The sequence below is a fragment of the Camelina sativa genome, chromosome 2 (genome assembly GCF_030686135.1).
Source record: "Camelina sativa cultivar CO46 ecotype springtype chromosome 2, ASM3068613v1".
Taxonomy (NCBI): domain Eukaryota; kingdom Viridiplantae; phylum Streptophyta; class Magnoliopsida; order Brassicales; family Brassicaceae; genus Camelina; species Camelina sativa.
Window position 1 is genome coordinate 17,567,570 of NC_141881.1, and position 128,144 is coordinate 17,695,713.

Here is a 128,144-nt window from a genome sequence, read left to right on the forward strand (position 1 = left end):
ATCTGCCTAATTAGTAGTGTGAGTGGAAACTAAGCCAAATCAACCAAATATTCTAAAACATATTAAACCTGCCAAATCAACCAAATATGCCTTAGACCATATGCATTGGTGGTATATAGATAATTTTACAAAAGTTGCATCATAATAAAAGAGATTAAAAATAAGTGAAACAGCTCAAATTAGTTTACAATTGATTTTAACGTGGTCACGTTTCTTTAATAAAAAGAAAAAATATTATTTTAATTATTTATATAAATTTATTACCTTTTATTAATACTAGCCATTTAAAAGCTGACACATGTCTATTTGAAAAGAGTAACGTTGCTTCCCTTGGTAACTTCAGTACCGTTTCTCTCTCTTGTTTCTTTTTTTTCATTATTATATATATATTTTTAAAGAATCCTTTGAATTAGTACCCCTCAGTAAAAATGACCTAATATGTTTTCGAACAAGCAAGGATGGTGTGCGTGTCAGCTCCTGATTGGCTGACGGATTTTTCTTTTTTTTGTTTTGTTTTTTTTTTCTGCTAGTATCTTTTTCTTTGCGTCTTTCTATATTCGTCTCTAACTCTCTTTTTGGCGAGTGATGAGGGAAAAAATCGATATCAGTGATTGATCAAATCAGAATAATTACGTTCTTTGCCAAATTTTGTGATTTTTTACATGTTTGGAGACTTAACTCTGTTGGTGTGTTTGCGTGGATGTGGATTAATTTGTGTTGTTTCAAATGTTTCTTTTGATATAGGTTTTATATTTGGTATTTTATTATGTATATATGTATATACATACGTTTCCAAAATGATTATATTTCTTAATTTTAGAAAAAATCGTTTTTGTTTCTGAAACGTTTCGTCGCGTATCTGTTTTCATTTCTATGCAACCTAGATATTATGTATAATTTGACATGTGTTTGACCAAAACATATCATATCTCCATTCTATAAAAGCAGTTCCACAATAGCGCAAACAGCCTTAGATACTAACCATATCCTTAACAACTTTTGTAATAGTTAATTACATGGAGAAAAAAAACAATGAAGTTTGCTTTTGTTAGTTTCTTGATTGTTACATCCGGTTAGTTTCATATTTCTTATATGTATGAAAAGTACATGTTTATGTTTATAATTCATAAGATAAAATATGGTTTGATTTGTAGTGATGACTATCGTAACATTTCGGGGTGTTGAAACAATACGAAGTTTAATACCTGAAAAAACTCCTCAGCTTGTTTTGCATCATGAAGCTTCGCCGCCTATGGTAGATCTACAAAGTACGACCTGTAAATTATAAAGTATCGTTTAACTTGTATTCCTCGTCAATATATTTTTATATGTTTCTGCAAATGCTAATTTTATATTATATTTTATCAAATAAATAAATTGTGTTAACTAATTATAAAATTGTTTGATATATTTTGTTACGTTTGTATGGTGAAAACTAAAACAAACAAGATGAGATTGATAAGAGCTCTACTGCAATTCTATTCTTTTTTTTTTATGATATATTGGTTTGTTGCAATAATTTTAAGAGAATTTGTTAAAAATAACTCTTTTGATATACCTCTTTTCAAAAATACCCTCTTTTGGCCATTTTTATTTTTGCCCTCTTTTAATTTTTAATGACCATTTTACCATTAGATGAAAAATATTTTATTCAATAAAAAGAAAAACAAAATTTTCCCGCCAAAAAAATTTCCGACATATATTTCCGCAAAAAAAATTTCAAAAAACACTACAAAAAAATAATTGTATTAAGACGAAATATTTAGTCACAATACAAAGTATTTAGTCACGATATAAACATTGTTACGAATTTGTGACGATTTTTGAATGGTTGCAATACAATGGTCACAAATTTTTATTTGTAACAAAAACGTCACAAGAGTTGCAACGAATATATTAGTAACCATTTTGTCATCAATAATACGACACCAAAAAGTAACAAAACTGTCTTAATTACAGACTAACAAAAGGTCTTTAAATCGTCACAATTCGTGTTTAAAATAACGTTTTAATTATGTATCTTATTGTTACGAAACTATAGTCTCAAATGGTCACAAATGATAATTAGAAATTTGTCGCAAAATTTTAACAAATACTCAAAAATCATGATATTTTGTGACTATCATAATGTACAATTTTATCATTAGAAGTTATTTTCAAATGGTGTTAATAATAAAAATTCATTGCATATGATAAAAATTATAACAAAAAAATCAAGCTCAAAACAATATTATTTTTTAAATTTATTATCATACAAATTTTTTATAATCATAAACATTAGATATACATTATAAACTATCTTTTATTCTTAAAAAAAAAAAAATCACAAATTCGTCCAGATGAACATATTCGATGATAACTTCCATGTTATAACTCCTATGGAAACGATTTCAGGCTTTCTGGAAAGGTAAGACTCAGATCTTTCCAACGGTTGGTAGATCAGCTTCTGGTTCAATTTGTAGCAGTGGGAAACGATTTCACAAGATGACTGATGTTAATTCGCGAATCTGCGCAGAATAGGTTTGAGAAAACATGTATAACTTTTAATTTACAAAAGGGGTTACAAAATCCTTTGGGGAAAACTTACATCTATGGGTTGGAAAATTGCTCACCAAAATTCGTCCATAAAAGAGTCCGTTTACCCCTTATTTTCCACCATCTCCTAGAGCATGTAAGATCTGTCCTTAATCTCAATTGTGGCTCCTTGTTCTCTTTCTCTCAAATGGTTCATTCTCTCTCTCTAGGTTATGGAGGCACGAAATTATAAAGAATAAAACCCTAATCATCTCTTAAATAAGTCTTGTTAAATTAGGGTTAGAGACTTGGCTTAATGGGCTTTGTATAAATGACATAACAATTTATACTATTTTATGACTAAAGTTTACTCATTTTTATGTCACAAACTGTGACTTGCATATCTTTTATAAGTTCATAACTAATTTACAACAACATATTGGTCACAATGTAGTCATAAGAGTGACGATTAATATTATCGTAGCATATTCGTCACTAATTGTGACAAACTTTTGTTACTGAGTTTTTTCCGTCATAATATAGTGACGAAAATACTATGAATTTGTTACAAATAAACTTAGTCATAATATCGTATTTAAAGTGTCACAAATTTGTGACGGAATTTTTTTGTCTCAAAAATACGTCTCAATAAACTTATTTTCTTGTAGTGAAAAGTTTCAAATTTTGATAAAAAATTTTGACAAAAAAAGTTCCCGCCAAAAATAATTTACAAGGTTTTTAAAAGGTTTTATAAGGTAGAAACCTTATAAATACCTTGTAAACGCTTTTATAAGATTTTTAAAAGAGTTTAAAGAGCTTTTTAAAAAGGTTTTTAAACACCTTGTAAACGTTGTTACAAGATTTTGAAACATTTTGTAAACGCTTTTACAAGGTTTTTAAACACCTTGTAAACGTTTTTATAAGGTTTTTAAAAGGTTTTTAAACACCTTGTAAACGCTTTTACAAGGTTTTTAAAAGGGTTTACAATGTTTTTATAAGGTATAAAATTCAATTTTTTGGCGGGAAAATTTTTCGATTTTGGCGGGAAAACAAAATTTTTAGATTTTGGCGGGAAATTTTTTTATTTTTGGCGAGAATTTTTTTTGATTTCGGTGACTATACATTCTTGTTGTCATTTAAAAAAAATGGTAATTTAGTCATTTTTTCATAAAGATGAATAGTTTTAAAAATAGTCAACATGGAGGGGTATTTTAAAAAAGGATATGAAAAATGGGATATTTTTGAGAGTGTCCCTAATTTTAATTTCTATTTTGCTATATCACTATTTTTTTGTCAATCTAATTCTCAACATAATAGGAATTTCTCGTAAATCTAAATTCTGTCCACGTAATCGGAATGTTCCATGTATTGTTTGGTTTGAACGACATTTCATTATTTCTGCTCATTTAGTTTCACACAATAATATATGATAAATGTATATATGAAAATTGGTTTTTAAATGTTCTATATGTAAGATTTGTATTTTACATGACTTTGTCCTATATAGAGAATATGGTTACAAACATCTCGATATATATATATATATATATATATATATATGAAACAATACATAGTAAGGGAGATCAGTGAAGAACTTAGATAGCTCATGAGTATACAACAAAATCTTGATCTATTTAGTAAAACTATACAACTCGTCTATAAACTCGATAGAAATCGAGAAATCTAGAAGATGGAAATAGTAAGAAGGCAGAAAAGAATAGAGAAAAGATTTTAGAGCATCTCCAATGATTCTCTATTTTTATCTGTAAACTCTATTATAGAATAATTTTTGTTCCAATGGATCTCTATTTTCATCTATATAATAGAGATAACTATTTTTTTTCTCTATATATAGAGGAACTCTATTTTTTCCTTAATAAATAGAGGTGAACTATTTTATTTACAAAGTAGTCCTCTCAATCTTTAACTTTTTTTATTATGACCAAAATAAATATTTTAAGAACTAATAATATAAATTTAATAAAATATGTATTTTTAAGAACTAATAATATAAATTTAAGTATAAATATTTATTCTAGAATATTGAGACTACCATTTGGAAAAGATAATTTATATAAATAATAAAATTTATTTTTCATTCATTCCATAATAATTATTTTAATACAACAAAAACTAGTAACTAATTAATAATCTGGTAAAATACTTTGGGATCCACCAATATCTCTAAAATATTGTCCAAACTAACCAAATGAAGTAGATGGAGGAGGAGCTTGTTGGTTTTGTTGTTGATTATTCCGCTTTTATATAATCCGTGCTTGTTTAGCCTCAAAATATCCAGAACATTTGGATGTAGAGTATCCAAATTACAAAATAAAATAATAGTTGATCATTTGTGGGAAAGATACAGTAATGCAGATGGTTAAAAATCTAGTATATTTTATAATTTTTGTATGATGTGATAATTTTTATAATAATAAATATTTAATTTAAATAAAAATAATAATTTTATGAAAATGTTACAAAATTTAAAGTAAAATGGGTTAGTTTACAATTTTATAAATAAAAGGTGTTAAAATAAAAAATTATTTATTTAGAATATTCTTTTTTAGAAAAAAAAATAGGAAAAACCATTGGAGCAAAACTCATCTCTATTATAAAGAAAAAAATTAAAAAAAACTATTAGAGATTGTTTTAAGGTGAAGAAAAAAAAAAGGAATTTCCCTTAATACTATGATACCAATTATTAAAGCTCAGGTTAAGATAGCGTCATTGTTTTGATCACGAAGGAGAACAAGTCAATATCACTCCAAAAAAAAAAAAAAAAAAAAACAAGTCAATATCACCTTCTTCCTCGTCTTGGAACAATGATAGAGAGAAACGGATATGATTTATGATAAAAAAACAAATGAACAACATAATTATTTGTGTGGTCTGCGTGTATACCTTGATTATGGCACTCTGGTGGTTCTTCAATGCATGAAACGCTTTCCCATTTATCCATAGCTTGAGACAATGATAGAGAGAAACGGATACGTACTTGAAATGAGTGTAACGTAGTTTTTCAACTACTGGACTCAAACCAAATACGCTTTAATCTATTAAATTTCAGTGACATATTTAGTTGATAATCATATATATAAAAGTAGAGTTTCAGTCCCTCTTTATTGGTTCACTTGGCAATGCAATTTTAACAAAAAAAGTTATACTCCCTCTGTTTCATAAAAAGTGTCATTTTGACACTTTTTGTTTGTTACAGAAAGAGTGTCATTCCAGAATCCCAAGACAACTTTTACCAGTTTATTCCAATTTTAACCTCAAAACAAATTAATCAAATACTAGTAATATTAGTAATACGTATAAAATTCTAAAAGTCACTTTCTACACAATATTAATGCCTTGCTTTGTAGTCTCCACCACGTTGAACGTCATTGTTCTTCAAAGTTTGTTTCATTTTTTTTTTTATAAATGGAATCAGATCTTAAAATATTCCAAAAGTCACTTTTGGTTGTTAGGAATAAAATATGGCTAAAAACTCTATTCAACATTTGCATGTTTCAGAAGAAAACACGTTGAAGCATGATGTCAAAGCTAAAGTAAGTCATTCGTTTGATCTAAACAAATTTCCTGATGAAGAAAAAGTGGCTGCTAAAGTGGTGCATGCTTTCGATCTAAACATACCGTTGAACGAAGAAGAAGAAGAACTTAAACTTAAGAAGGAGAGGCGAAGTATGGTAGTGGAGATGCTGAAAATTTATATTCCAATGTATTTTGAATGATAACTTCAACGATAAAGGTACCAGCCATGGTATTGGTTTGATTAGTACGATCGTTGTTGGATTTTTAAGGACTTTTGTTTTTGTTATTTTATGACTATGAATAAATTATCAATAAAATCATTGTTTGCTTTAGTATCTAATCATACAGTATTACTTGAGTTTGTTGTTGTTTTTTCACTTTCGTTATAGGCAATGCTTTTTTGGTTTTTTTAGAGTGTGTCGTGTTTTGCACCGAGAAAAAGAACAAAGAAAAAAAAGAGTGTATCGTGTTTTGATTTAATTAATCAGAAGTCTGCACTTTTCTCGTGTGTATGATTTTAACCTCCTTTGCATGAGCTAAACAACATTTGTATAGCAATATTCATCATAAAATAAAATTTAATTTTATTAGAATAAATACTTAAATTCATAACAAAACCAAACAAATTAAGAACTTAAGAAGCAGAAAAGAACGAACCAAACTTAAGTTTGTAGTTGGTTTCTCACACTCTCTACAATACTTGGGTCACACGTTATTTGTTTAGGAAGAAGACCTGCTCTTTCCAATGCTTGTTTCTTCATGTGTGGAATTTTGTAGTTATTAGATCCTCCAACTCTCATAGTTTCTTGCATACAAAGTTGCAAACTCAGGAAAATGTGATTGATCTTCGTCGTTGAATATTCTTCAAAAGCTTTTCTAACGGCAGCAATAAGTTCTTCAACGGTTTTAGGACATACCTTATGTTGTAGGGCTTGGATAGCACTAAAAAATCCAAGGTCAAGAACATTCAAATCTGGAGAACTCGGCGGTTGACATATCAATCGAATGTCAAACCCATTTTTTGAAGCAGCTTCTTGAAATTCTTTATCGCTTGGATTCACATGTGTCCTTGCATTATCTTGTTGAATGAATATAGGTTTCCCCAAATCTTCAGCTGGCCACTTTCCGTGAATGCTCGGAATAACTTCTTCAATTAAGCACATTTTTATGTGTTCCCTTTTGACGGAAGTAATCGGTTTTATTTCCATGACCCCTGCTTCTCTGTTTCTACTTCGTCTTTTTGTAGGTTGCATCGTGACAAAGGGAAATACACCGATCTTTCCCGAAAATACTTCAATACCAGCAACATCAAATCTTGGACGAGCCATAGCAACTAAAAACATAACTTTCCCAATAAAATTCTTACTTTGACATGTCCGCAATGGTTCATCTTCAGCCGGAAGTAGATAATAATTCTCTGACTTCTTAGTCATATAGAACCATTTCTCGTCAATATGTACAATATTGTACATATTGACAAATTTTGGCTCGTGAATCAAACTGTGTGGATCGATCATAGATAAGCAGAACTGGAGTCGTGCTCTCTTAGTCTCCTCTTTAAGATATGGTTTCAGTGCATTACTGTGACGTCGTAGAAGACCTTCTTTTAGTCGTCTATATAGCGTTACATAACTAACTCCAAGTGCTTCTACCAATGACCTCAAAGTTGTTCGCCGGTGAAGAGGAATGTCAGCAATCCGTTGTAAATCAATTTCAACTCTCTTACGACCACAGTTTTTTGTCTTTCGCTCAGATACATCAACTGATGCACCAAGGGGAGTCTTTTTAGCTCGTTCCCATATTCGTTGCACCGTACGACGATGAATCGAGAACAACTCTGAGACTTCTTTTGTTGTTGTTCCATCAATCTTTCCTTTGACACTCCTTTCCAACAAAGCATAATAAATTGCCCATCTTTGAGCATTAGTAACATTCTTTTTCTTTCCATTTGTTGACTGATGATGGTTTTGTTCTGTTCAAAAATATTTAGAAGGAGTAAGTGACACATTTGTATGAACTAAATATGAAAAGTCAAACACACGTTCTTTACGAAACATATTGATATTCCATTTATAACACACCAGTTCTATATGAATATTAGAAAATGATTTAATATATACCTGGGTTTCCAGCAGAGTGATCTTCATCTTCCTCATACAGTTGATTAAGATCTATCTCTACATGTTGTGCATCTGATCCCGCCGTTAGATTTGGATTCAAATCGATTAAAAGAGTACCTTGCGAAGACGAGATGACCGTTATCGGTGTTTCTTCATTTGGATGAACTGATTCAGTATCATCCCTAACGTCTTCAATTTGGAAAACATAATCATCACTACTAACAGGTGGAATATTCAAATCAAATGGATAATTTTCTTTATCTGTTGAAGGTGAACAGTTTAAATCAAAAGCCATAGATAGATGAAGTCTGTAAATAGTGACATGGATCTAATATATTCACGTCCAATATTTTTAAATTTTGTTCGATTGCCTCCACTCAAAATTTTGGCTCCAATTTTTTACTGTAATAAACACGTTGAAATAGATTTAGTTCAAAAATAAGTGTCGATAGTTCTCTTAATTTTAGAACTGCATTAAAGTATCACAATGACTATTGACTAAATTAAGAAGAAGTCTAAGAGATACACGTTTACAAAACTAATTATTTATAATTACATAAAATTAAATTAAAACAGATAATTGTAATTATAAAAACAGTTTAGCGGTATAAAGGAGTTTTAATCTATTTTCTTAATCTGTGTGAAGAGTATCAGAATGACACTCTTTGTGAAACAGAGGGAGTATTAAAATACAAATTTAAAAACAATTAATTTTCACATTTAACTCACATAATATAAAACTGAAATTTTTATAGCTTCTCCCTATAAATTATGCATTAACTTTATTTCTCCACTAAGTTGTATTAATTAATTGTATTAAAACAAAACAATAAATTAGAATTGTAACTCTCATTTTTCTAAATGCAATTTTTCATCATTTCTCTTCCTATAAATACTCATTATCTTATTATCTTAGTCTATCACTCTTTCATTCTCTCATCTTCTTCCACTACTCTCAAATCTCTTTTTTTGTTTTGTTTTGTTTTGTTTTGTATTTTTTTTGTTATTGTTGTTGTATGGGTTATAAAAAATCAAATCAAATATCATTGTAAAAGCTTAGTTTTAGAGTTTGTATGATATGTATATCTTATATATTTATTTTAATCTTTTAAAATGTTTATCTCCATTTTCTATTTTATATTGACATCTTATAAGTAATTTTCATACTTCCTTACAATATTCACCACATAATAAGATCATAAAGTTGAAATGATCCATATGTAATTATCTATTATGTCTCTGGTTATCTCACATATTCATGTATCATTTTTTATAAAGATCAATATAATTATCCATTTATCCATTTATAAAGACTATTTTGTTTTGTGATCCAATTGATAAATCTGCAGAGATCAATATAATATATATTTTTTTTTTATGATTTGAGGTTTTTGAAAACAAAAAGAACATAATTAAACAATTGGTTTTTTGTGTCTTTTAATCAAGATAAAAAATGATCCAAAAAACAAAACATATTCAACTGGAACTTAAATATAAAAATAAAATATCATTTTAAAAATATCATTTCACTAAATTCTCTAAAGATGAAACCATTAGTATGAAATCTAGCACTATAAGATAAATTGATGAGTGAAAACCAAAAAAATATAACTTATCCTTGGGATTTTAAAAATTATTGAGATTGAAGAATTCATATAATTTTATAAGAAAACTAATTTAGTGTGTCACTTAAAAAGTAATATTTTTTTATATTGAAGTATTATGTGTAAGTGTTGAGTTTATATCAACAAACAACCAAATCATGTGAATTTTGATTCAGCCACTTGATATTCCTTTTATTTTAGGTTATAAAAAATTAAAATATTTATTTATAATTAAAGACATGTAACTCCATTTAACTCAAATGTAACTCCTATCCAATAATTGTACATTAATTCATTCCTCCTAACTTATTTATCTTTCAAGAGAAAATATTTTTCGTTAAATTTTAACATTTTTTATTTGTTTTGGTTGGGTAAACTTATATTCATATTTTGGTTGGCGAAATTAATATATTTCTCATGCAAAATTATTGTTTATAATATATTTCTCATTTCAAAGTTTAAAGCAATATATCATGTATATAAAAGTAAGCTTTTTGTCTCTCCTTATTGGTTGATTTTCATTTAATGTTCTAATTTTTATTTATTTTTTATTTGCTTTCTAATTGCTTTAAACAATATTTAAGACCCAATAAACACAATACATTTAACTCACACATTAAAATAAAATTATAACTAAAAATAAAATAAATTATGCATTAATCATATTCTACCACTCAATTTTATTCAAACACAATAAATTATTATTGTAACTCCATAGTTCTAAATGTAACTTTCATAATTTCTTATCATATAAATAAGCATTCTCTCAATCTATCATTCTCTCATATTGACATTCTTTTACTATGAAACAACCCGACCCTTCTTTTTTTTTTAAATTAAAAACAATATATATAATTAAGCATCCCATACTACTTAATTGACCAATCCAAACCACAACTCAACATTAAACCAGCAATAACATTAAGCACAGCGGAAACATACCAATAATACAAAACCAACAACATCATCAATACAATAACATTCCTAACCTTTCTATCCGGCAACCTAACATAACACTAACCAAGGTTCCAACAACATAACCAACAAATCCAATAACACACAAACGGGACCCTAGATCATCCTCCTCCTCATTGCCATGATTCCACGTCACAAACCTGCACACCACAAACAACAATTGAGATGCGTAAGTATTATCACAAATACTTAGTGAGGCAATCCTCCCATCTACTGGGCTATACACACAAGCAACTGAGAAACCAATGCTTAACAAATAACAACCAAACACAAACAAACCAGGAAAATCACGAAACAAGCAACTTGGTGTCGACCGACACCTAACTGGTGTCGATCGACACTCCCTTCGCAGACGCGAACTGCACGAATCCGAACGACGAACCTCCGTTTCCAATCATCTCCAATCCGTTCCAACCTCACCCAAAACCTTCAGGAACCTATAAGAACCATAACACAACCACCACAAGCAAGAACAACACCACTAACACCACCAATCGAGCAAGAACAACACCACAAAGCACCACCAATCAAGCAAGAACAACAAAGGATTCTCAGGCTTAGATAAGCCATGGTCATGCACTCACCTTATCAACTGATTATAACAACGAATACAACCAGTTGAGACTCTCCTAACGTCTGAAACAGCCCAGCAACGCCCTACAACAAGCCACACAACCAAAAACGACTTATAGCAAAACTGGACAGAAACATCAGAAAAGAACAGTCTCAAAGACGAATCCCTAAAATAAAAACCAACCGTTAACTATCAAATCGCTCCGGTGCAAAGCTACCCCTAGACGTCACGAAGCTTCCCACAAATTTTTAGCACGATCAGGCACCACACGAGACCACGATCTCAGTTACAATCTCCGATAGTCCCAACTCGCGTCTGAGAAAACGTGTCTCACGAAACTGTCAATAACTCATCGAGTTTAAATCCAAATCTACTTCTGTAAAAAGGCGAATGACGATGAAAGACTTGGGAATAAAGCTACCAAATTTCATTACCTTTGAGAACGATTTGATATGCCGAAATTGTTTCCTTCCAGACCCTAACGATTCTGATCTTTCTTCTTTAATCTCCTTCACACCACAATAGGCTCTCTCCTCTCTCTCTCTATCTCTGCAAACGGCGACCAGACACCCTAAAACCCTTAATTTGTCGCTTCTCCACTTATATACTCGGTTTAGATAACTAAACCAAACCAACCAAACCAAAATCGCGAATTAAAACAAACCCGACGAACCCAGAAATAGTGGTGTCGATCGATGCCACAAGGGTATCGATCGATACTCACACCAAAACAACAAAAATTGGTTCGCGGATGTTACAATTCTCCCCCACCAATAAGGATTCGTCCTTGAATCCTGTAACACCGTCCATCCGTCAAGGACCTCCATGCCACCGTCAACACGGCCCGCACGTCCTCCGACCAGACTGAACACCGTCAGCCAAGGTTTCCCGTGCAACTGTCGCAACAGCCCGCACACCTCCGACTGAACCACGAGGTCTCCCTCTAGTCAATATACTCACATCAAAGACACTATTTGCTCACAACTCAGTGCTTCCCCCGTCCGTGGTCGCAACCAACGAATCATGCCGGCTCGCTATCAGGCCAACCGCCTTAAGCTACGGCATCCAGGAAGTCACTCACACACACACTCCCCCCGCTCTCAGGTCGCAACCTTCGAGTCATACCGGCTCACTGCCAGGCCACAGCCTACAGCTACGGTATCCAGGGAGTCTCACACGCCCACTCCCCCCGCTCTCGGATCGCAACCCTCGAGACATACCGGCTCACTGCCGAGCCACGGCTCACAGCTACGGTATCCAGGGAGTCTCAAATATCCCGCTCTTGGGTCGTCACCCTAAAGCGCGCTCTCGGATCGTCATCCGAAGCAGACATACCACTCCCACTCTCTGGCCACAAAGTCCATCGAGCTATCGGTATCACATGAGTTGGGCCCACACAATCTTGAGCAAACAAGTCTGATGTCAACGAGTATCTCCCGACTAGATCTACCTCAACACTTTCCATTTCTAGAAACTTCTACTTTTAGAAACTTTCCTCTTTTAGCATTGCGCCTTCACGAAAACTCATAACCCGAACACCACCATGACCACCACCCGGTCACCCTGGAACACCCTACCCTCAAGGTATTTCCATACAGTTTTCAAAAATAGAAAAGCTCTGACTCCTATAACACTTTCCATTTATAATGACATTCTATTTATGGAAACTTTCCATTTGTAGCAACCTTCTATTTATGGAAACTTTCCATTTATAGAATTCCCGAGCTATTTCCTTTCCACTGGTTTCACAATCCCAAAACCAAAGAACTCCAACTTTTATTAGAACCTCAAATGCAATAATCGTTTACAACTCCAAATGAAAATACATCATGAACGAAAGAAAACAAAAGCTAAAACTAAGCGCCGGAATGGACACCCAGTCCTCCCTTCGGCTGCGCCGCAACCTCCATCATCTGCCTCCTGATATGCCCTTCCTCCCCGCAATGATAACACACTCGACGGTACTCCTGCGAATCACCTCCCCTGGGCCCGCTTGCCGACACGTGATCCATGCTCCCGCGCCCAAAACCTCCCTGGCCACCTTGGTTTGCCACTGTCGTCTCTTCCCGCCTCCTCTTACGCCTTTGCTCCGACTGCCTATCCTTGCGTGGAATGCCCTGCTCCAATGTCTTCTCTGTCTGAGCCGCTGAACTGACCACCACCAACTGTGACCTCAAGTCATCCTCTATCCCAGCTGCAACCTCAACCAGCTCCGCTCTCGTAGCATAGCTCCTCACTCTGCACCGAGTCCTCAAATCATCCCGCAGAGCCAACAAAAACCTCCGCACCTGAACCGACTCTGGCTCCCATGCCCGACCTGCATACCCCACAAGCCGACTGAACTCTGCATCCAGCTCCCGCACTGTACGGTCCCCCTGAGTCAACCCCAAGAATCGTGCCTCCATACGATCAAGAGCCTCCTGAGGAAAATACTTGGAGTTAAACTCCCTCACAAAATCCCCCCAAGACATACCCCGCTGCACCCTCCGTGCTGTCACCGACCTCCACCACACACGTGCATCTCCTGACAAGTAAAACACTGCCAGATCCACCCTGTAATGGTCGGGACACCTAAGCGAAAGGAAAATATCCTCCATCCGCTCCCTCCACTCATCCGCTACACTCGGATCGGTACTTCCTGAGAAATACCCTGCTCCCACATGCCGCAGCTGCTCCATCATCCGCACATACTGAGCATCCACTACCTCGGCCCCCAGCTGCACACCTACCTGCAAACCCGCCACAGGTTGCACCGCTGGAACCTGCCCACCACCCACTGGCGGCACTACTGGATCCTGCCCACCAACCACTGGCGGCACTACTGGATCCTGCCCACCAACCACTAGCGGCACAACTGCTGGAAGTCGCTGCAAAACCTGAGCTAGCAAGTCCATCAAGACATCCTCCCTGCCTGGAGCACCTCCTGCTGCAACCCCCACACCCGGGGCAACACCGTGACCAACACCGTCACCCAAACCAGCCTGGTCTCCAGACACTCTAGGATGAACCTGTGACTCCGCCACCTCCTCACTGGCCATGCTCTGGGCTACACTCACACTGGCCTCAGGAATCTGACCTCGTTCCCGACCACGACCACGACCACGCCCACGACCATGACCACGACCGCGACCAACAGCACCCTCTCTAGCCATCTGCACTACCCAGAACAGAAGGCTAAGCACACAATTCAAAAACCGCACATAGAGTACACATCTTACCGTGGAATCTCATTGAAGGCTCAAAGAGGATGATACTAGGACTCAATACCGCAAACAAATTTACTAACTACTCATAATCAATCACACAACATCATGCATCAAGCAAAAGGAAAATAATTCACCCAATTAAATTCCTAACCGCTCTAACCATCCATTTAACCATCCTAGAACCGTAAAGGCTCTGATACCAAAATGAAACAACCCGACCCTTCTTTTTTTTTTAATTAAAAACAATATATATAATTAAGCATCCCATACTACTTAATTGACCAATCCAAACCACAACTCAACATTAAACCAGCAATAACATTAAGCACAGCGGAAACATACCAATAATACAAAACCAACAACATCATCAATACAATAACATTCCTAACCTTTCTATCCGGCAACCTAACATAACACTAACCAAGGTTCCAACAACATAACCAACAAATCCAATAACACACAAACGGGACCCTAGATCATCCTCGTTCTCATTGCCATGATTCCACGTCACAAACCTGCACACCACAAACAACAAAAATTGGTTCGCGGATGTTACATACTATCTCATTTTCACATTCTCTCATTCTCTTCTACAATACCTCAAATCATTTTTCGTTTTTTTTGTTATTTTTGATTTCTTATTTTTGTTGTATTGGTTGTAAAAGACAAATGAAATATCATTGTAAATTGTTAATGCTAAATTTTAATTTTAGAGACTACATGATATATATTTTACATTGTTCTTACTTTAAAAGATTTATCTCTTTTATCTAATTTGGATTATTATCTTATAAGTAATAATTCTCTCCTCCTCTCCCACCAATATCAAATGTTGTTATATCTCATATGTGTTGTAAGAGTTTGATTCTATATTTTAATTTAGAAAGTATTATATATATATATATATATATATATATATATATATATTACATTGTTCTATTTTTTAAAGATTCATCTCCATTATCTAATTTGGATTACCATCTTATAGTAAACATTCTCTCCTTCTCTCCTACCAATATCAAATGTTGTTATATCTCATATATATTGTAACTTGTAAGACTTTGATTCTATATTTTAATATAGAAAGTATTATATATATTTAACATTGTTTTCAATTTTTATTTTATTTATATAAAAAAAATATTTCTTTTATATTTCTTGCCTTTCTAATCTATTCATATTTATTTTTTAAATTTGCATATGTTGGTTTTAACAAAACAATCAACTTTATTTGAGAATTAGATGTTCCTATTAATTTTTGAATGATCAATGTGTAACATATAAGCATTTTGTCTTGCAATCACAAGTTCCATTTCCATTGCTTAACTCCATGGTTAAACTATAATATATGTTGTCCTATTTGTAGGAATAACAACATACTTATTTAATTTATTTAAAAGAGCAGATGATTAATCGAAATAAACATTTATCCAAATTTTATAATTCAATCAGTGAGTGTACTTATTACTTTGAAAAACTTTTACATTGAAGTTCATCAAATCATATAAGAAAACTAAAATACTATGTCACTTCAAATTTGGAAGGAAACACTTGGTATTCCTTTTAAAAAAATTCAAAACACATATAAAAATTTATTAATATTTAACTCACTTTAAAGACATTAAAGGTTATTTAACTCAAAAATAACTTCTATCCAATAATTTCATACATTCCTCCCACAAATAAAATATATATATATATATATATATGTTCAAGATTGTATTTAAATATTACATAATTTTTTAGTTAGCTAAATTTATAGTCACATATATACAATATATATACATAAGAATTTATATTACTTATTAACACCATAATTCGATCCATTATTTGCTTAACTCAAAATTGGTTTCAAAGCCAACTAATGAAAAACAAAAACGATCTTATTGATATTAGACCAAAACATGGGCATACAAACATAATCACTTACACGGAAGATATTTTTAAAAAATAACTTATTATTGTAACATCAAAGTATGAAGGGTTTACATAAGCAGTTAATTAGAAAATCTATAATACAATAAATGTATTGGAAACAATATCAGTCAATGATAAGATTGGATCCTCAAAAGCAAGAAACAACATCTTCATAATTCATAAAAACTAAACGCCATAATTATACATATCTAAACGAAATGGTATAAACATATAGTGTATAAATAAAAGTGACGGCAAAGCCCGTATATGCCTAACTAAAACGAAATAATACAAAAGAGAAAACGAAAAAACCAAAAAGAAAAACAAGAAAGTGCCAACTACACCACAACCCACGTGTTGCGTGGGGAAGCACCTAGTTGACTTTAAATTTAGGCTTTTATAGTAGACTTGGTTTTTACTGGAGTTTAGTATATGAAAATAACAAACTCATAGATTCTAAATTTTTCTATATTTTAATACTAGTTTATTAACAAAAAAACACTGTAATGGATTAAACCACTTTTTATTTACCATTAATCAAATATAATACATAATAGTGTGGTTAGAAAAAATTAAAGACAAAACTACAGCGGATTAACTGCAACCGTTTTTACATATAAATAAAATTAGTCTACAATAATTTGTTGTCCATACTAAAAATAATGGTATAATCTGTAGATAAATTTGTCCATTCCGACTGCAGTAATTATTTAGATCCTTAATATTCTTAGATTATCTCCAACGGCAACAACCCATTATAGTCTATAAAACAAAAAAGATATATTATTTTAATTACAAATTTTCTTTTTGATTTTCTTTTACTGGCTGAATTATTTGTGAGATGACATGTGTCCATAATTTTGGTAGAGTCGTTTCTAAAATCTCCTAATCTAGAGACTGATTTTATTTCTCTCTTCAGCTTTTAATTTTTTATTAATTTTCTTTTTTTGTAGAGACTCCCTAAATCTCTGCGTTGAAGATGCCCTTAAAAAAAATGATGGTTTTCGAGTGGCATAATATGTTAATTAGGTAGTAACCCGTGCTATAGCACGGGACAAAATATTTTCATATAAATTTTAAATTCGTAAATTGACTAATCAAGAATTATATTAATCTAGGTATTGTAGCAAATATGAGTTACTTTGTAACAGGTAACACGTATCTTCCCGTCTCATCCCCTCACATCTTAACTCATCCCGTCTCGTCTCGTCTCGTTTAGTCCAGTCTCGTTCCATCTCAATCATAATTTTTTGTCTTATGTTCGTTCTTTTTAAAATTATTACTCGTTACACAATGTTTACTAAAAGAGATTGGGTAAAAAAATAAAAATGGGATACCAGAGTTTTTCGCTGAATATTTTTTATTTAGTTAGTTGAAATTTTCAAAAATAAATTAATTTTCAAAAACTATATAAATATTTTCAAAAATACCAAAATTTTAAAATTGTCTGTTCCAAAATGGTTAGTTACATGTGGCATAGTCAATCTGTATCAAAATTAGTGAAAACTTGACATTTGAATTTATCTACTTATATTTTTTAAATTCCTACTTTTATCTAAAATTTATGACCCTTTTAAAAAAAAAAATATTCAATATATTGGTTCTCATTATGAGAATTACCCATTTCAGTTTACATACTATTTCTCGTCTTAATACCATAAATAGAATGGATATTTTCTCAAAATTTAGTTATTGTTTTTTAAAGTATATGTATTTAATTAGTAAATTAAATTACTTCAAAATACACTGGTAAAACATATATTCAGTCAAATAATAATCCCTTTTAGGTTGTAAAAAATAATTGTATAATATTAGAATTTTCCATAAAAATTACTTGGCCACTCTTTTACAGTGTTTGTCAATATTTTGGTGTATATGTAGAATACCGAAACTCATACCGAAAATAAACATATCATCATCTTCATCACCTGGAAAATATAAATTTTTTTGCAATCCATCCATTATAATCAAGCAAAGCCCATGTTTGTTGAAAATGTTAAAGTAATTTTTAATGGGGTGTTAAATCTCGTCCAGTCTAGTCCTATCACATCCCGTCTCGATCCATCCCGTTAGAAATTTTATGTCCATAAATGTTTTCTTTTAAATAGTTATATAGTAGACAACATAAATTGTAAAGTTTAATGTTTTTTTTAAATGGTTGAAGAGTATAATTTTATTCTTAATAAAAATTATTTAATAAATTTGTTTTTATACTTTAATTGACATATCTTATTAACATTTTTATCATTGATATATTTAAATCAAAGATTTATATAGTTATTTGTTTAAATAATTGTAAGTTCAAATTTAACGTTCTACAACATTTGTAGATTAATTTTTAAAAAATTATACGGTAGTAGTATACGCAAAATTAGCCCAAATACCTTCAGTTTTTTACGGAAAACAATCAATTAATAGCATATTCGATTATTTCACGGTGAGGATGAAAGCATAAAATCTTAAAAAGATTTTCCTTGTCCTCATCGACGATAACAATATTCAATTACCATAATTTGGGGTAAATTTTAATGACGATGAAAAATCTTGACTCTTGTATAATCTATTTGATCATATATTTACTTTGTTTCGTTTTTGTTTTTGGAAAAATTTATGGAATGACAAAAATAATTTTGGTCATATATTGATTTAGAGACATAACAAATATGGTTTTATTTTTATCAAACTAACATATATTTACAGCTTATTAGAAACGACCAGTAGACACATATTAGATACGTAAATTAAACTTTTATAAGATGGGCTGCATGATCCTTTTGTTGGCATTTTACGTTTAAAAATAAATAGACGTTTAGGTTAAAATTGTAGTTCAGGTTTAATATTCTTAATTTTCCTACTATTAACAATCATTTCATTGTTTGATAAAAAAAGACTAAAATGCTCAGTGACGTTTAGATAAATATAATTAAATCTTATTATAACTTGAACATGATAACGAAACAGAGGAAATAGAAAATAAATTGAAACGATACGAAAATTTTAAAAAACAATGACAGAAATAGTTCAATCTTGTATTAATCCTCTTGCCAAACATGCTTCCTTGTATGATGGATATACAACTCCACCATAAGTCCTCAAATCTTCGTCACTTGTTGGTCCTTTAAGAAAACGGAAAAGAAGTTTAATGGATAAATTTCCATTAAACTTACTTGAAATAGAAGTAGTTCTTCGACTGTTGACTCTTCTCTTCCTCCTTTGAAAGCATTTTCCTGTAGGATCCCAAATGTAAAACGCAGGTAGCTCCTCGAAAGTGAGTTGTCTTGCAACTTCACAATTAAGGTTTAAATCGAACCAAGCCGTTAGCATAAGATCTTCCATATTTTTTTCCGTTTCCGGCGTACTCATTTTTATTTTGATATTTTGTTTTGTGTATAGGATGTTTGGGCTGAATGTGATAAGGATGAAGTAAGCTAATTATATAGGTGGTGAAAATTAGGGTTTTTAAAATTGTAATGTAAGTTGGGCCAATTGATCCATTAGGTGTGGTTTATAAGTTGGGCCAATTGATCCATTAGATGCCTTCGTACAAAAAGGAAAAACATAAACGGTTCGGATGTATCATTGAACGGTCATGATTAAATGAAAGGATCCGGAATAATGTAACCGGGTTAAAAGGATCTGCGTCTTTATCTGTTTCCATGGGGTTGGAAATTTCCTTTGTACCCTTTTAAAAAATCGAAAATTTGGTCATAATTGCAATGGCATTGTATTGTAAATTCTTACAAAACTAAGGTTTTTTCAGGCAATGTTTTACAATTATGACAATGGCATTATATTGTCAGCTTTTAATTTTTTATTAATTTTCTTTTTTTGTAGAGACTCCCTAAGACCATCATTAGTGGTGAATACTCTTAGAAGTACTCTCTTGTTGGGCCCCAAAAACAGAATATTAAACCCATTTTTGAGTCCATTTTAGTGAGTATCGCTGCTTCTGATAGTAACTGAAGCAACACCCTGAGAAACCCGACGTGGCGTTTTGCCATTGGTTCCAGAAGAAATATAAACCGCAATTTTTTTTTTATCTCCAATTTTTTTTCTTTCCGAGTCTCTCTCTCTTATCTGTCGGGTGAAAGACGATTTGGGTGGCGATTCTTGCGAATACCGGGAAATTCCATCGATTCAGACCGAATCTGATGAACTTTCCGGCTAAATATGGAGGATGATGATGGCAAGCAGAGGCGATGGCGAAGAACAACGGTGTAACCCTAAGATGATGACGCTTCGGTTCTGAAGACAAAATGACGGCGGAGGAAAGTTTTCTGTCGATTTAACTTATTAGGCGTTGATTCATTGCTTTTGAGATTAAATTGATATTCACTTGCTTTTGAAATTTTGTTTTGGAGGATTGAGGGTTACGGTTAAATTACTCTGATTGTATGATATCGTTTTTATGAATGAGTATCTTTTATGTTCTTGTTATCTTATGTTTGTGTTTGTGTAAGATTAGTAGAGTGTTTAGTGTTTATGTATGTTGTTCTGATCAGAACCGATCCCAACTGTTTAGTGTTTGTTTATGTTGTTCTGTTTGTGTTTGTTGAGAAGGAAAGAAGGAAAGATTAGCACAAATGGTTTTTCTTCCTATATTGTTCTGCCTCGAAACCATGATAAGAAATCTTATATGGTTCTGCGTTTTCGTTATCAAAAGTAGTGAAACAAACTAAGTGAGTTTAGTCTGACTGTTATCTATAAACTTAGTATGATATAACTTGTGCTCCTGAGAGAAGATTTGTCACCTCTTTCTCTTCATTTTCTTGGTAGAACATTCAGATGCTGAGACTTTCATTGTAGATTGGATTACTGTCTAGTTTATATTGTAGAACGGTTCTGGTTGGATCATCGTTACTTGAATGATGTTAATAACTGGCCAATAAAGTATTTAGGATTAACGAGTCTGATCTACACATCAAGTTTCAAACATATTGGATTTAGATTTATCAGCCCAATGTTTGAAAGTCAAGACTTGATTCAATCCTAAGCTAATTATCCAAAGTATGATGTTTTGTCTTTTATGGTGTTGTATAGAACCTGGCGAACCCGACAGCTTTACTTAGTGGATTGATGATGCTGCGGCATCTGAAACTCAACAAACAAGCAGAGCAGATCCACAGCGCCATCATCAACACAATAGCCGAGGGAAAGTATAGAACAGTTGATCTAGGAGGCTCCTCAACCACAACAGATTTCACAAAAGCAATCTGTGATCATCTCTAAACACCCGTAAAAGCATGATTCTTTCTCTACCATTTACCAATCTGATTTTCATTTACCTGTCTAATTGTTGTTTCGTTTGTTGTTTACTTTAATGTAGGATGTGAAGTGCCAAGGCTGCTACAACATGTAAACTTGGGAAACAGTTTTTTTTTTCATTCTTTTCCTTTGACATTACATAGTTTAAAGAACATACAAAACTTGTAAAATATGTTTAAGAATGAGCAACCCTTTTTTGGTAAGAATGATTTTGCAAAAATACTCTTAGGGTTGCTTTACTTAAATTAATATTAATTATATGTTTAAATAATTTGAGAGTAACTTAGAGAGTACCCTTTACTAATGATGCTCTAAATCTCTGCGTTGAAGATGCCCTTAAAAAAAATAATGGTTTTAAATCGAGTGGCATAATATGGTAATGTAGATTACTTATTTTTGAGACAACTTCAAAAGTTCAAAGACACGATTTATTGGATTATACGAATATTTTAAGTTTATCTTTGTGTCTTTTTATTTTTCTTCCAAATTAAATATATATCTTGATTGGATGCTCCCACGGCAGCCGTAATGGACAAAAGCCTAAATCATATCAACAACTAGATGATGACGATGATGATGATCCTTTACTTGTCATAAAACTGACAATTTCGTCAACGTGGCGAATATTCTCATCCATGTTCCCAAACAAACCTTTCATCAGCTTAGCTTTATCCCTTATTGACTCACCTTCTTCATCCACCATCACCAATCTAACCGAGTCAGCCACCGAGCAAGAATCAAACGACCCATCTCTCTCATCTCTTAAAACCTCAACACCAATCCCCTTCCCATGCAACAGTCTCGTGTTAAGCCCTTGCTCATTCAGCACCGGCAAAAAGATCGGAGCTTTACCAAAACCTAACCCTTCGACCACTGAGTTCCAGCCACAGTGTGTCAAGAACCCTCCCACTGACTCGTGCCTCAGTATTTTCACTTGTGGAACCCATCCAACATGAACCATGCCACGTCCCTTGACTCTTTCCTCGAACCCGTCTGGAGTCAGTGGCTCGTTCCTTAGAACCCAAAAGAAAGGTGTCTCTGACTTCTCCAACCCAAGAGCTAGCTCGGTGACTTCCTCACGACAGAGACTCGCTTCCGTGCCGAGTGACACGTAAACCACTGAGTTAACTCGCTGCTTGTCGAGCCACTCTTTAATACGAACCCATGTTGTATCGTCGTCTTCAATAACCGGAGGAAGAAACCCGGTTGGAAAAACCGGTTTTTGGTACAGATCTTTTAGTAAACCAAACCATTCCGATTCAAATTCCGGACAGCTACGGACAAAAACCGCATCGCTCTCGCCGATAGAGTAACCGAACCGGACAGAATCAGAAACCCCGGTTACATCTTCATCCGTCTTCTCAACGTATCTTGTGACTTCATGATAACGAAACGCGACGTTTGACTTAAACGGAACCCACGGCGGCACCACCGTGAAATCTTCCGGGGTAGTTCTGAACTCATCAATCAACGACGAAGACGGTCCTAAGAAACAGAGAGTTGCAGCGTTAAAGAGACTAAAGAAGGCCTTGGAGATTCCAAGCTCAGCCGCAATAGAAGGGAGCCAGTGAGACGCGTAGTCGTATATGATCCAGTCCGGAGAAGACCGTAGGAGAAACTCTTTCAACGGTGCCTGGAGAAGGTCAAAGGCGGCTTTGAGAGACTGTTGCTTGTTGTAAGGTACGTCCATGGAAGATTCTGAGGTTGGAGACAAGCCGGAGATGAGAGGGAGAGGGAAAGAGACGAAGGTGATGGAGGAGGAGAGGTTTGATGGTAGTTTGGGAAGTCTTTCGAGGTTTCTTGGTGTTGATATGAAGGAGATCTTGTGACCCTTTTGAGCTAGCAACTTAGAGAGACTAAGAAAAGGAAGAAGATGACCCATAGCTAACCATGGAAACATGGCTATGTGCATAACTTCTTCTTCTCTCTTGTCCTCCATATTTGTTTTTCTTAATTTGCAAAATTTAATCAGCCATCCTATATGAATACATGAAAAAAAATAACAAGTAAGATTACACATTGATGATATGTATGTCATATACATATATATGAGTAGCCCTGGGCATTCGGGTTTCGGTTCGAGTTCGGGTTATCGGATGTAGGAGTTTAGTACCCGATAGGGTAAATCTTAAAAATCAGTTTTGGTTCGGGTCGGGTTTTTCGGATTCGGGTCGGTTCGGATTAGAATTCTGATACCCGGAAAAAACCCGGAAAAAATTGGTTCCATATCGGTTTGGTTTATGCCTACCCGAATACACTAATTTTCTACCCGATTCTACCCGAAAATCGGAAATTTGCCTTTATAAACCGAAAACCGGTTTATACCCGAGACTAAGTGACCTGCAAATTGATTCTACACAACACAAGTACAAGCACTTATTCCTGCAAATTTGACACCAATATTCAATAGATAATAGAATTCATCCATGAAAATCCAACATTCCAAGTCATACAAATGGGAGAAACAGTAGTACTAGATAGCAGAAACTAAAGAAAAGTTTTCAAATTCTTGCCAAAACAACAAATCCAAGTCTAGGACTATGGAAAACATCAAAACAAATAGTAGGAAACTGGAAAACAAAACACAATGATGACTTGATTTTGCTCTCCTTCTGGACCTAATACAATAAAAACCAAAGAACAATATTAATCCATTGGTAGACTGAGAGAACAATATCAATCCATTAGTCAAGACTCGAGTATATAATACCTCAGTAGCTCACTCCCTTGATCAGTTTTTCTACTGATCTTTCAGTCTTCGACAATGAAACCAGGTTCAAACTCTATCAAAGAACATAAACAAAACAAGGTTAGAAAATAGAAATCATAATTTGTGAAGTATAACTCAGAATCAGAACTATAAGAATCGATAATTACCTCTCATAAACTCATCTTGCAACTCTAATTCAGCAAGCATCTGTTGAATGGTTGAGACTCCTCTTTCACTGATATTAACTTCACATTTTAACCATTGCTCAGTACACATCAAGACTTCAATCGTGTAATCTGTCAAACAGCTTCTGCATGAATCTAAAACTCTTCCACTTGTGCTGAATGCAGATTCTGAAGCTACCGATGACACTTGCATAGCAAGTATATCCTTAGCTATTAGAGAGAACCGGAAACTTTCCACTATTGACTTTCCACCATGACAGCAAATCATACTCTACGCCACTTATAAGATTTGGCTTCTCCACATTTTCTTCCAAGTAAATCTCCAACTCATTAGCTGAATTGTGAATTCCTGTTTCCATAACAATCTCATTCCATACACTGTCCATTGGTTCATAGGCAACACGATTACCAAGAACTGTTCTCTCAGTGAATCCACTTCCAACTTGCTCTTGAGACTGATATCCTCCTAGTCCTTGTTGTGATTGAGACTGAGATTGAGAAGATGATCCACTAGTAGTTCTAATCACTGAACTGCTATACTCATCATAGAGATCCTTCAAGATCTTTTTGACTGAATCATAAAGATGAGTAGCCTCTGCAGTCTTTTCGTCGTAGAGTGTATCAAAACAGAGCTTCAAATAACTCATCTTCTTCCTAGGATCAAAAACAGTAGCCACTATCAACAGTTTGTTCATTTCCGTCTTATCCCCAAATGGATCCCAATACTTCCCCAACTTCTTTAACATACCTGAAGCTTTCGTCTGCAGTTTTTCCTCAACTCCAGGACTAAGACTTAACGCCGTAATGGTTTTAGTAATGGTGACTATCTCATTGTAGATTTTATGAGAGGCAACACTAGTTGAAGCTGAAAGAACCAATGTAGACTTGTAAAAAATGATAAGAGTCTGAACCAACCTCTCAACTTCATCCCAATGATCTCTAACTGGTGGTCCAATCCTTTTCTTTCCATCCACCTTTTCCTGAAAATAATCATTGTAGGGTTTATCTTCAGCCTCCATCTTCTCAAATGCCAGTCTGAACTTTAGAGCTTGTTCTAACATGAGGTAAGTTGAATTCCATCTTGTCTTCACATCTAAAGGGAGGCTTCCTCTTTTGATCTTTCCTGTGTCAACTCGGAAGTCAAACGACTTGAGTCTGTTTGTTGAAGACCTCACATATTGAATACCATTCCGAATTTCAGACACACTGCTATCTATCTCTTGCAGACCCTCCTTCACAATCAAATTCAGAATATGAGTAGCACATCTCAAATGTAAATAATCACCTTTCAAGACCATTGAATCATCTCCAATCTGCTCCATTGCTTCCTTGAATTTCTTCATCGCTGAACTATTAGCTTTAGCATTGTCCACAGTGATGCAAAAAACTCTCTTTATATCCCACTCAGCCAAACAGTCAAGCAGAACCTTAGCAATCGTTTTACCTTTATGATCATCAACATTCTTGAATCCTATGATCATCTTCTTTAACCTCCACATAACATCAACAAAATGGGCTGTTATTACCATGTAGCTTGATCTAGTAGTCGGAGCAACCCAAATATCTGTCATCAGTGACAATCTCTGCTTGTTCTGTCCTAAAATCTTCTTCATAGCTGCTTTCTTTGTGGCATACATCTCATATATGTCTCTTGTGGCTGTTCTCCGTGAATGAGGCTTATACAACTGAACCTTAGAGCAGAAATGTCGAAAAGCTAAACTCTCTACAAAAGACAATGGTAATTCCCCTATAACCAACATCTCATTAACAGCCTCTCTAAACATTGATTCAGAAACCTTACTAACAATTAAACTGCCACCAACACTATCAGGAGTAAACACAGTTTGAGTTTTGTCTTGATTAGCACTCGCCCATACCTTGTATGCTTTGCAGGTTTTTCTGATATGATTCTTCAGAGTGGAGGTTCCAGACTTGGTTGCACAAGCCATTTCTTTCTTACAGTAATTGCAGTTGCACTTGTCCGGATTTGCTGACTGTCTGGTGAAGTGTTCCCAAACCCAAGATATTGTCTTCTTTATCTTTCCCCTTTCTTTATCCTCATTTTCTTTATCTTTACCCTCACTTTCTTTATCTTTACCCTCACTTTCTTTATCTTTCCCCTTTCTTGTCTTTCCAGAGATAGGCGTTTGAACATCAGCATCATCATCTGTTGAAACATCTATCATCGGATCATCATTGTTTGCTGGATTATCACAAGAAGCCATCTGCATCAGCATGAAGTAGAAGTTTTAAATAAAACAGTCACAAGGCACAAAGTGTTAAGTTAGAACTAGAATAGTACAAGTTATAAGACAAAATGAGGAAAAATCGAGAATCAAACAAGTTAGACACTTAGACTACAACATCTAATTCTAATATGAGATGAGACCATACAGATTACAGAATCCAATACCCAAAAATCCAACATCTAATTCTAACATATACCCAGAAATCGATATATAAAACTCGATTAAGACTAAACTCATCAGTCATCAATGATTAAATTTGGTTTGAATCACAATTCACAAATAGAAAAATGAAAAACAGAAAAGTAGAAAACAATAAGAGACGGTGGTGGTGGAATTTACCTCCGATTGGTTTCTTGACAAGGCGGAAGGTGGAGAAGTGACCTCCAGAGATTGAATGGTTTGAGTTAGGGTTTCCAGGTTTGCGTTTGATAATATATTGACCATAGACATTAAGAAAGGCAACAAAAAATTCGATAATCGAGGCTAGAAGGAAACTCAATCGATAATCCTGCCTAACCCTAATTCCCCATGCTCTCATTCTCATAGGCTCATATACCGCGGTGCCGCCCAACATTTATGAAGGGTTATAGAAACCGAAGGCTATAGGATTAATGTTTTGGGTTTTCGGGTTACCCTTTCGGGTATAGGATAAAAACCGAAACCAAACTCGTAACCACGAGTACACATATATAGAAACTGATGGTGTAAAAAGTCTAGAACCAAACCTGCCCGAAACCGGGTTTTTCGGGCCGGTTTCGGTTTGAGTGCTCGGGTCCGATTTTTTTGCCCAAGACTATATATGAGTTTAGAAACATTAATCCTATAGAAACATTGAGTGCTCGGGTTCCAGACTTGGTTGCACAAGCCATTTCTTTCTTACAGTAATTGCAGTTGCACTTGTCCGGATTTGCTGACTGTCTGGTGAAGTGTTCCCAAACCCAAGATATTGTCTTCTTTATCTTTCCCCTTTCTTTATCCTCATTTTCTTTATCTTTACCCTCACTTTCTTTATCTTTACCCTCACTTTCTTTATCTTTCCCCTTTCTTGTCTTTCCAGAGATAGGCGTTTGAACATCAGCATCATCATCTGTTGAAACATCTATCATCGGATCATCATTGTTTGCTGGATTATCACAAGAAGCCATCTGCATCAGCATGAAGTAGAAGTTTTAAATAAAACAGTCACAAGGCACAAAGTGTTAAGTTAGAACTAGAATAGTACAAGTTATAAGACAAAATGAGGAAAAATCGAGAATCAAACAAGTTAGACACTTAGACTACAACATCTAATTCTAATATGAGATGAGACCATACAGATTACAGAATCCAATACCCAAAAATCCAACATCTAATTCTAACATATACCCAGAAATCGATATATAAAACTCGATTAAGACTAAACTCATCAGTCATCAATGATTAAATTTGGTTTGAATCACAATTCACAAATAGAAAAATGAAAAACAGAAAAGTAGAAAACAATAAGAGACGGTGGTGGTGGAATTTACCTCCGATTGGTTTCTTGACAAGGCGGAAGGTGGAGAAGTGACCTCCAGAGATTGAATGGTTTGAGTTAGGGTTTCCAGGTTTGCGTTTGATAATATATTGACCATAGACATTAAGAAAGGCAACAAAAAATTCGATAATCGAGGCTAGAAGGAAACTCAATCGACAATCCTGCCTAACCCTAATTCCCCATGCTCTCATTCTCATAGGCTCATATACCGCGGTGCCGCCCAACATTTATGAAGGGTTATAGAAACCGAAGGCTATAGGATTAATGTTTTGGGTTTTCGGGTTACCCTTTCGGGTATAGGATAAAAACCGAAACCAAACTCGTAACCACGAGTACACATATATAGAAACTGATGGTGTAAAAAGTCTAGAACCAAACCTGCCCGAAACCGGGTTTTTCGGGCCGGTTTCGGTTTGAGTGCTCGGGTCCGATTTTTTTGCCCAAGACTATATATGAGTTTAGAAAAAAGTATACATATAATATTTTTTTATCAGAGGATCGAGAAAAGTATACATAATATATAAATTTTATATTCAATACATGATTAACGTACTAACACGATAATTAATAACTGATGACACACCTTAATTTAGTTTGGAACGAATTTTTGAAGTTAGGTCATCATCGGACAGCTCACGTAGACGGTATTCATCATTAGGCTTGGTGAGATTAAATGAAAACTTTATAATTACTAGGTTTTGAACCCACGCTACGCATGGGTTTATTTGATTTATTTTGGTAAAAATTATATATGATTGATGACAGTTATAAATTTTTAGCTTATATAAAATTTTAAAATACAATTGATTGGTAAAAATTTTACTTTTTAAAAATATAAAAGTCACTTGTGTTTAAAATTTTACCTCACATATCCTAAACCGTTTCTTTGACTATCAGACAAACAAAACATTTTTATAATCATGAATTAATGTTTTCTCATATTTAATTGACCACCACCATCTATATCATTTTCATTGTCAAATTTTCATGATAAATGTCAATGTTACTTTTACCGTCCGATTCTTCATTATACTCTTCTTCTTCCTCTTCCTCATCAGCTTCCTCACATTCTTCCATTGAATAATCATTTAAAACCTTTTTTTTAGACTACCACACATGTTAACCCATCAAACTCTAATACCAAAATCATTGTCTCTTGTCTCATAAAATTTGTACAATTTTACGGACCAGCTTAGTCACTACATGCACCCAATTATTGATACTTTCACCTGTATATTTACTCGGTTTTAGATCCACATGTATTGAAACTTTTCAAACCAAAATCCTTAATACTACAAAATTGCAAATTACTTGTAGAGAAAGTAATATGAACACATGTATAGCTAATAAAACAAGTGTGCTTGTCATCGACCCTTCTTCTTTAAACTTCAAAAATTAACTCAAATAACATCAAATCAAGATCTTGTGATGTCAATCCTTCTTCCTTTGATCCAAAATTTAATTTTACAGAAAAATATTAAATCATTTATAAAGTCATACATAAAAACATGTTTTAAATTTTTGAAAGTTAAATATTAATAATACTTAAACTTCTTATAGAGTTTAAATATTTATAATATTTTAAATTTTCTACGAAGGTATTTATAATATTTTTAAACATCCTATAAAGTTTAAATATTTATAATATTTGAACTTTTTAAAAGTTTTAATAATTATAATATTTTAAACTTTTTAAATTTTTAAATTTGGATGCCTGATAAATCAAACTTCCTGCTCATTCATAGTTGGAAGCATATTAGTCTTATTTATAATGGTTCTCAGCCATTGTCTAAAATTTTCTAGCCGATTTGGGACGTTGTAAATACACTTATTTAGAAGTATTTTAATATAGAAATTTAACATAATTTCAAAAATGTTAAATATTGAGTTGTATGATCGCGATTTGTCGTTTAAAAAATATTTTAATATAGAAAATTCTAAATTTTTTTAAAAATGTTAATTAATGGCATGTCGAATTCCAATTGAATGTTTTAAATCCTAGGTGGACAGCCTTAGGAGCTTATAGCTTCTACTTTTATTTAGTATAGATTACCATTGTTATCATAAAATATATCAATCAACCCGAAAAACAATCGGAATCAACGATAAATGAATTTTCTTACGATAAATTCCCAAGCATAAAGACTATGAATAACTCGTGGCCATTGACAAGTAAATTGTCATGGGTAGAGCGGATCTAGTAATTATGGGGGTCAGCTGCCCCACTAAATTTTTTTTTAATGTATTTTTAGTTATAAATTGTAATATGACTTTTTTAAGTTTAGTAATTTGACCCTTACAAATTTTATATTTTGATTTCGATCCTTACAAATTTTATATTCACCACATTTTAGACTAAATTTCTATTTTGATTTTTCAAAAATTGCATTTTTACCCTATTTTTTAAAAGAGTTTTATTTTAACCTTCTAAATTTTACATTTTTATTCTTTCAAAAAATAAGTTTATTTGGACCCTTCTAACTTTTTTTTCTGCCTCCGCCAATGGGTAGAGATTTGTGACCAACTGTTGCCTTTGTGTCACTATTTTTATTAGTGGCGGTCTTGTTGTGAAATGTTATTCTTGGCATCAAAATATTGTTTCTACTTTTCTACCCTTGCACACAATGGTGATATGCCTAATTAAGTTCTTCTTTCTCTTAATTAGTAATGGTGAAAATGAGCATTGGTTTTGATTAGTTAATACCTAAGATACAAAGATTAATCCTCATTAATAATCATCACAAATTGGCTAAAGCTTCTAACACTTGAATAATCGAAATAATATTGTAAGACATTTGTAAAACATTTTTTCAAACTTTTGAAAATACATTTTAAAGCAACCATGAAATTGGAGTGGAGTAGAAGGAAAATTTTTATTAATTGTAAAACGCAAGAACGTGGCAAGGGCGAAAAAAGGTGATTAGGGTTTTTTTACTTTTTGGTCAGGCATGGTGTTGCCGGCGGCTTCTCCAAGCCGTTCTGCGATGGATTTGGGGCAGTCGGAGGCTCTAGTGGTGGATAAACAAACAGAGATGGTATCTGCGGGCTCCTTTGATGGCTCCATGGTAGCTTAGTCGGTTGATAAGGATTTGGGGGATGGTTCGAAAGAGGTGTCTTTGTCGCTTCAGCCTGCGGCGGTGACTCAACCGGGCAAACGTTCTTTTCTTCAAGTGGCTCAAAAGCGTGTTTTCTCTCAACAGAAGTTCGAAGTTTCAGAAGTGGATGGAAAGGAGGGAGTCGTTGTCCCTAGGGAGGTGTTTGTTGGAGCAAAGCCCCTTTAGGAGGATTCCGTGATTGGTAAGTTTCTCCATGTCAAAGCTCCTCATGTGGGGATAATCCATATGATCGTGAACAAGATCTGGAGGTTAGGGGATCAGACATCTTTGATTGATATTTTCGCAGTGAACGAGTCTACGGTTAAGTTCCACATAAGGAATGAGGCTGTGAGACAAAGAGTTCTAAATCGTGGCATGTGGAATATTACTGATCTTCCGATGATAGTCTCGAAATGGACACCGTTTGCTGAAGAAGCTCAACCTGCTATGAAATCTATACCCTTATCGGTTACGCTTAAAAATATCCCTCCCACTATGTTTACGGATAAGGATTTGGAGTACTTAGCAAGGGCGGTTGGAAAACCTCTACGGTTGCATCCTAAAACAGAGGCGTGTGTTAGTTTCACAGAAGCACAAGTTTTGGTGGAAGTTGACTTGACAAAGGAGCTTCCTGCAGAGTATGTGTTTATGGGAGAGGAGGAAGGTTAACTTGACACTATAATCTGTTAGTTACCCTTGGTTACCGCCGCGTTGTTCCCGTTGTAAGAAATGGGGTCATCTTTTGCCTACTTGTCTATCCCATGGGGAGCTTTTTGTCAGGGAGCAGCAGGTTCAGCAGTCCCCAGCTTTCGATGCAACTGTTTTTTTGACCCCATCATTAGCTCACCGTAACACCGTGGAGGAGGATCCGTCGATCTTGAGGAATGACAACCTTGAGAAAGATGTTAGTGATGATGTTGAGGAACAGGATGGTGAAGGTTGGCAAACCCCAAAAACGGGTCGTAGTCCAAGTAAGCGAGTTGACTCTTCGACGTCTGGTGTGGCTTCTCTGCTCTCAAATTTATACTCTGTTTTGGGAGATGATGAGGAGTCGCAAGCAGGGGAAGGCGATGATGCAGATCCCCCACTTGATCAGGTTGTACAAGTAGGATTGGCTAACCCAAATGTTACGGTTCGACACGCTGATGCTGGCACTCAGTCACGAGATTTGCAGGGTGAGGTCTCTTTACGGCCTTACTTACCACGTAACTCCAAAACTGCTCATAAGACAGTCTCGAATTTGCTTGCTCCTACTAAGAATAGGAAACCTACCTCGCACCATTAATGTCTGGGTTCTTTTGGAATGTTCGTGGTCTAAACAAATCTTCTAAGCATTCCATAATAAAATGGTGGGTGGAGAGTAATGATTTTCAGTTTGGGTGTCTACTTGAGACTCGTGTTAGGGAGAGGAAGGCTCAACGGTTGATGAGTGGTCTATTTCCTGCATGGTCTTTTCTAACTAATTATGAATATAATCGTCGGGGCGTATTTGGGTTATGTGGAAAAGAAATGTGAGGTTGGATCCTTTCTATAAAAGTGAGCAGATGATCACCTGTTTAGTGACTGTTGAGGGTCAGGAGACGTTTTTCTGTTCATTTGTATATGCTTTGAATACAGTGGAGGCTAGGAAGGAACTGTGGCAAGAGATCAAAGATCATTCAGACTCGCCTATTTTGCATAATAAACCTTGGATCCTGATGGGGGATTATAATGAAACGCTAGATATGGTCGAGCACTCCAGAGTGGATGATAGTCCGATGGTTACAGGGGGAATGCGTGATTTTCAAGCTGCTGTCAGTCACTGCTCTCTCTCGGATATGGCTTATCATGGTCCTCTTTATACATGGTGCAATAAGAGGGAGAATGAACTTACTCTTAAAAAGCCAGATCAAGTGTTGAAGAATGACGCCTGGGAGCGTTCTTACTCGCAGTCGTACAGTGTCTTTGCCACAGGTGGCTGCTCTGATCATTTGTGTTGCCGTATCGTGATTCAAGGAGAGGATGCTCCTAATACTGTACGTCGTCACCCTTTTAAGTTCGTTAATCTTTTAACTGACATGGAGGAATTTAGACCACTGGTGGGAGAGTATTGGCATGATACAGAACCTTTGTTCTTATCTACATCTTCTCTGTTTCGGTTCTCCAAAAAGCTTAAAGGTCTTAAACCTGCTCTGTGGTCGTTGGCGAAGAGACGGCTGGGGAATCTTGTTCGCAAGATGGCGGAGGCTTATCAGGTATTATGCCAAAAGCAACAGGCAAATTTGATTAATCCATCTACTCAGTTGATGGAGGAGGAGATCACTGCTTTTAAACGATGGGATTTTCTGGCTAATCTTGAGGAGAAGTATAGGAAACAGAAATCAAAGCTCCATTGGCTGCAGGTGGGGGATAGAAACAATAAAACGTTTCACCGTGCGGCAAAAGCTAGGGAAGCAGTGAATAGTATAAAGGAGGTTCAATGCTTGGATGGTAGTGTTGTTAGAGATAGCAATGATATCAGACAAGAGGCAGAGCGGCACTTCAGAGAATTCTTGCAGGCGGTTCCCGCGAGTTTTGAGGGAATCACGATGGAGATGCTTGAGCAGCTGTTACCATTCTGATGTAGTCTCGTTGATCAGCAACTCCTAACCCGTGTGGTTTCTGAGGATGAAATTAAGCATGCCCTTTTCTCCATGCCGAGTGACAAATCCCCGGGACCTGATGGTTTCACTTCAGAGTTCTTCAAAGCTACTTGGGAAATCTTGGGACAAGAGTTTGTGCTAGCTGTTCAATCTTTTTTTGCAAAAGGATTTTTACCTAAAGGTGTGAATACTACCATACTTGCACTTATTCCAAAGACGACTTCTGCAAAGGAGATGAAGGACTACCGTCCTATTTCTTGCTGTAATGTGCTCTATAAGGTGATTTCGAAAACTATTGCTAATCGCCTTAAGAGGTTACTACCAAAGTTCATCTCTAGTAACCAGTCTGCCTTTGTTCAAGATCGCTTTTTGATTGAGAATGTCCTACTTGCCACTGAATTGGTAAAAAATTATCATAAGTCGTCTCTCTCTGGCAGTTGTGCCATTAAGATAGACATCTCCAAGGCGTTCAATTCAGTTCAATGGTCCTTCTTGTCCAAGATTTTTACTGCTCTGTGCTTCCCGCCAATATTTATTCGTTGGCTCAGGTTGTGCGTGTCGACAGCTTCATTCTCGGTTCAGGTTAACGGTGAACTTGCAGGATATTTTCGCAGTTCGCGTGGTCTGCGTCAAGGGTGTGCCTTATCGCCATACTTATTCGTTATGTGTATGGATGTGCTCTCCAAGATGTTAGACAGGACAGCGGGGGAACGTTTTTGGTTACCACCCGCGGTGTCAGAATTTGGGCCTCACTCATTTAAGTTTCGCGGATGATCTCATGGTGCTGTATGATGGTAAGTTGCGGTCTATTGAGGGGATTTTAGCAGTGTTTGATCAGTTTGCCAAAATGTCTTGACTCACGATAAGTTTGGCGAAGTCAACCATCTACATGGCTGGCGATGTCTCTAATCCACCTTATATGCAACTTCCCTTCACGGTTGGTTGCTTACCGGTTCGTTACCTCGGTCTTCCTCTCGTCACCAAGAGGCTTACTGTAGCGGATTGCTCACCTCTTTTGGAGTATATTCGAAAATGTATTAGTTCCTGGACTGCTCGATACTTTTCTTACGATGGTCGATTCAATTTGATATCCTCTGTTTTGTGGAGTATTTGTAGTTTTTGGATGGGTGCTTATCATTTACCCTGTGCGTGCATTGCTGAGATCGAATCGTTATGTTCTGCTTTTCTTTGGTCTGGGACAGAGATGAGCACTAAAAAGGTTAAGGTATCCTGGGACGTTGTTTGTGAGCCTAAGGCAGAGGGGGGCCTCGGTTTACCATCTTTGAAAGAAGCAAATTTAGTGAGTTGTTTGCGGATCTGGCGGTTAGTGTCCCATGGTAACTCCTTGTGGGTGAAATGGTCTTCCATTAATCTCTTCAGGCAAACTTCATTCTGGTCAGTTAATGGTGCAATCAGCTTGGGCTCCTGGATATGGAAAAAACTTCTAAAATATCACGAATTGGCAAAAACGTTTTGTAAAGTGGAGGTTGGGAATGGCGAGCGTACTTCTTTTTGGTTTGATAACTGGTCCGACTTGGGTCCTTTCATTGATATTGTGGGTGGTAGAGGAGTTATAGATTGGGGATCAGGCGCTACAGTTCACTATCGGATGCTTGGACGAATAGAAGGCGACGAAGGCATCGCTCGGAACAGCTAACTGTGTTGGAGAATGCTCTGCATTCTCAATGGCAGCGAAGGCAGGAGAAACCATATCAACTATTGTGGCGTGGAAAGAATGATGTTTTCAAGCAGCGGTTCTCAACACGAGACACATGGAACCATATTCGAACAACATCGGCTACGGTCTCATGGTATCGTGGTGTTTGGTTTAGCCATGCTACACCAAAGTTTTCTTTCTATGCATGGTTGGCAGTTCTAGACCGTCTTTCAAAGGGGATGCGTATGGTGGCTTGGAACGGGTGGCTTGCGGGTACTTGTATTTTATGCCACTCTGCTATGAAATCGAGAGATAACCTATTTTTTAGCTGCTCTTTCGTCTCAGACGTGTGGTCGGCACTGTCAAAAGGTCCTCTGGGTGTGCGGTATACGACAGATTGGTCAGCACTACTAGAGTTCATTTCAGACTCCCAGCTCCACAGGGTTGATGGGTTCCTCATCAGGTATGTCTTCCAAGCAGTCATCTACATGATTTGGCGTGAGCGTAATGGGCGCCGTCATGGCGAAGTTTCACACAATGCAGCATGTATCATTGAATGGATAGAGAAACAAGTTCGTGATCAACTGCTCACTATTGGCCTCTTGGGTGACCGGCGGTATGATGAAGCTTTTCAAAAGTGGTTACACTCTCGGCAATTGTAATTCTAATACTTCTATTTTTGTTATGATTCTAAATTTTTATAACTTGCTGCACTAGTTGTAACAATGTTTATTTTTTCTTTAATATAATTTAACATTCTATTCAAAAAAAAAAAAAAAAATTGGAGTAGAGTGGGACGATCACACAATATTTCTTACTGGTGACTGGTGACCAATTTTATTTACTGCGATTGCACCATCCCTTCTTAACATTTACAATAAGCCATTGAAAATGGAAATTTCGCATTCAATTTAAATCTTAAAGGTGCAATGACAAACCTTAGCCACCAAACATGATTATGTTTCAAATTTAGAGATGGCTTTGAGAAAGGCTATTCGTATAATATTTTCAAAAGTTCAGAAACAAACAATAAATAAATAGCGTCAACGACAGTTGGTAGAAGAATTCTAAAGTTTTCTAGTGAAAAAAGAACAGTAACATGTAAAAAATTAATAATGAATCATGAAGGAGAAGAAGAGTAGAAATGAGGATATAGCAAGAGAGATGTGATGGAGACCCGAATTGGTTCTCAGCACACTCCAGATTTGGGATATAGGGGATGTTCCTCTCATCTCTCGTCCCCACTTGTCTCCCATCTTTTTCTATCCCCATTTATAAACCAAATCATTTTTCTTTAGAATATATAAAAACTACACATATATATCCAAATGACTATAGAGCAAAAGTCTTATTTTTTTGTTGACTTACAACCATTTTTTTTTCTTACTGTTGATACTAAAGTCTCGTAATTGTTTTATATATTATTTGTTATAGTAAAAATCTGATCATGGGCTGTTTTTTTTTTTTTAAATAAAACCTAAAAACTCTCTGTCTTCTCTCTAGCCAAAAAACCGCCGTCGCTTAGTTTTGACCGGCTCTGGTGGCTTCTTCAGCACTGGAATTGGGTTTTTCTGTTTAGTTTGTCTTTGTTTTCTTCTTTTATCAGCATATGCATGTCTTTTTCTTCCAACGGCATCAGATCTAGATTTTCAAATCTAGAATTTTTTAAGCTTAGATCTTCCTAACCTTAGATTTTAGCTTCTTGGCTTTTGGTTTCTCCGTCAAGTTTAGCTTCAGATCTGGCCATTTCTTGGCTGAGGCAGTTCCCAACCGCTCTTCACTGCCTCTGATGAAGATTCTTCACCAACGCAGATCGAGATCTCTTTCTTGTTTTTAAAGAGTCATTCTTCCTAAGTGGTCTCTAGGCTTTGGTATTGTCTCACCGCCCCCGGTAGCTCCTCCGTGAAGCAACATAAAGGGTCTCACGGCTTACTCATTCGGTTCTAACTAGTGGTAAAAGAGGTTCTTGCATGTTAACCTGTTGTGTGTTTTTTCTTATCTCAGATTTGTTTTTAATCATCATCATAAGTTTTAGGTTTTAAATCTCTTTTTTTGGATCTCTTGTTTCTGATCCGAGAAGTAGTGAATGAGTATTGTGTAATTTATCTGTTTGGGTTGTTTCTCCTTTAGCTTCCAGAAGTGTTTTTATAGTTTAAGTCTCCGAAAGAATTAAATTCCTTGTCGCCCTCTGTATTTCTTCTTGAAATTATTATCAATAAATCATTCAGACGAAAAAAAGAAAAGACTATCTATTTTTTGACGTATTCTTAAAATAATTTACATTTGGTTTAGTTTTGGTGTAAAAATAGTTGATTATATCAACCTCCAAAAACTTTATTTTTTTTTTATAAAGAAAAAGGTCAAATAAAAGAGAGAGGGGTGTGTGAACCCACAGCACAGCACACCACACCACACCAAAACACAAATTAGACAGAATCAGACATATAAATATTTATCTTTACTTGCAATTCCCAACTAGCGGCGCCGCTCTCTCTTCTTTCTCTTTTCTTGCTTTCAAAGCTCATCTTCCCCTTCTTCCCTATCCTCTCATTTCTCCTTTATTAATCATAATAAAAAAAGAAAAAAACAATACTTTTCCATTATTTTATAATCACACCCTACCATTTCCCAAAGGATCTCCATCTTCTTCTTTATACAAACCTCCTCATCTTCTTCTTCCTCTTTTTTTCTTTTAATATCATTTACACAAAAATCCAAAGCCAAATCTCTAATAAACAAATCCACCAAAAAAAAAAGAAAAAAAATGAAAGGTGAATACAGAGACCAAAAGAGTAACGAAATGTTCTCAAAGCTTCCTCAACATCAACAACAACAACAACACTCTCTGACCTCTCACTTCCACCTCTCCTCCACCGCCGCCACACCAACCGTCGATGACTCCTCCATCGAAGTCGTCCGACGTCCACGTGGAAGACCACCAGGTTCCAAAAACAAACCCAAACCACCCGTCTTCGTCACGCGTGACACCGACCCTCCCATGAGCCCTTACATCCTCGAAGTCCCTTCCGGAAATGACGTCGTCGAAGCCATCAACCGTTTCTGCCGGCGTAAATCCATAGGAGTCTGCGTTCTCAGCGGCTCTGGCTCCGTGGCTAACGTCACTTTACGTCAGCCTTCTCCCGCAGCTCCTGGCTCGACCATAACGTTCCACGGCAAGTTCGATCTCCTCTCCGTCTCCGCAACCTTCCTCCCTCCTCCGCCTCGTACTTCCTTGTCTCCACCGGTATCTAACTTCTTCACCGTCTCTCTCGCCGGACCTCAAGGACAGATCATAGGAGGGTTCGTCGCCGGTCCGCTTATTTCCGCGGGAACAGTCTACGTCATCGCTGCAAGCTTCAACAACCCTTCTTACCACCGTTTACCAGCGGATGAAGAGCAGAAACACTCTGCGGGGACAGGGGAAAGAGAGGGCCAATCTCCGGCGGTCTCTGGTGGCGGTGAAGAGTCAGGACAGATGGCGGGAAGTGGAGGAGAGTCGTGTGGGGTTTCAATGTACAGTTGCCACATGGGTGGCTCTGATGTTATTTGGGCCCCTACCGCCAGGGCTCCACCGCCCTTCTAAACCAATCCTTCTCTTACACAACTCGAACCTTCTTTTTTGGTATTAGGATGAATCAAGAAACTAGGGTTTTTTTCTTTCTTTTTTGGCTTTTGATCATGAAGTATCATCGTTTGCTTTTTTTGTTTGTATCATCAGAATTGACAACTCTCATGCTTAATCTTTTTTCCCACGGTGTAATCTTTGGTTTAGCTTTCTTCTATGCGGTTACAAGTTCAATATTAATTTGATTTGACTCGTATGACTCATATAGAATATGTGCTACCAAGTGTCTTCCATCGTATTCTAGAGATATTTAAGAATAGTTGTCTCTAATGATTGTGTTCCATTTTTTATACTCTTTGTTATTGGATTTGTTATGCTTTGTTTATTGTGGATCTTCAAAAGTGTGGCTGGTAGTGTATATTAATGGTTTTTATTAGGATTTTAGCTAATTTTGAGAGAACCTTACAATTTTGGATGCATTTCAAGGAAGCAGGCTTTTACTTTATCCTCCACACCATCGAGACCTTACAATTTTGGCGGCATTGTCCATTTACTTTTTAAGTTTCATAACAGTTAAATACAAACAAAAAAAAAGAGTAAAAAATGTACAAATGGTTTGTCATATACTAGTAGTCTACACTCTACAGGTTGGTTTCCATTATATAGATATTCATTAAAAAAAAATGTTATAGACTTAACCAAAAAGGATAATAATGTTAAATTAAGATATATGTATGAGAGAGCAAACTTGTTTGGTGTTTTTTGAGTAAAAAAAGTAAAGAAGCATTAACTATGCATATCTACGTAAGAAGCATTGATTGGACACAGTTTGGATTTGTCTCAAAGTGTCTTGATGGTTTGGACTCATGTCCCTGGTCACACTCATATATCCAGAAGTTTGAAGACTATACATCTGCAATGTCTGCAAAAACACACATATCTATATATAAACACATTCAATACCCACTTGTCTTTTCAGTGCCCTTTCTCTTTATATCTATTTTAGCTTTTTACATTGGGGTTTGGGACTGAAACTTGCAAGAAAGGGAGAAGAAGAAACGTGAACAAACAAAAAAATCGACAACGGCCTTTTCTTTTTGGGTCTTCTTTTTCTTTTTAAATTTGACTCTATCAACTAAATATAATTTAATTAGTTTTTGTTATTTTTGTTAACAATTTAATTATTTTTAGTTCGGATATCTCAACCAGTGGATGAACGGAACAGAGCTTACGAGAACAAGTGCAATGTAAAAAAGCGAGAAAAAGGAAAAACTATGTTTTTGACCCTCACTAACTCTAAATAAGTCAATAATGAAAGCTAATCTTCATCCTTACTAAACTTAAGGTACTTATTAGGTTGTGTTGGACCTTGCTATTTTCACGTTTTTGCTTTGGTATGAGGCCCAAGCTTCTTTTAATTTGCCTCTTGCGAATGGCTAAGTAAACACCTCGAGAAAAAATTAAAAAAGAAAGAAAGAGAAATGCTCTTGTTATCGAAACTTGGTAGATGAATACAAACAAGGATCCAACCCTCATTCATATCACAATGAACCCAAAACGGATGGTAAGAAAAATTCAAATAACAAAGCAAGTTAGATTTGAAAACCTATGATCATAATCATACGTATATATATATCCATAATGAGCAAATGGATTGGGTGACAGATTCTTAAGACTATCTCATAGAGTAGTCCTTGCAAATATCCTAAATATTACTATCTACAAACCTCTACTAAACCTTTTGTAGAGGTCTCTACAAACCAAACTTACAAAAAAGTAAGATCAAAGTTGAACGTTCTTCGGTATGTACAAGAAACGTAAGTGTTCTTTCTTAATTGGACTTCCTTATAACTTATAAGTTATAAGCTTCTTAATTATGGTCTATGGCTAAAATGATTTATACAATATACAGTCTTTAGGAGTTCAATACATGCTTCAAGGTAGTATAACTTTGTGAGTTTCTTTTTTTTTAATACTAGCATTTAGCAATTTCGTCGAAGAAACTAGTAGCAACTTGTTTAAACTCTAAGCAAAGTAGTTCACGCCACAGCTCACAACACATAAAAAAGTAGCCATGAAAATTACATTTTTAATTAATTTTTTTTTTTTTAATAAAACCAAAACCCAAAAACGAACAGTCGGGTCGGCATCTTTCTTTCTCATCTTCGATTGCGATTGCAGCAGATCGTTCGTTGATTTTGGCTGTTTCTATGCCGCAAGAGCTTCGATTGCAACCTCGCTGAAGAGGGTGGGGTGGAAGGGTGAGACAAACCCTAGTAGGAGGCAGCTATGGACATCGATTGCGAGAGCAAAGGCAAACGTATCGACAAGGATAATATTCGTGTCAAGCGGAAAACTTTGCAAGCTTTGCTCGATGATTGCCAGAGAGCCCTCGAGCTCTTAAACTTAGCCGAACTCAGTTCTGAAGACGACGACGACGAAGAAGATAAAATCACCGGCGAGAAGGAATCGAGCAGGGGAGAAGTTTCTTCTTCCGATCCTGAAGCTGATGAAGTATGTATCTCTAGATTTTAATAACGATTTGAAGTTGGTGATGCGCCATGAGTTTGTAATGACCTTCTTCTTCTTCTTCTTCCTTGTTTCAGTTGTATGATCTCATCAAATCCAGAGTTGAATGCCATGACTTCATTGACAAGATTGAGTCAGCTCAGGTTGAATGCCTTGCTGGTGAGTACTGGAATACTTCATCTTTGTTTATGCTTATGTATTTCAAAGTTTGTGATTTTGCTCATTGGTTGTATAGATAATTGTGATTTCTTGTGTTTTAGAAGATTGTAGTAGCTCATGGGATGTAGTTAGTGAAGATGATCTTTGGGATGACGAAAGCATGGCTCAAAGTGAAGAAGATTATGTTCTTGTTAGGGAAGAGGATATAGCAGAGGGAATTGCTTGTTTCATAGCTACTTATTTATCATCACTTAAGCAGAAAAAGGTACTCAGCTTGCATTTTATTTTACTTTCGTTTTATATAAGCCTTTCATGTGAGTTTATTCGAGTTGGCATCGTTATGCAGGATTTGACTCCTGAGCAGCTTCAGAAAGGTATCCTAGGCTTTTCTATTCGTAGTCAACCTTCATATGCTTTGTATTTCAATGATAAGTAGACATTACATAAAACCTATGTCAGTGTGGCAAACACTCAGATAGGAAGACAGTTAGATCTTTAGGGGAAAAGTATAAGTATATATACAGAATTGGACAGACCAGTAAAGGGCATTGATTGTTTTGGGGTCTTGAAAGGGCATATGAGAGGTAGGGGATGCATTAAAATTCATCCGTAGACTATTCTTTGGTTATGTATCTCAGTATCTGTTCTAAATTTCAGTAAGAAGTAGGCTTCACTGGTTCCATTCTTAACTCTCAACGTGGAAGCGTGTTACTTATTACGTTTACACAAACAAAGACCATTAAGTTGCCAAGTTCTTTTCTTTGAGGTTGATTACATGTGAAGTTGATCAATGGTGGCGTATTAGAGTATTAAAATCATAACATTATTGTTTGATTTGTAATGTAGCACTTAGCAGAATGTTCTCAGTGAAGAAGAGAAAGGGGAAGCTTCGGAAAGCCTGGGATGGAAGTAAGGTCGCTTACAATGTAGCATCGTGGAGCGCAACTGTTATAGGGTATAAACTCATGCTCTTTATCATTTCTTGCTTCTACATTGGAAAATAGATATTAAGCTTGCTTCTCCGAGTTCCATTGCTTATCGTTCTCACCAATCTATGCATTTGTTTTTGTTTTCACTTCACCGATAGGATCTATCAAAACCCGGTGATCCTAAGGGTTGCATCAAAGGCCTTCTGGGCGTCATGTCATGTAATATCAAAGCTTGTCTAATTGATGACAAAGCCTTTCAAACACATGTCGCCTGTGTGATGTGATAAGTTACAGTTTAATTTGGGTTCCTCCACGATTTCTGTACATAAAATTCCATCCTGTTCTTGTATATAGAATGCCAGTTGTATTTTCTTTTGTTATCAAGTGTACTATTCTCTGCGTCTCCTTTTCTATACATAACAAACGAATAATTTCATGCTAGAAGATCATGATAAAGCCTAAAGCCAACCATCGATATAGGTATCATAACACACCATTCGGAACCTAATTTTTCTGAACTGTTTAACGATTGAGAATCACAGGTCACTTGTCCTTTTTACTAGGCTGCATATGTTTTTGAGTTATATGATGATGGAACTTGGACCAACTTTCTTTTGTCTACAACCACAAGCACCGATATTAGATATCCAAGGATATGAACTTGTTGGTATTCCTCATAATAAGTTGATTTCACACCCGCACCAACATAGTTAAAAGTTTAAGACAGTTCATTCGATTGTTTTTCAAAGAATACAAGTTTGGTATCAAACATATACAGAGTAAAACGCATAGATATATATTATATCTCACAAGAACAAAAGAGCAACCCAAAAAAAAAGAAAAGAGAGACAATGCTCGTGGTAAGCTGACCCACCCAGGGTTTGTATCTAGTAAAGCCAAATGAAATCCTTAGTTGGTTATGGCTGACTTGTGTTTAGCTTCTAATCTTCTGGTCTCACACCCAAATCCTTACCTCATTCATTTGTTTTGGCAGCAGCGACAGATTCACACAAGTCTATCTTTCTCAAGGTTTCCATGGTGCTGGTGGAGGCGGTGGAGTAGGAAACAACGGAGGAACAGCTGAGAAAATAGTATTTTTGTCTATCTTACCAGTGGCTTCTTCTTCACCCGACAATGCCACGAGAGCTGCGACAAGACCAGCATTGCCTGCAAGAGTCGGTTCAGTGTAGTTGTAGTTCATACGGACATCACGGAACCCGTCGCGCTTGTCAGGACCAGCAACCATGGCTCCTTCAATCGTGTTTGGGTTTGGTTTCTTACTGTCTCTCCATTTCCATCCTCCTTTGCAATTATATTTGACTTTGTTCTTTGGAATCGATGCTCCTCTGTGATGCACATGTTTTGGGTATTTTGTGCCAAAACCAACCAGATAACTCATTTTCCGAGGATTTTTACCGAGTATGTAATCAATCTGCCAAAACACAGCGAAGCCGAGTTAAGTCCAATTCTTTAGGGGATAAAAACAAAAATGAAATTTAACAAGATTTTTGTATAATCTTGGAAAAAAGTGTCATTTTTGGAAACTATCCATTACTGTATCTGAGATTACCATTTGTGTAAAGATTAACATTTAAGGCAAAGATGCATTACCTGGGATCTCGCAAAGTCACGTAGCACATTAGTGGAATAGAAATTGGGTCCACAGTACCATCCAGGAGTATCAGCAGCATCAAGATAATCACTGTAAAGAGTCGCTAAGAAAGCTGCATTTGCAGAATACTGCAGCGGCTGTGGGTCTCCATGATTCAACTCTAGCAAACCTCCTGCACATACCAAAATTTACATGTTATATTTCCATAACAAGAGCAGGCCCAACGGTTGGAGTTTCTATTAGAGGCAAACATAAAGACTGGAAAGGTAACTTACCCTTGGTTCTGTTAAATTTGTTGAAATAAGGCAAGTATGAGCACATGACAATACTGGTCTGATTGTGGAAGGTCCTTAGAATTTCTTCATATGGATATCCAGGACTTAGAAACAACCTCAACCGGCTCAACAGTAACTACATAGCAAAAGAAATTCAAAAAGTTAGGAATAATATGGTTAAGGGGATCAGGAAGACATGAATATCTAAAAAACATAAAGAAATCAGGTTGTTCTGTGGACTGACCTGAGCACCAGCAAGCTTGTTGTCCCAGCTAAATACACCATAGTAAGGGCCACCCCAGAAGGCACCAGCATGCTTGGCCATAGTGGGTTGGGTGATTAGATTGAGATAGGTTACGTTTCCAGTAGCATAGTACAACCAAGCACCACCCCAAATGAACTCATCCCAATACATGCTTGAATTATAGAACTTGGCAGATTCCGCAGTGCCTGCACTATATCTTCCTCTCCGAGTCCTTCCAAACTGATACACCGTCTTAGCACCATGGACAAGCTTTTTAGAATACTCCTTGTTGTCCTTGAACACAATAGACGCTGAAGCCAGAGCAGCTGCCATCTCAGCAGCGAGATCCGAGCAGCCACCATTACACGTAGTCACAGGCCTTTTATAATCCATGTCCTCAGGACGCATCCAACAGTAATGATCATTAGGATCTGTATTCCCATCATCAGTATTCCCTGATCCGACCTGCCATAAACATGTAACGCATGAACAAACAACTCAAAACGAAAGAAAGCTACGAATCCTCCTACAAAAGGTCAGTAACTAACTAGTACCTGAGACACAAGATCATCAATGGAATCAGCAGTACTATTGAAAGTCTTGAGAAAGTAATCAGTTCCCCACTTGATAAGCTCCTTAACATGGGCGAGCTCTCCCGCGGCTTCGTATTTAGCACTATATTCAATAACACTCCAACTCAACATGGTCATAGCATACGCCATGGGAAAGTTGAACTTGATAGCATCACCAGCATCGTAATAACCTCCCACCAAATCTTTGTAGAAGCTTCCCGTCTCACCTTTCCCATCTTGAAGCCCAGAGTTACCCCTCCATGACACGTTGTTGTGCTTCGGCAATCTCCCAGCTACAGAATCAAAACCGTCAAAATCAGACTTAGATCTACAAATCTATCTCTATATGATCAGATCTTATGCTAAATTTTGCAAAATCAAAGTAAGAGAATCCAGACTTACATTTCTGAGCATTGAAGAACTTAAGAGCTTTGTGAAGAGCTAAGGTGTAATTATCCGGCGGAGGAGTCTTATGATGATGACGCGGCACAGTTTTAACGATCAAGGTGATGAATCCGGCGAGCAACGCGGCGGCAACGATAGTACCGACAGTCCAGACGAAGATCTTGCGGCTAACGATAATACAACCGAGATCGACGTACTTCTTCTTCTTCTGCTCCGTCGGACCAAGCAACCAGCTCTGCTGCGTCTCATCGAGTGGCCGAGAAAGAGCCGCGCGATCTAAATCGTTTAAATTCCGGCTACGATCATCGTCGGTGGCGGAATCTGCTGTGTTGATCTCCAATGGACCTCCCCATGGATCTCGTCCGTACATGATGATGCTTCAATCAGATGAAGCAATTCAGATCTGAGAATGAAAAAGGAAGAAGTGTGTGGAAGTGAAGAAATGTGAGCTAAGAGGTGCTAGTCAATAATAATGAACTGTGAGATCTAGTTTTGATAGTGGTGGCTCTCTCTTTTTTAGTTTCTCTTCTTAAGTCTCAACACTTCAATTATTTTTTGTTATTATCTTATTATATGTTTGTTGTTTGGTTAATTTGTGCATGTTACGTTACAGCTAACACTAATTTTGGAATTTTTTTTTTCTTTTCTGGCCAACTATGATTGAGCTTTCTGGCCAACTGGTAAAAAAAATCTTTATGTAAATTTTATTTTTCTACAAATAAAGAAAAATGTTTAGACGTTTACATATTACTTTATTTTGTCGGAAGACATTAAAATATTATTTAAAATCCACCGTTTCTCCAAAATAAACAATTTTTTAAGATAAATTTGTCCGTTATAAAAATGTGAGATGCTTTGTTTACTAGTAAAGCAAATGGGCTTAATGTCGGGTGGATGATAAAGACAAGTCTCCTAATACAAAGTGTCGGTGGTGGGATGCAAATTTTTTATTTTATTTTATGCTTATGATTATGGTGTCTTCCACGTCATCATTTTCGTGGGCTCTAGAGTCATTACATTTTATATTTAAAACATTTTCTTACCAGATAAGAATATTTTTGCGTAAAATTCACTTATACTGGAAAATGATAGTTCACCGTGATATTTAAATATTTCGATTATTATTTTTCTAAAGTTGTTTTGTTATAATCAACTTTTTTTTTCACGAGGAATTCATTCACATAGTCGTTTTTCTTAAATCTATGTTAGATCAATGACCCAAGAAAGAAAGAGTTACATCTCTTGAGTCAATTCATAGAACTCAAACTGATTTAATCTCACTTAGCTAAGGAGAATTATGGGAATTTAACTTTAAATTCGATAAAAGTTTACATTTCGTGTTCCTGGCGTCATCATCACATACTTCTTCGAAATCTCACCAAATATATAAAAATTAGCTTATAAAAAGATCATTTATTTGTGTAGAAACTGAGGTTTCTCACAATGAATTTGTTTAGAAGGGAAACAAATTCAATAACAATCTCTTGGAGGATTTAGATCAAAGTAAGCAAGAAAAGAAGAAATGAAATCTCTTGAGGAATAAGTTAGGTTTTGCTCAAGAACAAAGAAGAATTTAGGGTTTTGTATTAATGATTCGATGATCTTACAATGAGAGGATTGCCCTCTATTTATAGGTATTCAAAGATCTACTCAATATACTCAAATATATCGAATATATTGAATATATTGACTTTCCTAACTACAGGCAAATTAATAAGGAAAGTCTTTCCTTTCTCGCTAGGTCAGCCGCAGGGCGAGCTGAAGTGCCGATTTGTCACCTCGTCCATGGGCTTCTTAACGTTATTGGGCTTTCAGGGATGAAGTCCAATCCTAGGTCGAATTCCCGGTTTAGATAGCCGGTTCTTTAACGGGTCGTGATCGATATGTCGGGGGTGCTAATTCCCGTACCAACAATTTGTTACAAAAGTTACATGAAATAATAAGATAGAGCTCAAACGATACTAATACAATTCATTAGGAATTTAAGATACATCTGTCGGTTATCTTTGATTAATGATTTTTAAAAATATGAATATATCTCAATTTATAAAGAAAAATCAAAAAAATAAAAATAAATAATATGACCAGCTATGTAATTTTAGGCCTTATCAGCTTGCATTTAATTATATATTATATGTCCCCAATGTACAAACGAATACCAATAGAAGATGCATGCTCATACATTTTGATTACTTATTCTTATACATAAAAAACTGAGAATTTGTTATAAATACCTTTTTTCAGATGTCCCTTTTTTAAAATACCTCTTTTCTAAGTTATTTTTAATTTTACCCTCTTTTAATTTATAATGCCTATTCTACCCTTATGTCTATTTGGTGAATCCTTCATTTTCTCAGATCTCACTATCACCGATTTAATCTTATCCTCAGATGTTCCCGTCGTCAATCTCTCCATCATTAAAATCGGGAACTCGCCATCGCCATCGCCGTTTCTTTCTGTCTTTCTTTCTTATCTTCTTCTTCTTCTTCTTCTTCTTAGATCTAAACGTCGTTGTGATTTGTTGATCTCATCGTTATTAAAATTGGGCAACTCGTTACTTGTGGTTACTAGAATTGGGAAGCGATCATGTTTAGGTTCGTGTTTATCATATGATGGTTTGTATATATTGTCCTCCTCAGTCTTGTAGGTGATAGATCTTGCTGGAATTTGTTGAATTTTCTGGGAAATGAATTGGTTGTTGGGAGTTCTTTGATTGCTTAATTTTTTTAATTTGTTGATTATGATTCTAATATTACCAATCTTTCATGTTCACTGGAAACTGGAAAGTAGTTTTATTCATGTACTGTTAGTGTGTATATAGATTGAGAAGTCCATTGATAGTATTTGATCCTAAATTATTTATTCCTCTATTTCCTATAATAAACACAAAAGCCAGAATCCACATGCGTCTTTGTGTATTTGTGTTGAAAAACACACTTCTTCACCGTAAATATACGGTACGTTAAGGAAGCCTAAGTGAGGAATATGTTCAAGGTGAGTCATTGATGGGAATATCAACTTCACATTTGGCCATTACAAAGAAGCTATGAAACAGGTTTGGATATATAAGTAGTTTGGTATATTTATTTTTGAGATCCTTCTTTGAATCGATAAAGCTACAGTTTTGTGGATGGTGAAGGGATGAGTGAAGCCAGACTTGCGGTGGAGTTGACACGTGGAGGTGAAAAGAAAAAACAGAGCTAAGAAATGGAGGACAAGGAGAAGAGCATGTTTTGGATTGTGGTGTTGTTTTTAATATATAATCAAAACTAGATATCAGTTATTGATTTACGCAGTTTCTCTATAATCTGGTTTTGTTTCTTGTTTTGTCGAGCAGTTCTTAAGAGTTAATACTAATAAAAGTTATGTATTAACACAAGTTTTGTTGAGAGTAAGGCCTTGAAGTGTTCTGAATGGATGGTTAAGAAACCTTATTTATGATAATCACTTTGTGCAAAATTTGCTTTCTTTGCAAGCCCTCTTTTACTTTTGTGGCATCTCGACCTGCTTCCATTGTGTACTTAAAGATTTGCATTCCATATGATTATTGAAATGCCTCATATGATGGTCATGTTTGTATTCTTAAGGTTTCTACAAAGTTTCTATAAGGTTTTAAATTTTATAAATTTTAAAAGGATTTTACTATCTTTTGAAAACCTTTAAAAGATTTTTAAAAGATTTTTAAAGGTTTTTAAAAAGGTTTTAAAAAGGTTTTAAAAAGTTTTATATTGGTTTTTAAAAAGGTTTTTAAAAGTTTTTAAAAGGTTTTTTAAAAGGTTTTACAATCCTTATAAAAACCTTTTAAAAGATTTCACAAGGTTTTAAAAGGTTTCTAAAAAAAATTTAAAAGGTTTTACAATCTTTATTGAAAGATTTTAAAAGGTTTTTTTTTTTTAATTACAAGGTTTCTACAAAGTTTCTATAAGGTTTTAAATCCTTATAATTTTAAAAAGAATTTTACAATCTTTTGAAAACCTTTTAAAAGAGTTTACAAGGTTTTTAAAAGATTTTAAAACGTTTTTTAAAAGGTTTTTAAAAGGTTTTTAAAAGGTATTTAAAAAGGTTTTTAAAAGGTATTTTAAAAGTTTTTTAAAAGGTATTTAAAAAGGTTTAAAAAGATTTTATATTGGTTTTTAAAAAGGTTTTAAAAAGGTTTTTTTAAAAGGTTTTACAGTCCTTATAAAAATATTTTAAAAGATTTCACAAGGTTTCTAAAAATATTTAAAAGGTTTTACAATCTTTATTAAAAGATTTTAAAAGGTTTTTTTTTTGATTACAAGCTTTCTATAAGGTTTTAAATCTTTATAATTTTTAAAAGGATTTTACAATCTTTTGAAAACCTTTTACAATGTTTTTAAAAGATTTTAGAAGGTTTTTAAAAACAGTTACAAGGCTTTCTACAAAGTTTCTATAAGGTTTTAAATCTTTATAATTTTTAAAAGGATTTTACAATCTTTTGAAAACCTTTTAAAAGATTTTACAAGGTATTTAAAAAGGTTTTTAAAAAGGTTTTCAAAAGATTTTTAAAAAGGTTTTTAAAAGTTTTATACTGGTTTTTAAAATGTTTTTTAAAAGGTTTTACAATCCTTATAAAACCTTTTAAAAGATTTCACAAGGTTTTAAAAGGTTTCTAAAAATTTTTAAAAGGTTTTACAATCTTTATAAAAAACCTTCTAAAAACTTCATGGTTTTATTGTATATGACAATAGCTTCTTGCTTGAACCATGAACTCCAATTATTTTCCAACACAAGACATTAAAACAACCATAAATTTAGGGGCCCTAAATTATATCCAAAATTGTATTCACGATGGAGACGTAGACATGAATCCCAAAACTTAATTATTAAGACCAAAAGTATTAATTCAGAAGCTAGATGTGTAATTTACATATCAAAAATAGATGAGAAACAAAGCCAAGGTCAAACGTAGAAAAAGTTGTTGTGTGGGTGTACATGATATCCCTAATACTAATAGTGGTCAAAACTTTGTTCAAAATTGACAATTTGGTTATCTGCAAAATCACCCACAACAAGAAAAGTCACTCTTACATATCTTCTCTCTCACACGATGCACAAATCCGGCATGTGACGTCTACAGAGGAACTTTATTAGATCCAACCATTGCTCCTTGCTTCACCAGTCACCATAGTCCTCTTCAATCTATAACCTTGTAACTTCTTACTTTACAAGAATGAAGCACAACTGAAGTTTCAGTAATCTCATTATCACATGTCTTCACGGAGCTTTTAATGTGTGATGAACTTATCCTACAAAAGAATCATAATCTAGAATTCAGCACTATAAATTAAAAACATAATCTGCAAATGACGTAATGATCCCATGAGCAAGTCAAAAGCAGAGACATACCAATGAAGCAATAAATCATATTTTTAAGCACCAATCAATGGATCCCAAGCTTAATTACTCGAAGACAGAGACCGCATTGTATTATGGTGTTGGAATCGCAACTCAAGGAATAGAACGAGTCATGACTTGGATTTAGGGATTCGAGTTTTAAATTAGAATTTGTACCTTCATCTTCTTCGGAATATCAGTCGAATATAGGGAAAAAATCGGGATCTGAACTGGTAATGAAGTGACCTAATCGGATTCCAGCGAAGACAACGATTCATCGGCTTCTATGGACGATTCTGGGTGACATACAAAGAGGAGGATCAAAGAGAAGCAGAGATTGCGCAAAGAGGAGGAGAGATCGAAGAAGAAAGAGATTGAAGAAGAAGGAGTTTGAAGATTATGAAGACGCCGAATAGAAGGAGAGAGACGAAAAATTAGGTTTTGAATCATTAAGGATAAACTGGTCATTTTATATTAAAAAAGGGGTAGTTTTAAAAACGGTATCCTTAAGAGGGTAGTTTTAAAAAGAAGCTCACTAAAAGGGGCATTTTTAAGAAAGTCCCAATAATAACCCGCGCTGGTAGTGTGGAGAATTTTTTTTATTTTATTATTTGTTAATATTATGTTTATGTTGTATCATTCATTTACATGTTATATAATATAATACTATATGGTGAATTTTGATTCATATTAAACTACTAATAGGTAGGCCTGGAAACTACTACCGATACCCGTATTGGACCCGTTTTTTGGTTTGTATCTGTCCCGAAAAAAGTACCCGCAGCTTTAGGGTCGAGTGAAGGGTATAATAATTATATTATCCATGAATAATGATCGAGTATCGAATATTAATTCAATTTTTGAGCGTCTCGTTACCCGTCTCATTACCCGTTTTATTACCTGACTCATAAATACACGTTAATATTTTGTAGAATAATATTACCAGCGTGAGGAAATATTTATGTAAATTTGCATTTGTTTGTTACAAAATAATAGTAGAAAATTTATTAATTCTATACATTTTATAAAATCATATATTTAATTTACTTAAGGTCATACTCTGATTTCGACCCGTAGTTGGTATTACTATTTTGGTTTGGTGCAATATCAAATTTTGTTAATTATACATTCGGTAAAGCCAAAAAAATCCAACAAAACATGTATTGACCCGTGATTTGGTATTACAAATTGATGTGACCGTGTTTAGAGATCTTAGTATACCAAATTTACAAATTGAAGTTATTGGTATAACATGTTGTATATTAATTTTATAGGTGAAAATTACAATTAGGTTATGTATATTATCAATATTATACACTTAGTATTGTTTATATAGTGAATATTGTGTATAAACAATTAAGTTTTAGCCAATTAAATTGTTTGTTATTATTTCCTAAGATTTATGAAACAATAAATAGAGTTTTATTATTTTGTAAATAAATCTAAACTTTTCTTTTGTTAGTTATTAGAATAATTAAAATATAATAGCATTTTCGTAATATGTCACATCTAAACTGGTTAAATTTTTAACAACATAGCTTAAATAAGTATATAGATATATTTTAAAAATATAAACAATGTTGTATCCTAATTTTAATATATATTTTGTTATTATTAAATGATTTAGATATGTAAATATTTAATCTTAGTTTTATAAATAAATTTAAGTTTTATAATTTTCTAAATAGTTTGTTATTGTTTCCTAAGATTTCTGAAACATTAAATAGAATCTGTTTAATTATTTATTACATAATTTCGAAATAATTTTATTATTATTGTATTAAATAATTTCAAAATTATTTTATTAATGATTTCTTGTAATCTAATAAATTAATAATTACTATTTTTGTGCATAATCATTTTCAGGTTACAACAAATTAATATTAAGATTCTGTTATTATATTTTGTATTAAAATACGGTGGCATTTTATGTAATATTTTACATGGAGTAGGGTTATTTGTTTAAAGGGTTGCTTAAATAAATATATAGATTAAAAGATAAAAACATATACATATCAACCATAGCTGTTTCTTTAATACATACATTACCTAAACATATACTTTTCCTTCACATTACCATATAATGTTCTTGCCTCTTGAAAGCTTAACTAGCCTAGAGATCGAAACTGTGGCTGTTGAAGTGGAACAGAGGATGATTCGCCGATCGACAGATGCTATGTGACCGTATCTCTTTGGCTACGGTCGCCTGAAGAGCCGCTGGACCGCATACTATCACTCCAATGTCCACACTTCCCCATTTCCCATTCAACGACTCAAATATCTCTGCAAAATCACGAAACAATAATACAAATATTACATAAACCGTTAAATTTTTTTAACTAAACCTCAAAGTACCTATGTACCTCTAAAGTCAGGTCTGGTGCCATAACGCATAAGGGTGTAACTCTGGACATCTTCTTCTTCTATCTCCAAGCCTTTGAGCTCTGCTGTAGATGGATTATGGGGTTCTTCTACAATCAAAGCTACCTTGTTATTGCCATTTGCTTCCACTTTACCGGTTTTGTGACCCCAGCGATGCCAGAAAACAACCACAAGACCTCCAAAAATCAACACACTTGCAACCATACAAACAACAAACAAAAGTCCCTTGTACCACCATGTCGTTATGTTGTATTTGTTTATGTAAAAGATGTCCAACAACGTGATCATTGCAATAAACCCAATGGTGGAGACAACTAGGTAGAGTCCAGACCATATGTTATCCCCTGTACCAACTAGAACCGACATAGGACATCCGTTGGTTTGTTTTGGCTTGACAGAAGGATGCACCACCTTGTGCACCATCCCATCTTCCTGTTATAACCATGAAACACAGCAGAGTTCAATAAACTAGTTAAGGCCTATTGCAGATACCAAATGTCTAATATATGTAAGAGACTTACCAAGAGAGGCTCGGATTGTCGTGTGACATAGATGTGAATTTCAAGGTTTAGTTTCTTAGAGAAGGAAGGGCAAATGGACGGTATGTCAATAGCTGAGAGAAGAGAGAGCTCGTCTGAGTTTTTAATGGCCCAAACAACTAAAACCTTACTCGGTAAACAAGGTTTCCCATCTCTTTTACGGTGTAGGATATCACTTAAGATGGCGAAAAATGGCGTAATCCCGATTCCTCCTGCTACCAAGACCAGGTTCTCGTACCCTAAGTGGTATGGAGATTCATGGCCGTAAGGTCCCTCCACACAAGTTGTGATTTTGGGATATGACTGAGGAGAAATGAGCTGGTCTTGATTCTCTGCCTCATATAGATTTGACAACTGGTCTCTAAGCTTTGCAGTCCATCCACCAAGAACCTTTATGAGAACCGCAACATGATGGTTCCCATCTAAAGGACTTGATGAAACACTGAAAGGATGCCATTGTAGCCATGATAGTTCCCTCACTTGAAGAAAAACAAAACTAAGCGCATTGTATCGCATATCTGGTTACAACAATAATGGAGAGAAGCAAAGTCAGTAAAACGCTTTTAGATTACAGAGGTACAGGGAAGAGAGAGATTAAACAGAGTTGTTACTTGGTGGTTTGGAAAGGACTAGTTCGAGAGTTCCACAGGGTAGGCTCTTTGCAGAGATTACATCTACAGTCCTTCTGGATTGGCAGAACCTCAAGAAACGGTCAAGAATGAAAAGAAATATTCCTCCAGAAACAATACTGAACAAGTAGTCACCAACGTGAAGTGCCAAGAAGACAACAAAGACAATGTATAGTTGATGGGTGTAGAAGAAGAGCTCAAAGTAAAGCTTTCTCACGGTGTGAAGCGACGTGACCCACATCAGTAAACCAGCCACTAGACTGATAACTCCAGGTAAATTAGCAATTCCAGTAGCTTTCCATTCAAATAACTGTAAGGAGTAAGTAGTTGATGAAACTTTAATATATAAAACAGTAAGAAATAAAAATAAGTTTGTGTGTATTATTCATCTCATCAAAACCAATTAGTATTGTTAGATAAACTAGGCTTTACTATCATGTCAAGATTAAAATGATGTTGCAGGAATCTTACACTCTTTAAAAGTTGACCTTGAATGGCCCATCCAACAACATAACAGAGGCCATGTAAGGTGAAGAAAGCCATAGTGATATGACCAAGCCAAACATGATATCTTGTAGCATGCTCGAAAGGGATATCGATAAGACGGAGAAGAACGGAGCCTCTTGAGATTGGAAGAAACAAAAACACCATACACAACAATCCAATCATCCCAAAACGCAGACCCGTTACCTCCAGGAGAAGAACACTGAACACACACACACACAGCCACAAATAAATGATTGAAATGAGACAAAAAAATAAAAAATAAACAAAGCTGAAACAAAAAAGAAGGAAATGAGTTAAAAGAACCTTTTTTTGTCAGGAAGCACATGGAATAATTCAAGAAGGCTGAGGTTCCTCAAGGTATAAGCATATATAGCCCAGAGGAAAAAAACAGAGAAGACCAAAATCCCAAGAAACTCAGCTGCAGAAACAACTCCAAATGGTCCATCCACAAGAACAGGAAATGTCCATAGCCTAAACCTTGGGAATTTCGATATCTTCTTCCTTCACAATCACCACAACACACATTTATGTAAGAACAAAAACCAAAAGAATGCAATTTTATACAGTTACTTAAGGTTTATATTATAATATGCTTTGCCACTGTATGTGACAATCAGCTAAATAAAATAGTTTAAAGAATCTCTTTCCACCATACTTACTTAGTGAAGACCTTCTCTTCCCCAGAGATGATGAGATAGAGAGAAGCTAGGACGGAGATAACAAGAATCGGACCACTAAAAATTAGGAACATGCTTCCTGCAAGTTTTAGATAATTAGATGGTTAACAATTATTTGGACAATTATCGGAAAAAACAAAGCAAAAGTGATGGTACATAATGTAACCTGTGGTGCCATAGAGAGTTTTGGAGGAGACAGCCCTCCAGTTTGTGAGGAGTTGATCGCCGAGTGTTCCAGGGTACATCAAAAGGAAGACAACCCAAGTTACGAATATCACAGACATAACAACTTTCAATACCCATTTCAAAGATGAAGTCACCACAGAGGAGGATGATGATTGCTCTTTAGACAAGAGTGGGGTTGCATGTTCATCCATTTTTCTTTGAATATTCTATTTTCTCAATTTTGTGATGAGAGTTGGCTACAGAAGAAGCATCAGCTTTTAAGGAGAAGAAAATACAAATATATTGGGAATAAATTTAAAAAAATTCAAGAGGATATGATAAAGAGAGCCAAGGAAGAAAATTTCTGGACCAGTGAGGTTTACATCATTCTCATTTTCTGAAAGATTCCATCAGTTACATCAATCCTAGTACACAAAAAAAAAAAAAAAAAAAATGAATTTTAGGAAAAAAGTAAAAAAATAAAGTAAAAGAGAGGAGGGCATTAACACGTGAGAGTAACGTACTTGGGAGAGAGTCTCACCGTTTCATTTCAACCACAATTTAGGGGGATGGTTAACAAGTACTGATTTATACTAAAGATTTTTTTCTTTTTTTTTTGGACAAAGATTTATAGTATTGATAAGATGATTATTATGGCGATTGTTGTAGAAATATAAGAATGTCTAGAATATTCTAGAGTATATTTGTTAATAATTACTGTATCTTTATATATAGAAATTAGGTTAATTAGCTTCTTATTCTATTCTCTATATAAGCATATAAAATTCATTGTAATCACGATGAGAGTCAATATACAATTCTTTCATTTCTAAACTCTCATCAATCTCTAATAATTGTAATGGTTTGTCTGTTGGACCAGCTGCGTTACTAAAATTACAAGTTAAAAACAAATAAAGTAATCAATGCAGCACGAAAGGTACATAATATACTTTCCACATTTGAGAGATTCAAGTGAATTAAGTTTGCTACGTTTCACAATTGAATTGATTCTAGAGCTAGTAAAAGATTTTAAGGGATTAAGAAATTGCCAAGAAACATAACTATTAATGTGTTAAGTTTTTCCAACACTAATCAACTAGTTATAACCATTTAGAGGAAAAAAATGGAGATGCATTGGCTAAGGTTTCTTAGACTTTTCAGTAACTAAACAAAATCTCAAAATCAAGTAAGATAAACAGAACCACTTAGCTAAGTTTTTACATGTCAACAACTTTTGTGGTCTCTAAAAGGGATAATCATGACGAAACAACTCCCATGGCTGGCCTACAAGAAAACATAAGCTGATATAAGCCCTTAGGCTTGGCTCAACAACAAAATTAAGTGAGATCATAGTAGGACATCATAGTAGGCTCAACAACTAAGATTACCGAGCACTAGTAAAGAAAATGATGGAGACTCGTAAACATGTCATCAACAACATATAAAGTCTGATAGTAACGACCAAACGCTTATAAACTTTTTTATTGATTTCCATGAAATCAATAAAAAAGTTCCTCCTATATATAGGATAACCATCCTTCCCAACTCTAGCTAGTAATTTTTGCATGGGATTTCAGATACATCGTCTTAGAACAGTTGCCATGAACCATATATAGTGAGTTCTTATTAGCAGTTCCACAAGGTCCATAAATCATATAATCTTTAATGATTTCATATAGTTTCGGTTTTTTTTCTTTGTCTGCAGTGGCAGATATCTAGGGGAAGAAATTGTCTGGGCACTAATCATAGACCAAAGTGAAAAAATTGTCTAGGGCACAAATCTTCTTCGTTCACAAGCTCTTTTTATTCTTTCTCTCACTATCACTCATATGTACATACAAAAGATTATGATTGCTTTGCATTAGTTAGACTTGGTAATGCTCTTATCTTAACTTTTTAAAACATTAAACACCATATACAATTTTTTTTCTTTCAACTATTGGGTCACAACAGGCCCGTCCATCAACTTCTTCTTCTCATCTTCTTCCTCTGCCCGGACTTGAACTCATGAGGTGAAGAGCTATGCCCTCAAACCAAATGAGCTAACAAATCCAGGCTATAACATCAATTTTTTTTTTTCCGGTTTGGTTGTCATCGTAGCTAACGAGATTTAATTGAAATTGGTTATTCTAGCTTAATAAACGTAACGAGAAAAATTGCAGCTGGTTTGGTTAAAGTGTATTTTTGTTAGAAATTTGCATGATAGGTGTGTATTTGACTTTGACGAAAAGTGGTTAAATAATTCACTTTGGCTAATCTATGAAATTTACTCGAAAATATGTTATTTGCTTAGTATATATACTCTTTAATGTCGTTTTTTTGTTCAGCCTAAGACTCATCTTGACTGGACTGGACCATGAGTCTCGATCCATGACTTTATTAATGTTGAAGTAGTCTTCTTTCTTAAAGTCAATCTCGAAAAATCTATTCCATCAAGCATTGATGGATTTAAACGGTCGAACCAAAAAATTGTACATATTATGTTCAAGAGAAACCAGAAAGTAATGGTTTAGTTATGTTGGTACTCATGATTTTGGGAGCTACCAATATACAAATGGAGAAAGAAGTAGTTAAGTTTTTGCCAGATATAAAAGAGAAATGATTTATGAAGGTAGAATGTCTATTATTCTTCCATATTGGAGTTCTTTGGTGTCCTCGTACACCTTGTCTCGCTCTAAACCGAGAACCTTTATGAGGTCCTAAGTATTTTGTTGTTGAAGATTTGAATTGTACTGGAGTCTTATACATTAACTAGATTAGTATCCGCGGTACACCATAGGGCAAATTATTTATAACTAAAACATTTAAATTATAAGTTGTATTTATTGGTTAAATAATTATATAATAATTGTTAATTTTATAGTTTAAACTATATAATACCGTAATATAATTTATTTTTTACATAATATTTATTTAATTAATTTAATTTGATATATCTATTCTCTGATACCAATAGTGTTAACAACATAGTGAAATGATGTTTTACTCGTATAACACCGAATTAATGATATTTTCAGTTTATATAAATATCGACAAAACCCGTCCCGCGATATAACCCCGTCCCGAGATATTTTAACTCGCACTATATCATCTTAATTTTTAATATTTATTGTTTTGTATTATAAATATTAGATTGAGTTGATATGTTATTTATTAAGATTGTAACTATTTACATTTTATAAGATTGGCTCTTCTTATAAAGTTTAAATATTTATAATACTTAGAATTCTTAAAACGGTTGAGTATTTCTCATATTTAAAGTTTCGTAAAAGTTTAAATATATTATTAATATTTTAAAGGTCTTCTAACTTTTTTAAAAGTTGAAATATATAAGGAATCGTACACGGAATTTTAGGACTCCGGGTTTTGTTGATAAAATAAGGAACTGTAGGAATTCAATTTCCTGGTGGAGGAAAAATAATGTCAGGACTGGTCCATCGGTTATTTCTTCTTTGAAGACTGCTCTGCATGATGCGAAGATGGATGATTCGGTTTCACTGGAAGATATTCGGGGAATTGAGAGGAAATTGAAAGAGGCATACAGGGATGTGGAGATTTATTGGCAACAAAAGAGCAGAAAAATTTGGTTAAGAGTTGGGGATAAAAATACATCATATTTCCATGCATCCACTAAACAAAGGCGGGTTCGGAATAGGATAATTGGTTTATTTGGTGCAAATAATGTTTGGGATGAATCAGCGTCGGGTATGGAACATATAGCTACAACATATTTTGAGGATCTGTTCAAGAAATCCGACGGTGGAGGTATTTCTGAGATGCTCCAAGCAATTGATCCGATAGTTACGGTAGGTATGAACAGAGATCTTATCCAGGATATCTCGGAAAGGGAAATCAGACAAGCTTTGTTTGCTATGCATCCGGAGAAAACTCCAGGTCCTGATGGGATGACAGCTTTGTTCTTTCAAAGATTCTGGTCTTCTCTCAAAGGAGATTTAGTGGCTTAATTGCTGAGTTTTTTCGCACTGGCAGTTTTGATCCGCTTTTAAATGAGACTAATATCTGTCTTATTCCTAAAGTGGATCGGCCTCAGCGCATGACGGAGTTTAGGCCTATAAGCCTATGTAATGTAAGCTATAAGATTATTTCAAAAGTGTTGTGTTTCCATTTAAAACGCCTATTGCCTCGCTTGGTTTCAGAAACACAATCAGCTTTTGTTTCTGGACGGTTAATTACTGATAACATCCTGGTGGCTCAGGAGATGTTCCACGGATTAAATACTAATAGTCGGTGTAATTCGGAATTTTTGGCATTTAAAACGGATATGAGTAAGGCATATGATCAGGTAGAGTGGGATTTTCTAGAGGCGGTTCTGGTCAAGTTGGGATTTGATAGGAAATGGATTTCGTGAATTATGTGGTGTGTATCGTCGGTCTCGTACCAACTTCTTCTGAATGGTCAGCCCAGAGGTTTTATTAGACCTCAGAGGGGGTTACCACAAGGGGATCCACTATCACCATATTTATTTATCCTTTGCACAGAAGTCTTGATAGCTAATATTAAGAAGGCTGAAAGGGAGGAAAAATTGACGGGTATTACTATCGCCCGTGATAGTCCTACTGTTTCGCATTTGCTGTTTGCAGATGATAGTCTGTTTTTTTGTAAAGCAACTGTCCAGGAGTGTAGGACGGTTATGGATATAATCGGTTCCTATGGCAAAGCTTCAGGTCAAGAGGTTAATCTGACTAAATCATCTATTATGTTTGGGAAAAAGGTTACTACGGATATTCGATCCCAGTTAAAATCCGTTATTGGGATTGATAAGGAGGGAGGCATGGGTTCTTACTTGGGTATCCCTGAGAATCTTCAAGGTTCGAAAACTAAGGTTTTTAGCTACGTTAAGGATCGGCTTGATGATCGTGTAAATGGCTGGTCTGCAAAGTGTCTGTCGAAGGGCGGAAAGGAAATTATGATTAAATCAGTGGCTTTGGCATTACCGACCCATGTTATGTCGTGCTATAAACTACCTCAGGAATTGACTTCTAAGTTGACAAGTGCAATTTCCACCTTTTGGTGGAAATCCAATGATAAAGCTCGTGGTATGCATTGGGTTGCGTGGGACAAATTATGTAAAGATAAAGTTGAAGGGGGACTTGGCTTCCGAGCTCTGGAACAATTTAATGAGGCTATGTTGGCCAAACAGTTTTGGCGTCTAATCTACTATCCAACGTCTTTAATGGCTAAGGTGATGAAAAGTCGATATTTTAGGAACAAACATCCTCTTATGGCAAAAAACCATATAACCCGTCTTTTGCTTGGAGAAGTATTTATTCCACCAAGGGTTTGGTGGAGCAGGGGGCGCGATGGGCGGTAGGCACCGGTAAATCCATCTCGGTTTGGCGTGATCCATGGATTCCGGATACTTGTCCTAGACCAGCGAATGGTCAAGGGAGGATGTGGCTTCCGAGTTTAATGGTTAATCATTTAATTAATCCGGCGACTAAGGATTGGCATTTACCTACTTTGGAGGAGTTTTTTGATCCGGGGGATATACAACTAATTCGGAGTATGCCGGTTAGTAGAACACATCAACCGGATAGATTAATATGGCATTATACTAAATCTGGGAAATATTCCGTCAAATCAGGATACCGGATAGCTCGGGAATTGATTACGGATGTAGAGTATGGGCCGACGTGTACGGCTTTGCGGGCCCAATCGTGGAAACTTGATGTACCCTCCAAAATCCAACACTTTTTTTGGCAGATTGGTTCAGGTACTTTACCTGTGTTAGAGCGTCTTGCACATCGGGGGGTTCGGTGTGACACCGTGTGTAAGAGATGTGGGTCTGCAGTGGAAACTATAAATCACACGCTCTTTGAGTGCCCTAGGTCTCGATGTATTTGGGAGTTGTCCCCTATCCGGTTGGACCCGGGGGGTTTTCCATACACATCGATTTATGCAAATTTAGATTTTATTTTTTGGCGGGCGTCTTCGCATTCCGGGGTTTCGGATATAGGACTTCAACTACCTTGGATTATTTGGTCAATTTGGAAAGATAGGAATAAGAAAGTGTTCCAGGGAGTTGAGGTAGAACCTCTTGAGATCTTGAATCAAGCGGCTACGGATAAACTATTGTGGGAAGAGGCCAAGTCTTTCTCGGTGAATTTTCTGGATCCTCCGTCCTTTTCGGAGGACAGGGGTAACTCTCCTCGATGCCAATTCGATGGTTCTTGGAAAGGTACAGACCCCTACCAGGGTTTGGGATGGTGGTATTGTAATGGAGATCTTAAAACGATCCTTTTGGGAGCACGGAGCCACCGTCGGAGTATATCCCCTCTTCATGCAGAATTACAAGCGCTGATCTGGGCAATGGAGTCCTTACTGGTGGCGGGAGTAGATTGTCAGGCTTTTGAGACGGATAGTGTCGAGTTAGTAGCGATGGTGCAGACGCCGGAAGACTGGCCGGCTTTTTCTAATCTGCTGGAGGATTTCTTTTTGCTTCGAAGTTCCTATTCCTCCTTCAGCCTCACCAAGATTCCACGAGATGCAAATGCCCGAGCTGATTGCCTAGCTCGATCTTCACGATCTCTACCTTCAGAATCTGACTTTGTAAACTCGTATCCTCCTGTTTGGGCAACCAATCTTGGAGTTCTATTTTAACTATTATAGTCTGGTTGAAAAAAAAAAAGTTGAAATATATATAATATTTAAACTTCTTATAAAGTTTAAATATTTATAATATTTGAAACTTCATAAATTTTTAAATATTATTAATATATTATAAAGTTTACTTTCTAAAACTATAAATATTTATACGTTTTACAAAATATAAATATTTCTAATATTTAACTTTTTAAAAGTTTGAAATATTTATAATATTTAACTTTTTAAAAATATTTAAGATAAAGAACCGGAATAAACCATAAAAGTTTTCTAAGTTTGAATGCCTGATAAATTAAGCTTTCTACTCATTTGTGTTCTGAATCATTTTGGTCTCTTTTATAGTATGACTCTGAACTATTGCCCAATTTTTTAGGCAATGTGGGATATTGTACCCGTATTTTTTTATTCATCTATTGAGTAATATATGTCCGTTTTAAAATTTTTTTATTACATCATATGCAAGAAAAAATCACAATTTTTAATAACTAAATATATTATAGAATAATTCAAGATAATTTAAATAAAAATTCAAATAAAAATGAAAGAGAATCATATAAAATGAGGTAGACAGATTTCTTTATTTTTTAAATCTTACCTATAATTAATTTTGAAATTTTTGATAACTAATATTAAAGTCAATGCATTAAATGCAAAAACTTTCCAAAAAGTATTATTGAGCAAAAACTGTTGCAAAAACACTAGTATAGATTATCTTTCCTCAAAGAGGAAACACACCGTAATTGTTAGGCCCCATAACAGACGAGCCCACCATCTAATGGACAAAAAAAGAATATTAGAGAGTGTTGAGGTAAAACCTCAGAGGTAGCTCAATATTTGGTAAACACTTAAACTAGATTAATAGCAGAATCTCCTTCAGCCAAAATTAGCGTACACCCTTGAGATTCCTCCCCTCCAGCATTGTGCGCATCTTCTAATTTATCGACTTGAACCCTCAACTGTTTGGCTAGCACTTTTTTTTGCTTATCTGCTTGGAAGTTGCTAATGAAAGAAAATAATCCACTACGCCAGATTCCGCAACTAAAAGAAGGAAAGTCACTGCAGATCCATAACATTTTTTAGCTTGGAGCACTACACAACGAAAATTTTTAATAGTAAAAATAAATCAAACAAACATAAAAATAAGTTGTGTAGTAAATTAAAAAATCACAAAATTTTAATATATATAATATATTCACTAATATTTTTATCACTATTTTATTTGTCACTATTCTATCTTCACTTTTGCTTAATAATTTGCATGTACCCTTTACACACAAAAAAAAAGATTGTTTTGATGCATTTGTTTATGAAAATTATATTTAATGTGGGTTTTTAAATTTAATTTTTGGGCTGAAATATTTGTTTTGTATTAATAGGACTGGTTTATGGCTAAGGGCCTTAGCCTAAGGCACAGTTTTTGTTTTTAGTTAGGGCGTGGCACCAATTAGACCATAACATAAAGTGTATTAAAAAAAGAAAAAACAGTGTGGGGCACGTGCCCCACCCTCTCTTATCTTGCATCCGCCCCTGTTTGTCTGGAATCTCAACACAAATAATCTTATTGATTTTGTTAGACGTTGGTAGCTTGCTTTTTTGATCCATGAATAGTAGTATATGAGCATGAGGAAGACCTCTTTTCTGAAATTCGACAGTATACATGGCTACAAAAAAAAAAAATTAGAAATTCCTTTCATTTAAGATTGCTAATTAGATCCACAGAACAAAATATAAGTATTACCTACAACTGTTTTTCCTAGTAGTTGTTTTTCAGTCAAATCAAACATTAAGGAATCCAACTTGATCTTGAAGATGCGAGAAATAATGTCAGGCCTATCATTCGCATTGAAACATTTTTTTCTTAAACGTACCTTGTTATCTCGGGCCACTTAGGATTGCATGTAAATGTTATGAATAGGTCAGGGAAGCCGTAGTGTTTCCATATCGCCATTACATCATTATAACTTGACCATATATCATGGTCCACCAGTGAATGAAGAATGTATTGAGATAGGATTGCCTTGTTCCCCCATTTTGTTTTCCCCTGATTCTTTAGCTTCTATAATAGAGCTGTAATTCTCACACCATAGCTTAGACTGATTCAGCTGTATATTTTTCAAACGGTTAGACTCTATTGCCGTGAAGGCATCTACAACATACAGCTGAAACAACCTCCTAGATAGTAAAAGCGAATTTGACTCCACTTCTCTCTCTTGAATGCGAAATGCAAACCATTGTCTCATACTAATGCACTTGACCTTCTTTGTTTTCGTTTTGCGTCTGTATCCTTTCTCTATACCGGGTCTAAAATCATCTTCCCCAAAAACATGAATCAATGGATACTGTAATGCCAAGTACGAAGGATGAATTTCACTAATTATTTGAAGTTTCCAGTACTTTTTCCCTAAACAATGATATCACGTTCTGGCATTTTCTTCACAAAGTCACCAGGAATTAGTGCAGCTATCTCTGGAACTGTAGGATTATTGTAATTTCTACCATCAAGACGCAAACCTATCTCTAGCTGCCCTGAAGTGAGATACATAAGGATTAACTTCATCCAACATCTTAATGAGAGGTTCTATGATTTCCCTTTTCAAATTTTGTTTCCCGGCCTTTGCATTACTGAGTTTACATTCACTGCATTGAAAATATACCAAATAAATAAATACAGATTTCTATTTCTATTTTGACAGTTTTTAAACCAAATATGTTATTATATTGTGAGACTATTATTGATACGTACGTCAAAACTGATTCTCTATTCGAAACTTCATTTTCGGTATCCACAATGTATAGTTGTGAGAACTTTGCATAATCTTTCTCTTTTGGTTCCATACTACCAATAAGATGATTATTAGATCCTTGTACTTGAAACATATTTGTTCTGTTACCTGTGTGAACTGTTTTATCAACTTTCCCTCTGAGGGAAGTCATTGCAAAAACTATGCAATAACCTCGAAGATTGTTTTGAAAATGCTTGCTTCGTCGGTCAGTACCTGTAAGCATTTTTTTCAAAAAATTTGGAGATTGTTTGAAAAGTGGCAGTTGGACAGTTCCTTGTAGACGACAAAGTGAGAATATAGGATTTTTAGAATTTCTTCTTTTGTTGAGCCTCTCATCTTACCACATCAATGCACCACAATATTGACATTTAAATTCTGGATCACCATGATCTAAATAACCTAGAAATAATCGTAAAACAAACATATCGTTATATGAATCTACCAGAACCTTAAAAAAAAAATAAGTTTAATAATTACCTCAGTCATTGGCTTTTTGTGCTTTATTTCTCCCTTTCCCTTTAGATCGAGTTATTTTTTTCTTTGGTTTTGGTCTCTCATCAATGTCATTTGGTCCTAGATCATATGACAGATAAGCACTTGGTATGTCTTTGTCACTGCTCGTTAAATGATATGCTTGGTCCATCCCAAAATGGCAGTCATCTGCTTTACCAAATTTTAGATTCGTTCATGGACCCACCTATTAAAATGAAGTCTTAGGAGAATATAAGTAATCATACCATCAGATGAATCCGGCCAGTAGGCATCATTAAAGACAGCTTCCAAATTCCTTGGTAGAGTAGTAACATTGTCTTTTGGTGTTTGTAAATCAATGGTAGAGGAGCGGTTAATCATATATGCTGAATGATCATCTTCATCTTAAACACAGTACACCAAAATAATATATAAGTTACTTTTAATCTGAATGATCATCTTAAATTTGAATTCTAGATTTTTATGAAATATATAGGGATAGACAAATTGTTCTCACTATTTTTTTTATCTACTGAAGTTGTCGACTGATTATTAATATAAGAATTCCTCCTAAATGATCTTAGTTTGTTTCTGGCTCTTTCAAAGACACATGTGGAAGATGGAGTAGATGTTGATGGCTTGTATGTAGTAATTGTAATAGATCCATTTAACACAGTCTCTGATCCTGTAAAAACACCTACGTAGGTGCAAATTGTAGAAAAGTTTAATTTACATAAACATATTATTAACTCTATTTTAGAAAGTTTAATTTAGAGGGAACTGACACAATATTATCTTACCAGATTGTAGAAGAGAAGAATTGGAGGAAGGCGCAGGTCGAATTGGCGGTGTTGCGAGTATGTCACGTCTTCTAGCTGGTAAGTTTGTAATATCTTCGGACACTCTTGTAAAAGCTGAATTTATTGGAATAGTATAATTGCACTGAGTAGCATTTTCTTGAGTAAGCATGCTAGATGGATTATTTGATGGCAATTCTCTAGTTCTCTTAGGAGTTGTTAGAAAACATTCACCTGGACTTGAGCCTATATTTCGCTTTTTCATATCTCCACAGGAAATTTGTAAATACTTACGATCTGAGATGGGTTTTTAATCAGAAATTTTGTTTAATTAAACATGAACAAACACGCATCGGCTGGTTATTATTTTTTACTTATCGAAAACTATTTTAATTAATTAGAAAGATTTGAAGAATCGTTGTTTTAATTGAAAAGATTTTATTAGTTCACCTATTGAATGTTTATTATATTGTAAATTTCTTTAAATTAGCAGTAAATTATATTGTCAATTATAGAAAACCTATTTGGAAAGTTAAATTATTATCATTTTACAATATTTAACAATACATAGGTCATATCAACCATACAATACAACAAAGTTCGGGTTTTCTCAGAGGTGATGATAATATTGTGTTTCCCTGCATATGGAGGAAAATGTAAGTTTTCAGAATGCTGAATTAGAGGGTATTGTCATAGATTTATTGTCACATCTATACTAGTATTTTTGCAGCAGTTTTTGCTCAAAAATACTAATAAGGAAAGATTTAGCAATTAATGCTACTAATGCAATTAATTCTGTCCACCTCTAGCAATTTTATATGGATCTCTTAGTATTTTATGGGCCTCTTGATAATTCATAATTTAAGAGCCTCCATTTATTTAGGTTGTAGACAAAATGATGTCCAAAATTTCATAGGACCCGCGAAAATATACTCTTTTGCTAATAATCTTGAAAAAATTTCCGGAAAATGAATTTGTAGACAAAATTTCCGGAAAATTATATTGAAATAACTACGACATTAATGATATTCTCAATTGCCAAAATGATTCTGAATACAAATGAGTAGACTCTTGATTTATCAGACATTCAAACTTTAAAAACTTTTATTTGGTTTATTCCGGTTCTTTATTTTAAAGATTTTTAAAAGATTAAATATGAAAAATATTTAAAACTTTTAAAAAGTTAAATATGATAAATATTATACCGTAGATACACAATAAATATTAAAAGTTAAGATGATATAATGTGAATTAAAATATCTCGGGACGGCGTTATATAGCGGGACGGGTTTTATCGATATTTATATAAATTAAAAAATATCAATAATTCTGTGTTACACGGGTAAAACATCATTTCATTATTTTGTTAACACTGTCAGTATCAGAGAATAGACATATCTAATTAAATTTAAATAAATATTCTATAAAAATAAATTATATTGCGGTATTATATGGTTTATTTAACAGTTAGTATATAATTATAACATATTTAACCAACAAATACAATTTATAATTTTAATATTTTAATTATAAATAATTTTGTCCGCGGTATACCGCGGGTCCTAATCCAGTATAGTTTATAATTTGAAGATTTGAATATAGGGCTCGAATTTACTTCAAGACAATAAAGTATAATTGAAAATAGATAAATAATGAACAGTAATTCCATAAAATATTGTGTTTATCTGAATCCACATTAAAATTTCTTTATTAAACACAACCATTAAAATCTCTTGTAAAATAAACACAATAGTATTGAGAAAATTTTTGCCTAATTTTTTTAATAATTAATATTAACATAGTTTTTATTTAACTAACAATAAATTTTAGTAGAATATATTTTCCCTACTTGTTTTATAAATTTAATCATTACACTAACCTTAATGTGAATTGCATTTTGATGGTTTTTATAAATTTTATAGGACTTTATGGTAAAAAATGAAATCAGATAGAACTAAGTCATTTTATTATGAAATAAGAAATAAACTTTAAAATGGTTCATAATGCGACCTTTTAAAACAGAAAACCATGCTTAGACCTCTAAGCTTATTGAAACAAAAATTAAAACTTCAAAAACAATAGACGACTTAGTGATTTATCCAATCCAATCTCTTCTGATCTTCTCTACCACTCCTCAACCATCAGCTGGTCTATCTCCATCATTTTGATCATCAATTGCAAGAGGAATTGAACCCAAACAGGCCTTCTTAGAAGATGATGAATTATTAGACGAATCGTCAGACACATCATCCTTCCGCTTTGATGATGGAGTAGTGGAAGGAGTTGTTAGTTCTTCATCAGCAACACTACTGTTTGACAACATTCCAATTTCCTATAAAACATAATTAATTATTAATATATTTATACTATATATCAAAAATTTATAGAAGAATGTCTATATTTACAATTCATTTATTTAGGGTCCATACCTCATTTGCACTCACAAGAGTGGCTAAATCACCATCACCCATTGAATGTTCAATAGTGTCATCTTTCTCAACTTCTAGACCAACAAAGGCATGACAAACCTTGTATGTATCACTTGCATCTCTGATATTATCCTTTTCAGTACTCCCAACAAATTGGAAAGTCTTTCCGACCAGATTCTGAATTTCTTGAGGGATGTTTGTTGGATCTTGTATCTAAAAAGCAAATCATATGTTCAAAATATGAAACTTTAATAGTTATTTATTGTTCTACTACTAAAACACATGAAATGATACCTCGTCAAAATGGCCATCCAGAAGCTGAAGAGATGATTGTGTATGAGACTGTTTGCATCATTCTCAAACAACAAACATTTGGTCTGTGCAGTGGTATCCATCACACACAGAGTTACTCTGTACCTATAATACATCTATTTTAGCATAATTATTTTCAAATATATATTAATATATTAATCTTTTACTAATTTTAAACGACTTAAAATATTTAATAAAATTACCTTGGTTCAACTTTGGTGTGACTTTCATTACATCCAGAACACCATAACAAAGTCTTCTTGTTCTTTTTAAGAACTTCATTCTCAACTTTAGGGACTTTTTGTAGCATGTTTTAGTACACTTTATACATACAAAGTAGTAACAGGCAAATTCGGTATCAATAGCATAGACAGCACACATGATTCTAAATTGGCCTTCTACAATATAGGGTATTAATCAATAACATATAGAGAATGAATTTTTAAACAAATTATAATAATCCCTATGTAACAGTATCTCAATAAGAGTACAATACCTCTTTGTACTCTAGGAGTTCGGCAATCGATTTCACTAGGAAACTTTTATAGTATTCAACTTTCTTGGATTTTTGGTCTTCTCTATGACCAGGTTGACCAGGTTGTTCAATTGTCAAAGCTAACCCATCATTAGGCAAGCTGTAGACATTGTAATGGTAAATTTTTTAGCTGTAGCTTCTGATTTAAACCCAAAGAATAAGTTGTTGAGAGATCAGTTAACTTACTTTGCTATGAAGTAAGCAATTGGAGGCAAGGCTAGATCAATCAAAAGTAAAGACATATCAAAAGCATTCGATACAGATCTTAAACCTTATCCAACAAAGACATTTATTAATATAAAAACAAAACATATATATTTATCTAATAAAATTTAATATTGACAATGTGTTAGGGTTACCTTTGAAAGAAGTCACTTTAGCTTAACGCAGCAAACATATCACCATCTTATGACGATTGTTTTCACAGGCTGCTAATATATTGTCAGCAAACCTACCCCATAGTGTACATGCTAAACCTTCATCCCTGTATATTCACATTTATTCAAAAATATAGTTTCATGAGTATTTGGTAATTACTCACTTCATGAATTTTCACTTCACCAATTGACAACTTGGCCAATTACATCTAAAAAGGATAACATGTGTTCGATAAAAGACAATTTGATAACATGAGTATGTCAATGTATATATATATATTAAAATTGCATAACAAAATACTAACCAATCAAAATGTTTTCATCTAATGCAAGATCGTTTAGAATGCTTTGGAAATCCACCAAGTCAAGATACATTTCATTAGATAATGACGCACATGACACAATGGTGGAAGTGTTCAAGAAAGAGATACGGTAAACGTGCTTTGTGACCCTAAAATTTCCAGTTACCTTAGTCAACGAAAAATTCTCAATGATTCTCCACTGACCTGGCACGATCTGTCTCTTAAACTTATATAGTTGTTGTTTCTTGACTGTAGCATGAATTATAGTACCCTAAACACAAACAAATCATATGTATAGTAAGTTATGAACTTCTCAAATATATTATAGTAAATTTTTTTTCATAACCTATATAATGATTACGGACACATCAGCTAGGACCATTTCAATGGTCTCACCGGAATAAGTGGTATACTGCTGCCAGCTGTGAATGATTTTGACTTGGATTTTCCAGCAAGTCTTGAATGGCTTAATCGATGCTAGATCAGTTATTGGAAGATTTGCTGCCATTTTGAAAGCTTAATTCGATATGGGGAGCAAATTAATCTTGAAAGGTATTATGTTTGATGAATTGAAAGTAGATGACAAATGTGTATTTATAGGTAGACGTCTACCATTGAGTCATCGAGGTTATAGTGTAGAGAAAATTCTCATAATTATTTTCGAATTAAATATGATATCCAAATACAGTAGAACCTCTATAAATTAATATTCAGTAAATTAATAATCTCTATAAATTAATAAATTTCTCTAGTTCCAAGTTGGGACTAGAGTAATTTTGGACACTATTCGATAATATAATAAAATAATAATTTTTTTGAAACTCCTTTATAAATATATGGTCCCATCAATAATATAAATTAATAATTATATAAATTTATCTAAATATATGTATATATCTACACATTAATTTTTGTTAGAGTTTATTTTTAATAATTTTATTATATAAAAATCTTTGAGTGATATCTTCAAAACATGATAATTGTTATTTTTATTGTAATTGATTTTATAAAAATATTAGTTATAAATATTAAATCTTATTTTTAATATTTTTTTACCAAATTAGAAAAGTCTCTCTATAAATTAATAATTATTAATTTATCGATAAATTAAAACTTATATAAATTAATAAAATTTCATGGTCCCGACTTTATTAATTTATAGAGGTTTTACTGTATTGAAAGTAATCATTTGTGGGTTTTGTTAGTTTAGAATAGTGGTTTCTTGATTTAGGAAAAATTTTGTAGCCTAATAATTAGGATAAATTTGGCGAGAAGATATTTGGTAAAGATTTGGTAAAGATATAATACATTAGAAAGTAATTACGAATGATTTTTATAACATAAATATGGATAGTTGCCTAAATTATAGGAACTATAAATATTCGGGTAAAGATCTTTTTTTTAAAAGGCAACAAGATGATCAATACCCGATCAATTTTTGGTATGTTTAACAACCAGATGAAGATTGGTTACATATATGCTAATAATTGTTTTTATTAAATGATTTCAATGATTTGCGCAGAAGTTTGGTGAGATATGATATGGGCTTAAAACCGGATGATCTATATACTATTTTACGGGTTTTTTCACCCGTATCCGTTTCTTTAATTTCAGATTATTTTTGTTTAATTTTCTGAAATTGATCCGATTCATTGCCTATTTTGTATTTTTCTTTTACTAATATAGATATTAGCTAATAAAAAGATCATTTCTTTGAACCAAGTGCCTTTGGCCTAGTGGTAAAGGGGCTCCAGCTGGAGCTTCCGCCCTGGGTTCAAATCCCCTTGGCCACCCAGAGACGCCTTAAGTGGTAAGAAGACGTGGATTTCTTGTGGGTCTCGTGGGATTAGTCTTTGGGCCTAGAAAGCTTTTAGGATCCCCACGGTTAACAAAAAAAAAATAAGATCATTTATTTGTATTTTGTAATGTATTATAGGTTCACTGTGTTACAAAAGTTACATGAAATAAGATAGAGCTCAAACGATACTAATACAATTCATTAGTAATTTAAGATACATTAGGTAAATACCCGCGCTACGCCGCGGGATAGATTTCTAAGCTTATTTTGTTTGATGTAATGTAAGTATGAGTAGTTAAATTTTTAAATGTTTTTAGAATTTAGTATTTTATATTTGCTCATTTTTATAATTTTACTTATACTCATATTTTTAGATTGTAAAATTCATTCATATATTTCTCATTCCAAAACCCATTTTTAGAGATTTCAATATCTACATGACAAAACAATTGTCCAACCAGTTCATTACTTATAAGAAATTTAAATCTTTGATATAACAACGATAAGTTGTCTACATAATTTATCGATAAATTATTTTCTAACAAAAATTTATATATAGAGCAAGCTATACCAGAAAATAAGCATTGGCTGTGAAATAGCACTATATATATATATATATATATATATATATCAAGCTAAATGGACTTTAAAAAAATGTTGATAAGTTAGTTTCTGACAAACTTATATACCAAATTTTCAAATATAAACCTTGGCTAGGATTCAGCAAAGTTTATTAATTTCATTTTTATTTTTTGAAGCTTTGTTAATCCAAACAAAACCTTTTAACTACCACAATCAAACACAAATAAATCATAAACTGACTTTCACTTTCATATAAAAATTTAAAATGACGAAACTGTATATACATGGAATCATTTTGACTCAACGCTATTTTCTAAATGAAAAAAGAGAACAAAAGTTTACCTTCTTAATGAAGTACTCAACGTTAAGTGTTCCACTCAGGTAATCAGGTTTATGCTCCTCCGTTCTCCACCGCGAGTAATATTCACACCTTCATCATCCTTCTCTTATGCATACAGAGACTTTGACTTAACAGAAATCCCATTTTTTTCTTCCAAAACTATTCCTCTCAACTCCCAAAAATATAACTACCGTGTAAAACCAAGAAGGCATCAATTGTGAGTTTTCTTTAGAAACCAAATCCATCTAAATTACGGTGAGTTGTCTATTATGATTTCAATTTATAATATAGTGCAATTTACTTTGCTTTTCTTTTGCTAGAATATAAAATATATTAGGGGAAAACCTTGTTTACATCTACGACATCCTTGTTTTTTACTCTAATTTGACAAACTAATGAAAACAAAAATAAGTACAGAAGACCTAAGCAAGAAGAAAACACAGTACAACTTCCTAAGGGCGTGAGTTGAATCAAAGACTTAACCCATCCTCCATGAACGGTTATTCTGGTTTCATGAGAGAAGAAATTCGATTTTGAACTGTCTGATCTTGCCATAGTGAGTTGTGACTTGAAGAATGTACCAAAGAATGAATTGCAGTGAACTTGCAAATATGAATCAATAAGGATAGGAAGGACACTGAACTCTTGAAGAAATTCTTTTGAAAAATTAATTCATGTGTGAGATTCTGCCATGTTTGCTCTACCAAACTATTGTAAAGTAAATAATCTAACGAATCTATTCGAGTCATCAACTAAATATAATTCAGAAAAAAACATTTTTAATTTGGCCAAAGAAAATAGTATTTAAACACAAAATCAATAATTAAGAGTATCAAACGACACACTAAGCAAAGCTAATATTGTTAATCCTAATCCATTTGAAAGCACCAAACAGAACAGGGAATGGTATACACGAGTGACACTTCTCTCTACCATTAGAATATACATCATTAAGTTTACTTTGCTTACCTTCTCACTACAAGAAATAGGATGGAAGACGTCAGTTTAATAACGTCACTTGTTAAACCGACTTTAACTTTTTTAATAAGACGAGATTTGGCATCATTTGATAAACCGACGTTAAATTTTATTAATTTAATGAATGTAAAAAGAGGAATGTTATAAATTTCTAACTCTCCGCCGCCGCAGTATTCATTATAATCCCCCCGTCTCCGGCAATGTACTCCGAGGCCCGAGCCCCGAGCCGTTCTTTCGTCATCTTCTTTCCCGAGATCTCGTCACCAAACGACCAAGAAGCATATCGTCCAGCCAGTTCATGGAAAATAATGTATAAATACGATCAAACAGCAAAGTTGGAACTACAAAACACAAAAAAAAATCATATATATAAAAGTAGAGTTTCAGTCTCTCCTTATTGGTCCACTTGGCAATGCAATTTTAACAAAAAAAAATTATATTAAAACAATTAATTTTCACATTTAACTCACATAATATAAAACTGAAATCTTTATAGCTTCTCCCTATAAATTATGCATTAACTTTATTTCTCCACTAAGTTGTATTAATCAATTGTATTAAAACAAAACAATAAATTAGAATTGTAACTCTCATTTTTCTAAATATAATTTTTCATCATTTCTCTTCCTATAAATACTCATTATCTTATTCTCTTAGTCTATCACTCTTTCATTCTCTCATCTTCTTCCACTACTCTCAAATCTCTTTTTTGTTTTGTTTTGTTTTGTTTTGTATTTTTTTTTGTTATTGTTGTTGTATGAGTTATAAAAATCAAATCAAATATCATTGTAAAAGCTTAGTTTTAGAGTTTGTATGATATGTATATCTTATATATTTATTTTAATCTTTTAAAATGTTTATCTCCATTTTCTATTTTATATTAACATCTTATAAGTCATTATTTTTATACTTCCTTACAATATTCACCACACAATAAGATCATAAAGTTGAAATGATCCATATGTAATTATCTATTATGTCTCTGGTTAGCGGGAAGCGGTAAATGCGGGAAGCGCAGGATGTACCGAGATGTCCCCACTGTTAGAATTAGCGGATGAGATTTGTAGATTAGAGAGAGTTTTGTGTGTTGGACAAAGAAAATATAAGTTATCCTTTTGATTTTAAAAATTATTGAGATTGAAGAATTATATATAATTTTATAAGAAAACTAATTTATTTTGTCACTTAAAAAGTAATATTTTTTATTTTGAAATATTATGTGTAAGTGTTGAGTTTATATCAACAAACAACCAAATCATGTGAATTTTGATTCAGCCACTTGGTATTCCTTTTATTTTTGGTTATAAAAAAATTAAAATATTTATTTATAATTGTGACAACCCGTCCCGTTGACCCCACTAGCCCACCGCTAGCTTGCCCCCATAGGCCCGAAGCTGGCCCTGCAGGGCATCGATCCTAACCCCTCACTGGGCAAATGGAACTATTCATCCAAATACACAGTAGATTATTGGTGCACCAGGCGTTCCTCGAACCCTGGTCCCCACCCTTTAACAACCTTCCCACAGGACAAGTTGTCACCAATTTATCTGCAGGTTGTCACAATAATTAAAGACTTGTAACTCCATTTAACTCAAATGTAACTCATATCCAATAATTGTACATTAATTCATTCCTCCTACTAACTTATTATCTTTCAAGAGAAATTATTTTTGGTTAAATTTTAATATTTTTTATTTATTTTGGTTGGCTAAACTTATATTCATATTTTGGTTGGGTAAATTAATATATTTCTGATGTAAAATTATTGTTTATAATATATTTCTCATTTCAAAGTTTAAAGCAATATATCATATATATAAAAGTAAGGTTTTGGTCTCTCCTTATTGGTTGATTTTCATTTAATGTTTTCTAATTTTTTTAAATTTTTTTATTTGCTTTCTAATTGCTTTAAACAATATTTAAGATCCAATAAACACAATACATTTAACTCACATATTAAAATAAAATTATAACTGAAAATAAAATAAATTATGCATTAATCATATTCTACCACTCAATTCTATTCAAACACAATAAATTACTATTGTAACTCCATAGTTCTAAATGTAACTTCCATCATTTCTTATCATATAAATAAGCATTCTCTCAATCTATCATTCTCTCATATTGACATTCTTTTACTATCTCATTTTCACATTCTCCCATTCTCTTCTACAATACCTTAAATCATTTTTTGTTTTTTTTTTTTTGTTATTTTTGATTTCTTATTTTTGTTGTATGGGTTGTAAAAAAGAAATGAAATATCATTGTAAATTGTTAATGCTAAATTTTAATTTTAAAGACTACATGATATATATTTTACATTGTTCTTATTTTAAAAGATTTATCTCCTTTATCTAATTTGGATTATTATCTTATAAGTAATCATTCTCTCTTCCTCTCCCACCAATATCAAATGTTGTTATATCTCATATGTGTTGTAAGAGTTTGATTCTATATTTTAATTTAGAAAGTATTGTATATATATAGATATTACATTGTTCTATTTTTTAAAGATTCATCTCCATTATCTAATTTGGATTACCATCTTATAGTAAACATTCTCTCCTCCTCTCCTACCAATATCAAATGTTGTTATATCTCATATGTGTTGTAACTTGTAAGAGTTTGATTCTATATTTTAATGTAGAAAGTATTATATATATTTAACATTGTTTTCAATTTTTATTTTATTTATTTAAAAAAGATTTCTTTTATATTTCTTGCCTTTCTAATCTATTCATATTTATTTTTTAAATTTGCATAGTTAAATTTAAATTCACATATGTTGGTTTTAACGAAACAATCAACTTTATTTGAGAATTAGATGTTCCTATCCATTTTTAAACAATCAATGTGTAATATATAAGCATTTTGTCTTGCAATCACAAGTTCTATTTCTATTGTTTAACTCCATGGTTAAACTATAATATATGTTGTCCTATTTGTAGGAATAACATACTTATTTAATTTATTTAAAAAAGCAGATGATTAAACGAAATAAACATTTCTCCAAATTTTATAATTCAATCAGTGAGTGTACTTATTACTTTGAAAAACTTTTACATTGAAGTTCATAAAATCATATAAGAAAACTAAAATACTATATCACTTCAAATTTGGAAGGAAACACTTGGTATTCCTTTTTAAAAAAGTCAAGACACATATAAAAATTTATTAATATTTAACTCACTTTAAAGACATTAAAGGTCATTTAACTCAAAAATAACTTCTATCCAATAATTTCATACATTACTCCCACAAATAAAAATATATATATATATATATATATATGTTCAAGATTGTATTTAAATATTACATAATTTTTTAGTTAGCTAAATTTATAGTCACATATATACAATATATATACATAAGAATTTATATTACTTATTAACACCATAATTCGACCCATTATTTGCTTAACTCAATATTGGTCTCAAAGCCAACTAAAGAAAAACAGAAATGATCTTATTAATATTAGACCAAAACATGGGCATACAAACATAATCACTTATACGGAAGATATTTTAAAAAAATAACTTATTATTGCAACATCAACGTATGAAGGGTGTACATAAGCAGTTAATTAGAAAATCTATAATACAATAAATGTATTGGAAACAATATCAGTCAATGATAAGATTGGATCCTCAAAAGCAAGAAACAACATCTTCATAATTCATAAAAAGTAAACGCCACAATTATACACATCTGAACGAAATGGTATAAACATATAGTGTATTAATAAAAGTGATGGCAAAGCCCGTATATGCCTAATTAAAACGAAATAATACAAAAGAGAAAATAAAAAAGACCAAAAAAACAAGAAAGTGCCAACTAAACTACAACCCACGCGTTGCGTGGGAAAGCACCTAGTATATAAATATAAAAAACAAACAAAAGGTAGTCAAATCTCATGATTATGTTTTTATATAAGAAGAATTCACGTTACAAACCTTAATACACAGAATAAATTCATATTTTATTATATGGAGGACAAGCATCGGATATTTACATAGAGAATAAACTTTCATGGATTGAAGTAATGACAACCCAGCCACACTTGTTTTCTCTTAAAAAAGTAGGATACACTCTCAATCGAAGCTCAATACACTAGGAACTATTCCGTCGAAATCAACGTTCCGCTTAATATATAATCCTAAATTTCAAAGTCATAAACAATACAAAATAAAGGATTTGTTCATGAAAATATATGTCATTGGAAGAGACATAGAACCTGCTAAAATCTAATCGATCATTTGTCGCTGTTTTCTGTTGGGTTTTAATTTTCTTGGAATTGTGATTATTGACATGTTGGCAAAATTAGAGATGAGGTGTATTAATTATTATAATTTGATTGGTTACACAATTTAACTGATGTGTCAATTCCTCCTTCAACTAAAAAGCTGATATGTCAACACATGAGAGAAACTTCTTTTCTTTTATTGTATTTTGGGTTTTAATTTTCTTGGAATTGTGATTATTGACATGTTGGCAAAATTAGAGATGGAGTGTATTAATTGTTATAATTTGATTGGTTACACAATTTAACTGATGTGTCAATTCCTCCTTCAACTAAAAAGAAGATGTGTCAACACATGAAAGAAACTCCTTCTTCTTTTATTGTATTGACTAGGATAGTACCCGCGCTACGCCGCGGGGTTGTTTTTTTTTTTGTTATAACTATTTTGATTAATGTTGTTTGTAATCTGAATTCTTGTTTTCTGTTAATCTTTTTTTTTTGTTATCTTTTTTCTTGTTATCTTTTCTTTTTTTGGTAATGGAATTGTAGAATATAATGTTGTTTTTATTTTTTAGGATGTATTGGAGATCCTTGTTTTGTAATGCCAAAAGAGCTGAGAATATGTATTTGATAATCATAGTACAGTATTAGACTATTTAACAGGAAATGAACACTCTGGTAATCAAATGCCAAAAAAGCTACATTATACTCCTTGAGTTTTTTCTCAGAAAAATCCTTTCGATGAAAATTTTCTTTTACTCTTCCATTCCGTCCACCATCACTGTAAGTGAAATCATCACTTGAGGTATTCATTGGGTCCGACAACTTCTGCTGTCTTTCCACCTCCTGGGACTCATGGGAAACAACAAATTATCAAACCCATAAGAGTTAGAAGTGTAAAACTCAAACTCAGACGCTGCGGATTGGATTTTTTATTTAATTTTAGTTATATATATATTTTTTTTTTCTAATTCATAATTTAATATATTGTATTTTTTATAATCAAATTTCATAAGTTTTTGATAATTTGAAGGGTAAGTTTTTTTGTTGTTATTATTTACATCATATTATGATAATATGATACTTGTGTTTTTGATTTTATCAATTTAATTTTTAATATATTTTAAATTTTATTACCTTAAGAAATAAGTTTAGAAATTACAAACCTAATTATTGATTTTCTCACTCATAAACCCTCTAAAACAGTAAGAGATATTACTCTATCATGTCTACATTGTATATGTTCTTGATAGCTCTCTTATAATAATTTAGATTGAGCCACTTCAACCTCCATCTCTTTAGTCTCATATAATTTATCTTTTACAACATATTTCTACTTGTTCTTATTTAAACTTAAAACTAAAAAAAAAACCCATTTGTACGTACGGGTTTACTACAATAATGACCCAATGATATTTTTACTTTAGTGACCAAGTCACGTTTCCTCTCCTTTGCATCTTCTTCTTCCTCTGTGACCACACCACCAGTTCATATGCTCATGCTTCCTCTGCGTTCTTCACCATCATCGCATTTTTCAATTTCTCCTGCTTCTTGTTGCAGGATTAAGTAATGAATCAACTTTTAACACTCCCTCTTGATTCATTTGCTTAATCCCCAAAATTCAATTTAGGGATTTGATCCAAAGCCTTCTTCTCCTCCTATGTGATTCACCTCTTCAATGTATGAATCTCTTGACATTGTCACAGCTTACTGATGAGTTCTCTTGCTCCCTCATGAATCGCTTTTTTCTTTTGTCCAAAGCATAACAATCTGAAAATCAAATGGTTGTTTTCTAATCCAAAATCGAAAGAACAAAAGAGTACCAGTCTTATACGTCAAAAACAAATTATGCCTAACTTAAATCAGGACAACATAGAAGAAAAAATCACTAAAACCAATTGAGAACAGCTCAATACTTAACAAAACTAAGTGGGACAATGTATTCCCTAAAATCTTATAGGGTCAAAAATTGCATCACCAAAGATTTAGTATAGAAAAAAACAAACAGAAAGAGACAACTGCATCCATCAGTGTAAACATGTTTATGATCACTTCAACTTCTTAAAGAGACAAGTGCTCAACTATTACCGGGAAGCATCAAAAGAGAGCTAGTAAGTGAAACCAATCAAAGCTCCAAACAAAAGTATAAACTCATCTGAAAAATATTAAGAGGCAACATTTATGTGTAGAGCTTATCTTTTCAATCTATTCATCATGGAGAGTCGCTTCAACCTTGACCTAACAATATCCCCTAAAAGAACATTTGGAGCTTATCATTCTGTTTCGCAACTTCAAACCCAACAGAAGAAAAAGCAAGCTGAATAAGAAAAAAATGAGTTAAAATCATTTCATCAAGAACTTGCTGAGGAGTCGAACGCTTAGTGGGATCAGGTTCCAACATCTGCTTCACAAGGCTCTTTGAGCTCGCTATTTTCTGTGACCAATGATCTCTCTTTAATATTGCAAGAGCCACACCGTGTTCAGCCTCTGCAATCAAACATAGCCTTTGATCAAGACAAAGCAACACACACTTTAAAATCAATCTCAATCTAGATATCACCACAATAACCGATCCAGTTAGGCAGATAATTACCTATTAAAGACTCAAAATCAAGTAAAGTTTAAATCTTTGAACAAAGCAAACACACACTAACATATTTGCTTGACAAAGAACATATCTAAAAACCAATTAAGGCCCTGATTGGTAACGGCTGTTACTTATGACTGTAAAGACTTTAACTTTAAAAATTTAGCTGTAGAGAATTTGGCTGTAAATGCTTTAACTGTAGAAACTTTAAAAACTTTAACTGTTAAAATTTGATTGGTAACAAATACTTTTAATAAGATAACTATTACTTTTATTATTAAAATATATTAAAATGATGATATTAATGATAATAATGAAAATAAAAATAATTATTATTGAAATGGATCTTAAAAGAAAGAGAATAAAATAAGAAAAATTAATTTATAAAAATAAAAGTATGTAAAATATATATATAAACTTGTGGAGAGATTTTAAATATAATGGGAAGAAAAAAAATAAAGTTTTTCTATTTGTTTAATTTTAAAGCCTGAATTTGAGGCTTTAAAAATTCTGAGTAAACAACGAAGAGAAAAATAAAAGTGGCTTACAAAACTTTAAAAAAAATAAAAGTAAAAAAAGTCTGATTGGCAAATTATTGGCTGTCAAGTCTTTTATTTGTTTTAAAGTCTTAAAAGTCTCCTGCCAATCAGGGCCTAAGTTACCCTAAAGATTCAAATCCAGAGCAAAAGTTTACATCTTTGACACATAACATATCATAACACTAACAGATGTTCTTGGATATTACAATTTTCTGGATTTAGAACAAGCCTCAGGCTGATTGTCATAGAGATTAAGGACAAGGATATCTTGTAACTTTTCAAATGCTTAAGTTTCATTTTCCGACCAGACAAATCAACTCAATCCAATGGATGCTGTGAAGCTTGTTGCAATGTACTCACAACCTCTCCAGCTTCTTCCTCCGCCACCGCCGCAACATTATTCTAGGTAGACTCGTAGATCCTCACGAGCCGAATCGATTCCCATCAGAAATATGAATATTGCGCTTCAACTTGAGAAGAATTCCAAATCGCGTTAAAAATAAAAAGTTGTAATCGAGATGTTCCATGATTTTGTTCTGAGGTTTTCATATGCGATATTTGGACATAGGTCGAAAGCGAATTAGAAATAAGACGAATAATTTAAGTACTCAAATCTATCGACAAAAAGAAGAAGAAGAAGAAAGATCGATTTTAGAAGACTATTATGCGTCCACCTAGGATTAAAAAAAGCTGACATGTATTAATTGTTATAATTTGATAGGTTGTTAAGTTTTACTGAGGTGTCAACACCTGCTTCAATACAGAAGCTGATGTGTCAGAAGAGGAAAGCAACGCATTGTATTTTTATTGTATTGATCTGTCGGTTATCTTTGATTAATGATTTTTAAAAATATGAATATATCTCAATTTATAAAGAAAAATCGGAAAAAATTAATAAATAATATGACCAGCTATGTAATTTTAGGCCTTATCAGCTTGCATTTAGTTATATTTCATATTTCCCCAATGTACAAACGAATACCAGTAGAAGAAGATGCATATACATTTTGATTACTTATTCTTATACATAAAAAATTGAAAGATAAAAACATACACATATCAACCATAGCTGTTTCTTTAATACATACAGACTGCGAGTACCTAAACTATAGACATATACTTTTCCTTCACATTACCATAATGTGATCTTGCCACTTGAACGCTTAACTAGCCTAGAGATCGAAACTGTGGCTGTTGAAGTGGAAAAGAGGATGATTCGCCGATCGACAGATGCTATGTGACCGTATCTCTTTGGCTACGGTCGCCTGAAGAGCCGCTGGACCGCATACTATCACTCCAACATCCACACTTCCCCATTTCCCATTCAACGACTCAAATATCTCTGCAAAATCACAAAATAATAATACAAATGTCACATAAACCGTTAAATATTTTTAACTATACCTCTAAAGTACCTCTGTACCTCTAAAGTCAGGTCTGGTGCCATAACGCATAGTGGTGTAACTCTGGACATCTTCTTCTTCTATCTCCAAGCCTTTGAGCTCTGCTGCAGATGGATTATGGGGTTCTTCTACATTCAAAGCTACCTTTTTATTGCCCTTTGCTTCCACTTGACTGGTTTTGTGACCCCAGCGATGCCAGAAAAAAACCACAAGACCTCCAAAAATCAGCACACTTGCAACCATACAAACAAGAAACAGAAGTCCCCTGGACCACCATGTCGTTATGTTGTATTTGTTTATGTAAAAGATGTCCAACAACGTGATCATTGCAATAAACCCAATGGTGGAGACAACTAGGTACAGTCCAGACCATATGTTATCCCCTGTACCTACTATAACCGACATGGGACACCCGTTGGTTTGTTTTGGCTTGACAGAAGGATGCACCACCTTGTGAACCATCCCATCTTCCTGTTATAACCATGAAACAAAGCAGAGTTCAACAAACTAAATAAGACCCATTGCAGATACCAAAAAATATTATGTATGTAATTAGACTTACCAAGAGAGGCTCGGATTGTCGTGTGACATAGATGTGAATTTCAAGGTTTAGTTTCTTAGAGAAGGAAGGGCAAATGGACGGTATGTCAATAGCTGAGAGAAGAGAGAGCTCGTCTGAGTTTTTAATGGCCCAAACAACTAAAACCTTACTCGGTAAACAAGGTTTCCCATCTCTTTTACGGTGTAAGATATCACTTAAGATGGCAAAAAATGGCGTGATCCCGATTCCTCCTGCTACTAAGATCAGGTTCTCATACCTGCACGTAGCAATAAACCTTTCTTGAGTCAAGCTAAAGCTTATTGCATTGAAACAGTTCAAGTAGACTTAAAAACGCATTACCCTAAGTGGTATGGAGATTCATGGCCATAAGGTCCCTCCACACAAGTTGTGATTTTGGGATATGACTGAGGAGAAATGAGCTGGTCTTGATTCTCTGCCTCATAGAGATTTGACAACTGGTCCCTAAGCTTTGCAGTCCATCCACCAAGAACCTTTATGAGAACCGTAACATGATGGTCTCCATCTAAAGGACTTGATGAAACACTGAAAGGATGCCATTGTAACCATGATAGTTCCCTCACTTGAAGAAAGATAAAGCTAAGCGCATTGTATCGCATATCTGGTTATAAAAAAATAGGAGAGGAACGAAGTCAGTAAAACGCTTTCAGATTAGAGAGGTAAATGGCAGAGAGAGATTAAACAGAGTTGTTACTTGGTGGTTTCGAAAGGACTAGTTGGAGAGTTCCACAGGGTAGACTCTTTGCAGAGATTACATCGACAGTCCTTCTGGATTGGCAGAACCTCAAGAAACGGTCAAGAATGAAAAGAAATATTCCTCCAGAAACTATACTGAACAAGAATTCACCAACGTGAAGTGCCAAGAAGACGACAAAGACAATGTATAGTTGATGGGTGTAGAAGAAGAGCTCAAAGTAAAGCTTTCTCACGGTGTGAAGCGACGTGACCCACATCAGTAAACCAACCACTAGAGTAATAACTCCAGGTAAATTAGCAATTCCATTAGCTTGCCATTCAAGTAACTGAGAGGAGTAAGTAGTGATGATTAAACTTTAATATAGAACACAGTAAGAAATATAAATAAGACTGTGTGTGATAACATCATCTCAAAACCTATTGGCATTATTAAATAAACTAGGCTTTACTATCATGTCAAGATTACTGTTGACCTTACTTTCGTTAAAAGTTGACCTTGAATAGTCCATCCAACAACGTAACAGAGGCCATGTAAGGTGAAGAAAGCCATAATGGTATGACCAAGCCAAACATGATATCTTGTAGCATGCTCGAAAGGGATATCGATAAGACGGAGAAGAACTGAACCTCTGGAGATTGGAAGAAACAAAAACACCATACCCAACAATCCAACCATCCCAAAACGCATACCCGTTACCTCCAGCAGAAAAACACTGAACACACACAACACAAATAATGATTGGTATGAGACAAAAAATAATAATAAACAAAGCTGAAACAAATTAGAAGGAAATGAGTTAAAAGAACCTTTTTTCGTCCGGAAGGACATGGAATTTTTCAACAAGGCTGAGGTTCCTCAAGGCATAAGCATATATAGCCCAGAGGAAGAAAACAAAGAAGACCAAAATCCCAAGAAACTCAGCTGCAGAAACAACTCCAAATGGTCCATCCACAAGAACAGGAAATGTCCATAGCCTTAACCTTGGGAATTTCGATATCTTCTTCCTTCACAATCACCAAATCACACATTTATGGAAGAACAGAAACCAAAAAGAATGAATGTAACTTTGTTATCATGAACAATATCATTATACAGTTACTTAAAGGTTTATATATTATAATATGATTTACCACTGTACTCAATGAAATAGTTTAGAGAATCTCAAACCAAACTTACTTGGTGAAGACCTTCTCTTCCCCAGAGATGATGAGATAGAGAGAAGCTAAGACGGAGATAAGAAGAATCGGACCATTGAAAATTACGAACAAGCTTCCTGCAAGTTTTAGACAATTATGAGATGGTAAACAATTAGGACAATTATCGGAGAAAACAAAGCAAAAGTAATGGTACATAATGTAACCTGTGAGGCCATAGAGAGTTTTGGAGAAGATAGCTTTCCATTTTGTGACGAGTTGGTCGCCGAGTGTTCCAGGGTATATCAAAAGGAACACAACCCAAGTCACAAATATCACAGACATCACAACTTTCAATACCCATTTCAAAGATGAAGCCACCACGGATGATGATGATGATGATGATGATGATTGATCATTAGACAAGAGTGGGGTTTTATGTTCATCCATCTTTATTTGAAGATTCTATTTTCTCAATGTTGTGATGAGAGTTGGCTACAGAAGAAGCATCAGCTTTTAAAGGAGAAGAAATTACAAATATGTTGGGTTATAAATTAAAAAATACAAGAGGATATGATTAAGAGAGCCATCAGTTACATCAATCCTAGTACACAAAAATAATTTTTTTTTTTTTTTTAAATTAGAGCACAAGAGAGGAGGGCATTAACTCCTGAGAGTAACGTACTTGGCAGGGAGTGTCACCGTTTCATTTCAACCACAATTTAGGGGGATGGTAACAAGGACTGATTAATAGTAGATAAGATGATTATTATGGCGATTGTAATGGTTTGTCTGTTGAACCAGCAGCGTTACTCAAATCACAAGTTAGAAAACAAATAGAGTAATCAATGCAGCACGAAAGGAACATAATATACCTTCCACATTTGAGAATTTCAAGTGAATTAAGCTTGCAAGGTTTCACAATTGAGTTGTTTCTAGAGCTAGTAAAAGGTTTAAAGGCACTAAGCCAAGAAAATAACTATTAATGTGTTAAGTTAGAGGAAAAAAAATCAGATGCGTTGGCCTCAAGTTTCTTTAATAAATCAAATCAAAAGAAGACTTGTTCCAAAGAGCTTTTTTTGGTCTCAAAAAGGGATGAGTACGACAAAAAAAAAAAGGGATGAACATGACCATGACGAAACAACTCCCATGATTGATGACTAGCCTACATGAAAGCATAAGCTGATTTAACAACAAAATAATTTGATGGATAGAGATCAATAGTAGAACATCTTAGATACCAAAGATTACCGAGCACTAGTAAAGAAACTGATCGGGATCGGGACTACTTAACATGCACCAACAACTGAATTCAGTACCACTTGTAGGCTCTCCCAAAAACATCAAAATTTTTTTTAAAAAAAAATGAATTAAAAAAACAGTAAAAAAAAAAGAGTAAAAGAGGAGGGCATTAACACGTGAGAGTAACGTTTTTGGGAGAGAATCTCACCGTTTCATTTCAACCACAATAGTATAGATAAGATGATTATTATGACGATTGTAATGGTTTGTGATGTGATCGCAGGACGCGACCTCAGCCAAGAAGACCAAGACACGCCTGACGCGACTAGGGCAACCTCTTCAGACGTGGCCAAGGCTCCAACGATCCTCCCCGGAGCCACCACACGTTCCAAGAGCTCAGCAAAGGCGGCCAAACAGCGGCTCAACCTATTTGTCCGAATCTACGTCCGACAGCAGCCACCCAACGAAGACTCCGAAGGCTCAGTCCGCTTAGTCTTCACTCTTACCCAAGAGTGAAGACGGTCAAGTCGTTAAGCGAGGAAGTGTACTCTTTTTCCTCACTCCGGGTTTGTCCCAATGGGTTTACCGGAGGAGGTTTTAACGAGGCATGGAGCTAAAACGCAAAACGCCTAAAGGCTAAGTTGCTTCACGCGCAAGGCCAAGGCGGTTATCTCTCTTTCCCTCTTATTTTTGGTTTAATTTTGAACTTGAGAATATTCTCTTTTGATCCTATGTTTGTGAACGTTGGAGAGTGTTTGTGGTTAAGCGTGTTAGTCAAAAGGTGCGATGTGTTCTCTTTGTAAAGGGGACACGTCAAAAGGACGATGTGCGGATCAAGATGAATCCGCGTGTCCTTAAGCTCCTATCTAGACCTAGCTATTTAAACTCTCCTTAAGCCCTTGTTCCTCCTTAGACTTGTATGAAAATAAAACTTTTCCTCAAGAGAGATTCTTGAAACTTGTCTCACTCTTCTCTTTCTTCAATCCGGGATTGAACCTTGAGAAAACCCTAACAAGTCGCGAACCGGGTTCGCCCTTGTTAGCGACCGTATCAAAAGGAGAGCCAAACCTCTTGTGTCGTCAATCGATCCATCCGTATTTTCTCTCATCACGTTTCCATCTGTCCTCTTTCATCTTTCTCGAGTCCCCTCGAATCACCTCAAGTCTTTCCCGCTATCGTTTCCCTCTAAGACGTCCACCCGCTCGTCCCGCATCCGTACTGTCCGATTGAACCGTTCGCGGCTTCCCGAAGTATTTCCCGAACGGCTCGTTTGAATTCCTTCAAACTTCGTTTCTCTCGTTTGATTCTCCCCTAGATCCGAAGCCCAGAACCTCGGCCGTGAAAAGTTTCACCGACTGAAAGTTGGCCGAGAGCTCAAGCCGCGTCCGTACTGCGATCGTACCGTGACCGTGTCCTCGGGTCACATCAGTTTGTCTGTTGGACCAGCTGCGTTACTCAAAATATCGCAAGTTAAAAACAAATAGAGTAATCAATGCAGTACGAAAGGAACATGATATACGTTCCATATTGGAGAGATTCAAGTGAATTAAGCTTGCAAGGTTTTAACAATTGAGTTGTTTCTAGAGCTAGTAAAAGGTTTAAAGGCACTAAGCCAAGAAAAATAACTATTAATGTGTTAACCATTTTCCAAGACTAATTACTAGCTAGTTAGAGGGAAAAAAAATCAGATGCATTGGCTTAAAGTTTCTTTAACAAATCAAATTAAAAGAAGACTTGTTCCAAAGAGCTTTTCTTTTTGTCTCAAAAAAGGATGACCATGACGAAACAACTCCCATGACTGATGACTGGCCTACATGAAAGCATAAGCTGATGATATAAGCGTAAGGCTTTGGCTTAATAACAAAATAATTTGATGGATAGAGTCATAGAGATCATAGTAGAAAATCTTAAATACCAAAACTATGATGACCGAGCAATAGTAAAGAAACTGATCGGGACTACTAACATGTCACCAACAACTGAATTCACCAGTAGTAGGCTGTCCCAAAACACCAAAAAGATCAACAAAATTGATATAAACAAATCCAAAAAGATTTCTTCACTCTAATTAGTCCAAAATTATCTTCACTCTAATGAGTCCTTAATTTAAACGAAAAGGATTAAAAATCGTATAATTTACCTTACATGAAACCCAAAACATGGTGTTAAAATGCCAATGAAAAATTAGAAGAAATCACTCATGTTTAATATGATAGTGGAGCAAAGGCAAGTAGCCCATAAAGAAACCCAACAGAATCAAGAAAATTAAAGTAAAAAAAGCCCAATAGGCCCATATAATTGAGAGAGGCGATCATCGGAGACACCGACAATGGAGAAATCAATTCAGGCGGCGAACGAGAAGTGATTTCCGGAGAAGATCGGAAGCTATGTCCGGTTACTGTGATCTCAATATTAAATATATTATTCCAGTTAATCGGAAACAAAAAAGTCACGTTCGGGGGTTTTGGCGGAGGAGTTAACCAAATCTGAATTCTGGATAACCGAAATTAATATATCTGATATTCAATGATCAATCTCGATTGCACACTCTCTCGCATATTGAGATCAATGCAGCGTTTAGAGTCCAACGGATGTCTTTGTTTCAAATCCAAGTATGAGACTCTTTAAGAAATGCAGGTACCTTCACTCTTCAGACTTTAGATTAATTGATGAGCGTTATACATTCATCTTACTAGTTATTGCTGCCATATATAACTTTATAATTCCAAAAAATAACCCAAACAATAACCCTAATCGTCCTTGTGATATTATGCTCGTATAAGACATGTTTAGTATATTTTTGTTATAAAGTTGAAGATATTTTATCTCTGAATACTTTGCAAACAAAGAAAACAACAATTTGATTCCCATTTTGTTTTTCAAAACATGTGTGCTTTGATTCTTAACATATGAAGAACTTTGATTTGCATTTATTTAAATATTATAATTAATATATATAAACTTAATAAAATTTTAAAATATTACGAATCTGTAAAATTAAAAAATTTTAAAATACAATAGATTATGGTTATATAGTAGATATGTTATAAAAAGAACATGTTGGAATTCATAAAATATCATTAAATTTATGCTAACACAGGTTAAATCCTCATTTTATTTTTTTTGTCAACACTCAACACTACAAATATTAGAATTTTTGACATATAAATCAAGTTGATTTAACTAAGATTGTGTAAAATAATTAATTCATTAGGAAAAATGTGACTTAATCACAACATATAAACTATTATGTATTTAAATCTCTTATTTTTTGTTATAATAATTAAAAATTAAAATAGAATTTCAAACACTAAACAAAACAAACTAAATATAACAAACAAATGATCATGAAGTTTATTACGGGTTAAAAATTAATATAAACATTTAGCCACAAAAACGGTTGGAAAATTTAGTTATTCCTCTATTTACACAACATCTAATATTTAACAAACAAATAAAACAGTATAAAATATAAATAATAATAAAAATTATATGCACGGGTTGTACCACGGGTTAAAATCTAGTATTGTTGTTAACTTGTTACACTTCTTTAAGAGTTTGTGAAGAATGTGATAGTCGATATATAAAGCATGCAAGGTGTTTGATGAAATACTTGTATGAGACTTGGTTTGTCTAGCATAGTAGTTTTTGGGTGTAGTGGATAGAATTAGACATGGTTTGTAGAATGTGTGAGGAGAATTTGAAGCATGGTTTTGTCAAATCTTGTTTCTGTTTTGTCCTCTGTCTTTGATTTGGGATCTTTTGAGAGTATTGATTGACAAGGCAATTAGGATCTCTTGTTGTGAATGCACTCAAAATGGGGTTTGGTTATTGATGGGGTAACTTTATGTGCGGAAAAGGGTGAAAAGCAAGATCATTGGTGCTTTGCATGCGTTGCACCTTTGAATACAAGATACGTTGTTGTTTTATTAGGGTCAGACTATGAAATGTAAGTAGTACAATTGTCATATTTTAAATGGAGAGGTGATTCCTATTTTTCATTGGTTCTCCACTAGGTCTGGACATAAAAATCGTACCTGAATATTAACTCGGAATCCGACCTAAAAAACCGGGGTAGGATTGGGGACAGATTTGCCTATAAAATTTTACTGGATTCTATTTTCCAATAGCTGTGAGTTCGGATTAGGATTGGATAATACCTGGTACCCGTTTGGGTATCCATCAAACCCGAGCATATAAACATATTTATAAAAATATTTAGTATTAATATAATTCAATTACTCAAAATTACGATTATAATTTTGAATATTTCATTTAATTTTATACCTAAATATCAAAAATAATCAAAATATCTAAAATAATTAGTTACATAAGTGAAAATTTAGCTAAATTTATTTAAATTTAATTAATTTAAAGATTTTTTTCGGGTACGCGGTAGCTCGGATATTAATCGAGTTTTAATATTTGTAACCTGAATCGACCCGAACCCAATAGTATCCAAACCAAACCGAATCTATATATAAAAAATATCCAATGGGTTATATTTTTCTAAACCTATTTATCCAAACCCGATTGGATAATACCCGAATCCGAACGGGTTACCGGAATGCCCAGCTCTTCATGACATGTTTGAAATTTGCAATAATCCAAGTTCTCGATTATCAGAATCGTTGAAGTTCCTCATACTATCTCGAAATGTTTTTCTGAAACTAGCTTCTATTAATCCCCTCCCCCCTCCATAACTCAATATTAAATGACATTCCTTTTTTTCCAAATCCGAACAGATTACCCGAATGTGTAACTCTTCATGACATGTTTAAAATTTGCAATAATCGTAGTTCTCGATCATCAGAATCGTTGAAGTTCCTCATATGTCGAAATGTTTTTCTGAATATTAAGCGACACTCCTTCTTCTTGACTTTGTCCAATCACATCTTTGGAGAAAACACCTTTGCTACTGGTGTAATAGTGATTGAGAAGACACACAAAATACAAACCTTTGACAAAAATGGATTACAAAATTTAATCTTGTTCGTAAAAAAAAAGATCAATATGAGTTTAGAGAACAAAGTACACAAAAAAAAAAACGATTTAATAGCAGAGTAAGAAAATTTCACACTTACGAATAAAGAATGAATATATAAATATTAGCCATCAATTGTGCATATCAGTTAAGTTAAGTTTCTTCTTAAACACTTGGTCCCACAAGCTAATAAGTGTCAGCTAAAACTTTTTAGATGTGGTTTTTTTTTTTTCTAAAACAAATTTTTTCCTCAGTTAAAAATATTATTGTTTGATATAAAAATTACATATGAAGAAATCTTTTAATATAACTAAATTATACTAAATAAAAGTAGGAGCTATAAGTTCCTAAGGCTGTCCACATAGGATTTAAAACAAGCTATCAGGATTCGACACGTCACTCATTAACATTTTATACAATTTCCAGAATTTTCTATATTAAAAATTATTTTAAACAACCTATCATGATTTTACATGTCATTCATTAACATTTTTTAATTTTCCAGAATTTTTTAGAAAAAGGGAAATTTTAAATTTATAACAATAAAAGAACTAGGAACAATATCCCACATCGGATAGAAAATTTTTAGACAATGGTTCAGAACCAGTATATATAAGATTGATATGCTTCCAACAACGAATAAGCAGAAATACTTGATTTATCAGGCGTCCAAGTTTAAAAGTTTTATTCGGTTTGATCCGGTTTTTTGTTTGATCAAATTAAAACTTTAAAAAGTTTCAAAAAAATATTGTAATATTTAAAATTTTTAAAAGTTTAAATATTATAAATATTGAAACTTTTAAAAGTTCTTAGCTTTTAAAAAGTTTTAAATATTATAATTTTTAAATTTTAAAAGTTTAAAATATTATAAATATTGAAACTTCTAAAAGTCTTAGCTTTTAAAAGGTTTCAAAATATTATAGTTTTTAAATTTTAAAAAATTCTTATCATTTAAAAGGTTTTAAAAAAATTATAATTTATAAATTTTAAAAGTTTAAAATATTATAAATATTGAAACTTTTAAAAGGTTCAAATATTAAAAAATATTTAAACTTCATAGAATTTTTTAAAATATTACAATTACTTAACCTCCATAGAAATTTTAATATATTATATCTATACTAATAAAAAGTTGAAGCTATAAACTCCTAAAGGTGTCCATATAGGATTTTAAAAAACCAATAAGAATTAGATATTTCACTAATAACATCTATACTAAATAAAAGTAGAAGTTATAAGCTCCTAAAGCTGTCCACCTAGGATTTAAAACATCTAATTGGAATTTGACATGCCACTAATTAATATTTTTAAAATTTTTTAGAATATTAAAATATTTTTTAAACGACAAATTGCGATCATACAACTCAATATTTAATATTTTTGAAATTATGTTAAATTTCTATATTAAAATACTTCTAAATAAGTGTATTTACAACGTCCCAAATCAGCTAGAAAATTTTAGACAATGGCTGAAAACCATTATAAATAAGACTAATATGCTTCCAACTATGAATGAGCAGGAAGTTTGATTTATCAGGCGTCTAAATTTAAAAATTTAAAAAGTTTAAAATATTATAATTATTAAAACTTTTAAAAAGTTCAAATATTATAAATATTTAAACTTTATAGGATGTTTAAAAATATTATAAATACCTTCATAGAAAGTTTAAAATATTATAAATATTTAAACTCTATAAGAAGTTTAAGTATTATTAATATTTAACTTTCAAAAATTTAAAACATGTTTTTATGTATGACTTTATAAATGATTTAATATTTTTTCTGTAAAATTAAATTTTGGGTCAAAGGAAGAAGGATTGACATCACAAGATCTTGATTTGATGTTACAAGCACACTTGTTTTATTAGCTACATATGTATTCATATTACTTTCTCTACAAGTAATTTGCAATTTTGTAGTATTAAGGATTTTGGTTTGAAAAGTTTCAATAAATGTGGATTTAAAACCGAGTAAGTATACAAGTGAAAGTATCAATAATTCGGTGCATGTAGTGACTAAGCTGGTCCGTAAAATTGCATAAATTTTATGAGACAAGAGACAATGATTTTGGTATTAGAGTTTGATGGGTTAACAAGTTGTGTGGTAGTCTAAAAAAAATGTTTTAAATGATTATTCAATGAAAGAATGTGAGGAAGCTGATGAGGAAGAGGAAGAAGAAGAGTATAATGAAGAACCGGACGGTAAAAGTAACGTTGACATTTATCATGAAAATTTGACAGTGAAAATGATATAGATGGTGGTGGTCAATTAAATATGAGAAAACATTAATTCATGATTATAAAAATGTTTTGTTTGTCTGATAGTCAGAGTAACATTTAAGATATGTTAGGTAAAATTTTTAACACAAGTGAGTTTTATATTTTTAAAAAGTAAAATTTTTACCAATCAATTGTAATTTAAAATTTTATATAAGTTAATATTTTATAATTGTCATCAATCATATATAATTTTTACCAAAATAAATCAAATAAACCCACGCGTAGCGTGGGTTCAAAACCTAGTTATCTATATATATAAAGTTAACTTTCCTCACTTCTTCTTCCTCCACATCAGCATCCACCTAATCAATTTTTGTTTTATTTTTATTTTTGCATTAAAAATTTATTTTTTAATATTCATTAATTGCATATTTATTAATTATAATTAATAACAGTAAAAATAAATAAATAAGGAATTAACTAAAATTTATTAAATTTTTTAGAATAGTATAAACAATTATATAATTTTTAGTAAATCATAAAATTAATAACTATCTAAAAAATGAATTAAGTAAATTCAATGAAAATTTTAAAATAGTAAAAATAATACTATAAATTTGTTTTAGTAATAATATTATTATTAAAATTATAACCAAAAATGATTATATTCCAAAATTTAGAATGGGTTAATGGGTTTTAGAATGTAAGTAAGCTTTTAATGCACGGTGGAATAAGAAAAAACAAGTTATGTAATTGTATTTATAAAAATCTAAACATGAAAATAAAATTGAAGTGAAACATTAGTTTCTAAGAAACATATACCATAAAGATTTATTATTAAATTTTACTTATAAGGAAGAAAAAATTAATTATTTAACTTAACTTAACTTAAAAGTTTTGATCTAAAACAAATGGGCACATTTTTTTTTGGGAAAACTATGAAATTTTTTTTTGGAAAAATAATCTATCTAAAAAACAAAATCAATGGTCAGGAAATATAGAAAAAATAATATGCAAGCCGTTACAAAAAGGGGCATGTGATCTGTGTAGCATATCTCATAAGGTAGAGCTACAATTTTATAACATGATATAAAAAATATATAACAAATATAATATATATATATATATATATATATAATCAAATGCTTTTAACCCAAAACATTGGAATTTGTTCAAAAAACAAAAAACCCAAAACATTGGCAAAAACAACATATCTAAAGTACACTATATTTTTTTTAGAAGACGAAGATGGGCTACATCACAATATTAACATCTGCAAATAGCATATGAGATTAATGAATAGATATTCATAGTGGGGTTTAAATGTTTAATCATTTAAGCATTTTTGACTTAGTCTGAAATTATATTATGACAGATGATGCATTTGGACAACTTCATTGTAGCGACATAGCAGTAAAAATGTTCATGAAACTTTGTATATTCGCATTTAATGTTGGATATCGATATGTTTAAATGGTCTCTATAATTATGTCAACGATTGATATTGACGTTAAAACTTTTTAAATTATGTTTTCATAGGATATAAATATGGAATGAACTCTTTTAAAGATAAAATGTCAAAAGATTGTCGACAATATTATTGCGACACCAGACAATATATGTTATATATAGATTAGTAAAATATGTATGGCATTTATATAGATTTATCTTTTAATCTTTAAATTATATTCATATTCAATGATTCTTATTGATAAAAAAATTTAACTAAAATCCCACGTAAAATCGCAAATAGATATAACAAAGAAATATTATTTTTAAAAATATATATGTTGTATATCATTGAGTAAAGTAAGTTATATATTTATACTCAAAAGTTGGAATTATTATATTTGAGCTCAACAATTTCTGTTGATAAGAAATATTTTAAATTAAAATCTCGCGCGTGCGCGGGTACAAATTCTAGTACTAAATAAAGTAGGAGCTACAAGCTCCTAAAGGCGTCTACATAGGATTTAGAACGACCAATCAGGATCGGACATTTCACTATTTAACATTTTTACCATCTCATTGATTAATATTGTTAAGTTTAATATTTTTAATATAAAGTTATTAATAAAAAATAAATTTATTTTATAAACTATACATTTTTAACTCCTAAAATATACTGCGAATTTGTTTAGAGAAATTTTCCAATTTTACAAAGTAAATTTTATCAAAGAATTATGATGGTTTACCCTAAATATTTGTAGCTATAAATATAGATCCTTGGTCACATTATTATCAATTCCCCAAATAAATAGTTTTGATCATATGAGTTTTTTGATATTCCTTTGTTATATTTTGGCTCGATAGTTATATAATGGTGTTTATGTGTATGCTTTGCAGGTTAGGGTTTGTTGAAACAACAACGTAAATTGGTGCATTAAAATATGCAGATTTATTTGTATTTTAATGGTTTCTTCATCGTTACACTGAAGAAGCTGCCACAAATATCTTCACCTTTGAAGCCATCACCGGAAACTGATACATCAAATCTTACTTCCCCTACAAGTAACCTAATGTTAATGGATAAAATTAAAATACAGGTATGTTCGTTTGGCTGCCGCAGGTACCTGCGGCTGCGGCAGACGCAGGTATGGTTGTTCGTTTGCTTGCCGCAGGTACCTGCGTTATGATGCTGCGGTAAACGCTGTGACCTGCGTCTGATATTTTTAAACGTTGTTTTAATTCAGCGGTTAAAAACATAAACGCAATCGCTGCCGCTGCCGCAGCCGCAGCCACCAGCGTCAACCAAACGAACAAGCATGTATATGAAAGATTTGATAAATATATAAGTAAGCATGTATTTACAATATTTTTATATTTTATGTCTCTGATTTTTTTTAAATATATAAAATTTTACTATTTTTTTTAAATTTCTTAATCTGTATTACAATGCAGGACATATCAAATTTTCGTTAGGTTAATTAGATAGTGTTGATATTATGGTTTTTTATATTTTTTTTGGTTCTTTTATAGTTTAATTTCTTATTATGTGTTATGATTTTTTATAATTTTCTGTCGATGTTGTATTCTTTGTCTTATTTAATTTTTCAAGAGCTTTTATTATTTTACTATGAATCAATCTAAATATATTTTAATTGTTTTTTCTTATTTTGATTTATGTTTAGGTTTCAGATCATGTGAGTTTTATTCAAAACCAATGATGTTCATTCTGTGAATAAGACTGAATCTACGAGTCGACATATATAATTTAAAATTTTGATATTGTGTGAACAATAATATAAAGGAACCAAACAAAAAAATCGATAAGGTATTGATGGTTCTGTTTTTGTTTTTGTGTGTTTATACATTTGTTTATTTCAATAGGGTTTACTTTTGGGTGAATTACTCAAATGTTACTCATTTTAGGTAATATTACCAGAATCTACAAAAAACTTTTTTATTACTAGAATGTTTCGGGTATTTTCAAAATACCCAGCGTGCCCCTGTTTTATGTTACCGGAAAAAACGTTATTACAAAAATGCCATTGTCACGTCAGACGCCACGTCAGAAATCGCTGACGTGTACCATAACTCAGCCGTAACGCGATACAGAGTATGTTGCGGCTGAATTATAGGTATGTTGCGGCTGAGTTACTCAAAAAAACATTTGAGTAAGAGCGGACGGCTGACTTATGAAAATCTGGCTGAGTTACGCTTATAAGTCAGCCAAGAGTTATGGCTGACTTATTAAATTTGGCTGAGTTATGCGCATAACTCAGCTGTAGTAATGGCTGAGTTTTCACCTGATGGTTGAGTTGTCAAGATTTTGGCTGAGTTATCGCTACGACACGGTTGAGTTGTCAAAATTTTGACTGAGTTATCACAACGACACGGCTGAGTTATCACAACGACACGGCTGACTTATGAGATGTAGTTACGGCTGAGTTATGGTAAAAAACTATAACTCAGCCGTAATAGGCTGACTTATCGACAAGTCAGCCGTTTGACGGCTGACTTATTGCAAAAGATTAATTACTAGAATGTTTTTCAGTTACGGCTGACTTATCAAACAATACGGCTGAGTTACATATTTTCAGTTCATGAAGCGGCTGAGTTTGGCAGCAATTTTTTTTGCTTTTTAATTACTGTAATGTTTTTCGTGTTGTGGCTGAGTTTTAGTTAGGCTGAGTTATGGTATTGTTTCATGGCTGATTTGCCACGTCGGATGCAGCATCCATGTCAGCATTCCATGTCATCATCTTTTTCTCCGGAAATACGAAACGTCGTTCGACTCTGGTTCTTCAACTGGTTAATAAGTGAACTATTTTACCTTCTTATTCACCTTGTTCTTCTACTTGTTCTTCACTTTCTTCTTCACACCTTGTTCTTCTACTTTTGTTCTTCTCCACCTTGTTCTTCATTATATTTCATGGATCCAGTGCCGGTACTAGTTGTGTCCGGTAATTGGATAAAGACACAGAGATATGTATTTAACTCCGACGAGAGAGGGTGTATAGTTGTGCAGATAGATGGAGGCACAACATACGACAAGCTTGTTAAGCTTGTTCTTGAAGACTACGGATTGGACTCGTTTAGACATGAGCTAAAGCTGAGCTACATGTTCTCGAACAGGGCAATGAAACATATGGCGCATGATACTCCACCAGTTTTTGTCTCCAATGATCGACAGTTGCAATGTTTTTTGGGTCTATGGAAAACCGATCAGCTACGTCTCTGTGTAGAGTTTTCGGCGAAAGAGTCTACAGAAACTAGTGGAGCTAGAGGAAGTATGATTCGGCGAAGCAGAGACTCGAAAGCAGAATCTACCCCCGAAGTGTGCGGTGGGGGATTTGAAGGCACTTGTTTTGATTATGGTAAGATTGTTGACAAAGAAAACGAAGAAGAAGCTGTTGAAGTAGCATCTGACGAAGAAGAAGACGATGAATTTTCAACCCGATTTGATGTTTTCGACGACTCCGATGGTGAGTCATCTGATGACGAGAAGTTTTCTGTATTGGGCGAGCCTCAGAGTACAGTGGAAGACCCACCTACTCCGCCTCCTCAGAAGAAAGCTCATAGAGATGATAACTTTGCCGGATCGAAGATGAATCCGGAGGCTATTAGGTTGGAGGTGTCAACGCTAAAAATTGATGTAGGACAACGATACAGTAGCAAAAAGCAGTTCAGGAATCACGTGAAACTTATTTCGGTTAGGGATGGATTTGATTTTAATGTACCAGTCTCAAATCCGAGACAAGTGGTTTTTAGGTGTTGGGTTAAAGGATGTATTTGGAGAGTTCGTGCATCTGTACAAGGGGATGACCCGGATTTTCATGTTCGTGTATACGATTCGGAACACACATGTTCTGTGACGGAACGTTCTACTAGATGCCATCAATCAACAGCTGATGTACTGGCAGGTCTTTACAGGGACTATCTTGGTGATCTTGGTCCGGATGTTAAACCTAAAAGTGTCGGAGTCATTTTCAATAAGCAATTTAGTCTAAAGGTAATTACTATGTTTCGACTGACTTATTGATAATAATGGTTGAGTTATAGGTATGTATAGGCTGAGTTAATTATTGATAAAAATGGCTGAGTTATAGGTATGTATAGGCTGAATTATTTACATTTTACGGCTCATTTATTGATTATTTAAGGCTGCCTTATTCGAATGTATCGGCTGAGTTATTTATATATTATGGTTGATTTATTAATTTGTTGGTGTCGACAGATGGGTTATTGGAAGGCATATTGAACGCTGCTGAATGCAAGGCAGATCCATCAGGGAACTCCTGAGGAAAGTTTTAGCGAGTTGCCTTCTTACATATTCAAGTTAAAAAGGGAAAATCCGGGTACAGTCACGCGTCTTCAAATAGGTGATGAAGATAGATTCAAATATGTTTTTATTGCTTTTGGTGCGAGTATTGCTGGGTTTGCTTTCATGCGCAAAGTTGTTGTTGTCGACGGAACGTTTCTCCATGGTAGTTACAAAGGGACACTTCTAACAGCCCTAGCTCAGGATGGTAACTTTCAAATTTTCCCATTAGCTTTCGCTGTTGTTGACACTGAAAATGATGAGTCTTGGCGTTGGTTCTTTACACAACTCAAAGTTGCCATTCCAGACGAAAAGGATCTTGCGGTAATCTCCGACAGACATCAGTCAATAGGGAAAGCGATTCGTCAAGTGTATCCGTTGGCTTCACGTGGAATTTGCACTTACCATTTGTATAAGAACATCTTGGTGAAGTTCAAAGGAAAACATTTGTTCCCTCTGGTGAAAAAAGCGGCAAAGTGTTTTAGGCTAACTGATTTTAATGAGGCTTTCAATGAGATTGAAGCACGTCATCCCGAACTACATGGATACCTCCAACGAGCTGGTGTCCGAATGTGGGCGCATGTTCATTTCCCGGGTGAAAGGTACAATTTAATGACAACGAATATTGCAGAATCAATGAACCATGCACTGTCAAATGCTAGAAGTCTTCCCATATTTCAACTTCTAGAATCGATACGGGATATGATGACCAGATGGTTTTCTGAACGGAGAGAGGATGCGAAATCGCAGCAAACAACGCTCACTCGAGGTGTTGAGAAACTATTACAGGTAATTTTACATAAGTCAGTCGTCAATGTTGATAACTCAGCCGTAACAGTTACCATATCTCTGCCGTAATTGTTTCCTTATCTCAGCCATTACCATTATAGTTTCCATAACTCAGCCATTGTTGTTTCAATAACTCAGCCATAATTGTTTTCATAACTCAGCCTAAAGCGTTTTGTTTTTTGTTCTACTCCCTTATAGGACCGTGTCACCGGAGCAAGACTTATGGAGGTACAAACGATTGATGCTGTACGTGTTGAAGTGAAATATGGATCATCTTTGCATGTTGTAAATTTAGAAATAAAAAGTTGCACATGCCGTCGTTTCGACCACGAGAAAATACCATGCATCCATGCAATCGCAGCTGCAGAGCATATGGATGTGTCTCGTATATCCATGTGCGATACGAAATTTAGGAGTGTCGATTTGGTTAACGGATGGGCTGGTTCAATCATGCCTCCAGATGAATCATTCCCTGCTCCTGAAATTGTGGATAATCAGAAGTGCTTGCCTCCGATTGTTGTGAACCAGCCAGGAAGACCAAAGAAGCGTAGGATTAAATCATCTTTGGAAGTTGCCACTGAAAATAAACGCCCTAGGAAGCAACACGCATGTTCGCGATGTAAGCAAGTTGGGCACAATGCAAAAACTTGTGCTCTATAGTTTATATTGTGTTATTACTCATCTGTCAAAGTATTATTACTTTATTTTGTGGTATTACTCATCTGTCAAGTAGTATAACTCAGCCATAACGCACTATAACTCAGCCATAACACACTATAACTCAGCCATCACATGAATCGACGATATATTTCGTCCTGTATCATGATAACTCAGTCGTAATAAACTATAACTCAGCCATATAATCAGTCGTATAAATCAGTCGTTTGATTGTTTCTTTGATAACTCAGTCATGACATGAATCGACTATATATTTCATTTTCCCGTAAAAGCTATAACTCAGCCGTAAATTTTATAACTCAGCCATGACATTAAACTTCACTAAAATCGTTTTGATTAGTTTCCATTACACTTCATCCAAACAACAACAAAAAATATATATAATAACAATGCCTAAACGATAGATCTCTGGTCGGGGGAGCCCGATCGAAAAGTTTCGCCACCAACCCTCTAGCGTTCTGGACGGTCCTGCAATCGCAGAACGGGAGCTGGGCCAGATATGTCAGTCTCCAATGGTTCCTCCACTGCGAGTTCGTTCACCGCAATTCGACAGAAATCTCGTACCCGTTGTAAGGCCTCTAGCCTTTCGATTGGCAATCCGGAGCCTCTGGACATCATGTCCTCTATAAAGGCACATGGGCCTTCAAGAAGATGGCGCTCGCGGAAGGCTTCACCCGACGACTCCAGGAAATTGACGTATCGGATTAACTTAGTCAAGCAAGCTCGATAGGCCCAGACATCCGTCACGAACGGGAAGGCGGTTTCCCTCAGGGGTTCGCGATCGCCTTTCTGGAGATCGGGTACATCCATCTGATCGACCAGTTCTTTGCATGCCTTGTGCTCATCAAGTAGACAGACCATTCGCCAGTGTGCCAAGAAGTAACCTTCGACGATAAGGTCTTCCAGGACTAGAATGGTTCCCTCTAAACGGTAAAAACGATGGAGCTGGTCAAGTTTCAGCCGAAGCGCCCGAATATACGCGCCCATCCTCTTTCGCCGAGCTCGGTACTCTCGGAGTTCTAGCTGAAGGGGAGACACACCGGGGTCGACAGTATTTGAGTTTGGAGCGACCTCACGAGATCGGGACGTCTCTCCTACCTCCTGTGGAATGGGATTTTCCGGCTCCCGATTGCCAGATGCGGCGGCTATCCTTTCCCGGGCCTGTCTCAGCAATGCGGATCGAGTTCTTGCTGGCATCCTTCTATTTCTTACGCTGGTGGAAGTTCGAATGATTTATTCCCCAAACCTTCATCCCTATTTATATAGAGTCATGGGATGTAACCGCCGCTGAGTCCACCAATCAGACTGCAGTGAAAATTCCGCTGTGTCCCGAGAATAACTATAAAAGACCGTGCAACACATTTAATGAAACGCGTCTTTCGTTTTCCCGTAAAGCTATAACTCAGCCGTTAAGCAATATTTTGGCAAGTTAACCTAATAATTACAAAAACATTTCTTTTGATAACTCAGCCATATAGATCAGTCGTTTGTTTTCATATTGTCTTTTTCGATAACTCAGTCATAACTCACTATAACTCAACCATGACATGAATCGACTATATCTTTCGTTTTCCCGTAAAGCTAGAACTCAGCCGTTAAGCAATGTTTTGGCAAGTTAACTTAATAATAGACGCGACCTTTCTTTTGATAACACAGCCATATAGATTGTTCATTTTGATATTTCATCCGTTATTCACTATAACTCAGCCGTCACATGAATCGACGTGACCTTTCGTATTCCCGTAAAACTATAACTCAGCCAATACATGAGAGTAGATACTAAAATGTGGAAGCATGAAAGGTGGATACATAGAATTAGCCGAAGAAAAAAAGGGACGTTTAATACATGAAAAAGATGGGAAACTATACGACTAAATGGAAAATAATTATTTTAAAATAAACAGAAATTAGAGTCACGAATTGATAAGGTAAAACTAAAAATCACTGCTGGAAACCCTAAAGGATCTCCGAGACTTTGAGGGACAACCACAGAAGGTAACAGTTTTCGCACATGATTTCATAGTCTCCATAGCGGAGAGAATGGAAACCATAATTCAAACAACACATCACAACACAAACGGGTTTAAGGAGTGACGGGCTGTCAGGATAGCGATGGGAGGCTGAGTATGAGTTTTTCCGGGCCGTCTTATAACGAGATAAATCATCCAGAAAATAATTACCGGTTACAATGGCATCCGAAGACTTCAGAGGATAATGATTTGCATCAAACAGCTGGAGATAATGGACGGCCATATCGTCATTCCCTTGACAAATACTTAGTACCCCACATGCTAAGGTGGCATAACCATCGGCCGGTACAATACGACTGAGAATATCAATCCCACGCTGGATATCTCTATCCTCAGCCACAACCCTTAGCCCTTCGAAGTAAATGGCAATGGGGTTGCCGGCCTCAAAGCATTTGACGAAGAAAAGCCTGTGCCGCCCTTCATTTTGGAGGCTACCATCAGGGGCATTGGATGTGTTGATTTCTGATGGATCAGTACAAAGCCAATATATAGCAGCTGTCTTTAGAACTTCATCACTGTATACTGCATTTTTCCCCCTATATTCAGCCCTTAAAATAGAACCAAGTGTGGTCCATCCACCATATTCTGCAGCATTTTCTGCAACAAGGGAAACGATTTTGATGAAAACGTCGTCGGGGAGATCCGGCATCTTGGGTGCTAGCGCGGACATAGTGTTGAAAAAAATAATTTTATTCTAGTTTGTAGTTGAGAGGTAATAGACTAAAAACGGGAATATTATAACTCAGACACTTGGTTCTATTTGTAGTTGAGAGGTAATAAATAGACTAATGATTTTAGGGTTAAGCATATTTTGGCGGGAAACCATAAGTTAAAACTATAACTCAGCCATAACATGAATCGACGTGACCTTTCGCTTTCCCGTAAAACTATAACTCAGCCGTAAAGCAATATTTTGGCGGGAAACTAAACAATAAAATTATTGCAAGTTAACCTAATTTATTGGTAAGCAATATTTTGGCGGGAAACCATAAGTTATTCCTGTAATAGACGCATCGACGAGACCTTTTCAGATTATTCCTACTGATAATTCAGCCATTACTAACTAGAACTCAGTCAATACATGAATCGATGAGAATTATGGCTGAGTTATCATTAGAAACGAAGGTCATTTCTTCAAATTGTTTATAATGATAACTCAGTCATCATTCTCTATAACTCAGCCGTCACATGACCTGTAACTCAGCCATATAGATTGTTCCTATAACTCAGTCATAACTCACTATAACTCGGCCGTTAAGCAATATTTTTGCAAGTTAACCTAATAATAGAATCGACCTTTCTTTTGATAACTCAGCCATATATATTGTTCATTTTGATAACTCATCCGTTATTTACTATAACTCAGCCGTCACATGAATCGACGTGACCTTTCGTGTTCCCGTAAAACTATAACTCAGCCAATACATGAGAGTAGATACTAAAATGTGGAAGCATGAAAGGTGGATACATAGAATTAGCCGAAGAAAAAAGGGACGTTTAATACATGAAAAAGATGGGAAACTATACGAATAAATGGAAAACAATTATTTTAAAATAAACAGAAATTAGAGTCACAAATTGATAAGGTAAAACTGGAAATCACTGCTAGAAACCCTAAAGGATCTTAGAGACTTTAAGGGACAACCACCAAAGGTAACAGTTTTTGCACTTGATTTCAAAGTCTCCGAAGCAGAGAGAACGGGAACATATCACAGCACAAGTGGGTGAAGGGAGTGGCGGGCTGTCAGGATAGCGATGGGAGGCTGAGTATGACTTTTTCCGGGCCGTATCAAAACGAGATAAATCATCCAGAAAATAATTACCGGTTACAATGGCATCCGAAGACATCAGAGGATAATGATTTGCATCAAACAGCTGGAGATAATGGATGGCCATATCCTCATTCCCTTGACAAATACTTAGTACCCCACATGCTAAGGTGGCATGACCATCGGCCGGTACAATACGACTGAGAATATCAATCCCACGCTGGATATCTCTATCCTCAGCCACAACCCTTAGCCCTTCGAAGTAAATGGCAATGGGGTTGCCGGCGTCAAAGCATTTGACGAAGAAAGGCCTGTGCCGCCCTTCATTTTGGAGGCCACCATCAGGGGCATTGGATGTGTTGATTTCTGATGAGGGATCAGTACAAAGGCAATAGATAGCAGTTGTCTTTAGAACTTCATCACTATATACTGCATTTTTCCCCCTACGACCAGCCCTTAAAATAGAACCAAGTGCGGTCCATCCACCATATTCTGCAGCATTTTCTGCAACAAGGGAAACGATTTTGATGAAAACGTCGTCGGGGAGATCCGGCATCTTGGGTGCTAGCGCGGACATAGTGTTGAAAAAAATAATTTTATTCTAGTTTGTAGTTGAGAGGTAATAGACTAAAAACGGGAATATTATAACTCAGACACTTGGTTCTATTTGTAGTTGAGAGGTAATAAATAGACTAATGATTTTAGGGTTAAGCATATTTTGGCGGGAAACCATAAGTTATTCATGTAATAGACTAATAATCCTAGTGATAACTCAGCCGTCAAGTCATATATATATATATTTCAGCCATCACTTACTATAACTCAGCCATTACATGAATATACGAGACCTTTCGTTTTCCCGTAAAACTATAACTCAGCCGTTAAGCAAAATTTTGGCGGAAAACCGTAAGTTAACCTAATAATAGACGCGACCTTTCTTTTGATATCTATAACTCAGCCATCACATGAATCCATAAAACTATAACTCAGCCGTTAACTAATATTTTTGCGGGAAACCATAAGTTAACCTAATAATCGACGTGACCTTTCGTTTTTCTATTGTTTTTCCTTTATATTCTCTTAATTCATTGTATCGTATTTTGGTGGGAAACCATAAGCTATTCATGTAATAGACTAATAATCCTAGTGATAACTCAGCCGTCAAGTTATATATATATATATATATATATATATATATATATATATATATATATATTTCAGCCATCACTTACTATAACTCAGCCATCACATGAATATACAAGACCTTTCGTTTTCCCGTAAAAAACTATAACTCAGCCGTTAAGCGATATTTTGGCGGGAAACCGTAAGTTAACCTAATAATAGACGCGACCTGTCTTTTGATAACTATAACTCAGCCATAACATGAATCCGTAAAACTATAACTCAGCTGTAAAGCAATATTTTGGCGGGAAACCATAAGTTAACCTAATAGTCGACGTGACCTTTCGTTTTTCCAAAAGTTAACCTATTGTTTTTCCTTTAAATTCTCTTAATTCATTGTATCGTTTCGGTTTCTTACTCATTGTATCGTTTCCTTCTTCTCCGCTCACAATATATTGCACCTACAAATCTCCTCTACAACCAATATCAATATATCCTTCGATCATTGCATATGTAAGTCTCCTCTCCATCCCCTCTCAATCTATTGCATATTTTCCGATCATTGCACCTATCAGTTGGTGACGGTTGTTTTTATTTTGATAGCCGAGCTATGGACGGAGAGGGTTCCAGTAGACGTCAAAAACGCAAGGCAGACGAAGCATTATCGCCAGCAAGAGTCCCAGAAGCTTACGAGTGGGAAGAGGAATCACTATTGGGTGTGTCCGAAGCCTTTTCTCAGAGAAGGCCCGCGGTCGAGGCGGAGTCAAAGCGTCGCTACGCAGAAATTCTGCGTATGATGGATGAGCATATGAAGAAGAAGGAAGAGAAGACCGTCCTCGTGCATCAAGTGGAACTAATCGACGCTCAACTAAACCAACTGAATCAAATCTTGGCTGGAGAACTTGTCGACTTAGCGACAGAGCACAAGAAGTTAGAGGAGATGAGAGAGATTGCGGAGGCCGATGCCGACCTGTGTGTGGTTCCTCCTCCTGTTGATTGGGATTAACTAAAAGCTCATGGTTCCTCCTCCTCTTAATCGATTTTTAGAAGTTAATTCCATTGTAATGTCGTCTCTTCTTCTTTATGAACCCTGAACTTGTTTGATTTTTATTTCTTTTTGTAATGTTTCATATTAATATAATTCAGCCGGTATTATGATAAATCAGCCACTAAAGATTTATAAATCAGCCGTCACATGAATCGTTGAGAGTTTTCGTTTTCCCATAAATATTGTAACTCAGCCGCAAAGTCATATATATCAGCCATTTATTTTCATAAAGTTTCTTGAGGTAACTCAGCCATACTCACTCTAACTCAGCCGTAACATGAATCGGTGCGACATTTCGAATTCCCGTAAATATGATATCTCAGCCGTCAAATCATATATATCATTCATTTACTTTCAAATTTTTTCTTGTGATAACTCAGCCATAAGTCACTATAACTCAGCCGTTACGTGACCTTTCGTTTTCCAATAATGGTTATAACTCAGCCGTAAAGCGATATTTTGGCGGGAAACCATAAGTTAACCTAATAATTTTAAAATCCAGTTGTTGGCGGGAAACCATAAGTTAACCTAATAATATTAATATTTAATTGTCGAGTGATGTTCTTCTTCTTAAAAACGAAAATCCCCAAATGTCGAATGCTTAAACCCTAAAAAATCAAATTCTCGTAAATCATGAGCAATGTATCTGGAGATTCGAGTTGTGCATCAAATGTCCGAGAGAGAGGACGAGGTACATTTGTTGGCGTACCTAAGAGATGTTGGTGTGGAGAAGCAATCGTGGCCAAAAATTTGAAATCGGAGTCAAATCCTTGTCGACGATACTTCCGTTGTGGGTATGCAGCTGCGAAGAAGGTAGAGTATGTTCTTGGTTATGTTGAATCTGTTCTTGTTGGTTTATATTGAATCTGTTTTTGTTCCAATTGTTGTCTCCATCACCTTGATAGCTTATGAATGATGAACACGTCTTCAAGTGGGTCGATGAGGCACTGTTGGATGAGGTAGAGTCTTTCTCTGTTCAAACTGAAAAACTACAAATGGAGCTTGGGAAGGAGCTATTTGAGAGGGTTGAAGATGCAAAATCAGAATTGAAAGCAAGGATGAAGGTTATGATAGTTGTGATAGTTTTTGGTTATATAATCATGTTTGGTCTATTTAAGATAGCAGGATGAGATAGTGTATGATGGGATTATGTTTCCATAATGTTGTTGTTAATGGTTATGGATTCCAAGCAAACTAATGTTGTTGTTAGTGGTGTTTTATCAATCTTTTTTACTAACTCAGCCATATATTTACTATAACTCATCCATAACTCACTATAACTCAGCCGTCACATGACTTTTCGTTTTCCCGTAAATATTATAACTCAGCCGTCAAGTCATTTATATCACTCATTTACTTTCAAGTTGTTTTTGTGATACCTCAGCCATAACTTACTATAACTCAGCCGTCACATGACCTTTCGTTTTCCCGTAAATATTATAACTCAGCCGTCAAGTTATATATATCATTCATTTACAAGAGTATATCTGGTTTTTAGAAAGTTTTAAAAGGTTTTACAAATTGTTTATAATGATATATATCAATTTTATTTGCTTTTCTAAAAGCTTTACAAACTGTTTCTAATATTAAAACAGTAGACTCTGAACAAAATACTTTTTAAAATAGAGTTTACAAGAGCAGTGACTGAAATATTTTATTAAAAAGTACAAAAACAAGATAAATTATTCAAGAGTTCTTAAAATAGATTTGAACTATTTAAGTTCATATTTCAGTTTCCTCTCCCAGCGTATTGAATTGTCATCTCTCTAGCCATTGCTTCAAACCTTCTCCTATCAGATTTGTAGAGGTTGGCAAGATATTCAATGGTCTGTTCCTCATCATTGACCTCTGGTTCAATCAACTTCTCCACTAATCCCTTGAAAAGCGTAACAATCGGCAAGGCAGTGGGAATCCAACGGTCGGTCCTCAAAACTTTTAGGTAAATGCCTCCACTATCTGATACATTTGGGTGGCAAATTCTTGTGATGAAAACAACCTGCATTATCAAGAAATTTTATTTAAAAAACTATTTAGTTGGGAGTCCTAATAAACATGCTTGCTAAAATAAAAAGGAGTATAATAAAAAATAGATACCTTGGGGGGACTTCTTGGGTAATCAGGTGGAAAACTAAGCCTAAGTTTAAACACTCCCCCTTCATAAGGAGTGTTCACCGGTCCGATTAGGGTGGCCTCCCAACGGAAAATGTCGTCATCAACAGTTACTAAAAAAAAGTCAAACACTCAGTCTCATTTATCCTTAACAGTAAAACAAATCTAATCTGAAGATGTATGTGTTTACCTGCTGTGATGTTTGGCGAAAGATCCCTGTTCAGATATTTCAAATCAGTCCTTATATAGTTTGAAGGAGAACGACGGGCCATTTCTGACGGATTGAAGGAAGAAGGTAAACAGACTTTTCGGATCTGAGAGATGATTTAGGATTTTTCGTGAGACAAAGGTTTGATGTGTAAGTGGAGAGCAAAAAGTATTTATAATACGCGAAGCGTCGCTTTGGTTTACAAAAAGTACCCCTTCGAAAACATAAATACATAATTCTAAGCCCTTCAACGCGTAATTATAACCGAACTAAAGCGACGCTTCGCGTATTACGCCTTCAATCAATTACGGTTTTACAAGCCTCTGGTGGCTATAACTCATCCATAACGTTATAGGGCGCTATAACTCAGCTGTCACATGAACTTTCGTTTTCCCGTAAATATTATAACTCAGCCGTCAAGTCATATATATCACTCATTTACTTTCAAATTGTTTCTTGTGATAACTCAGCCATTACTCAGCCGTCACATGACCTTTCGTTTTCCCGTAAAGTTTATAACTCAGCGTCAAGTCATATATATTACACATTTACTTTCAAATTGTTACTTGTGATAACTCAGCTATAAATCAATATAAATCAGCCATCACATGGCCTTTCGTTATCCCGTAAATATTATAACTCAGCCGTCAAGTCTCACATACACAGAGCATTAAATTCGAATTGATTACATTCCGTTCTGCAATTGATTACATTCAGTTCTGCAATTCGCCAAAAAAAAAAAAATAAAAAAAAATAAATGCGACAAGCATCATATTAGCGAACTAGTTCCCATGGGAAGGCTATCGTCTCTAGCATTCTGTACGGTCCTGAAGTCTCAGGATGGGAGCGGACCGTATAGATCGGACTCCAACGGTTCTTCCACCACCAGCTTGCTCAGTTCAGATCGCCAGATCTGACAATCCCGCCTTAAGGATTCAAGCCTTTCCATCGGCACTTCGGAGCCCTTGGACACCATCTCCTCCAAGAAGGCACATGGACCTTCTACGTCATGGCTTTCGCGGAAGAAATAGTCCGTTGACTCCAAGTGGTTGATGTACCGCCTCAGCCTCTCCAGGCAAGCTCGGTAGGCCAAGACTTCCGTGTTGTGCGGGAAGTCAGAATTTCCCAAAGGTTCGTAATCACCTTCGGGTAAGTTGGGCACCACCATACGGGAGACCTGTTCTACGCAAGAGGCATGCTCAGCAAGTAGACGAGTCATGCGCCACTTCGCCAGAAAAAAACCTTCGGCGATGAGCTCATCCAGGACTCGGATAGTCCCTTCCAATCGGCAGAGACGAAAGACTTGCTCGAATTTAAGACGAAATGCTTTAATATAAGCGCCAAGTCTCTTGCGGCGAGCTCGGTACATCTGGAGTTCCCTTTGCAAAGGATTAAAGTAACGGGATCGAGACGGAGACTCTTGAGGGGGGGCATTATCCGACGCATTCGGACCGAAACCGCTAGTTCCAGCGGCTGTCAGTTCTCGGGCCCGTTTCAACCATGCAGATCGGGTAGTCACTGGCATCTTTGCTAGTTTCGTTCTAGTTTGGAATGCTCTTAACATTTCCAACCCTTTCCCTATTTATACTAAAACTTGGAACGCAACCCCCATTGATTCCACTGCCGGGAAACCATAAGTTAACCAAATAATAGGCGGGAAATCATAAGTTAACCAAATAATAGAACATGTAAAAATCACTATAAGTCTATAAAAATCCTACATTACGGATTTATAATTGGTACGATATCTCAGCCATTACGGATTTATAAATCAATATAACTCAGCCGTTAAATGAGTCGACGAGACCTCTCGTTTTCCCGTAAATATTATAACTCAGCCGTAAAGTCATATAAATCAGATTGTTTCTAGTGATAACTCAGCCATAACTCAATATAACTCAGCTATCACATGACCTTTCGTTTTTCCGTAAATATTATAACTGAGCCGTAAAGCGATATTTTGGCGGGAAACCATAAGTTAACCAAATAATAGAACGTGTAAAAATCACTATAAGTCTATAAAAATCCTACATTACGGATTTATAATTGGTACGATATCTCAGCCATTACGGATTTATAAATCAATATAACTCAGCCGTTATATGAGTCGACGATAACTCAGACGTCACATGACCTTTTGTTTTCCCGTTACTATTATAACTCAGACGTCAAGTCATATATATCACTCATTTACTTTCAAATTGTTTCTTGTGATAACTCAGCCATGACATGACCTTTTTTTTCCCGTAAATATTATAACTCAGCCGTCAAGTCATATATATCACTCATTTACTTTCATATTGTTTCTTGTGATAACTCAGCCATTAATGAGAGGAGAGGAAATACTAAATTGTGGAAAATAGGGACCTTTAATACATGAAAAAAGATACTCGCTTTTAATACAAGAAATAGAAAATAATTATTTTAAAATAAACAGACTTTAGAGTCGCGAGTTGATAAGGTAAAACTGGAATTCACTGCTGGAAACCCTAAAGGATCTCAGAGACTTTGACGGACAACCACCAAAGGTAACAGTTTTTGCACATGATTTCAAAGATGTCTCCATAGTGGAGAGGAAGGAGACCGTTGAGATGATGGAGACCGTCTTCTAAATAACACATCACAGCACAAACGGGTGAAGGGAGTAGCGGGTTGTCAGGATAGCGAAGGGAGACTGTGTATGAGTTTTTTCGGGCCGTCTTATAACGAGATAACTCAAACATAAAAGAATTACCGGTTAACATGGCATCCGAAGACTTCAGAGGATAATGATTCGCATCAAACAGCTGGAGGTAATGGACGGCCATATCCTCATTCCCTTGACAAATACTTAGTACCCCACATGCTAAGGTGGCATAACCGTCGGTCGGTACAATACGACTGAGAATATCAATCCCACGCTGGATATCTCTATCCTCAGCCACAACCCTTAGCCCTTCGTAGTAAATGGCAATGGGGTTGCCGGCCTCAAATCATTTGACGAAGAAAGGCCTGTGCCGCCCTTCATTTTGGAGGCTACCATCAGGGGCATTGGATGTGTTGATTTATGATGGATCAGTACAAAGCCAATATATAGCAGCTGTCTTTAGAACTTCATCACTGTATACTGCATTTTTCCCCCTATGACCAGCCCTTAAAATAGAACCAAGTGAGGACCATCTACCATATTCTGCAGCATTTTCTGCAACAAGGGAAACAATTTTTATGAAAACATCGTTGGGGAGATCCGGCATCTTGGGTGCTCGAGCGGACAGAGTGTTGTAAAAAATAATTTTATTCTAGTTTGTAGTTGAGAGGTAATAGACTAAAGTAACGGGAATACTTGTATATATACAGAGATGGAATAATATTATATTATTTGGTTGGACCAGAGTACAAGAAAGTTTTCCCGTAAATATTACAACTCAGCTGTAAAGTGAATATATCAGCCATTACTCTTTCGATAACTCAGCCATACCTCACTATGACTCAGTCGTAACATGACCTTTCGTTTTCCCGTAAATAATAGTATAACTCAGCCGTCAAATCATATATATCATTCATTTACCTTTAAAATTTTTCTTCTAATAACCCAGCAATTACTCTCTATAACTCAGTTATAATATGTCCTTTCGTTTCCCGTATATATTATAACTCAGCCGTCAAGCGATATTTTGGCGGGAAACCATAAGTTAACCTAATAATAAACGCGACCTTTCGTTTTTCCTATTGTTTTTCCTTTATATTTTCCTCATTCATATGTCTGACTCTCTTTCATCTCTTTCATCTCTTCTTCGTTTCTATTGTTTCTCTTTATCTTCTCTTAAATCACAGATCTGTCTATCTGTTACATCTTCCTATCGACATGGAAGTTGTTCCTCACATCGATGGACAGTTTTTTAGAGATGTCGAAGCGATCATCTGCGCCACTGGTCGAGAGAATATTCCGGTACTAAACCCTGGTGTGGGTTCCTTGGTTGACAAAACCACTGTTACGTGGTTCAAGTTCCTTCACGTTCTCTCTATCGCGATCGGAGGAATACTTCAACACAACTGGTACCATGCGTGGCCGACGTACCGCTTGATTCCCTTCCACTTTAAGAGACGGTGGTTTCTCCTCCTCGCGGTAAGATCAATAAAACAAACCATATTGATATTATTCTTTACTCTTATCGTTCCTTTCCTTCAATTATAGCGTAAATACACGTGGGATCCAAAGCATACTTTAACGGTCTGGACGCAGTTTAATTTGGTGGCTAGAACGATATTCAGATCCCAGATACGTGCTCTCAGGAGGATATGGGCGAGTGGTGGCAATAAACCCAAGATGCTGACTAGCATAGTTTGGAATGATTTGGTCGATATGTTTGAAGAATTTGGCCCAGATGACGTCGGTTTCAAAAAGTGATTGTCATTGTACTTTTGTGTCGTCTTCTACATGAACTAATGAACTATGAACTACGAACTATGATTTTGTGTTTTTTTTATTTTTTTATTTCGTTTTGTTAGTACTTTCATATTAATATAAGGGAAGGGAATCAGTCGTTATTACGATATCTCAGCCATCACAGAATCATAACTCAATCATAAAGTTCAATAAGTCAACCACAATATAGAATAACTCAGACATCACTTTACCGTAACACTTTGAATAATTAATTTAAATTTAGGTTTGAGTTATAATAATTTAAATTTAAATTGTCGGACAAATACTTTTACAAAAAATAAAAATGCATGAAACGTTTTAATAATATCGAGAGACGTTTTAATACTTTAAGAAAAATAAAATTCGAAATTCGAATAATAATTATTTAATTATTTGCAATAATATCTTGTGATAAAAAGCTCACTTTATGAATTTATTATGCGTGTGGATTTGAGCAGGCACAGAATTAGTGATTTTTCACGCTTCCCTAACAACACTTTTTGTAATATCGAGAGACGTTTTAATACTTATTAGTAATCTGACAGAACAAAAGACCCAAGAAAGAAAGAAGAATACGTTTTCATATCTTCATATTATTGAGAAGACCCTAAACAATAACTCAGCCATAACGTTACCATAACTCAGCCAACCCCAATTTAGAATGACTATATAACCGACCAAACCGATCCAAACCGGAAACTAATATTTCCATTATTTTCGGTTAATTACGGTTATATTCGGCTTGCTATCGGTTATATTAAGTTAATCGACCTAATTTGGATAACATTTGGGTTATTTATGGTTATATAGTCGTCTAACCGACACATAACCGGAAATAACCGAAAAGTAATTTCAGAATTTTTTTAAAAATTTGAAAAATGGTTATCATATTAGTATATCCAAATTACCACCTTAAACCAAACACAATATAACCAAAACCAAACTGTTATATTAAAACCCATAATATTGGAAATATGAAACATACATATCTAACCCTAACCCTAACCTAACCCTAACCCCTAAACGTCATGTGTTGTATGTTTTACACATCCTTGGTGAGAATGTGTAAAAATCAATCTTTGTCTATAATTATTACTTTTCATTGCTTATAGTGATTGTAATATTCCTTTTCTCATTCTATATTTTAATTTTGAGTTATAATAATTATAATTTACAAATATTTCATAAGTCAGCCGTTTATGTCGACAACTCAGCTGTATCAGTCAAATGTTTGAGAAATACTTTTATTAAAAAAAATTTTTTTAATTCAAATTCAAATTTTAAATTCTTTTTAAATAAAAAATCGCTAAAATCTTACTTATTACGCGTGTGGTTCTTAACAGTAAACATAATTATTGTTTGTGTCTCTCCAACAACACTTTTTGTCTTCTCGAGAAGGTATATAATAAATTAATATACCGTAAACGATAACTCAGCAATAACTTTACCATAACTCAGCCAACCCCAAATTAGAATTAATAAATAACCGACCAACCGAACCAAACCGGAAACTATTTTTACATTATTTTCGGTTAGTTACGGTTATATTCGGCTTGCTATCGGTTATATTAAGTTAATCGACCTAATTTTGAAACGTTTGGTTATTTATGGTTATATATTCGTCTAACCGACACATAACCGGAAATAACCGAAAAATAATTTCAAAATTGGAAATATGAAACATACACCTCTAACCCTAACACTAACCCTAACCCCTAAATGTCATGTTTTGAATGTTTTACACAATTTGATCAGAATGTGTAAAAATCAATCTTTGTCTATAATTATTACTTTTCATTGCTTATAGTGATTGTCATATTCCTTTTTTCATTCTATATTTTAATTTTGAGTTATAATAATTTTAATTTACAAATATTTCATAAGTCAGCCGTGTGAAGTATGTAAATCAGTCGTAACTTAACCGTAAACCAGCCATAATTTTGAAAATAGACAAATCAAAGTTTTACAAATCCAAGTACAATTCCAAAAGAAACGAAACGAAGGAAGGACATAATGCATTATTTAATCTGGATCAAAAAAACCAGGTGCCTCATTGTAGATTTCTGCAGCCATTTTAACCCGTATAGCCTGGATATTTTGATCACTGATTCCATCGAAAGACACACCAAGCGCTAGACATTCAATAAACTTTAAAGCGTACACGCCACATTCACCAACCTGTACGTTTTGAGGGACTTTGGAGGCACTCTTCCTCCTGAAACCGAACTGACTGGCAGTAGGTGTACGAATTTCGTGAGGAACGTTCGCGTTCATCATTGCTGGAATCATCCGTGTAAACGCCCTACAATCATTCAGCATTGTAAGCTCACTCTTTTTGGTTACTTGTCCCACGATGCTATCATAGCAATCAATATGCCTTCTCTTTAGATCCACGTGCAGCGCCACCCAGTGATTGCCTCCAGTTTGTGGACAAATATACAGGTGATCCACATCTTCTATCCACTTCAAATTAGTCGGTTCATCTAGTGGTAACAAACCTTTAACTAACTCTTCATAACTATTGCCAGTCATTTTAAAAAACTTGGGTTTCATATTGAACATCGTATAATCACCGATCATCGATCTAGTGAACCACGGGTCTATAAACGCAATGCGTTTGTTGTAGAATGGGAAGGGATCTCGTTTGTACCTAATACTGAGGAGTCTCATAAACGCGCCCAAGTGCTGTAAAACAGAAAACTGATTAGTAAACAACAACTCAGCCATAATGTAATATAAGTCAGTCGTAAACAATAACAAATCATACCACTGCCACCTACTGTCAATATGTATTATATCTCAGCCGTAAACATAATAACTCAGCCATCACTTATAATATCTCAGCCGTAAACATAATAACTCAGACATCAAGTTAAACTTACTTTATCAGACAGCCACCCAAATGTACCAGACGGCCAGTTATTTCTTTCGGTGATGAGAGTCCTATAGAATTCAATATTTGATGTTGACTTGCCTAATGGTGTGCCCCTAAGAAAAAAATAAGAACAGGTTAATATAATTTTAACAAGATGTGATTAACAAGGGTCTAAAGGGTCATACTCGGCTTTCTTTAGGTACTCCAAAAGTTTCTGCAACTTGACCGGATCAACAGGTGCCAGAGGATCATATATTCCAGGTCCAGGTGAACAGTTCTTCCTCATGCACGTCAGTCCGTTGTCCCCAATATAAGGAAAAGTCCTCTCTTGTGTAGCTTGTAGTTTATTCAATGAACTTCCATCCGGGGGCAGCTTAACATTCTCCAGCCTTAAAGCTTTGATTCTATCAAGCCTAATCTTTTCCTCCTCATCATCCTCAGATTCAGGTTCAAGGATATTGTATTCAGCCATAATCTTGGCTGTCATATCACATATACTGCTGTCAGCAGCGTCGGCACCAGCGTTTGCACCAGCTTTGGATACTCCCTCATTCAAATCAGATCCCAATTGATTGATTTGATTAGGCTTAGTAGTCTTTCTAACTCTTTTTTTTGGCGGATTATTTCCAACCTTCTCTTCCGCCAACTCTTTGACCTTCTTTGCAGCCGCCGCCTCATCTTCTGCCTTCTTTTCCGCAAACTCTTTGACCTTCTTCGCAGCCGCCGCCTCATCTTTGGCCTTCTTTGCCGCCAACTCTTTGTTCTTCTTTGCAGCGGCCGCCTCAACTTTGGCCTTCTTTGCATTTAATTCTTCGTCCTTCTTTCCATTATTGGCATTTTTCCTCGTGTTAGTCCGTTGAATTGGTTTCGTAGCAGCTGGAGACTTCTCAATGAAATTAAGAAGATGATCTTTATCAAACTCATCTTTATCAAACTCTTGTTCAGATTCCTACTGACCCCAGCCAAACCACTGCCAACTACCTGTATAACATAAGCGAAGACAATTAAAGATAATGATAACTCAACCTAAACAATCTGGAAACTCAGCCATAAGATTAACATAATTCAGACATTACCGGAGGACTGTTGACAGAGTAGTTTTGGTGCATTTTTCCTGGAACTGCTGGTACTGGTGGACTTTTTGGTGACAACAGTTCATCAATAAGGTTCTTTATTTTGAAATTTTTACAAGTGTTTTGTGACAACAGTTCATCCCCAAGGTCTTCAACATTGTTTTGGCCAGTTTGCCTAACACCCAAGGAAAGCACGTGCTCTTTCATCTGCTTGAGATCACTCTCAACAGAACGAAACCTGGTTTCAAACCTTTCATTCATCCTCTCTTCTATTCTATCTCCAATGTTTTTTTCCAAGGTGTCAAACCTTGAGGTTAAATTAGACACCAACTCAATGAGAGTTCCAACCGGTCCACCACCCTGACTGTTGGAAACTACCACCTTCTGTTCAGCTCCTTCACCAAATCCACCACCCTGACGGTTGGAAACTACCACCTTCTGTTCAGCTCCTTCACCAGATCCACCACCCTGACTGTTGGAAACTACCACCTTCTTGACTTTCTGCTTCTTTGTGGGAGGAGAGTCAGAATCAACATCCCAAAAACCTTTAACAAACTTATCCTCATGTATGTCTTGGATAAGGCGATCAACTACTGGGTCGTCTTTTTGATCTGGCCACGTATGAAATAGCTCCCGTACATCATCCTTCATAACCATTTTAGTCACACGCAGCTGTAACATAAGAGAATATGAGACCCATCAGGGAATAATAACTCAGCCAACACTAAACAATAACTCAGCCAACACTAGTTTATAACTCAGCCGTTACTAAACAATAAATCAGTCATAACTAAATTATAGCGAAGCCATTACTAAACAATCACACAACCAGATATAAACCTTACCTCACCAAGCGCTTTGATCTCTTTAGCAATTACCGATACCATCGTAGAACGTGTACGGTTTCCACCCCATTGAAGCATCGGTATGCCACCATCATTAGCTGATGCATTCCCAAACCATTCTCCAAAGCATTTGATGGACTCATACGCCCAAGCCTGTAACACGGGTATAAACCCACTGAGGGTGTACGATTTTCCCGTAGGGTTCAGCATCTTTATGGAATCAACAAGAGCTTCAAATGCTGACCGACCCCACGGATACGTCTTCATTGCTTCATCATCAAAAACTCTTTTGGCACTTTCATATGGAATTCTAGAGTTATGATGCAAACCATAAAGTCCAATGTGTTGAAGAAGCAACAGCCCCAACCATTTACGATGATCAAGGTTAACCCATCCCCGGCACACTTTTAATGCTTCCCTGAGTTCAAGTAGCGTTGGACCTGCCCCACCAGGCACTTTCAAAAGTCGGAAGAACTTTTTGTGTTCCTCTTCAAGTTCAAACTGTTCAGTAGGCATTGGGTCTATGTTTAACCCCGTCAGATAATGAAATTCATTCAACCCAAACCTAATAGGTTGACCGCCGACCACAAACCAAAGCTCCTTCTTATGTACCCTTAACTGGTTACATAGTAGGAAATGAACAACCTTACCAGACCAGACGAATTGGCTATCAACTAGCTTAGAGATTATTCCAATTGGTACTTTCTTCGTTTCATCCCACGCATCCAGTCCTATTGATTCCCTAATCTGAGGTAATTCTAACATCCTGAAATTTGTGTTTATATCTCTAGACTCTATTTTAGCGTATAGTCTTGGTGGGTAATCACTTGCTTGTTCTTCAGAAATATCCTTCGCCATCTGATAGTAAAGCATAAAATAAATCAGCCATAACATATGGCAAACACAAGGCATATAATAACTCCGCCATAATACATAACTTAGTCGTAAAGCATAAGATAACTCAGTCCAAACTCAGCCATCCAAGACGGCGACAATCACCCGTATCTCAAAAATAAATAGGAAGACGCATACCGGAACTCGAAGACGAGACGGCTTAGACGGAAACGAACAAGACCAGCGCCGACGAAGAGAAGAAAGAGCGAATGAGGATATCGAGCGAGGACGGCGAGAGATGACGGCGGGAGAGTAGAAAAAGACAGATTATCACCGGCGCAATTAGGGTTAGATTTCGCCGACGATAAGGACAGAGAGTTTTTTTTTCCGCGGTTTAAAAACCGTTCACTTTCCCTCTCATTGTAACTGTCGATGCTGGAAAGATAACTCAGCAGTCATAAACGGTATCTCAGCCAACCCTCAAATTAGAATGATTAAATAACCGACTAAACCGAACTGAACCGAAAAAATAATTTTTCCCAATTTGGTATTTTTGTATTGGTATGTTTGCCTAGTTTTCTTATATTCGGCTTATTTCGGTTATATTATGCTAATCTACCTAATTACAATATATTTTGGGTTATTTATTGTTAGATATTCATCTAACCGACCAATAACCGGAAATAACCAAAAATTAATTTCAAAATTTTAAAATTTTTAAAAAAAAATTATTTTCAAAATGGTTCAACCATAAGTATATCCATATTACCACCTTAATTCAAACACATTATATCCAAAACCAAACTGTTATATTAAAACAAATAATGTTACCTCATCTAACTCTAAACCCTAAACCCTAACCCTAACCCTAACCCCTAAACAACATGTTTTGGTATGTTTGACACATTTTGATCAGAATATGTAAAAATCACTCTTTTTGTCTATAATTATTATTTTTATTGGTTATAATAATAGTAATATTCATTTTGCCATTCTAAATTTTAATTTTGAGTTACAATAACCTTATTTTACAAATATCTCATAACTCAGCCGTTTAAATCAAAAACCCAGCCACTACTTAGTCAAATTACTGGCCCCTTCTTTAATAATAAATAAAAATACATGACAAATTTGAATTCAAATTTTTGAATTTATTTTTAATAATAAATCGTTTAAAATATTTTTATTAAGCGTATGGATGATAACAAGAAACATAATTATTGTTTGCGTCTCCCCAACAACCCTTTTTGCATTCCCGAGCGGGTATATAATAAATTAATAGGGTGGCCGTCGGATAACTCAGCCGTAAAACCATTATTATGGCCGTTGCATAAGTCAGCCATAACAAAGTTGTTAATTTAACTGACTATCCTAAGTCAGTCGTGTAAAGAACACAACTCAGCCTTCAAGTATATTACTGTCAAACGACGTCGTTCGATATATTGTTTTAGTATAAATTAAGGGATTTGGTGTGATTTATTGCTTCAGTAATCGAGATCGAGTCAAGATGATGGCAAATAGAGATATATACGGCGGCAACTCTAGGGCTGATGAGAAAACTGCTTCTGAAGCACTAGCTGAGGTAGATCTCTGGACTATCTGAAATCTCAAAGCATTATCTTAATATTGTGTTTGTGGAACTGTAGGAACTGAATCGTAATGAAATAAATATGAAAATGAGGTACGGCGAAATCCGGAGGCGAGACAAGGGCGTTCCAATCGGGTGTAATTGCGGTGCGGTGCTTCTCGTTGCCACTTCTAATGATCCTACCACGAGAGGAGAACGTTATTTCAGTTGTCCGTATGACATCACAGATGTAAAGATTTTTGTACTCTTATTGTTGAGTTTTGTGTTCTGTTTCTGACTTTTTTTTTAGTCTAATATGAATTATGTACTATTTGTAAGGGTCCCGGTCAAGGCTGCGGTTTCAGGAAGTGGTGGACTGATGCAGTGCGCGAAGAGTTTAGGGTTATTCAGGAGGAGAAGAATGAGATGAAGCAGGACTTGGATGCAACCAAGAAGCGCATCGAGATTCAAGAAGAAATGATCTTGTATTTGGAAAAGAAATATGACGCGCTGGAGAAGAAGTTTGAGAGCTTGAACAAGTATCTGTGAGATTAGTCAAGCTCCGTTGTTTTTTTTTTTTTTTTTTGGAATTGATATGAACTTTCTATGTTGTGGTGTTTTATCAATCTATTTTAATAACTCAGTCATGATTAATTATAACTCAGTCATCATTAATTATAACTCAGCCGTCATAGACGATATCTCAGCCAACCCTCAAACTAGAATGACTAAATAACCGACTTAACCGAACCGATCGATAAAATAAATTTTCCAATTTGATATTTTTGAATTGGTATGTTTGGTTTATTTCGGATATATTCGGCTTAATTTCGGTTATATTAGACTAATCTACTTTATTACAATATATTTTGGGTTAATTATTAGAATGACTAAATAACCGACTTAACCAAACCGATCGATAAAATAAATTTTCCAATTTGATATTTTTGAATTGGTATGTTTGGTTTATTTCGGATATATTCGACTTAATTTCGGTTATATTAGGCTAATCTACTTTATTACAATATATTTTGGGTTATTTATTAGAATGACTAAATAACCGACTAAACCGAACCGACCGATAAAATAAATTTTCCAATTTGATATTTTTGAATTGGTATGTTTAATTAATTTTGGATATATTCGGCTTAATTTCTGTTATATTAGGCTAATCTACTTAATTACAATATATTTTGGGTTATTTATGGTTATATATTAATATAACCGACCCATAACCGGAAATAACCAAATATTTTTTGATTTTTTGATTTTTTTAAAAAATATTCAAATGTAATAATATTATTATATCCATATTACCACCTTAAACTATACACATTAAAACACATTAGAACCAAATCCAAAAATCAAATAATCTGAACCCTACATCTCAAACCCTAAACCCCAACCCTAACCCTAACCCTAACCCCTAAACGTCATGTGTTGTATGTTTTACACATCCTTGGTGAGAATGTGTAAAAATCAATCTTTCTCTATAATTATTACTTTTTATTGGTTATAATAATTGTAATATTCATAATTCAATTTTACATTTAAATGTTGAGTTATAATAATGTAAATTTACAAATATTTTATAAGTCAGCCGTGTAAGTCAATAACTCAGCCATCACTTAGTCAATTTGTCGGAATTTTAAGATTTTTTATTCGAATTTTGAGTTCAATTTTTTAATTATTTTGTATAATATATTGTGAAAAAACTAACTTTATAAATTGATTACGCGTGTGGATCTGAGCAGGCACAGAATTATTGTTTGGGCTTCCCCAACAACACTTTTAGTAATATCGAGGCACGGCACGAAAGACTAAACGAAGCCGTACCAAGTTCATAACTCAGCCATAACTCACTCATCCGTACGAAGTAGATAACTCAGCCGTTCGAAATATATAACTCAGCCATAACATATATGTTTATTCAATATTTAATTATAACTCAGCCGTTCGAAATACATAACTCAGCCGTAACATTGAAAAGATACTAAACAAAGAACTTTCTTATCCAAGTACAATTCCTACCAAAAGAAATCCAAATTTTTCCAATATCCAAGTACAATTCCTACCAAAAGAAATCCAGATGTTTTTTTTACATATCCAAGTACAATTCCTACCAAAAGAAATCCAAAGGTTTTTTTACATATCCAAAGTGCAAGTCCTACCTACCAAAAGAAATACAAATGTTTTTTACGTGAACTGATTCATAAAATCAGGTGACTCATCGAAGATTTCTGCTGCCATTTTAACACATATACCCTGGATGTTTTGATCACAGATTCCATCGAAAGACACACCAAGCGCTAGACATTCTATAAACTTTAAAGCGTACACGCAACAGTCACCACTCTGTACGTTTTGCGGGACCTTGGAGACTGTCCTCCTCCTGAAGGTAAACTGTTTGTAAGTAGGTGTACGAATTTCGTGAGGAACGTTCGCGTTCATCATTGCTGGAATCATCCGCGTAAACGCCCTACAAGCATTCAGCATTCTAAGCTCACTCTCTCCGGTTACTTGTCCCACGATGCTATCATAGCAATCAATATGCCTTCTGTTGAGATCCACGTGCAGCACCACCCAGTGATCGCCTCCAATTTGTGGAGTAATATACAGGTGATCCACATCTTCTATCCACTTCAAATTAGTTTGTTCATCTGATGGAATCAAACCTTTAACTAATTCTTCATAACAATTGCCAGTCATTGTAAAAAACTTGGGTTCGGACTTGAACAACGGATAATGACGGTGAACCATTTCACTGGTGAACCACGGGTCTATAAACGCAATGCGTTTGTTGTGGAATGGGAAGGGATCTCGTTTGTACCTACACCTAAGGACTCTCATAAACGCGCCCAAGTGCTGTACAACAGAAAACTGAGTAGTAAACAACAACGCAGCCATAATGTAATATAAGTCAGACAACGACAACAATAACTAAGACATTAAGATAAACTTACTTCATCAGTAAGCCACCCATATTTACCATATTATTCTGGCTTCACTGGCCATTCCTTTCATTCGGTGATTAGCACCCTATAGAATTCAATTTCCATTCCGCCTTTGCCTAACGGGATATTCCTAACAAACAAATAAACACAAGTTAATATAATGTTAACAAGCTCATATTAACTTGTTAAGCAAAAGGGTCTAAAGGGTCATACTCGGCTTTCTTTAGGTACTCCAAAAGTTTCTGCAACTTGACCGGATCAATAGGTGCCAGAGGATCATATATTCCAGGTCCAGGTGAACAGTTCTTCCTCATGCACGTCAGTCCGTTGTCTCCAATATTAGGGAAAATCCAGCTTGGATGATCTTGTTGTGTATTCAAAGCACTCCCATCCGCTGACAGCTTAACACTCTCCAGCCTTAAAGCTTTAATTCTATCAAGCCTAATATTTTCCTCCTCATCATCCTCAGATTCAGGTTCAAGTGAGTCGGCTTCAGCAAAATACTCGTCTGTAATATCTTCTGCACCAGCTTCTGAACCTCCAGGTAGTACAAATTTCAACGGCTTAACACCAGCAGCCACAACAGCAGCAGTAGGATTTTTAGGCGCCCTACCTCTACCTCTACCTCTACCTCTACCTCTACCTCTACCTCTACATCCACCTCTACCTCCAGCCGCAGCTACTTCTTTAGCCTGCTTTGCCGCAGCTACTTCTTTGGGCTTCTTTAACGCAGCTACTTCTTTGGCCTTCTCTGCCGCCTCTAACTCTTTGGCCTCCTCTGCCGCCTCTAACTCTTTAACATTTCTCCTCGTGTTTTCGTATCAGCTGGTCTCTTAGTAGCTGGAGACTTCTTAGCATCTGGAGAAGTCAAATAGTTCTTTTCTTGTATATTAAAATTATAATAACTCAGCCTAAACATTCTGAAAAATCAGCCATAAAACAAAGATAAATCAGACATTATAATAACTCAGCCTAAACATTCTGAAAAATCAGCCATAAAACAAAGATAAACCAGACATTACCTTCTCTCCCGCCTCTAACTCTTTGGCCTTCTCTGACGCCTCTAACTCTTTGGCATTTCTCCTCGTGGAAAGCCCTGTTTTCGTATCAGCTGGTTTCTTAGCATCTGGAGACTTCTTAGGAGAAGTCAAAGAGTTCTTTTCCTGTATATCATAGCGAAGACAATTAAAATTATAATAACTCAGCCTAAACATTCTGAAAGATCAGCCATAAAACAAAGATAAACCAGACGTTACCGGAACTTTTGGTGGACCTTTTGATGTCTGAAGTTCCTGTCCATGTCCCAGGTTATTTAGTTCATGTCCCATTTTTAAAGTCTGGTCAGTTGTGCTCTTTGGAAGCACGAGCTCTTTCATCTGTTTGAGGTCCGTCTCAAAAGATCCAAGCCTGGTTTCAATCCTTTCATCCATCTTCTTCTCCAGATTCGCCGATACATTTTCAATGTTCCTATCAACGGTGTCAAACCTTATGTATAACTTAGAGATCAATTCGTAGAAATCACCTATCCCAACATCTTCCCCAACATCTTCCTCCTCACTTACCTTTTTTCCTTTCTTCTTCCTCTCCTGTGCAACTCCTTCACTAGTTTCCTGACTGTTGGAAACTTTCATCTTCTGAACTTTCCGCTTCTTTGCGGGAGGAGATTCAGACTCAATAACTGCTTCAGCTTTCTTTTTCTTTTTCTTCTTATCACTCCCCTTAACATCCCAAAAACCTTTAACAAACGTATTCAGATGTATGTCTTCGATCAGGCGATCGATTGCTGGGTCGTCTTCTTCTTCTGGCCACGAATGAAATAGCTTGCAGCCATTTTCCTTCATAACCATATTAATCACACGCAGCTGTAACATAAGAGATTATGAAACCCATCAGTAAGTTTTAACTCAGTCATTACTAATGAAAGCATAAATCAGTCATTACTAAAACATAACTCAGCCAACACTAAAGCATAAATCATCCATTACCAGTGTTCAAGAAAGCGGTCTAGGCGGCCGCCTAGGCGCCGTCTAGGCGCTAGGCGCTCAGTAGACGCCTAGATGACCGCCTAAACCGCTTAAAATTATATTAATTTAATTTTAATATTTATTTTTGATTTTTAACTATATAGATTTAAATTATTAAGTTTTATATTTGTATACGTAATTATAAATGTTTATATGTTGTTAATATAACTTAAATAAATGTATTTTTGTTAATTTTGTTTATAATTTATAATTTTTTTTATTTTTCTAACATATATTTGTACATAATTTTATATATATAATGTTTTATGTTGTAAACGTCTAAACCGCCTAAAAACCGTCTAATCCCCGATTAGGCGTTCTAGGCGCTAGGCGCTGGGTCACCGCCCAGATACCGCCTAGCGCTTTCTTGAACACTGTCCATTACTAAAACATAACTCAGCCGTTACTAAACAATAACTCAGCCATAACTACATCATAACTCATCCATTACTAAACAATCACTCAACCAGATATAAACCTTACCTCACCAAGCGCTTTGATCTCTTCAGCAATTGCGGTTTCCAGCGATGAACGTGTACGGTTTCCACCCCATTGAAGCATCGGTATGCCACCATCATTAGCTGATGCATTCCCAAACCGTTCTCCAAAGCATTTGATGGACTCATACGCCCAAGCCTGTAACACGGGTGTAAACCCACTGAGGGTGTACGACTTTCCCGTAGGGTTCAACATCTTTATGGAATCAACAAGAGCTTCAAATGCTGACCGACCCCATGGATACGTCTTCATTGCTTCATCATCAAAAACTCTTTTGGCACTTTCATATGGAATTCTAGAGTTATGATGCAAACCATAAAGTCCAATGTGTTGAAGAAGCAACAGCCCCAACCATTTACGATGATCAAGGTTAACCCATCCTCGGCACACTCTTAATGCTTCCCTGAGTTCAAGTAGCGTTGGACCTGCCCCACCAGGCACTTTCAAAAGTCTGAAGAAATCTTTGTGTTCCTCTTCAAGTTCAAACCGTTCAGTAGGCATTGGGTCTATGTTTAACCCCGTCAGAAAATGAAACTCATTCAACCCAAACCTGATAGGTTGACCGCCGACCACAAACCAAAGCTCCTTCTTATGTACCCTTAACTGGTTACATAGTAGGAAATGAACAACCTTACCAGACCAGACGAATTGGCTATCAACTAGCTTAGAGATTATTCCAATAGGTACTTTCTTCGTTTCTTCCCACGCATCCAGTCCTATTGATTCCCTAATCTGAGGGAATTCTTTCATCCTGAAATTTGTGTTTATATCTCTAGACTCTATTTTAGCGTATAGTCTTGGGGGGTAATCCCTTGCTTGTTCTTCAGAAGAAATAATCACCATCGACATCTGTTATAGTTCATAAGTAAATCATAAAATGAATCAGCCATAACATAAAACAAACTCATACACAAAGCATAACATAACTCAGCCACAAACACATAACTCAGATCTAAAGCACAAAATATCTCAGTCACAACTCATCCATCAGCAAAATAAAACAAACAGTAAATCAGCCATCGAATCGAATAAATCTAACAAATCAGCCATAAACCCTAAAATAACTGAGCCGCAACATAAAACAAAAAGTAAATCAGCCATCGAATCGAATAGATCTAACAAATCAGCCGTCATTAACAACGGCGACAATCAGCGGTAAATCATCGAAAAAACCCACATTCAGCCGGAAAACTCGAAACTAAACAGTCGACACATACCGGATAGACGAAGACGAAGAAGACGAAGAGAAAGAGAGAGCGACGACGAAGAAGAGAGTGCGACGACGAAGATAGAGAGAACGAGTAAAGA

The 128,144-nt window shown here is 34.7% G+C and overlaps 9 protein-coding genes, 3 long non-coding RNA genes and 3 pseudogenes across 20 annotated transcripts; 6 read left to right on the forward strand and 9 right to left on the reverse strand.

The window, feature by feature from the left end:
• Positions 1-6,713: 6,713 nt before the first annotated feature.
• LOC104751737 (uncharacterized) lies at positions 6,714-8,466 on the reverse strand. The gene is made up of 2 exons (XM_010473757.1): positions 8,172-8,466; positions 6,714-8,023 (listed from the first exon to the last, which is right to left on the reverse strand). Exons 1-2 carry the CDS (start codon positions 8,464-8,466, stop codon positions 6,714-6,716), a joined length of 1,605 nt encoding a protein of 534 aa, XP_010472059.1.
• A 13,658-nt stretch (positions 8,467-22,124) lies between these two features.
• LOC104724225 (UDP-glycosyltransferase 91C1 pseudogene) lies at positions 22,125-23,788 on the reverse strand (annotated as a pseudogene). The gene has a single exon (XR_015580174.1). The product of XR_015580174.1 is annotated as a UDP-glycosyltransferase 91C1 pseudogene (transcript).
• Positions 23,789-31,320: 7,532 nt separating this feature from the next.
• LOC147948787 (uncharacterized) lies at positions 31,321-36,407 on the forward strand (annotated as a pseudogene).
• Positions 36,408-37,062: 655 nt separating this feature from the next.
• LOC104724230 (AT-hook motif nuclear-localized protein 17) lies at positions 37,063-39,566 on the forward strand. Its single transcript, XM_010442692.3, has one exon. The coding sequence runs from the start codon at positions 38,510-38,512 to the stop codon at positions 39,326-39,328; it is 819 nt and encodes a 272-aa protein (XP_010440994.2). The 5' UTR covers positions 37,063-38,509; the 3' UTR covers positions 39,329-39,566.
• Positions 39,567-41,356: 1,790 nt separating this feature from the next.
• LOC104724236 (uncharacterized) lies at positions 41,357-43,328 on the forward strand. Of its 4 annotated transcripts, none has more exons than XM_010442704.3 (6): positions 41,357-41,824; positions 41,917-41,998; positions 42,100-42,263; positions 42,345-42,372; positions 42,845-42,953; positions 43,086-43,328. In XM_010442704.3, exons 1-6 carry the CDS (start codon positions 41,600-41,602, stop codon positions 43,165-43,167), a joined length of 690 nt encoding a protein of 229 aa, XP_010441006.1. In that variant the 5' UTR covers positions 41,357-41,599; the 3' UTR covers positions 43,168-43,328. The 4 variants fall into 4 exon arrangements, 2 of the variants coding, with proteins under 2 accessions (XP_010441006.1, XP_010441013.1); XM_010442711.3 differs by having other exon boundaries at positions 41,365-41,824; positions 42,103-42,263; XR_015580196.1 differs by lacking the exon at positions 42,345-42,372 and having other exon boundaries at positions 41,359-41,824.
• A 306-nt stretch (positions 43,329-43,634) lies between these two features.
• On the reverse strand, positions 43,635-46,872 carry LOC104724251 (endoglucanase 25). Its single transcript, XM_010442718.2, has 6 exons — positions 46,033-46,872; positions 45,613-45,923; positions 45,059-45,523; positions 44,815-44,950; positions 44,539-44,711; positions 43,635-44,359 (listed from the first exon to the last, which is right to left on the reverse strand). Exons 1-6 carry the CDS (start codon positions 46,403-46,405, stop codon positions 43,952-43,954), a joined length of 1,866 nt encoding a protein of 621 aa, XP_010441020.1. The 5' UTR covers positions 46,406-46,872; the 3' UTR covers positions 43,635-43,951.
• Positions 46,873-48,169: 1,297 nt separating this feature from the next.
• On the forward strand, positions 48,170-49,494 carry LOC104724261 (uncharacterized). Of its 3 annotated transcripts, none has more exons than XR_015580202.1 (3): positions 48,170-48,629; positions 48,932-49,090; positions 49,175-49,494. It is a non-coding gene; the product is annotated as an uncharacterized LOC104724261 (long non-coding RNA). The 3 variants fall into 3 exon arrangements; XR_015580200.1 differs by having other exon boundaries at positions 48,371-48,629; positions 48,928-49,090; XR_757602.3 differs by lacking the exon at positions 48,170-48,629 and having other exon boundaries at positions 48,678-49,090.
• Positions 49,495-50,853: 1,359 nt separating this feature from the next.
• LOC104724271 (ferric reduction oxidase 7, chloroplastic) lies at positions 50,854-56,911 on the reverse strand. 3 transcript variants are annotated; one of them, XR_015580203.1, is made up of 10 exons: positions 56,814-56,852; positions 56,291-56,714; positions 56,107-56,203; positions 55,751-55,948; positions 55,412-55,646; positions 54,923-55,250; positions 54,294-54,829; positions 53,754-54,204; positions 53,440-53,673; positions 50,854-51,302 (listed from the first exon to the last, which is right to left on the reverse strand). XR_015580203.1 is itself a non-coding variant. In XM_010442735.3 (9 exons), exons 2-9 carry the CDS (start codon positions 56,499-56,501, stop codon positions 53,504-53,506), a joined length of 2,226 nt encoding a protein of 741 aa, XP_010441037.2. In that variant the 5' UTR covers positions 56,502-56,714; positions 56,814-56,911; the 3' UTR covers positions 53,348-53,503. The 3 variants fall into 3 exon arrangements, 2 of the variants coding, with proteins under 2 accessions (XP_010441037.2, XP_087340973.1); XM_010442735.3 differs by lacking the exon at positions 50,854-51,302 and having other exon boundaries at positions 53,348-53,673; positions 56,814-56,911; XM_087484847.1 differs by lacking the exon at positions 50,854-51,302 and having other exon boundaries at positions 53,348-53,673; positions 56,831-56,890.
• Positions 56,912-60,661: 3,750 nt separating this feature from the next.
• On the forward strand, positions 60,662-62,910 carry LOC147948788 (uncharacterized). Its single transcript, XM_087468540.1, has 3 exons — positions 60,662-61,492; positions 61,603-61,821; positions 62,014-62,910. The coding sequence occupies exons 1-3, from the start codon at positions 60,662-60,664 to the stop codon at positions 62,908-62,910; spliced, it is 1,947 nt and encodes a 648-aa protein (XP_087324666.1).
• A 5,998-nt stretch (positions 62,911-68,908) lies between these two features.
• LOC104724285 (uncharacterized) lies at positions 68,909-70,086 on the reverse strand. The gene is made up of 3 exons (XM_087468544.1): positions 70,039-70,086; positions 69,394-69,606; positions 68,909-69,296 (listed from the first exon to the last, which is right to left on the reverse strand). Exons 1-3 carry the CDS (start codon positions 70,084-70,086, stop codon positions 69,099-69,101), a joined length of 459 nt encoding a protein of 152 aa, XP_087324670.1. The 3' UTR covers positions 68,909-69,098.
• Positions 70,087-70,201: 115 nt separating this feature from the next.
• On the reverse strand, positions 70,202-70,724 carry LOC147948789 (uncharacterized). The gene is made up of 3 exons (XR_015573734.1): positions 70,600-70,724; positions 70,427-70,457; positions 70,202-70,340 (listed from the first exon to the last, which is right to left on the reverse strand). It is a non-coding gene; the product is annotated as an uncharacterized LOC147948789 (long non-coding RNA).
• A 9,600-nt stretch (positions 70,725-80,324) lies between these two features.
• LOC147948790 (uncharacterized) lies at positions 80,325-81,568 on the reverse strand. The gene is made up of 2 exons (XR_015573736.1): positions 81,454-81,568; positions 80,325-81,347 (listed from the first exon to the last, which is right to left on the reverse strand). It is a non-coding gene; the product is annotated as an uncharacterized LOC147948790 (long non-coding RNA).
• A 1,337-nt stretch (positions 81,569-82,905) lies between these two features.
• LOC104724294 (ferric reduction oxidase 7, chloroplastic-like) lies at positions 82,906-86,916 on the reverse strand. Its single transcript, XM_010442761.3, has 9 exons — positions 86,027-86,916; positions 85,843-85,939; positions 85,473-85,670; positions 85,144-85,378; positions 84,664-84,991; positions 84,291-84,570; positions 83,952-84,207; positions 83,410-83,860; positions 82,906-83,328 (listed from the first exon to the last, which is right to left on the reverse strand). Exons 1-9 carry the CDS (start codon positions 86,247-86,249, stop codon positions 83,159-83,161), a joined length of 2,238 nt encoding a protein of 745 aa, XP_010441063.1. The 5' UTR covers positions 86,250-86,916; the 3' UTR covers positions 82,906-83,158.
• A 21,161-nt stretch (positions 86,917-108,077) lies between these two features.
• Positions 108,078-108,574, forward strand: LOC147948791 (uncharacterized protein At4g04775-like). Its single transcript, XM_087468548.1, has 2 exons — positions 108,078-108,257; positions 108,350-108,574. The coding sequence occupies exons 1-2, from the start codon at positions 108,078-108,080 to the stop codon at positions 108,572-108,574; spliced, it is 405 nt and encodes a 134-aa protein (XP_087324674.1).
• A 599-nt stretch (positions 108,575-109,173) lies between these two features.
• On the reverse strand, positions 109,174-109,825 carry LOC147948792 (ubiquitin-conjugating enzyme E2-16 kDa pseudogene; annotated as a pseudogene).
• Positions 109,826-128,144: the final 18,319 nt, after the last annotated feature.

What these genes read in the sequence shown, in the direction of transcription:
- LOC104724236 (XM_010442704.3), top strand. Translation starts at nt 41,600, where the DNA reads ATGGACATCGATTGCGAGAGCAAAGGCAAACGTATCGACAAGGATAAT. An exon ending in CCGATCCTGAAGCTGATGAA is followed by an intron (nt 41,825 to 41,916) that starts GTATGTATCTCT and finishes TCCTTGTTTCAG; the next exon opens with TTGTATGATCTCATCAAATC. An exon ending in CATCACTTAAGCAGAAAAAG is followed by an intron (nt 42,264 to 42,344) that starts GTACTCAGCTTG and finishes ATCGTTATGCAG; the next exon opens with GATTTGACTCCTGAGCAGCT.
- LOC104724271 (XM_010442735.3), bottom strand. Translation starts at nt 56,501, where the DNA reads ATGGATGAACATGCAACCCCACTCTTGTCTAAAGAGCAATCATCATCC. An exon ending in AACTCTCTATGGCACCACAG is followed by an intron (nt 56,204 to 56,290) that starts GTTACATTATGT and finishes TAAAACTTGCAG; the next exon opens with GAAGCATGTTCCTAATTTTT. An exon ending in GAAGAGAAGGTCTTCACTAA is followed by an intron (nt 55,949 to 56,106) that starts GTAAGTATGGTG and finishes GTGATTGTGAAG; the next exon opens with GAAGAAGATATCGAAATTCC.
- LOC104724294 (XM_010442761.3), bottom strand. Translation starts at nt 86,249, where the DNA reads ATGGATGAACATAAAACCCCACTCTTGTCTAATGATCAATCATCATCA. An exon ending in AAGGTCAACTTTTAACGAAA is followed by an intron (nt 84,992 to 85,143) that starts GTAAGGTCAACA and finishes TACTCCTCTCAG; the next exon opens with TTACTTGAATGGCAAGCTAA. An exon ending in GAATCTCCATACCACTTAGG is followed by an intron (nt 84,208 to 84,290) that starts GTAATGCGTTTT and finishes TGCTACGTGCAG; the next exon opens with GTATGAGAACCTGATCTTAG.
- LOC147948788 (XM_087468540.1), top strand. Translation starts at nt 60,662, where the DNA reads ATGTGGTGTGTATCGTCGGTCTCGTACCAACTTCTTCTGAATGGTCAG. An exon ending in CAACGTCTTTAATGGCTAAG is followed by an intron (nt 61,493 to 61,602) that starts GTGATGAAAAGT and finishes TTGGTGGAGCAG; the next exon opens with GGGGCGCGATGGGCGGTAGG. An exon ending in AACTAATTCGGAGTATGCCG is followed by an intron (nt 61,822 to 62,013) that starts GTTAGTAGAACA and finishes TTTTTTTGGCAG; the next exon opens with ATTGGTTCAGGTACTTTACC.
- LOC104724285 (XM_087468544.1), bottom strand. Translation starts at nt 70,086, where the DNA reads ATGTGTGCTGTCTATGCTATTGATACCGAATTTGCCTGTTACTACTTT. An exon ending in AATTTGCCTGTTACTACTTT is followed by an intron (nt 69,607 to 70,038) that starts GTATGTATAAAG and finishes TTTGCTTTTTAG; the next exon opens with ATACAAGATCCAACAAACAT. An exon ending in CTCTTGTGAGTGCAAATGAG is followed by an intron (nt 69,297 to 69,393) that starts GTATGGACCCTA and finishes TATGTTTTATAG; the next exon opens with GAAATTGGAATGTTGTCAAA.
- LOC147948791 (XM_087468548.1), top strand. Translation starts at nt 108,078, where the DNA reads ATGAGCAATGTATCTGGAGATTCGAGTTGTGCATCAAATGTCCGAGAG. An exon ending in GGTATGCAGCTGCGAAGAAG is followed by an intron (nt 108,258 to 108,349) that starts GTAGAGTATGTT and finishes TCACCTTGATAG; the next exon opens with CTTATGAATGATGAACACGT.
- LOC104751737 (XM_010473757.1), bottom strand. Translation starts at nt 8,466, where the DNA reads ATGGCTTTTGATTTAAACTGTTCACCTTCAACAGATAAAGAAAATTAT. An exon ending in TCACTCTGCTGGAAACCCAG is followed by an intron (nt 8,024 to 8,171) that starts GTATATATTAAA and finishes ATTTTTGAACAG; the next exon opens with AACAAAACCATCATCAGTCA.
- LOC104724230 (XM_010442692.3), top strand. Translation starts at nt 38,510, where the DNA reads ATGAAAGGTGAATACAGAGACCAAAAGAGTAACGAAATGTTCTCAAAG.
- LOC104724251 (XM_010442718.2), bottom strand. Translation starts at nt 46,405, where the DNA reads ATGTACGGACGAGATCCATGGGGAGGTCCATTGGAGATCAACACAGCA. An exon ending in GTTCTTCAATGCTCAGAAAT is followed by an intron (nt 45,924 to 46,032) that starts GTAAGTCTGGAT and finishes TTGATTCTGTAG; the next exon opens with CTGGGAGATTGCCGAAGCAC. An exon ending in TTGATGATCTTGTGTCTCAG is followed by an intron (nt 45,524 to 45,612) that starts GTACTAGTTAGT and finishes TGTTTATGGCAG; the next exon opens with GTCGGATCAGGGAATACTGA.